Below are 139,391 nucleotides of genomic sequence, written 5' to 3'. Positions count from 1 at the left end.
CTATTAAACAATCTGTCAGAGTACTCTACCAGTCCACATTTACCATACATGTCAATAAGTGACGTTTCGATCATGGGATCTGAATCCAGTTGTCTCCTGATTACTTGGCAATGGACTTCCTTTCCCTTCAACAAACAACCATAAAGAGAACAAGCACCAAGAATGCTGATCACAGAGAATCTGTCACAACTTATCCGTGCTGCCTGCATATCGCGGAAACAAGTCAACGAGCTCAAACAGTCGCCCGATGCAACATACCCACTGATCATAGAATTCCAAGACACCGCGTCTTTAACCAGCATATCTGCAAATATTTTCTCCGACTGCTCTATGCAGCCGAGCTTTGAATACATAATAACAAGGGAATTGCAAACGTAAAGATCTTTATCGAACCCCATCTTAATTACCCTGGAATGAATCCTCTGTCCATCAACCAAAGAAAATAACCCAACACACGCCTTAATTACGAAAGGAAAAGTGTATTTATCTGACCCAACTCCTTCCCACTCCATCCTGTAGTACAAATCAATGGCTTCTTGATAGAACCCGTTATCTGTTAATCCCCTTATCAAAACATTCCAAATAAACGTGCTTGGTCTAGTGATTTCTTCAAACACATGGAGCGCATTTTCAAAACAACCCGAGTCTACAAAACTCAGTAATCTCCTACGTTGTTCAAGTGAGGATTTCATGCCTCTAGTCATGTTCGGGGAATCGCCGGTTGAAATGGGACTCCTCACGTTGATGCCAACGTCAAGGTTTTCGATAATCTTTCCAGCTTTGCGTCTTCCTGGCAAGAAATCCTTATCCGTAACAGTACTAGGCTTGGAAGAGCAACTGACACAGAGGGCTGTAGCCATTTTTGAAATGCTTGAGCCCAAAATCGCAAACCCCTTTACTAAACTGCTAACTTACACACGTGAAGTGGGCCGAAAATTTCAGGAGATGCAGAATTATTGCTGCTGCCATCGCATTCAAGATTCCGTATGCATATCTTACTCTCTATTTTATTTTGACGCAGGAAGTTGGATAGAGCGTAATCAAAAGCGAAAGAGTCAACAGAATTGATGGGGACCTTTATGTTTTTCCACAATCCGAAACTAACACTGGAAATTTGTCAAACACATTTTTTTTTTTTTTTTTTGCATGTTTCAATGAAAATGACTGATGCCATTGAATATTGAATGATTGACGATATACTAGTCGTCTCTTTGATCTGTTGACTTCATCTAACAGCGACTGAGAGTTCCAGATTCCCGACAAATTGCGCAATCAGATATATATATATATATATATATATATATAGTTTAGAACCCAAATTCCAAATTTCTATTTCGTTTATTTATTTTTCAATTTTTATTTTTTTTCCTGGGGCGTTGAGTTTTTTAATTAGTAGAACTGAACATATCTCTCAACATTTCTAGAGGAGAGATGGTTGTAAATGAGTTTAATTTAGAGTAAATCTGTTAGCTGTCGTAGTCTATCTACATAAAATTAGCAAACAAAGTCTTAAACAGTTAATCTGTCGATGTGATTTACTCCACAGACTTGTATTAATACAAAGTCCGACATAAATAGGCTAAACAAAAACAGTAAAAAGAGTAGTATTACGTGAAGTTTGTAATGGAAAACTCCACTAGCTAAAGGCTAAAGCTGATCCAGTGCTCCAGAAGACGTTGCCGTGAAGAATGGAAAAACCAACCAACTCATGACTCATGAGTGAGTGGTATTTGAACATAGCATCTGCAAACCAGAGCATGTAACGTTAGATTAGATAAACAACAACAGGTACTCGGCATTATTTTTGTGTTGCTTGTCATCCACATTACTTGAGATCTAAAGAACCTTTGCTTTAAACATTTTGATGACAGATTAGATCCGCATAATTAATTGCTGAATCATATTTTTACCCCGGTTGTTACCACGTACAAGTGATTAGATGGTTGGTAAGATGTCTGTCCATGGGATTGGGATTTCCCCCTCCTAATTAATCCTCATTTTAGTCGGTGACCTTAAAAAAGACCAACATTTGGATTTGTTTCATTTGGCCAATAATAATTAGATACCTATAAAACTTGTGACCTTCGACCCCAACTCCAAACAAAATTCCCTGAAGAAAAGAGGTGAGTAGCCTTGAGTTCCCCCTTCATTGAAATGTAATTACCACTTTCTTCATCATCCACTGCCATCTTACCAAGTGAATCTTGGCTGCTCATAGAAAAATAATTGCATGAAAGTTGAAAATATATTTTGAAGTCTTGAAAAGGAAAAAGAAAGGTGGTTTAAAAGCATCTGAAAAGCCACTTTTGAAAACTGGCTTCTGTCAACTCAGAAATAAGAGAAAAACTAGAGTAGTAGTTTCAAGAACGCCTCAAAAACGTTTTAACCCTCACAATGTATTTTGAACCAAGAATGAACAAGTCCTTAATGACATACACATATGTTGATACAAGCAGAGATGAAATTGTAGTGACATAAACAGTGGCGGAGCCAGAAAAAATTTTCAGTAGGGGCAAAAGCAACACTAAAATTTTTTGCCTACTTTTTTTTTTTTTTAGTTTTTTAAGTAAAAAAATATTCACCTACAAGTTAAAATGAAACACTTTTTTTGAACTTGCTTCAAATGGAATTTTTGTGACCCACACGTCCTTTTAGAATATTAGTTCGTGAACCAATTTAAATGACCACGCAATTCTTTCACTTGTTTCATAAAAAAACTCCGAAGACACACTTGAAATTATATCAAAATTCTATGAATATTGTAGGAATTTAAGGGGAGCAGTGGGGGTCCGTGCCCCCACCTTAAATCTGCCACTGGACATAAACACACTGGTTTGTATTTCATCCTGTCTAATGTTAGGAGGCAAGGTAATCCGTCCATTTTCTTTTGCTCAAACATTTCAATGTTTTTAGGTGGTTTTATATATATTGTTTGGAACACATGGCCTCTACAAATATAAGGCATAGTGGCTTGGGCAAAAAGGGAACCATAGTTGTGTTTTTGTTGTTGATGAATGCGTTCAACAAGGTGAAGAGACAAGACCGCCGTTCAACAAGGGGCCGATATTGTTGTGCTGGTCTTATGGACAATGCGAAGACTAAAGAGGTGAGGTTGTTGTCAGATAATGATGGACGGTGTGGAAGGTTAGAGACAAGGATGAAGAGCAGATGAGCAGCAGGGGCATTTGCATTTCTTGCTAAAATCCTGGCTGGAGAGTTGGGGAACAATTGACAGTGGAGGGAAGATAGACGAGGGGGGATAACTACTGGAAAATGGTGGCTTATAGTTGGACTGGAAAGGCTGTTAGGTGGGGTGGAGGAAGAGTTGAATGAAGCTCGCAGCTGGTTGCACTACTAAACTATTATCCTAGCATTGATTGAATAATGATCTGTGACTGCATATATTCATATTTATTGTATTTTTTAAAATTTATTTTATTTTTACAAAAAAAATAAACACTCTTAACAAGTGATCATCACCATAAGCCAAAACCTGTTATCTTTTTATTCTTCTCGGACTCGTTTTTAGGGTTTGTTTGGATTGTGAGTTATTAGAGATATTTTTACTGTAGCACTTTTTGTGATGTGATGTATGTGAGATAAAAAGATAATTGAAAAGATAAAAAGATGTGTTGAAAATTGTAATGATGATGTAAATAAATATATTTTGATAAATAAACCGCAATTCAAACAAACCCTTAGTCCGTTACTATGGTGTGTAACGAAATTAGGGGCAAGTATGGTCGTTCCAAAAGGTTGATGGCCAATAAAAGAAAATATGAGGCTCCTACATTATTTTCAATGCAATGTATGGAACTCACAAAAAAAATTGTTGTAAATTTGCATTGTGTTTAAATGAACAAAACCATTCCGAGACAATTTCATTGACAGCTTTCTGTGCCCAGTTCCCTATGCAATGAGAATATGGCCAAACCACATGGCATCCAAATGCCAGAAAAAATAAATAGATGGTCTTTTTTTTTTTTTTGAAAAAAAATAAATATAAATATATTTTTTCCATGATAAATGTTGTTACTCATTAGCGGTCAGCATTTCCCTCAGGTCCCAGTCACAGCAGAAATCTTTGCCATATAAAAAGGGAGAAGTGAAAAGGACTGAACCATTACTGAAGTGAAAAAGATTTACATATATTGTAGCTACGAAACATCAAGCACAGACTCACCACTTGTAACAAAGTAACAATTCCAAAATGGAAACATAGGAAAAGGGTAAAGGAATCTCAAAGATTCATAACCTGGATACATATGTGTAGGTTGTGTACTGAAGATGAGCACCCCATCATGTGCAAGTGCAACTCACCATTTGGTATATCAGCATATGCTCTAGATTCTTGATCCCTACCCACCATGATGATCCCACAACCCAAATGGGAATCAAGAAATCCACCAACCTCCTCCAACTATTGAATCCCTTCCTCTTCAATCGTTTTTCTCCCAAAACAGCCACAACACATTGCATATTTACAATGGTAGAGAAAGAACTAAGCAAACACCTTAGAAAAGTATGCTTCACTAGGAGTGGAGTTACGCGAAAAAATGTATTATAGTAATTTAATATATATATATATATATATATATGAAATTAAAAAATAATTAAACACCGTGTTCGCGAAAAACGTAAAATTTTTGTTTAAGCAGAAAACCACAATCGAAACAAGGTAGAATACCTAAATATGTTTTAGGGTGTTAGTGGGGTGTGTATAAGGGGTATAGGGTTGTCAAAGGAAAATCAACAAAAAGACGGCATTTGCAATTTTGAGTAAATTAGTCCTGCCTGCCTGCCTGCTGCACTAGATCAACAATATATGAAAGTGATTTATCTCCAGGCAGAATAAGTCCACCACCTAAACATTATTGATGAATTACTTGGCGAAGACCGCAGTGACATCCCTTCAGCATAGACCTCAATCCTCATCCAGACACCTAAAATTTTTCTTGACAATGACCATCTCTCTTGTGTACGAGCAGAAGGCCAAAATGCCCAAGAACCACACGATAATTGTCAGCAACAAATTAACGTGCGAGAATGTGACCAAATAATCTTCAACCAACAAAGACAGACAGTAGCATTTTATCCATTAGATGGAATTCCAATAAAAAAAAAAAAAGGCATTAAACCATCTTCACTGACGATTTTGACCTATTCAATTTCTCAAAAAAAAAAAAGAACCCCAAAATTAATAGTAAATTGTAAAACAACCCCCACTAATCACCCCAACCTTACTCTCCGCTCCCTCTACCAATCACCTCCTTGTTCCCAACGATAGAACCCATCGTCTGCAACATCAACTGCTCCTTGAACTTGTTGATGAAAACATCACATTTAGCATCAAACCCGTCGTCACCTTCAGTGGACTTGGTACCCGTCTCTCGCACAGTCGCCGGACGGCGAGCCTCCACAATGTCCTCCTCCTTCAAGTGCTTAAACGCAGACTCCATACTCGCTGACTTCTTCATCTTTGTCGGTAGCCTCGCCGGAACATCACCGGCGATCGGCTTAGTATCTGGCTTTGACCTGCCAACATGACCCCGCCCTTTGAGCTGACTGTACACTTCATCCAAGGTCTGCACTTCTTCGTCCTCAACTTCATCCTCGTTGGTTTGCTCAAAATCCAAAGGGTTTCCATTTTCCTCGTGCCCTTGCTCAAAATGGAAGCGGCTTCCGTTTTCTTCAGCATTCTCCTCGTGGGTTTGCTGAAAAACGAAATGGGTTCCGGTTCCCTGCTCATTTTCTTCGTGGGATTGTTGAAAAAAGTAATGGGTCTGATTTTCTTGAACTCGTTCCACGAACAGCGCCGGCTTCTCTTGCCGGGTATGTTCAAATATGTATTGGGAGTGAGATTCTCCAACGTTTTGTGGTTGATGGGCTTGTTCAAAAATGTACTCGGAGTGAGACTCTCCGAGGCTTTGGGGCTGATGGGTTCGTTCAAAACCGTAATGGGTGTCTGAATCTGGGATGGTTTTGAAATGGTTTGCAATTGAACTAGAATCATGGGATCTGTAGTGGTAGAAATTTATGGACCTCAAACGCTGGAGAACAGATGGTGATCTAGCAAGCTTGGGTTGTTGAGGATGAAGATCATTTTGGGAGTTTTGCTGGTGCTGATGGTTGTGGTGCTGTTTCTGGTTGGCTAAAGTCGAAGTAATTGCAATGGTACCAATCATAAGATTGAGGAGAACAAAGAGAACAGCAGGAGTAAACCAGCTGTTCATGGATGCCCAGATCGAAGGTATAGTGATTGACACAGATTCCTCAAACATCGTGCAACTTTTGTTCTTCAGAAATGGAGAAAAAAAAAACAAAAGAGTGAAGAGGGTTGAGTGGGAGGGAGAGTGCCAAGATTTTGTATAGTGGAATGCAGGGTTGGAAAGAGAGCAGCAAAGATAAAAGCAAGAGAGGAGAACAGGAGAGAGAGAGGGAGGAGTGAGTGGTGGGCTGCTTAAGGGGGGTTTTATAATTATAAATTTTCTTTTTAAGTGCAGGAGACAATTATTTCATTTTAGGGGCCTGATCTTTCTGAATAATTTAATTTGATCGGTTGTTTGTTTGTGATTTTTTAATTTGGAGTATCTTAGGAGTTGAATCGTGGATGAGAGACGTGTCAAGAGATTCATGACAAGGAGGTGGAGGATGTGGAAGAAATGGACAGAATAGATGAGGTGGGAAAACAGCAAATGAGAGGCTCTTGTTGGATTGGATTTAAGAAATACTCTGAACAAGAAGAAGCGGGCATCAACTGATTTAATGAGATAAAAGACGACGCCGTGCTGACACTGGCCTGCAGTACAGGAGCAGCAGCAGCAGTAGTAGTAGTACTGACTGTTCATTGCTGGACTGCCTGGACATGGACTCGACTGGATGGTCTGTCTGGCAAATACAGAAAGAAAGCTGATTATTAGATCTTTGTTTAACATAGCACTGAAAATGGTAAATGGATTTAGTTTTTAGACAATAATACAACATATCTATTATGACATGTCTTATGTTTGTTCATGTACTTTACGTTTGTGGAGTGGAGAGATTTGTCTATAGATTCCTGCGTTGAGAAAAAAGTACCTTCTAAGCCACTGAACAAGTGCTGCTTTTATCTGGTTCAGATTGTCTAGTTGTCTAATTAAGAGTGTGTTAGTTGGTCTGCTTTCATCTGGTTTAATTTCTCTAATTGTCTAATTAAGATCGATTGGTGACCACCTATTTAGTGATGGAGAAAAAAAATGCTTGCTTTAGTTTATAGCTCCTTTTTTGGGTTGTTGAGGATGTAGGATAATTAAAGCTCTTCTTTGATTTCATTGACTGGAGATAATGGACTGTGTATAATCAGCATCTATTAGTAATTGTTATTGTGGACTTTTATAGCTGTAGTTATCTTTTCTGCTTTTCTATTGTATATCATCGTGACCTCAGTTGTGTACAAAAAGAAGAAGACATGTACAACCGCCGACAAAATTTTAGCATTATTTTAGCATATTCTCAAAATTTTTCCCATAACAATATATAAACTCAAGTTCCTTACCCGGGTTGACTAATTGAATCGCCGATCCGTTGGCAAATCAACGATTTAATTGTTTAAACGATTCAATTAAAGATTTAGTTCGATTCAATTGCTGATTCATCGAATTGATCGATTAAACTGTCAGATCGAACTGAGTTTAATAACACTGCATTATACTAATCGGTTCTCATTTCTTCCAATTTACTAAATTAATTATCTTGTTTATATATATATTACCTTCAATTTGTTGTTGCAGATGCCATCATTGAATTCTTCGTGCCAAAGCAGCTGTAACTGTTTTGGTGTTGTGGTTCCCAAAATGATTTAGCCTGGAAGCTGTCAAATATAAAAATGGCAAATGGAGGATCTTCTGAGTTCTGACTGATTTCTTTGCAGGATTCCCCATTAAGGGCCAGCAAACCAAATTGACCCAAAAATATTGACGCCAACTCAGATGCATTAAAATATGAATCAAAACCAGTGTGAACTCTGGACACTAGACCACGAGGAAAGATGGATAAAAGGCAAAAAAAAAAAAAAAAAAAACTTGAGATATTTAAATTTGATGATTTGGTAGTAGAGATGGCAAATTTTGCAAACTGCAAGTCGTCTACCATGACTTTTACCACACCCCCTTTGTGTCTGTATCTGCATCAGTAATTGACAGAATTAGTAGGTTCTAACAAGGCACATATAAATCGTTTAATCTCCATACTGGGATAAAAAGTTTGTACAACTAGAAGTGTGTTTCTTGAAGAAAATAAACAAAAGAAGCAAGAGAAGAACATAACAGATGTCTTTTGAAGACCTTCTTAGCCCAACAAAGTATACGCTGATGAAGGTTACTTCTTTACCGTTGGTTTTAAGCCAAGACTAAACCAGAAGCAGAAGTTAGAAGTGAATGAAAGAGTAGTTTTTGACTAATACTTAGAAAACAGGCCTTACCACATCCATGTTTTCCATGTCTTCAAAAAGCCTTGCATTTATATTACTCCCATGCGTGCGTTGCAATTTCTTAGGTTCTGAGAGGAGCTGTGCAAGGTACTTTCCTTTATTTTATTTGTACATGTTTTTTTTGGGGGGGGGGGGGGTTGGAAATAGGGGTGCCTATGGGTCGGGGTTAGACCCCGGATCCGACCCAGGTCCAATAAAGTTTTTCGGGTGTGAGTTGAAAAATAATTTTGAATCTAGATCCAAACCGATTTACTCTAACAAAAAACGGGTCGAATACGGAATGTAGGATTTCGACCCGTATTCGACCCAAATCCAAACAATATATTAATAATTATAAAATATAAATATTTTAAAATACATTTGTGTAGATTGCTTTATGGTTAATTTTGGATTGACTATTGCGAGTTATTTGTGATTTAGGTTTGTAATTTGATTTGTTTAAGTTTGGAGATTGAATTTGTAATTAGTTTTGGATTTAATTTTGAAAAATTTAAAATTGAACCTTTTAGACCCAATTCCAGGACTCTAGGATCAAGACCCATCTAGTATACGGGTCGGATTCGAGTCTACTACATGAAAACGGATTCAAGTCCGGAATTTTCAAATTTCGACCTGAACCTGACATATTGACACCCCTATTTGGAAAGCAACTATCGCCTAATTACGAAGAAACACATCTATAATGAAAGGTTTAAAGCTAACAATGACCTAACAATATTGAAAAAAAAAAGACAAAATAATTCGATGATTATCAATGATTAAGTTTTTAAAACGAGAAAGGAATGATTTTTTCTTTGTTTAAATCCTTTTCTTAATCAAAGGTAGTAAAATTTTATTTTATTTTTTTGTCAGTATAACACTATTTGTTGACCCTACGTCTATTCTTACACCTTAAAGATGATCTAAACCATTGTAAGTTCCATTTTCGTGCCATTAATTATTGAAAAGACAGTTAATTAGCGAAAAACATAAAAATTCATGCTTATAAATAAGAAAACTATTAAATCAACAAATAAAATATTAATTACTTCCTGTGGTGCAGTTTTTTAGAAAATAATGATAAAATTTTACTATCTGACAATACAAAATGGTTTCTGATTAAATTTAAATAAGTTTAATCAGCTCCTGCATATTTTATTTTTTCCCATAGCGCCTCATCGGCTACAAAACAAAAGGCGCCAATATTTTGCCTATCAGAAACCCAAAGTTACTCATCGGTTTGATATAATAAGTCCACCTGGCAATGGGTCTTTACTCTTTATGGTTGTGCGTTAGAGAGCTAAATCTAGCGGTTACACTTGAACATTTTTCTTATTACAACGGTCCAACCCAAAACTACGACTCAAAAATATGACAAAAGAATTACAGGCCGACCAGAGTGGCCTTCGCCTATCCATATCCATACGCATTTGCAAGCGGCTTAGAGCATGATCTAGAATGGGCTTGACAGGGTCAAAAAAACGGTGATGGACGAATTTGATCTTGGCATCCGGATAGAGTGAGCCCACAATTTTTCTACATTTGAAAACAAACCAAGTGAGCAGCGCTTTTCGTTTGCATAGGCTGAAAATCTGTTTTTTTTTTTTTTTTGAGGGTTGAATATCTGCTTGCTTAGGTTGAAATATCTGTTTCAAATCAATTGAGCAACATTTTTATGAGTTTCCATATTGAATTTAGGTATTTTCATTAGAATTAGGGTTAATTACATCAACTCTCCTCGTGGTTTGACCAAACTATCAATTAAACGCTGAAGTTTGGTCATTTTACCGAACAACAACCCTCAAAGTCAATAAATCTCTAACAAAGAACCCTCTTGCATTAGTGAACGTAAGTGTCTAGTTGTGAATTGACTAAGAGTACGTTTGATAAAACTGAAGTTTGAAAACTGAAGTCTAAAATCTGAAATTTGAAATCTGAATCTATTAACTTATTGAATTGTTAAATATTAAATTTAATACATTTGCATGCATATCACGTTGAGTGATAGATGAATAGTTTATTACTTAATTTTGAGAGCAAATTATGCCTAGAAAATTCAGTGCCACTTAATTAATTTAGATGTTCAATTTTTTGTTATCAAATAATCTGAATATGTTAAAATCTGAATTCATTAAGTTTAAGTGCTGAATTTGATTATCAAACAAGGCCTAAGTTAATAAAAATACACATTGAATGTCCCAAAATGTCAATACAAATAATTCATTGTACAACTAGATAAAAGCTGCTTGGACACTTTGCAAGTTTTCGTCGTCCTCCAAGGTGCTCCTCCACACGTGACTTTCTATTTGGTGGAAGAGATGATCACCGTTATTTGCTCATTTCGTTAGCTCTGTTCTTTCTTTCCAGCTGCATTACTTTCTCATAACCCCTTTTTGCTATCTTCTTAATCTACTTGCTTTCAGTCCCACAACTCCCTGCACTTTATTGCTTTTGCCTATTATATTATTGATAATGACACCAGCTGAAGTTTTTTCCTCTTTCCCCTTGTATAAAAAAATTGCTGACCATCGTCTTCTGTCTGTGGCTTTCTTCTGGTTTCTTAACTTTTGTTTTTTGCTTACCATCTTTAACTTTAGCGCTTCCCACTTTTCCTTCCTGTCTTGCTCTCTCGTTTGTTTATTACCATTTTTATGGTCTGTCATCTTTTTTTATGCTGCATTTAATATTTTATTGCTGTTATTATGCCTTTAGTGTGCTTGCTCCAAGCATTTGCCAGAGACCCTTTTTCCTAAGCTCGGGATTCCCCCTTCTTAGAGGACAAATGCTTAGTAATCTCCTTGTTGCATGGTTGGAGGGATGAAAAAAAATATTAGTTTTAGAGAGCAAGGGAGCAAATCATTCAATGGGAAAAAAATTTTTCTTCGTCTTCTCTTATACTGCATTTTACATGCTGCTGCTGTTATTATGCTGTTAGTATGCTTGCTTGAAGCATTTGCCAAAGACCCCTTTCCCCAGGCTTATGATTCCTTCCTGCTTAAAGGAGAAATCCTTAGTAACCTCTCCATTGTGTGACTTGGGGAAGGGGGAGTAAAACAAATAAATCAATTAAAAATATCAGCTTTCACATCAAGGGAGAGCAGCATCTCAAATAGTTGGAAAAAGAAATTTTCCCAGTGGAATGAAATATGGGCTGGCTCTATCCTTAGTTTTAGGATATCAAAACTTATACCTGTTGTAGAAACCTCTTCTAATTCCTTTTTTTTTATCCCTAATTTTTGGGGACATATTTATTCTGTGTGGTTTTCCCCTGCATTCTTAATACTCATCAGGTGAGTTGTATTGTTACCAGAATTTTTACTTCATAGTAATACTTCTCAACCATTTCTGTTATTTTTGTGCTAGGTATTCTTTTCTTTTGGAGCTTACTGGTCCTGTACAATGTATTTTTGTGCTATCTTTTTTATCTCATACATCTTTTAACGCTCAGTAAGATTTTATCTCTATGCTTGTTGTATATGTTCTGCCTCTATCATTTCCCTATGTCACTATGCTGCTTGACCTCCGATTAATTTCATGCCCCTTAAATGTCCTTTTTATAACCACCTTTGTCCAATTTCCCTGCTTGTCTTGCTTTTTATTCTCAAGGCCATCGGTTATCATCCTACAGTTAGCTAGTTTGTGAGTTGAGGATAGAAAAGAAAAGAAGAGAAAGGCTAAGTTATGAGAGAAAAGAAAGGATAAGAAAATAAGAGGAGAGATTTTAACGTTGTTTGGAAGTTTACGAAAGAAAGGAGGTGATTTTGGACACATAAGTAAATAAATATTTCATTCAACAGCTTTTTAGGGGTAGAATGGGCAATTTAAAAAATGTTTTGCTGCCTTTCCGTGCTTTCCTTTGCTTTCTGCCCGATTTGGGCCGGAAATTTTTTTTAAACTGTAGTTGTTTCTTTCTTCTTCCAATTCTGTCGGTTTCTTTTCCTTTCCTTTCACTTAAAACTCTCAAATGTGGGAGATGCAACCTTTCTCTTCTATTCCTTTCTTTTCTATTCAAATCTCATCTCCCAAACTAGCTAGAGTGCATATCCTTTCCTTGTTCGTTTTTTTTGTATTTTTTTCTATACAGTTAAGAGGTGAACAACTGTTGTATATTTATATGGCATATACCTGTATACTTGTACACTTTTAGGCTTTACTTTGGTGTGGGTTGGGGGGGGGGGATCCGTTTGGATTGGCTATTTTTTTAAATATAATATTACAGTAATATATAAATAAAAATGACTCAAAAAATATTTCATTCATATAATGTATCAAATATTTTAAAAATTTTTGGAGGTATTTTTGAAAAATTTTACTGTAGCAGAGTTTTTATAGTATATTTTAGAATATTTAAGAGTAGAAGAGTTTTTAGAATATATTTTGAGATATTTTTTAAATATTAAAAAAAAATTTAGACTATTTTTCAGAGTACTTTTTAAAAAATTTAATAGTATTTGAAAAACTCTTAAATCCAAACAGATACGGACCCAAAAACAGTTAATCCAAACGTAATTATATTTGTCTACAGTTTTTACTAGGCTTTTTTGTGCTTGCATATAGCTATCAACTCAAGGTAAATTTCGCTGCCTGTACCCATTATCGTCATAGTAATGCGTGCAGTGCAGAGGCATTTCCACCTCTATATCAGGAGGTAGGCAAATGCTGTGTTTTGCAGGGCATCAAAATTGGAGGGGATGGACCTTCCATTTCTCATCTCCCATTTGCTGATCATGATACTCTCTGTCTGCTATTTGCAAAGGCTTCAATAGAGGAGGCTCAAGCTATTCTATCAATTCTTGACATTCATGGAGCAGCTTCAGGTCAAGGAGTGAACCAGTTGAGGTGCGGCAAAGTATACTGGATTTGGAGTAAGGTGAGCGGGTAGAAGGAACGACAATTATGAATTATCTGCTCCTGGTACAGCTACAGGATTCAGTTTGGATTGGAGACGTCTCTGGGACTTGGAACATGCCAAATACCGAAATGCTGCAGTGAAATGCTGTCTTGCTGAAAACCGTAGATGGGATAGAGATTTCAATATGCTGTAGTGACGTTGGCAATTGATAAACTCACGTATGGGTGTTAAAAAAAAAGTTCGTTCAATTTATGCGCATTGTCAACTTCTAACTTGAGCAGATCTGCCTTCACCAGAGTGATGTCAAATGGTTTTATGTGGCAACCCAGAGATGATAAAGATTCGATGGAGACCCAGAGAAATGGTCCCAAATTATGCTAGTTTACGTCAAACTTCAAATAATTAAAAGATCTTGAAACAATGTCGACATTTTCTCCAACTGTTCCAAAATGTCGACATTTTCTCCAGTTGCTCCAAACAGAGACAGAAAAGGCACATTCAAATTCAACGATACTCACCAAAGTGAGTGCGGCTGGGGACAGATGAGATGCAGCTCACCGGGCAAGCTAGCCTTTTATTTTTCATATGAAATAGAAGCAAAGGAGGATTTACTCATCAATTTTGTTTGCTTTTGTTGAAAAGTTCAATGAACGTAGCAAGTGGCACCTCGCACAAGTTGCAATATTTTGTTTTTGCATGGACATGGAATCGCATCAGAGCGCATGATAGAAGAAGACACCTGGGATTCCAGCTCCATGGCTGGTAATTCTGCTGTCATATTTTTGCAAGTGTATGCATGAAGGTTCTTAGATAGTACTGTCATGGCAATTGTGTCATGATGAATTTTCTTGTAATTTGTCGCCATTTCATTTCAGAAACGGTGCTTACTATTCTTCTTCAAAGGAACAATTCCCCCTTTAAAAAATTCGTGGAAATATTCTCTCAGTTGTCCCTATTTTTACTTTACAATATTGATGGCTTGCTCAAAGAGGCTGATACCCAAAGTTTTTTTTTTTTTTTTAATAATAAAAAGCGAATTTCATTAGTTAAATTGTTAGAAATTGTCCTGCACGATTTAATTTACATCATATAAATCTGCATTAATGGTAGGGCAAACATGAGGTAGAAATACCACATTTAATAGATATAAAGATCTAAAAAATTATGAACAGCTCTAAAAAAATACAAGAAATTTATCATTATAACTCCCTATTGTACATGTGACAATTATCTGATCAGCTAATCAACAATTTTACGTTTCAATAATGATGATGAAATCTGTCGACATGGATCCAAGATTCAAACAAAAAAAAATTCAGATCTGATAATCGAATCTGAAATAAATTCAAATTTAGTAACAAAATAAGAAAAAAAAACTACAAAAAATCTCACTAAGAACTCTTACGACTCTTGTTAGGAACTTCTAAGAGAAATAAAGAACTTTCACTAAAAAATTTTAGAAGAGATTTTATTAGAAAAACAAAATAAAAATGGAATCTATGAGAGGGAGCCCATACTCTCCTTTCCTAAGGTCAAGGCCTTTTCAAATAATATTTCGCTTACATTATTATAAACACATTTTCCAACTCACTTTTTTATTTTTTTAACCACTTTTTTATCTCACATATATCATATCATAAAAAATGCTACCGTAATTATTCTAAATAATATTTCAATTAATACTACTTTGTCCAAACAAACCCAAAATTTTTCAAAACTTTACTCAATCCCCTAATTTTGATTGGAAAGTTCCAAACTAATTCCTTTATATATGATTTGTCATGGCCCCTTCAAAAATCTTATTTACCTTTGAGGCATTAACGGGTGAGATTTTTCCTATAGCCCCGTACATGAAACATTGTGCATTGATATTTGTAAAGCCTTGTTTGGATTGCGATTTTTCGTCAGAAAATTACGTCGTTTTCCGTGATCACATTTCCCTATTATCTTTTTCTCTCACATATATTAAATTGTTACAGTAATTTTTTCATGAAAAATGCAATCCAAACATAAAAGTCTTTAGAACCACAAAAGGTACTGAAAGGTTTACGCGATCCAAATTTTTTTGTTAAGAAACCAAAATTTTAAAACGTAAAGATTAAAGAACATCAAGAAATTTTAACTCCTAAACTACAACAAAAGCAAATGTGCATGCACGACGCTATTGAATGCTGCTGTTTACCTTTCTTGCTATTCTTGAAGGCAGAAATAATTGAAGGCATCGTCGGCACGCTTAATATGGACCATTCTATGGCGGAAATTTTGAGTCGCTCTACGGGAGGAAGAATCAATGCTGAAGTTTACGTTTTTGACCGCTTTGTTTGGCGGACAGATCAGTATGGCACGATGATTGGCCTGACGGAATGCTGTAAATCAAAGATATACAAATCGCTTGACGAGACTTATGAGTTCATTCAGCGTACAGATTTATGGTGCAAAGTTACCTATCACTGCCACCAACATAACCCAGCAACTGATTCGATCTACTGCAGCTGCACGGCTTCTTTGTTTCTTTGTTCCTTTCTTTTCTTTTTTAACTTTGGAATCTCCTGTATATTTCCTTTTTATAAACATATAATATAATAAATTAACATAAATAAAATAAAAAATATGTTCATAAAAAATATAAAAATTTTCTTTATGCCATCACCAATGATATGTAGGATTATAGATAGTGGCAGAGCTAGAAAAAAATATCAGAGGTGGGGCACAAATAGAAAATATTTTTTTAGTTCGATAATTTAAGTGGACAAATTTTTATAATCAATTATTAGAAATAATAATAATTTTTTATTATTCTTTAAAAAGTTTTTCAACATTTTTTTTATCTCATATATTATATTATGGTGATGTGACAGGAGTGTTGTCATTTGATCTACACTAATGCGTATTCAACAACCGTTCACATCATCGCATCGCGCGCTCTGCGTTGTCGAGATCTCTCTGCGTGTTCTTTTTCTCCATCACATCAAAGACGAATATTTGATCGATTTACCAAGTTGCTTTCCCGCCGCTATTTTAGGCATCGGTGGCATTTTTAGTCTATTCTCATTTGAGGCTTGGTTACTTTTGTACGCAATGAAAAGAGGCCAACCACTGTTCTTGATTAACACGGCAAATTACGCGAACCATGTAATATATTATAGGTAGGAATAATTTTGGAAACCTACCTTGTAGTTTTTTGACAATTTCATCTAATTCTCCTGGCTAATTGCTTAAAATATAGACAAAAAAAAAAACATCGCACAAATGTATTCTTGACGTACCCTATTTCTCATTCTATACCTGTCGTGCTGATTCAGCACAGAAGCAGAATGAATTCTGCACAATATTAGAATCTCTGAAATTTCAGTGAGGCCAGTGGCGCAAAATTTTTTTTAAATAAGCCTTCCCCTGCCGTGCTAACCGTCTGGGACAGGCATTCAACAAAAAAAAAAAGTGGCAGGAGCCTTTGTCAACCTTTCTTAGGCGCCTAACAAAGGCCATGTGACGAGGCCAAATGCTACACTAAATGGTATTTTTTTTTACTAACCTTTTATTCACAATCTACTCAAATTTAGGCTAATTAGACTACCAAAGTGATTTACAAATCTACACACAAAAGAGTATTCGTACTAGTTTCATAAGTAGGTTTAAATTAAAATCCTAAACTTAATTATAAATTTACTTAAACCCCTAATTACATCTGAAAAGTCAGAATTAATTCACAAGTAGGCTTTTGTTGCCATCCAATATCTAATTGTGTAAAATCCATTCATAAACTCAAGATTAGAAGGCATTGATATATTAAAATTATTATGATCATTTCATAAGGTAAGGGGGTCAAATGTACTATTGAAAACCTCAAAAATTTTAGGTGAAATTGTAAGAAACTTTAGCCGAAGCTCCACTTTAGGGACTCCATTTTTCCATGGAGGCAATAATGATCAATTTTGCTTGTGAGAATATCCAACATATATATATATAATAAAGCACTTCTTCTGCTTGCTCTTCCTGCCTTTGGTCCACTCTAGTCAAGAATGCGAAATTGTCAAAAACCTTGAGTAAAGTTTCATCTCAGGGAGCCCGTTTTTTCATGGAAGCAATAATGATCATGCTCCAATTAGTCACTTTTGCGTGTGAGAATATGCTACATAATTCCAAATGGTTTTTTGCTTACTGTTCTTGCCCTGGGTCCGCCCCTTTTCGTCCGTCCCTTTGTGATGGTATTTTGTAATTTCAGCAACACGATGTCCAACCATTGTGTCACACAACTGCTCCAACTTTCCAATGCTTTGACTCCATGCCCCCATAAATTCCTCATTTCATTCGTTGTGCAAAACTGACATGTTCAAACAGCGATGCATGACCTATGTTCTTGAATTCAACATCGACGCACGACTGAGTGTAGCGCACTTTTTATGAATTTAAATTGATATCAACAAGCGAAGTTCCAATCTCTACTTAATTACCGTCAAACTTGTTGGTCCTTTTGACAACAAAATAAATGGAATTTTAGTATTCTTATTCAAGAACCCTTGGTGTTTATCAAATGACAACAAAATAACCCATCAAGTTTCACTTTCCCTGCTTCAATTTCTTGGGGCTTCACATAATTTCAACTTTTACCATCTTAGAAATGTTTTAATCTAGGAAGACACAATATCAAGTGTTAGGATTGGTATTATTCGCAACAACAAAAAAAAATTTAATTTTTGTTTGCATCAGAAATACGTTTTTCAATTACATTTTCATTTTTTCAATTACATTTTCATCTCATATACATCGCATCATAAAAAGTATTATCATAATTATTCCAAATAATTACCTATCCAAACACATGAATTTTGGGATAAGGGAAGATCTCTGTTCTAGAACTGCTAAAAAAAAAATTCATTATAATCTCTACAAGAGTGTATTTACAACTTTTCATTGCTATGATGTATTTTAGGCTTTACAACATACTATGGACTCTTCTTGTGTTCTGCTGTTATTAATTTGATTTTCCTCAACGAATATATAAATATTTATTTCATGATTATCTTAGGTATTATTCAATTATTGATAAACTCATTCATGGCTATTCATACATATTCCAGTCACATTCATGGCTATTCATACAATAAATGCATTTAAGTGTTAAACTATATATATATATATATATATATTTAATGCACGTCTGGACCATCCATAAGATTTTTTTTTCTTTTTACAGTTTTTTTAACGATTATTCAATATTAGCATACGTAAATTACACCCAACATGTGAACGTGCACCGTTTGTGAAACTTTCTTTTCTTTTTTTTTTTTTTTCTTGGTTGGTTTTGGAAAAAAAAAAAACATAAATTCATGTTCTACACAGCAGGGGCACATGCAAAATCTGGCCCTGAAATTAAACCAGTACAATGAACTGGTACAAAACAAAAGAAACACAGTACAGTACATACTACTATACATTATGCAGCAGAAACTCCTTGTACTTGTCAATTGTCATAATCACGTTAGAAATTTCGTTAGCATTACAACCAAGTGTCGACACTCTCCCCATCATTGCCCTCTCAAATTCAACTACTGTAGCCTGTACCCATCTCTCCCATCTCTCCAAGTATTCCCAACTATCAACTATGTCGACATCTCAACCCAACCTCAAGAACTTTCTGTCGTCTGCTCTGCTGTGCCTATTATGCCTGTGGCTATGCAGTATACGCCCCTATTGCTTCTCTTTTTCCTTCTCTTTTTTCTTTTTTCTCGTACGTGATGGTAGTTACAATTCCCTCAAGAGCACGGCTCTTCAATTGTCAAATATCATATCCCATCTCCTGAAAGTGTGTCGTCATCTCTCATACTTTTTGGCCTTTTCTTTTGTGAATTCTTGTGGCCGTCAGGATCGCAGTGGAGGTGGAGGTATAAATAGCTCAAGTGCTGGGGAATCCGTGTTGCGATTCTTGTTCATTTTAGGACTCTCTTGAGGAAAGCACAAGAATAACGAAACTCATTTTTTTCTTGCATGCCATGTCTTCCGTTGAGGTTAGGCTTCTCTAACTAAGCTACTGTGTTCTTATTCTTTCTTCCTCTTTCCTCCCTGCCATGGCTTTAATCTTCTTTCAGCATTCTTGGTTATTTTCTTGCTTCTGATCTTTATTTGGATTTTGTGGTATTTCAGGATATATTGCCTTTGATTGAGTTGAAGGGAATTACAGAGAATTCTCGGGCTTCTGCTGGTAAAAACGAGAACTTGAGATGCCCTCCTCTTTATTTGTGTAGAAAATTGAGAAACAACGGGAAGAATTTGGTTATCAAGTTGGTTCTTGCATGTTTTGCTTCCTACTTGTTCAAAATTCTCGTTTCAATTCATAAGTAGCCATCTTTTTTATTATGTTGTTCTTATTTTCTGATTTAATTGTAGATTGATAAACATGAGATGGCTAATCAAATTCTTCTCGTTGTTGGTGCTTTGATTTCGCGCAATATACTTGTGAAATAACACATACAGATAGCAGACGAGTTGATATTCCTGCATTAGTTTTCTGTGTTGAGTGTTTGTTTGGCTTCTCGAACGTCTGAAAGTTCAATTCAGGAAACTTGATTATAAGTTTAATTTGGGATGAAAGTAAAGTAGACTCCTTTGCTATGTTACAGTATAATCACAAAGAGAGTGCATGTTCTTGAGCTGCATGCATGTGAATTAACTATATACTTCTTTTGAAAAACTAAGACCTAGTCAAACTAAAATTTTAAAAATAGAAAAATTAACTATAAGGTGTGAGAAGTAAGTTGATGAAAGAACAAATTTCATTTCAATATTGCATCAATTGGAATCAAACTTTTGATCTAAATTTTTTCTTTTTATTTTTCTTTTCTTGGAACATTTTCAATTGATCAATATTTTTCCAGTATTCTATAATCTTGGATAAGCTCGGTTTAACAGTTTTTTTTTTTTTTTTGCAAATAAATTTAACATAGATTAAAAATAGTTTGAATACAAAGTTCACCATTATTAGTCTTTAAATTTAGAAAACTTAATAAAATCGAATTAAGAGGAGACTCCAAACCTTATAAAGAAAAAACTTAGAATCAGACCCTCCCAACACCCTTCCCACTCGCCTCTTTTGATGCTTGTGTTACCTCTACATAATTAATAAAATTTTGACTTAAAATATGGTAGACTCGTACTATTATGTATATTTTCCCCCTCCCCCCCCCCCCCCCCTTCCCAAAAAAAAAAAAAAAAAAACCAAAAATCCTGGTTCGTCCCTGCGCTTGTCCATTATTATAGGTCAATAATGCCATGGTGGTTATGTTTCACTAGAATTTTTCTTGATTGTAGAGCAGAAAGTCTCTTTTGTTGATGACTTTTAGATCGTTTATAATCGTGTTGGTAGTTGAAATGCACACTAAATTCTGAAGTGTCTTCTATCTGGGGCTTCAAAAAGGCTCCGTTCTGCAGGGCGTCTCTCAATCCATGGCGAACACAACCCGTACCAGTCATCTTTCTGCATTGGACAGCTGCCGCGATGAGGGAACAGCATTCACCTTGAAAATGGTGGCGATTGCAGCAATCCTCTTTGCTGGGGCATGCGGTATTGCGATACCCTTGGTGGGTAGGAAGCGTAGGTTCCTTGGAACAGATTCCAACCTTTTTGTCGCAGTCAAGGCCTTTGCAGCTGGCGTCATTCTCGCTACAGGTTTTGTGCACATCTTGCCAGATGCCACGTTAAGTTTGACGGACCCAAGTCTGCCTGAAGTTCCATGGCACGCATTCCCATTTTCTGGATTTATAGCAATGATGGCAGCATTGGTGACTCTTCTGATTGAGTTCGTTGGGACCCAGTACTATGAGCGTAAACAAGAGAAAGAAAGCAAAATTGCGCAGGTTGATTCAGTGGACGTGTTGGAGTCGGGAACTGCTCCGAAGGTGTTTGGTGAAGAAGGTGGTGGCGGCATGCCCATTGTGGGGATTCATGCGCATGCAGCACAGCATAGACATAGCCATCCTCAAGATCAAGAAGCTTGTTCTGGAAATAAGAGGGTTCATCCACATGGTCATTCGCATTCACTTGATATATATGATGGGAATGAAGAAAGTGTTATGAGGCATGTAGTTGTTTCACAGGTACTTCAAATTGCTTTGTTTTGTGTATTTCATTCCTTTCGGCAGCATCTCTGCACTTTCATTGCTAACACTCTTCGAAACATTCTTGTTTGTGCTCTCTGTATGTTGTAGTTAGCTTGTTTGAAATAGATAGAGGATTGGAGATAAGATTTGGACTCATGATCAAAGACCATAGAAGGCTCCCCCATTCATTATGCAAGCTTTACTTTAGGCTCTCATTGTCAGCAAATTCTTTAAATCTTTGCAGTGCTTGACTGCTAGTTCAGCGCCGTCCTCTTTTCCTGCGGAATTTCTTCCACATCCTGGTGTGCTTGAATGATAAAGTTCTTGTGGCTGAACTAAATATTGTTTTGACCTTGTAGAAAACCACAGTATTATCACTATTAAGCTATGGACTGAAACGGGTTTCCTGATGTTATGGACTGCAACGGGTTTTTCTTGTGTTTTATGCAATTGAATGTGAACCAAGATGGTTGAACATAAACATTTTTTCCCTCTTTTAGGCCCCATATTTACATCAGGATTACAATCTTTTTTTTTTTTTTGGGCATATCGATTGAAAGTTTATCTGCATTTCACTCCTGTCTCTTGTAATTGACAGGTCTTGGAATTGGGGATAGTATCACACTCAGTGATCATTGGGCTGTCTCTTGGAGTATCGGAAAATGCATGTACCATAACACCCTTGATTGCGGCATTATCATTCCACCAGTTCTTCGAAGGGTTTGCTCTTGGGGGCTGCATCTCTCAGGCCCAGTTTAATATCGTCCATGCTTCCATTATGGCATGTTTTTTCGCCATCACAACCCCATTGGGAATTGCAGTGGGGACTGGGATTTCTACCATTTACGATCCAGAGAGTCCAAAAGCCTTGATCGTTGAAGGCATCTTTGATTCTGTATCTGCTGGAATTCTTATTTACATGGCCTTGGTTGATCTAATTGCTGCTGACTTTTTGAGCAAGAGGTTGAGCTGCAATACAAGACTTCAAGTGACTTCTTATGTTTCACTGTTTCTGGGTGCAGGGTTGATGTCCTTGCTTGCACTTTGGGCTTAATTAAGTGTATTTAGGTCTATCTGCTTTTGTTTCTTTCTGCTTTTCGGTTCTTTTGGGATTCCCCCCCGCCCCCAAAAAAACTGCATTGAGAGCAGTCGATACAAGTCATCATCACACTTATTTCCCTTCTGCCTTTGGAGGGGCAATTGTAATAGCCTTGTAATTTGCAGAACGCAACATTTTCGGAAAATTTGATTTCCGGAGTTTCTGAATGCTCAACGATTTCACCCTTCCTTGCCTTGTTAATTAAGGCAATATTTTCATGTTCATGAGGTTATAAAATGCTTGAACCTGGGATAATCTATTCGCTGTAACCATCGAACCATTGGCTCGGTGGCCACGAGGAGGGTTTTGAGTCCCTCTTGAAGTGCTGATTGGAGGATCAAATCCCCTCGCTAGTGTGAAAGCTTCTCAAATCCAACGAGTGAGGCATCCGTGCGATCTTACATTTTTTCTACAAAAATTTTTAAAAATAATAATCCAAACGGAGCCTTGACTTCTCAAATCTAAGGAGCGAGGCATCCGTATGGTTTAGAGGTGTTGACGTAAAGGATAACCTGTTGATAGTAGCTTGTCAATTGGGCTTTGTTAAAACCGAGTCGTAGTTGAAATAAAAATGAGTCTCAAGTTATTTAAATTTCTGTCAGACCTAGTTTATTTAAACCTCCGCCTTAGTTTAAACTTGTGTGAATACCCATTCTACGCATATGCATGCTATTGACATTATTGAAAGAAATTAAAAAAGGATGTGAATTAAAAAAAAGGTAAAAAAATTGTACCAACATAATTAAAATTTAAGATATGTCGAGCAATCGTTCAAAGCGTGATAAATTTTGTACATCATTCAAAAACTACGTTTTTGCGGAAGATGGATCTTGAAATAATAATAGAAAGTTATATTAGAAAATGAATTATATATGGATAGAAATAAATGTAATCGCATATTTTATTTGATTTTAAAATGAAATAGTTACAAACATTATACATTCGATTTGATAATATTGTATGAAAGCCAATATTGGTGGTTTAATTAAATCTATTGAATTTTGTGAAGTTCATACTATAAAAAAATGTTCAGCAAGACTTATCTTTTCTTAGAAATGAACTTGCTGAACCTTTGTGAATCTTAAATTATGAAATCACTGAATAAAAAAACAAAGTACTACTAGCCTAAAAAAAATTATGGATTTAAAGGGTTTGGGAGAATGATGAAAGGAAAATATAGGATAAAGCGTATTGTAGGGAGGCTTTTTAGGATGATTAAATCAGAATGCTTATAACTCTTCATTCTTTTTTTTTTATATATAGAATTTTGATTTTTTTTAAATTGTTATATATCCTTTTATGTCTTTTGAATTTAAAAGTAAGAAATGGTCCACTTATATAGGAATTTTATTTGAAATTTATTAATGTTAGGGTAAATGAATAGGAAAAATCACCAACCCTACTAAAAGTAAAAAAGTAAATAATAATATTTTACCCTTCAACTTAGTAGTCCTAACTGAAAAGACAAATTATATAAAGAGAAAAAAGAAAATAATATTCATTAGTCATGGATTTAAAATATCAATAATGATTACCACTTGTGAATTTTAAATTATGAAATCACTGAATAAAAAACAAAGTACTACTAGCCTAAAAGAAACAAATTATGGATTTAAAGGGTTTGGAAGAATGATGAAGGGAAAATAATAGGAAGTTGGGTGGCAATGATAGAAAACTAGAGGCTAACTATAGGCGAGAAAAAGATAATAACGAGAAGTTGAAGAGTGGTGAAAAAGTCAAAAAAGAAGGATGAACTATTACAAGATTAGATGGAGAGAGGGGAGAAAAAATGATGGGATCGTGGGGATATGACAGGAAAGATAACACCGTAGTAAAATGTCTGAAAGTCATAGAAAGCAGCAGATAGCCAGTTAGCAGGTAAAAGAGGATGGAAAGGATGATAGTTTTTAATAATTTTAAAAATTTTAAAAACACATCTTACAAAGATTATTTTAAATCTATATTAAAGTTTATGAAGAACATTAAGCACTCAACAATTTTAGGATTACAAGATGGGAGAAATAATTTTCTAAAATCAAGGAAAATGAATTAGTTATACTTTATGTTTTTAATGTTAAAAATTTTGATATATGGGTACAACAATGATATATTGATAAATAAGTTTACAATTGCTCTATCATATAAATCACTATAAATTAAATTATTTTATTCAAATTGTTATCATATATTGATAAACAATAGGTTAACAAAATTTGGTTTCAACTTATTTAAGATATTAAAATTAAAAAGTCCATTTTGTATTTATGAAATAAACTTTTTATTAATATGTGAAGCATACACTTCTTTGAATTTTTTTTTGCCTTTGTCATATACTTTATTCTATACTATAATATATAAGTATTGTTTTTGAATTGAAATACAAATCCGTGCACAGCACGGGTCAGAATACTTGTCTATATGTATTGTGGGAGAGGTTTTAGTGAAGGCCTCTTGGATGGCTTCCAAATCTCCCATACATTTTTTCTAGATTTTTTATTTATTTTAATACATAAATTCAATTTAAAAAGTTTGAAATAATGATTTACAACTAATCCTATGGCAATTCAAATTTAAAATTTAAAACTTTCTTTCCCACTTCAAATGAATGCTTAGTAAATTGTTTATAGATTGTTTTTAGACTTCAACCCCTTTTTCCTTCCATAAGTAAAGAAAATAAATTTGGATAATTTGATTAGTCCCATATTAAAATCATTCACCCCATTACAACTTTAACACTTTAGCCTATTTTATTCCTTGCTTAATAAAAAGATTGATTTATCAAATCTAAGGAATAATGTGATTAGTCCCATTTTTTAATCATTTATATAGTAACAATTTTAGCACTTTCCTTCCAGGTATATACATAGATTTGTCAAACATTCAGTTGACATATCCAATTACAACCATCCTTTAACCATTTTACCTATTGCAACTAAATTAAGTTTTTAGCCTTAAACTTATCCTATTAGATGATTATTCCAACCATCCCTGAAAACTACGTTATGACAATAAGATACGTAGAATTGTGGAAATTGTTATTTAAACGGGCTCCTAAATTTTGGATATGTGATTTTCGTAGTAGTGAGTTTCTTAAATTATCAATTAGTTATTACTATCAGTCATGTTGTCAGTTTTAGGCGTTATTACTATCAGTTTTTGGATGAGATTTTGCAAGGATGATTATTATCCGCTAATTCAAATTTTGGAGTTTTGATTTTATGGGTTAGTGGATCACGTAAAATAGATAGTGAGAAGGGATAAGGAGAAGCAATAAGCATTATTGAATTAAAATAAATTCAAAATTGTAGTAAAATGAGATTCAGATTTCTGACGCTTGTGGAGGCTTCTCGTAAAAAACCTGTCCTCTAATACGTATAGATGGGTCAAACTATTTAGATGGTCCAAAAATTGGGAGGTTAGTTCAAAACATGTGCAAGTGAACTGGATTCGTTAAAATGTCACCCCATATAAGCAATTGATTTTGGTCTAAAATTGTTTTCACGCGAAAAATATAACATCCAACCAAATGGTTCATAAAGGCCATTTGAGTTTTTTTTTTTTTTTTTTTTTTTTCAGAAACGATAGAAATTGCCGCTTGAGTTGAACAGAAGAAAAACATAGCGTCCTTTAACCTATTAACAAATATTTAGGTAAACCTGACCTATTACGTGATCATTGATCATATGGTATTCTTTGTTCAATATTTCCACCACATGACACATGGAATGTGATAGACCGAGCTGCTGCCTAACCTAACTATTCCGATTAGTGTGTACTACTTGTTAGAATCTCTTTTTTAAACTATTGGGTTTCTTTAGATATCAATTTTTTTATTTTGTAAATATTAATTTATTTGTATCATAAACATATTTTTTAAATCAATTATGAAGATACAATGGGGCAATTATACCCACTAACCCACCGGAATATGCAATTTACATGTACGAATTCTTATATTTTCCCTTATAATTAGAAAATATTGCACTTACTGTCCTTTAATAATATATTTATTTAATGTTATTCTTTGTTATCATTTTATATGCACCATGTCAACGGTTTTAAAAAAAAAGACCCACTTCACTTCTTACAAATAAATAAAAATCAAACAACAAAGACTCAATTTTACCTTTATTTTTAATTCCTCTTCTCAATGTGCTCCTAACACACAAATCTATTTGAAAAGTTGCCATAAATTTTTTCCCTTCTACACGCTGAAATTCACAAAAATTGCTAGTTCTCTCTTTGTTTCAATGTTACAAATAGAAAAAAATTATTATGAATTTGATAGATAAACTATAATTTGCTCTTATTGATTAGAACACAGGAAATCGCGTAAACCATATATAATATTTTAGAAATTCGATTTTCCTATGGAAGCAATAATAATCATGCTCGAGTTAGTCATTTTTACGTATTTATAGTAGGCTAATAAAATAAATTTTCTCACAAGATTTTCTAATGAAAGATTCTTCTCTCCTAGTGTGACTTTTCCTCTCCTAAATCATTCTTGTGAAAATTTTATTCTTTTCTAAGATTTTTATTTATTTTTTGTTATATCTATTGATTTTAGATCTGTACGTATCTATGTCATGTTTGATTTTATATATTTCCGTCATTAATGTATATTAATTGAATGAAATGATCTTTTCTCTCTCTCTCTCTATATATATATATAAAATAAAAAGGTAGACTAAGGTAGATTTCTGCGGTAATTATATACTCTTCTGTTATTGTTCTATATATCCTCTTATTTCATTTCTTTGTTATTTGGGAGCTCATAAAATGCATGCCAATCAAAGAACACAAATAATGGAAAATTTTCCGTAACACTGAATTTATGTTGAAGCAAATATTCAATGAAATTTAGAGTGTTTGATTTAGTACAGCGAGCAAGAGGGCATAGCAGCAAATTTAAGATGCATTTTTTTTTTGGGTAGAAAGGGAAAAGGTGAGGGATACAACGAGGCTCTTGAAAAAACAAGACTAACACTTAATTAACAAAGCTATATCAATTTATAAAAGGTTTCATGTCATAAAAGAAAATTGGAGTTAGGGGAAAAAGATTTTTCCTTTTTCAAGTTTGTCGAAGTGCCCCGGTGCATATGTTCATCAATGGTAACTAAATTAAATCAACACAATCACTAAAATTTTTGTTAAAAACATTAGTAGATTTCGAAAATATAATTAATCAATTAATCAATAATCAATTCTAAAATTGTATAACGAAAATATCAAACAGTATTGGTATTTCGAAGGGTTAATCATAGTAAATCCCTTAAAGTATAGCACATTTTGCATTTTACCCTCTAATATCATTTTTTTTAATTTGTCTGTTTGTCCCTAAAACCCTTAGTCAACTCTAATTTTTTTTATACCGTTCAAGACAAATAATGTTTTAAAAAATAATATTCCTATGCGAAAAAAATTATTAGTGCAAAATTGAACTATTCGGTCTATAGATTGGGTTTATTTGGATTATTTGAAAATTTTTTAGAATAACAGCACTTTTAGCGATTTGATATTTGTGAGACAAAACGGCGGTTGAAAAAATAAAAAGATGATCGGAAAACGTGTTTATATTTTTAAAAAAAATTAGCAATTCATATAAATTTTATTATCATCTAAGTATGGTATATTAAAAGAAAAACTCTGGAAATTTTAAAACTCAAATCAACCATATTTCTCTCTTTTTTTTTTTTTTGGACTCTTGGAAGAACCAAAAAAAAAAAAAAAAGCCTCATCATGTACATGCAAAATCTGGCCCTGAAATTTAAACCAGAACAAAATAAAAACAAACAGACAAACAAAACAAAAAGGGGCGTTAGCTGGAGGAGACAATATAATAACAGAAATAAAAACAAACAAAAAAGTGCGTTAGCAGGAGCAGACAGTATAATAACAGCAAAAACTAACAAATAAAAAAGTTCCCCTTGCTATGCTATCATGGCTAACAAATAAACAAAAGAAAGCTAGTAGTACATGATCCAACAAATATTATGAGTACTTAATTATGAGTACATTAGAAATTTAGTTAGCGTTACGTCGAGGTGTCGACACTCAACCCCCCATTCCTCCCCCAAATTCAACTATTCTGGCCTATGCCACTCTCTCCACCCTCTTTCAGGATCCTCCAAGAATGTCGACATCCCAACCCAACCGCAAGAGCTTTCTCCCATCTGCTCTGCTCGCTCTTGCTGTGCTCTGCCTGTGCGCCCCTTGCTTTTTATCTTTTTCTTTTTGTTTGTACCAATCGGTGGTTACATTTGCCACAAGAACGCGGTTCGTTGATGTCACATCCCCAATCCCAAACAAAGGTGGTCATCATCTTTCATACTTTTTGGTTACCTTTTTTCGTTCGTGAATTCTTGATGCCACCAGGTTCGTAGTGGAGCTGGAGGTATAAATAGTTCCACTGTTGAGAAGGGTGTTGAGATTCGTGCTGATTTTATTACTCTCCTGAAAAGAGAGCTAGAGGGTTTTCAAGAGAATACCGAAACTCATTTTTTTGTGCACCCCTTGATAGCTTGCATCCCATGTCATTCATTGAGGTTGGGCTTCTCTCACTGTTGTACTCTGTTCTGATCCTTTCGTCTTCTTTCCTCCCTGCCTTGAGTTTCCTCTTCTTTCAGCGTTCTTGGTTACTTTCTTGCTCGTAATCTGATATTTGGGTAGGTGGTTGTTGATCAAGTTGTGATTTTTATTGGGATTTCTTGGTGTTTCAGGATATATTGCCTTTGATTGAGTTGAAGGGAATTACCGGGAAGTCTCGGGCTTTTGCAGGTAAGAACGAGAATTTGATATACCCTTTTCTTTATTTGTCTAGAAAATTGAGAAACAACTGGAAGAATTTTGGTTATCAAGCTGGTTCTTGCATGTTTTGCTTCCTATTTGTTGAAAATTCTGTTTCAATTCATAAGTAGACATCTTTTTTTATTATGTTGCTATTATTTCTGATAGTGTACATTGATAAACGTGAGATGACGAATCAAATTCTTCTTCTTCTTGGTGTTTTGATTTCATGCAGTATATTTGTGGATAACACAAATATGGAGCTGAAGAGTTGATATTTCTACCTTAGTTATCTGAGTTGACTGTCTATTTGGCTTCTCGAATGTCTAGAAATTTCAATTCTAGAAAGTATTTGAGTTGACTTAATTATTAGTTTAATTTGGGATGAAAGAAAGGTAGTCTCCTTTGCTATATTACAGTATGATCACAAAGAGAATGCATTTTCTTAAGCTGCATGCATGTGAATTTGCCTCATCATTCACTTTTTCTGTTGTTGGAATCGTGGAGAAAACAAAAGTTGTGTGTCTTGTGTTTTTGTTCAATATCTTTCTCAATTACAAAAGAATGGTAGGACGACTGAAGTAATTGCTGCTTGTCCATTATTATAGGTCACAAATGCCATGGTGGTTATGTTTCACTTGAATTGTTCATGATTGTAGAGCATGACTTTTAGATTGTTTATAATCGTCTTGGAAGTTGAAATGCGCTCTAAATTCTCTGGTGTCTTCCATTTGGGGCTCCAAAAAAGGCTCCTTTCTGCAGGACCTCTCTCAATCCATGGCAAACACGACCTGTACCAGTCATGATTCTGAATTGGACAGCTGCCGAGATGAGGGAACAGCATTCACCTTGAAAATGGTGGCGATTGCAGCAATCCTTTTTGCTGGGGTATGCGGTGTTGCAATACCCTTAGTTGGTAAGAAACGTAGGTTCCTTGGAACAGATTCCAACCTTTTTGTCGCAGCCAAGGCCTTTGCAGGTGGCGTCATTCTCGCTACAGGTTTTGTGCACATGTTGCCAGATGCCACGTCAAATTTGACCGACTCTTGTCTGCCTGAAATTCCATGGTCAAAATTTCCATTTTCTGGATTTATAGCAATGATGGCGGCATTGGGGACTCTTCTGATTGAGTTCATCGGAACCCAGTACTATGAGCGTAAACAAGGGAAAGAAAGCCAAATTGTGCGGGTTGATTCAGTGGACATGGAGTCAGGAATTGTTCCGGCGGAGAATGAAGGTTTGAATGGGAAAGTGTTTGGTGAAGAAGAAGGTGGTGGCATGCACATTGTGGGGATGCATGCACATGCAGCACATCATAGACATAGCCACCCTCAAGAGCAAGGAGCTTGTGCTGGAAATAAGAGGAGTCATTCACATTCACATGAGATAGATGATGGGAATGAAGAAGGTAGTAAGAGGCATGTAGTTGTTTCACAGGTACTTCAAATTCCTTTGTTTTGTGTGTTACATTCATTTTGGCAGCATCTTTGCACTTTCATTGCTAATACTCTTCGAAACGTTCTTGTTTGTGCTCTCTTTAAGTTGTAGTTAGTTTTTTTTGAAATAGATAGAGGATTGGGGATAAGATTTGGACTCATGATCAAAGACCATAGAAGGCCCCCATTCATTATGCAATCTTACTTTAGGCTCTGACTGTCAACAAATTCTTTATATCTTTGTGGGGAATAAACCTAAATTGACAAAATTGAGGGATATTTGGAACTTCTTGGTTCCCAAATTCTAGCATTTTATTGAAGAGATCTGTGAAGTTTCTCTAGTTTTTATTGGAGGCAAGCAAACTTGATTTCGTTATGATCCTACTTGAGTGATACTCTTCTTATACCAAGCTTTTCATCTCCTTTTCATTCTTATGTATCATACTTGGTGCTGATGCCTGCTAAATGTTCACAAGGTGGATCATAAAATTTGGCCTTTCTTACTTTATGATGACCATTTATTCATTCTCCAGGTGTAGAATATTTTATCCTACTTTCTCCAGATATTAGCTCATTATGAAATGCATTTCATAGTTGTCATCCAATGAAACGTCACATGGAACAAAACTTTAGAGAATTTGTGGAGTAATAGTTCTTTCGTGCTAGATGTTGCTATGATTTAATATTTCCCCTCCCCCCTTCCCAGATCCTTTTTTTCCTTTGAAAATGGAGTCTGCACATCATGTATATTATCTCATTAATCTCCCTCGTTCCAAATTTCTCTGGGGAATACAAGTCTCAGCTGAGGGCAGACTGGTGTGCTGAAGGGTGGCTTTTGCAGTGCTTGACTGCTAGTTCAGCGCCGTCCTCTTTTTCTGCAGATTTTCTTCCACATCCTTGTGTGCTTGAATGATAAAGTTCTTGTGGCTGAGTTAAATATTGTTTTGACCTTGTAGAAAACCACAGCATCATCACTACTGAGCTATGCGCTGGCTTTCCTGATTTTATAGGTTTTTCTTGTATCTATAGGCCAAGATAGTTGAACATAAGCATTCCCCCCTCCCCCTCTCTCTCTCTCTCTCTCTCGGCCCTATTTTTACTCTGTAGTTGCCATATCACAATTAAATCCATTTTTATGTATATAGATTAAAAGTTTATCTGGATTTCACTCATGTCTCTTTTAATTGACAGGTCTTGGAATTGGGGATAGTATCACACTCCGTGATCATTGGGCTCTCTCTTGGAGTGTCACAAAGTCCATGTACCATAAGACCCTTGATTGGGGCATTATCATTCCACCAGTTCTTTGAAGGGTTTGCTCTTGGAGGCTGCATCTCTCAGGCCCAGTTTAAAACCGTCCATGCTACCATAATGGCATGTTTTTTCGCCATCACAACCCCACTGGGGATTGCAGTGGGGACTGGGATTTCTACTAGTTACAATCCAAACAGTCCAAGAGCCTTGATCATTGAAGGCATCTTTGATTCTATATCTGCTGGCATTCTTGTTTACATGGCCTTAGTTGATCTAATTGCTGCTGACTTTTTGAGTAAGAGAATGAGCTGCAATACAAGACTTCAAGTGGCTTCTTATATTGCACTGTTTTTGGGTGCAGGGTTGATGTCCTTGCTTGCACTTTGGGCTTAATTGGGCGTATATAGTTATAGGTATTTGTATTTGCTTTTGTTTCTTTCTATTTTTTTTTCGGTTCTTTTGAAGGACCCCTCCCCGCCTAAAAAAAAAAAAGGACTCCACTGAGTGGTAGTTGATGCAACAAGTCATCATATACTTACTCTCCGTCCCATTGAAAGTATCATACTATTTATTTTGGAATGTTTTAAAATATTTGTTATCTTATTGAAGTTAAAATTACATTTGATCTTTTTTTTTTTAATGTTATTCCCACCTTTACCTAATATTTCATATTAAATTCAATTTTGGATTTTGCTTTTTTTGTGGGTAATTTTAAAAACAAATCCACTATCATTGAACTGCTATTCTTAAATTGTTGAAATTCAAAAATGTGACAAATAATCTAGGACGAAGGGAGTATTTTCCTTCTATCTTTGGAGTGGAAGCTTTTGGCAAGGGCAACGTCGTAATTTGTAGTCAATATTTTTGAAAATTTCATTTTAGGAAATTGTGAATGCAAGTTACTTCCCTCTATCTTATCTTGTTAAGGTAATATTCTTATGTTCACGAGGTTATAAAATTCTTGAATCTCGAATAAACGTTTAGTAATAACCATTGGCTACGGCCACTAGAAGGGTCTTTAAGTTCCTTTTAGGGTGCTGATTGGGAGATCAATTCCGTTCTGATCAATTTCTGACAAGTCACTGTAATTTTGGACGGACGAAAATGAGCCGAAGTCATTTAAATTTCTCCCAGCCCTAGATTATTTAAACCATCGCCTTGGTTTAAATGGGTCAAGCTATCAGGGTGGTCCAAATTTGGGAGGTTAGCTCAAAAAATTGGGCGGTGGCGTGGCCAAGATCAGCTGATCCAATAATGTCTGCAGCGATTTACACTAAAGACCGGGTTTAGGGCAACTCAAAGGCACTCTCACTTATTTTTTTCTTTGCTTGATATCGCAGTTATCAAAACTCAGTGACCATAAGAAAGGGACTAAGCTCCTCTTTGGATTGGAGATCGACGTTGCGAACCCCACTCTTTTAAAAATTTTAAAGGAGATGTCAGAGTACTCCTTTAGTTTAGTTAGTTCTATATAGGCTCTCCCTTCCTCTAGAATAAAATAAATTCCTTTAGTTTAGTCCATAGTTATTAAACCCCGCCCGGCCCGGCGGTCGAACCGGTCAAACCGGTGAACCGGGCATTGGACCGGGCTGGATTTTGAGTTAGATCGTTTGAGCAATCAATCCGTTGATTAGTCAACGGACCGGGGGTTCGACCGGATTAAACCGGAAACCCGGCCGGTTTTATCTAGAAACCGGGTTCCTAAGAAAAAATTTATGCCTTTGATGGGATTCGAACATTGGACGTATGAGCATTGCAACAACGCAGATACCACCAAGCTACTTCACAGTATGGTGCTAAAGTTTCTTACTTATAATATATAAACCTTTTTCAATTTTTTTTTTATTTCTCTAAAACAAATTTATTTGGAATCTTTTAATAAAAATTTATGACCCCCAAACTCTATAAGTTATAAAATAAACTTCAAAAATAACATATTACATAATTCATTTTAAAGACAAATATTATTTTTAATATTTTTTTGCACTTAAAACTTATAAATAAGTTAGATAATTACACTGAATATAGATAAAATTTTATACTTAAAATTTGGTGTATTACTAAATAACTTTATATTTTATTGATTCTTATATGAATTAATTATTTTATAGCAAATTAAATTATATGAGTATTTGCTATGACATTATTTATTACAATTTATATCTTATATCTTATATTTAAAATTATGAAATATAATATTTAAATATATTTAGTGACCCACCGGTTCAACCACTCACCCACTGGTTGAACCAGTAACCCGTTGATCCACCTCGTTCGCCGGGTTCCCTCCCGGGTTGGGTTTAATAACTATGGTTTAGTCAGGTCCATATAGGCTCTCCCTCCCTCTAGAATAGGATAGATGAAATTATACAAGTTATACAAATATTATCGTTGCAAAAAAAAAAAAAAAAAAGATATCGCAGTTATTAATTACCAAACCATACTGTGCAAATGAATTAGATTTGTTCAAATGCCAATCCATCTAAGAAATTGATTTTGGTCTAAAGTTGTTTTCATGCGTAGAGTATAACATCCAGCCAAATGGTTCATAAAAGCTAGTTAAGTTGAACAGAAGAATATTAAAGTGTCCTTTAACCTATTGACAAATATTTAGGTAAACCAGACCTATTATTTGTTCAGTGATCATAAGGTGTTCTTTATTCAATTTTTCCACCACAAAATTGATTTCTCTCTCTTTGTTTCATTTTTACAAATGGAGAAAATATATTACGAATTTGATAGAAGTTACAGAATCCTCTATCAGAAATTTAAATTTGACGGAAGTAGCATAATTTAATATGTTAAGTTTGCCCCCAAGGCCCCCCAGTAATTTGTATTTCAAGTTATGCCCTTTTTTCAACCATCTTATTATATTTTCTGATTTCATTTTTATCTCATATACATAAGGATGGCATCAATGGGATGCTCTCTGAAACCTCTATTACTAAATCCTTACGCATTTAAAATAAGTCTTTTTTTTTAAATTCTATCATTAACCTTATAGGTTCAATTGTCATTATCTAGCAAAATCTCTCTTACTAAATTATTACACATTTAAATAAGTCTCTTTTTAAATCCTATCATTAACTTTCTCCTTTTTCTTTCTTTCTTTTCTATCGAAAAAAACTCTCTAACTAAAACTCCTTTCAACTCTCTCATGGAGAGAGAGATCAGATTTTTCTGATCTTTCCCTATGGGAGGATCCCTCTCTATAGATTCTTTTCATATGTGTGAATAAAATCTCTTCTAAGATTTTCCAATGAGAGTATCTTCTCTCCTTAAGGTTGTTTAGTGAGAGTTTTTTTCGCTCCTAAATTTTTTTAGTGAGAGTTTTATTCTCTCATAAGGATTCCTAGTGAGAGTTTTTAATAATTTTTTATTTATTAGATCTAAGTTTTTTTTAGATTTTGATTATCAGATCTAGAATTTTTTAGATCTATTTGGTAGATCTCACCATGATATTTGGATTTGAATCAGTTAATCAACAGATTTGACGATTGGAAGCATGCGCAGATGTCCATGACCTTACAAGTATTTTGTCTCATTTTTTAAATTTGAAATTTTATAATGTAATTTTTATTGTTCATCGAGTATCCTTTATCTAGATAATATAATTTCTGCCATTATTACAGATTTTAATGAAATTATGATATTTTATTTAAAAAAATTCTATCATTAACCTTACAGATTCAATTGTTGTTACAGATTGCTTGTGGTTTGGAATTAACAGTTGGATGCTTTCTACTCGTTACTCAATTTTATGGGTTAATGGTAGAGGTGGCAAAATGGGCGGGATGGGCGGGATTTGCTTGAGTTTGTGATGGAACCGAGTCATATGGGTTTGGGCCCAACCTTACCCATATGTGTTTTGGGACTAATTTGGGCGGGATCACTTTGGGATGGGTTTAGATTGATCCCGCCCAATACCCAAATCTATTTTCTACATATTTTTTTTCCTTTAATTCATTTTTATTTTTTATATAATTTTAATATTTTTGATTTATTAATTTTTTTTTAGTTTTATTAAATAAACATGCAAGTGCTTTATACTCAGGATTCCCATAAAAAATTGGATTACCAAATAAAGGAAAAAATAGATATACAGTCATATTCCAACATATATCAAGATGGCCAAGGTACTTAAGGTGTTGAATATTTATTCTCATCATTGTCCAAAGATGACAGGTCTAAATTGACTGAAATGTTGAAAATTCTTGTGGATAATGACTAGGAAAACTACTAGATTATATTCTCTAGTATGACTATAAAAATTGTTAAAGATAATTTTTGAATCTAAGACTCCGTTTGGATTGGCTATTTTTTCAAAAAATAAGTTTTTCAAATACAATGTTACAGTAATATACAATAACTCAAAAAACATTCCATCCATATTAGTATATCAAATATTTCAAAAAAATTTTATAGTAAAAATTTTTCATATACACTGCTATAATAAAATATTTCAAAAAAATCCCCCAAAAATAGCTAAACCAACAGAGCCCTTGTTATTAACTTAATGGTAAGAAATAAATAAAAGGGTAAAAAGGAAATTCTAAAAAGTAACATTAGATTGTTTATATCAAACTACTTGCTGCTACTTTTATTATTGTAGAGATATTGAACATGCTCGCTTGTGGTTCGGGATTAACCATCAGATGCTTTCTACTCGCTACTCAATTTTATCAAATCATTCATGAAACTACGATACACATATTTAAATAATTCAAAAACTCTAGAAGCCAAAAATTTAAACTTTTGTTAAGCCAAAAATTTAGTACATCGAGATTAAAACGTCCCATCAAAAAAAAAACATAAGTTAAAATCATGATTTCACAATCCTATCACATACAACTTCTTTTCTTTTCTTTTCTTTGAAAAAATCACTTCAATGATTGTCTCCAAATGGTGAAAATGAAATATGAACCAAATGAGTTAAGAATGCCTTAGAAGATAAAATCGAATGTGCTTTTTCTAACACCTGATGATGTCTCTGTATGTGTATGTGGGGTATCGGTTTTTTTTTTTTTTTTGGATCTCTTTTCATACTCTTATTGGATTACTCATCACTAACCTCTCTTCGATACTAAATTCTAATAGATAATTACCATCTAATCCCATTCTATTTATTATCATCCCTTTGCATATATTGGTCATGTTTGGATTGCAATTTTCTGAAATTTTTGTAGAAAACATACTGCAGTAATAATTTAATATATGTAAAATAAAAAAGTAATTCAAAAATATGTTCACGGAAAATACTCTGGGTTTAAGATCTATGAAGATCACGGAAAAGTAATTCACCGAAAGATCGTGGATCTTTACTCTGGCTTTAAGGTCTATGAAGAGCCTTTCCTGTCATCAATTGACTGAATAGGGTTTCTTTGTGGGTCTCCCATGGATTGGCCGGTTTCTTGATGCTTCCTGCGTCATTGAGTGTAAGTGCGTGTGTGTGTGGGTTTCTACCACAAGGGAGAAAAACAACACATCACCAAAAAAAAAAATTTTTTTTTTCCAACACGACATTTTGGTTACCCATTGTGCTCTTTAGAACGTTTCCCAGAAGAAATTCATATTCTTGGTTACACGTTGCCTTGATCACTTCGGTCTTCAATCTCAGACTAGCTGTACAAGTACACAGTTCAGCAGTAGTATCTGAGCTTTGGCAAGCTTCAACTTTCGATAGATCGAAGCAGAAAGATTCATCACTTCCGGTCAAGTCGTGAAAGTCTAACGTAGTGCGAAATCGTCATCAGCAACTTCTCCCTAATTTCGCCTTCCAAAACTACCCCTCCCCGTTACTCTCTCGAAATTTACTCAAATGCCCCGTACACACTCTCACCTGCCACTCTCCACTTCCGACGAGTACTCCAAGACCGGAAAGACTAAAAGGCCCCTTCAAATCCCATCCCGACCTCGGACTCCCCTGCCCATTACCGTAATTTCAGCTCTTTGCTTCCTCATCGGCGTTGCCGGAATCAGCCTCTTTCTCCTCGCCGTCCTCCGCCCCAGGCCCGCTCCAGTCTTCCGCTGTGGCCGCATTCAGGACACTTTCAGGGCCTTCTATTCTCTTTCCAGCGCTTGGCGACTCGGAGGAGGAGACTCCGGCGTCGGAAATGCCACTGGCATGGAGCGGCGGAAGCTTCTTGGGTTCGTCGGAATTCAGACGGGGTTTTCCTCGGCAGATCGCCGGGAGGCCTTGAGGAGTACTTGGCTCCCTTCTGAGCCTGAGGGTCTTCTTAGGTGCTTCCAATCAGTTCTTCTTTCTTTTTGTATGCATTGAGCTTGAACTGGTTCAATTGGGCTGCTTTTCTGACGCAATCCAGTTTGCTGGGAGAAAAAAATTTATAAACTAATCAAGAGGACAAAAGACTGGTCTAATCACTCTATGATCGATTTTTACCAATTCTTGATTGTAGCAGATTTCAGTATTCATCCTTGAGACCAATTTCCAGTCAAGTTGGTCAAGCCAATTACTGTTAATTTTCCTACTGTAATTTTCCAAAATATTGGTTATATGCTAACAAAAAAAAGCTTGATTCCCTTACATGTTTTAGAAGTCAGAATGGATGGTGAATATGGATGGTTATTGTCGTTAATTGTATTGCTAAAAGGAAGTTCTCACGATGTTAGCCTATGCTTCTTGTACAAAATACAAGTAAGAAAAGGATAAGAAAAAATGTTATGTTGGATATAATATATTTTCTCTGGCTACTTGCTTCTGATGAACTTTCAACACCCTCCAAACACTTTTGGGCCCCTTAAAAAAAGGGAAGAAAGTTAAGAATTATCTTGGTCGATTTAAGCAATTCAATGTCCTTTTCTTTAACTCAAGTATGAGGTAAGATCTTCCGTATCTGGTGCTGGGCTGCTTAATTTTGAGAACCTGTATACAGTGGCATTCTCTCAATGATTAATTTGGCATGTTAGTAAGAACCGTTTTCTAGAATTTTACAATAAACTGACCTGCTGTTATGCCCGTCATTTCTAACCCTAGATTGGAGCAAGCTACTGGTTTGGCATTTAGATTTGTCATTGGACGATCAAAAGACACAAAGAAGATGGCTGAGCTTGAGAAAGAGATTGAGAAGTTTCAGGATTTTATGATCATTGATGTGGAGGAAGAGTATTTCAAACTGCCATACAAAACGTATAGTTGAGCATATGGTTTCTTGTTTTGTATCATGGGATTTAAGCAGCTTATTTATCAGTGCTTTTGCCTCCTATTGTAGGTTAGCATTCTTCAAGGCTGCCTTTGAGTTATTTGAAGCTGACTATTTTGTCAAGGCTGATGATGATATATATCTTCGTCCGGGTGAGCTTTTTTCTGGATAATCCTCTGTCTCCAGCTCATGAATCTGCATCGTATTACTAATACCTCGCTCCATCAGATCGACTTGCAACACTATTGGCTAAGGAGAGAACCCATAAACTCAGTTATATTGGCTGCATGAAGAAGGGACCTGTGATTACTGACCCAAAACTGAAGTGGTAGGGCGTTATGAATGAGTCTTTTCAGCTATAAGACAGAGAATATTGAGGCTAAAAAGTCTTCATCTTTGGTACCATTTACCTGAACTTTTTGTACCATAAAAACTTTCAGGTATGAGAAATCTGGACATCTAATTGGAAATGAATACTTCCTGCATGCTTACGGTCCTATCTATGTTCTTTCTGCAGAGGTGGTCGCATCCCTGGCAATTGCAAGAAATAACAGGTGTGTAATATACTATATGGATCCATGTATTATCTTCTTTGTAAAACCTCCTATCAAGTGTGCACTTCTTTTGATAATTGTTCTCATAATTGTTTTGTTGATTGTTCATCACTTGATAGTTGCTGTTTCTCTTAGTTATGTTGCAGTCTGCCTTTCCTATAACTTGTATTGGAGAAGATCTTGACAGACATCTTGTGGAATAAAAATGCATAATTTGATTACATTTCTGCATGCTTGTTCTTCCAAACACTCTTCGGTTTATTTCTCTTAGATCACTGATCAAATTATACACAATTGCTTTACAGCTTGAGAATGTTTAATAATGAGGATGTCACAATTGGCTCGTGGATGCTTGCTATGAATGTTGACCATGAAGATAATAGAGCAATATGTGATCCTCGATGTACTCCAACATCAATCGCAGTTTGGGATATCCCAAAATGCTCAGGTGCTGCTATGCTGTTATACCTTTTCATGAGATCAAAATAATTTCGAGTCCACATTGGAGTTTACTGTATTTTTGTCTGTAACATGGTTAAAGTCGCAAAATGTGGAGGTACAACATGCATCTCCGACAGATTTCTGCCTATATATCAAGCTTATGCTAAAATCTTAACCAATTTCTGGCATACTATAATATCTACATCAACAAGATCATAAAAAACATAGATTGGCAGCCTGTGTCCGACCTGATTGCCTGATTTGTGCTGAATCGTCTATCCTTCTCCAATTTTTTCCTTCTGATACAAGTCAGATAATTTAAAGTTATGAAACTACATGGTTTTTTTTCCCCTTAATTTTCAGAAAAGAATAACAATGTAGTCTCTAGTTCATGACTCGCATTAAGTTGAGTTAGATTATCGGGAGACAGCCTCACGAAATTCAAATCTCTCTTAAAGCCTTCTACTGCTGCACTCACCTTTGATGCTACGGGCTTTCCTCCACAAAATCTCTGCCCATCATCCTTGTATTGTTTCGACTTGATGCAATGTCTGTGGTATTTCAACATCACCATTTTGTAGTACATGTCATTGGATGTGTTTTGTTCTTTGGCCTTGTTCGGCCACAACAAAGTGATGTTTAGAAGGCAAGGTCATTGAGGCAGTTAACATTTAATCAACAGGCTCAGTGCGTCAAATTAATTGAAAATAATATTTCCTGAATGTATCCTGTTCTTACATGTAATTGGTAATAGTACTTTCATGTTCTTCTGTATTGTATAACTTTCAGGTGCAGCGATGAATGCAAATTACATATTTTACTTCATGATATAGCCTATTGCTCTATCTCAACCATTTGAAATAATGAGACGAGTCTTCTGCTTTATGGCTTTTAGTTAGTTCATGATAAACAAACAATATACAGGTCTTACTGTTATATTTCTCAATAAAAGAAGGATTATATTGCTCCACTCATTTCTATCGACTCATTATTCTGTTACCATGAATTACGCATCTGGATTTCAGGATTCTGCTTTTACTGAATTTTGATTGTTTTAACCTTCTTCTTATTTTCCTTTATATCTTCCTAGTTATGTTATCTTCAAGATAAAGATGTATTTTTAAATTTGGGTGGTGCATAACTAGAGATTCTGGTCAAATGCTTAGGTCTCTGCAATCCAGTTACGAGGATGAAGGAGCTTCATAACACCAGCATGTGTTCTAAAAGTCCCACATTGCCACCTGATGATAGATAGGCAACACCAGCTACTGGCTGCCTTCTGCCCACGATTACCTGGAGAATGGCATATCTGCATTCTCATTCTTCCAAATGCTTTTTGCTGTATAGTGTAGTATCTGCAGCTAACTATATCTTGTACTATTTGTAATCATGATAGTTGATACTTCAATCCAAACCTGTTTTGACTATACCCAATTACGTTTCTTGTCAGGGCTATTGCCAATTATGTATCTTTTCAAGTTCGTAGTTTCTTATCAGTCAATCCCTCTTCCATTCAACCAAATTCAGGGCTTGTATAAAGTATCCTTGCTTGTAAAACATATCTGTTTTATTTTTAGGAGAATGTATGAGCAGCTTTTTTTTTTTATTCTCCACACATTCACATTGTGTAGATTTATTTTTATTGCCTTTTCTTTTTAAATGCCAGCCGTTATTGTTACGGGCCTTATGGCTGACCTCTCGGAAGCATTTGCCTGCCTCACTACTTAAGTTTGTTTGGATATTGAATTTATTTGTAAAAAATTTGTTGCTTGCATTATTGATAAATATTTCAATCACTTTTTTATTTCACATATATCATATAAAAAAGAATAACATCAAAAAAGTGTTACAGTATGTTTGTAAAAAAATTATTTCAAATAATTTATTATCCAAAATTCTGTGCAGCATGAAAATCACAAACACAATAAAGGAATATATATATATATATATATATATATTGAGTGGTAAAAATGCATATGGGTGAGATAATTTTTTATTAGCATCTATCCATTGAGTTAATGAACGTTACTTCCTCAGAGAGAGAGTCACGATTGTGGCTGAAATCGTCAGCACACTGATTTGCTTCTCGATAAGCATATATATATTGAGTTTTGCCAATCTGTCAGCACACTGATTTGCTTCTCGATAAGCATGTCTAAAAGTGACTTTCGGGGCAGAGATCAGGAATACTTGATAGTCTGTTTGTCATCATGATGATGATGAATCAATTAGCCAAACACGAAGCCAAAAAATTGCCACGCCTTTTGATCTCCTCTCCATATTTTTTTAATCTCCTCTCAATTTTTCTTCTTTTTAAATATATGAGTGGAAGGCCTCGATCACGGATTTTTCATTTACATTTCTTCTCTCGAATCACCCAACTCATCTCTCTCCTCTCTTCACTTGCATAGACGCATCTTCATGATTGTGGAAATTTGTTTGCCTTGCTACTCCCCAGGCAGCTCACCCACTCCATCAAGGGAAATCTCTTCTTTCTTATTTATGCCCCTAAAAGAATCGACTGGACATCAGTATTGCTCTAGGCAGAGCTGTTAATGGAGCGAAGTAAGCTTGAACCAGACCCATTCAACTCAAAAAAAAGCCGTTGAGCCTAAATTTTAAGTGGATAGACAGAGTTTGAGTATAAATATTATATTCGAATTAAATATGAGTTGAGCTCGGGTCATGCTCGGTTCAAACTCAATTAAGGCCTCGTCCATACATGAATATAATTATATATATATTTTTTAATAATATCTATAATTCATAATTATAAAATATATTATATGTATAATTATATATTTAATTATGAGTTTGGACTGAATCTGACTCGAGCCCAAAGCATATATAATAGTGTGAGTTGAGTTTGAATCTTTTAATTTGATCTTGAAACCCGAAAGCTCGAAACTCAAAAGCCAATATAATTTTGTGAATTAAGCCTGAACTTGTTAAATTCCGGTTCAAATACCTCAATTTACACCCCTAGCTTCAGGAAAAAAAAGGGGGAAAAAAAAATCCTTCACTAGAATTTTGACCTTTGATGGCATTTGCACCTGTGCAAGAGAATCATATTCGTGTTTCCTTGTTGTTTGTGGTGGGTAAGATGTTCCTCAACAAATCAAACAAAACTTCTCTTCTTTCCAACTAAAATTTCGTTAGTGCATAATGTTTGTATAATTGTATTATATATGTTGTAGTTGGTTAATACGAATAAAACAGTTGCAGTAGTAGGTGACAAACATGAGGGAACCCTTATATCAAAGTTGTTCAAGACAAATAGTGGGATACTAATGTATTAGTTCGTTAAGTTCTTTTATGCTTTAAGTAGGTAAGTACTTCAAAAAGAAGTCATGTTTTAGACTGTAAAAGCAAAAAGGGAATCATGTTTCAATAAATATCTTAATCTAAAAGAATAGTCATTATTCAGAAATTATATACAGTTCCATAATAGCCCTTTCCAGTTGGGATATTTTGATGAATATCAAAATATTGGCCAACTGAGTTAAATTCTTCATTTTGACCTGTCCATAATTATGGGTATTTGGGGTATGGGGAACCACTTTTTCCATTGCCATTAAAAGCAAGTTCCTTTGTAAAAATTCTTGTGTAGCTAAACAAAAGTTTCCAAATTATTGCTTTCTGATACAAGTTTCAACTTGCAAATATTGTGGACGACTAGAAAAGCTGTTCAATGTGTCTCCTCATTGGCATCACAGTAGATACCCACTAAAAAGAATTCCTTATGCTCTTTTTTTTTTTTTTTTTTTTTAAAAAACTATCCGCCTTATTTGGTTTGTCATTTTCTCTTAAAAAATTTTACGTTTTTTTATAATCATATTTTTCAATCATCATTTTATTTCATATAGATCAAATTATTGTAATATATTTTTCTATAATAATTCTAAAAATTAGCAATCCAAGCGGATTTAGAAAAAAGGGTTATTATCACTTTACTCCCTTAAACTATATCACTACTATCAGTTTACCCCCTAATGTTATCTTTTAGTCACTTTACCTCCATAAATAATGTAACTCAACATGTTAAGAAATTTTGGACAAAAATACCCTTTTATTTTATAACATTACTACATTGTTATTATCACTGTATTCATTTAGATTATAGTGATACAATCATTTTAGTTCCTAACATTATTTTCTAAACATTTTACCTCATCATTAGTCTAACTAGTATGGTCAAAAAATTTTAAATATATTTACCCATTTTATATATAATTAAAAATAAAAAAGTTGGAATGATTTTTCTTCATTTTTTCACTTTAAGAGATCGAAAAACATAAAAATAAAAGGGTTTTTTCAAATTTCTTTTTTTCACATTTATTAATACTAGGAAAAGAAAAAAAAGATAGGAAAGAAGGAGACAAAAAAATTAGATTTTACAAAAAAAAGAAAATAAAGAAAAGTCTAACATTATTGTATTACTTTAAGGTTGTCGAGATTAGAATTGGAATTTGACGTTAAACATAAAAGTGAAATAATTTTAAAATAATAAAAGTATTTAATTCTTTTTAATTTGTAAATTTTAAAAAAAGAATTGAGCTCTCTCTCCCCCTCCCCCTCTCCATCTTTCTATTTTTTTTCAATATTAATAAGATTGTCAAGAAGAAAGAAATTAATACTTTGACTTTTTTTCTTTATACTAAAAAGGAAAAGAGTCACTTTAAATTTTTTATTATTTTTATTATGCAAAGAGGAGGGTATTTTCTTCTAAAATTTTTTAACTTGCTAAATTGGTTTAATGGTAGGATAAATTGCTCAAAAAATAATTCTGGGAATAAATTGATAATGAGACTATATTTTATGGAGATAAAGTGATAATAATTTTAAGGGTTAAATATATTTTTTCACTTTAATTAACAAACTCCGTTAAGTTAGACAGTTAGTCTTGGGGATAAAGTAACTAAAAGATAACGTTAAGGAATAAATTGATAATAGCATCAAAGTTAAGGGGGTAAAGTGATAATAATCCTAGAAAAAATAATAAATGAAAATGCATAACACGAGATTCCTTGTCCTGAGGAGAATCCCATGGTCTTGAGTTTGACTTCCAGGAATGGCAAAGAATCTAGTCAAGACTTTAACAGCCAAGGATACATGGAGCCCACGAAATAGAATTGCGAAGAAGCAATCTCCACCCACCATTTTTGCTCACCAACCGTAGCAGTCTGATCCAACGGCTGTACCTTTTTTGCACCAAACTAGCCCCCCACCTTGCATGTATTGACAAGGGGGGGCTTTCATCAGAGGTAATAAAACAACATTAGAAGAGGGAAAAAGTTACCGTATTCCAAAATCAGGTTATTTGGCTCATTTCTCATTGATACACCATAATTTTTCCGCAAGATTCGCTAACGAAAAATTGTCAGAGAATAAACGAATTTTTACCGATTGAACCGACTTAAAGTCTTATTACATTTGTTCGCAAATTGCAATATGCACGTTACAATTTCACACATTTTTCTCAATTGCAAATTGCAATGGTAGAGGCCAATCCTTCCATCCCTTATTATTAAATGCAAAAAAAAAAAAAAAAAAGAATCATTTGTTGATAAAAGGTCCCACACTTTTGGTTTAATGGGGAAGATTCTTTGGTCCTGGTGTAAAAGTGGAACAGAACTGATATTCAGCTTTTGATTAGTAAAAGATTCACCAACTTCCCGGGATATAATAAGGGACATGGGCCTATTGAAGCTGAAAGGTCTATGGAGTCTTAAGCATGAATAATATCTATGAATGTCAATGAAAATCACTGACAGAACAATCAAAAGAACGAAAAGTACCTGCTTGGATACATGTAAACTGTTATTTTACTGAAATATTTGGTTAAATATGTCACTCGATTTGGACTTTTCTTTTTCTTTTTTTTTTAATGAAATGTAACAAGAACTTGTGTGCTTTATTCTCACGTAATTGAAAGGGACCAGCTAATGACCATATTTATGTGGAGTTAATGCAGCATGGTAGGTGGACTCAGCTAACTAATATGGAGTGATTTGAACAAAAACAGCAACTGCATTTCCTTTTAGCTGATAACAGGATATTTGTGTGGATGGAACAGTTCCTTTTAGAAAAAGTTAAGAGATTTCCTTTGGAAGTTGGTGTAGATGGATGGCATGGTACCCTGTATAATTGAAGTATCTCAGATACTACTATTTGACATCCTGCTACATTGCCAATACTTTCTATTTTAATAACTTGCTGATAAAAACTGTTTTTTGTTGAACAAAGGAAACATCTGCATATATTTACTTCTTTATTCTTTTAATGCCTAGTTTGGGAGACGAGATTTGAGCAGAAAAGTAAAGAAGGGAAGAGAAAGGCAGGTATTTCTTACGTTTGAGAGTTTTAATGAAATAGAGAGAAAAAGAATTCGACTGATTTGAGAGGAGGAACAGATCCGTTACAGTTAAAAAAAAAATTTTTCCATCTAAATCGGGTAAAAAGCAAAGGAAAGCTACAGAAAGTCTACAAAAAATTTTTAAATTGTCCATTCTATCCTTGAAAAGTTATTAAATGGAATATTTATTGACTAACGTATTCAAAATCATCTCATTTCTTTTATAAACTCCCAAACAACATTAAAATTTCTTCCCTTCTTTTCTTTTCCTTTCTTTTCTCTCATAACTTAACATATCTCTTCTTTTCTTTTCTATCCTCAACTCTCAAACTAGCTATTAGAGTTCTGATCTATAACTAAGGTTGTGTTTGAATTGCATTTTCTGTCATTTTTCATGAAAAAATTACTATAGCGATTTGATATATGTGAGGGAAAAAGGTGATAGGGAAATGTAATTACGAAAAATGACAATATTTTCCGACGAAACAAGCAATCCAAGCCAGGCCTGAGAATTTCTTTATCAGGGATTGAAGCAGAAATTTACTGTTCTTTATAGTAGTAGTTTATACAATCATTTCGCTGCTCTAGTGGAAGGGTGAACGGGGAGTTACATTTTTGTTCTGAGTACCAGTCAAATTTTTGAGTCATTAATTACAGTGCATTTTTTTTTTGGGGCCAGTTATCAGCAAAACCTCATGTTTTCAATTGCTTATCCAGACCTTAAATTTACTATCCACCCATGGCATGGTTATCATGTTTTTCTTAATAATATTGAGATGTACTTGTTGAGGTGAGAGATTGAGATAAGCCAAGCGTGAAAGAGAATTTGCCAAGCCAGAGCAAATCCCACCCCATAACAACTTCCCCCTCTCCTACCAATTGATCCAAAACTTTTTCTAAGGCTTTGATTCCTTTCCACAATTCCCCATTTTTCACTCAATTTTCATCCACTGAAACTCAATCCACCCCGATTCGTTCCCTTCCATACATTCCCAGATCTGTCCGAGAAAAAAACATGCACACTCAGCACAGACACGCATGAATATACATAGATTCCCTCAAACAATTGGCTTTCACGACCTCAACCTGATGCCCACGTGACAAGAAGATCCCTGTCTTTTTCTTGACGTAGGTCCGCTGTCTCTCTTAATCTCCACCCACCACCACCACCAGATCTTGAAATTGATTCTTTACTGCCACAAAACTAATCTTTATACCCACACATAAGAAGTATTAACAGATGTGCAGTAGTATGATTAGTTAGTAGTATATATAATGCAAAAGACGGTATAGCCTCAACTCAACAACCCATTCCCACCACCCACCTCTTATTCAGTTAATGGAACAATAACAAACAGAGCAAAAAGAGCAGCAAAGCTTTAAAGGGCTTTGTAAAAGTTCAATCTTTCTTGCATTTCTCATACCCCTTTTCCAAACACTGAGAAGGGTATCTTCCTTTTCTTTCATTGCTGCTGATCAGTAATGGACCGTGCAAGAAAGCTTGCCAACAGGGCCATTCTGAAACGGCTGGTTTCAGAAGCAAAGCAGCGTAGAGGCAATGGAGAAGCCAATGAATTGTTGTCAGCTCCTTCACCATTTTATAGGCCTTCAAGGTATGTTTCCTCGCTGTCTCCTTGTTCGTTCCAAGGTCAATATCAAAGGACTTATGTCAATCCGAAAAAAAATGCATTTTTGCATTCTGGGATTGGCCAAGTTCGATTTGTTTCTGTTGAGGCACTGAAACCAAGTGATACATTTCCACGCCGCCATAACTCTGCAACCCCTGAAGAACAAATCAAAATGGTTGAGAATTGTGGATTCCCCAGTCTTGATTCGCTTATTGACGCCACTGTGCCTAAATCTATCAGGCTTGATGGTATGACGTTTAGTAAGTTTGATGAGGGATTAACTGAGGCTCAAATGATTGATCACATGCAAAAGTTAGCATCTAAGAACAAAGTTTTTAAGTCATATATTGGAATGGGATACTATAATACCTTTGTTCCGCCTGTTATTTTGAGGAATCTCCTGGAAAATCCTGCTTGGTATACTCAGTATACTCCCTATCAGGCTGAGATTTCGCAGGGACGTCTTGAATCCCTGCTGAATTATCAGACCATGATTGCGGATCTTACTGGATTGCCTATGTCTAATGCATCTTTACTAGATGAAGGAACTGCTGCAGCTGAGGCTATGGCTATGTGTAATAACATCCAGAAAGGAAAAAAGAAAACTTTTATCATTGCTACTAATTGTCATCCGCAGACTATTGATGTTTGTAAGACTAGGGCTGAAGGTTTTGATCTCAAACTGGTTGTCTCCGATATTAAGGATATTGATTACAAGTCTGGGGATGTTTGTGGGGTTTTAATACAGTATCCTGGCACTGAGGGTGAGGTTGTGGATTATGAGGGGTTTGTTAAGAATGCTCATGCTAATGGTGTGAAGGTTGTCATGGCATCCGATCTTTTGGCTTTGACAGTGTTGAAGCCTCCTGGCGAATTTGATGCTGATATTGTTGTTGGCTCAGCTCAGAGGTTTGGTGTCCCAATGGGATATGGTGGTCCTCATGCAGCTTTCCTAGCTACGTCCCAAGAGTACAAGAGGATGATGCCTGGAAGAATTATTGGTGTCAGTGTGGATTCTTCTGGAAAACCAGCACTAAGAATGGCTATGCAGACAAGAGAGCAACACATCCGCAGGGACAAGGCTACCAGCAACATTTGTACAGCTCAGGTAAAGAAATTATTTTGCTTTTTTGGTGAATGCTCCATATTTCATGTTATAAAGTGCCTTAAGTACCTAGGCTATTTAGGAGGAATTGAGTTTATTGCTCTTTGTCTAAATGATGACATAGAAAAAGGAACAAACATATTATTCATGGTTTATTTCTATCACTTGCAGACAATCATAGAGATATGTTTAGTTTCATGTGACAGATCATCAAACATGCTTCTTAGAACTCTCTATCATGTTGTTGACTATTGAACATTGTACTATTGTGCTGTTATGAAGGCATTGCTTGCCAACATGGCTGCTATGTATGCTGTCTATCATGGACCTGAAGGGCTAAAAACAATTGCCCACAGGGTTCATGGTCTTGCTGCGACATTTGCTGCTGGACTGAAAAAACTTGGTACAGCAGAGGTGCAGGATCTACCCTTCTTTGACACAGTGAAGGTAAAGGTTGCGGATTCACGTGCAATTGCTGATCTGGCTTACAAGAATGAGATCAATTTGAGGATTGTGGACAAGAATACTGTAAGTATACTATTTAGTGTTGTTTACTGCATACATTGTGAGTTTCTTTATGGGATAACTGGAGTCTGTTCTCTTCCAGATTACTGTTTCTTTTGATGAAACAACAACTTTAGAAGATGTGGACAAACTGTTTCAAGTCTTTTCAGGTGGCAAGCCTGTAAGTGTGATTGTTGCATTTTCCACATTTTGTGTAGTCATGATATTTTTAGAAATCACTTGTTTCTGATAAATTCATTATTTAGGTGGCATTCACTGCTGCAACTCTTGCACCTGAGGTTCAGAATAAAATCCCTGCTGGGCTTTTAAGGGAGAGCCCATTCTTGACTCATCCTATCTTCAACTCGTAGGTCCTTCCAACTGAATGTTAACAACCATTTTAAGTTTTCTTCTAGAGCTCATTTGACTTCTTTATGGCTTTTTAGGTATCACACAGAGCATGAATTGCTCAGATACCTTCATAGGCTACAATCAAAGGATCTTTCATTGTGCCATAGTATGATTCCTTTGGGATCTTGTACAATGAAACTGAACGCTACAACAGAAATGATGCCAGTGACTTGGCCTAGCTTTGCAAATATCCACCCTTTTGCCCCTACTGGACAGGCTGAGGGTTATCAGGTTGTTAGAATTATCTTGGAACCTTATTTCCTTGTGTTGCTTGTTTGCTCGATGTAAGTCGGTCACTGAACCATCATAACCTCTATTTCCAGGAAATGTTCAAGGACTTGGGAGAACTTTTGTGCACAATAACTGGCTTTGACTCTTTCTCATTGCAACCTAATGCTGGTGCTTCTGGCGAGTATGCAGGGTTGATGGTTATTCGTGCATATCATCAGGTTATTCTGATTCCAACTTGTTCTACAAATTAATTCTGCCCTTTTTGGTTCAAAAAATCGTGCTATAATGTAAAAGTGCATTGTGCTTTTTTCTCGAGTATGTGTCTGGTTCATGGCAATTGAGGAATGGATATTTTCTCCATTTTTTTATGTTTGGATCATGTTAATATATGATTTTGTGAACATGTGACAACCCTAGTTGAATGGTGCCCTCGTGATGTGGGGAGCGGATTGGCATTTGTGGTTTTCAGATGCCAATCCGCTCAAATTGAATGGTGCCCTAGTTCAAATTGAAGTTGATTACTTATATGCACATTCTTGCAACTAAATAATGTCTTATAAGCTGAACCACAACTAATTTCTGTTAGACAGATGAGGTGTCTATGAAGTATTGCCTTGCGCAACAAGTTTGGTCCTCAATTTACTTACCCTTAAGAAGTAAAAACAAACTCAATATGGATATGATTCAGTAAATAAATATTGCAGTTGGATATATCATCTGTCGCCATTCTACTGCAGGAGATGACTGTCCATAATACAGGATCACCTATTTGTATATGTTAAAATAATATTTCAGAATGGAGTCTCTCTTCCTATGTCAGAGCACTCAAGTATGCATAAGTTAGTACTTAAAATAGGCGTGAGATGCCTAAATCCTTGACCTACATTTCATGTGCTGAGATCCTACATGTACTTTTACTCTCAAAAACTTCTAGAGTGTTTTGAAGGCTGTATATGACAGATTTCTGAAGCATGCATGATGCAATTAAATGTTGAGAGATTTCTGGAGCATGTATGATGCAATTAAAAGCTTCCTCTGACTTTCAAAAATATATTGTATGTAGTTATCTCAGTGTCTCTGGTCTATAAACTTAAGCTTTTTCAGTCTTTATATTGGCTCATGCGTGGACCTTGGGTTTCCATTGTAATCCAACTTAGAAAATTACAACACTGATACAAGTTTTTACCTTTTAAAAATGCAGTCAAGAGGAGACCATCACCGAAATGTATGCATCATACCTTTATCAGCCCATGGAACCAACCCTGCAAGTGCTGCAATGTGTGGCATGAAAATTGTTCCTGTTGGAACTGATTCAAAGGGAAACATTAACATTGAAGAGTTACGCAAGGCTGCTGAAGCAAATAAGGAGAACCTAGCTGCTCTTATGGTATGTGGTACATAGACATCCATAGTTTGTAATTTCTACATGTAGCAACTAAGTTTTCAACCTTATTTTCTAATGGATTCTAGGTTACATACCCTTCAACACATGGTGTTTACGAGGAAGGTATTGATGAGATCTGTAAGATTATTCATGACAACGGTGGTCAAGTTTACATGGATGGAGCCAACATGAATGCTCAGGTATATTTAACGACAGTATCATTTCATGTTTAATGTGCACCTAGAAGTAATTAATGTTTATAAAAGTAACATCACTAATGCTTTTACCTCTTCATAAAGAGATACCCTTGAGAACTCTATTTCAGTCTTATTACTAGGATCCTAAATTCCTTTTTTCTATCTCTACATTTATTTAAGAATATTGATGAATATTTAGTTCATGTTTCCTTTGAGGTGCCAATGTATGTGTGTTCTGTTGTTCAACCTTTCATTGTATGACATTCATAGCAGGGCTTCATCATTTGGCTCCTTGATTTTGCTGCCCTAGGGTTTTCGTCTGAGGTCTCCTGGGAAACTTTTTTATTAGTATGCTTTTTGCAATTATTGAATTAGTTTTTCTCTGGAAAAAACTTTTTACATTTTGAATAGTCATTTTGTTCTTTGCTCTCCTCCTAGTGCTAATCCTGCAGCCATTTCCTTTTCAAAAATCATTCCTATCTTTGTTCTGTTTTGCAGGTTGGTCTGACCAGTCCAGGTTTTATTGGTGCTGATGTGTGCCATCTGAATCTTCACAAAACCTTTTGCATCCCACACGGTGGAGGTGGTCCTGGCATGGGTCCAATTGGTGTGAAGAAACACCTGGCACCATTTCTGCCATCACATCCTGTGGTATGCTCTATTTACAGCATAAAAAATATCACATTTATTACACGTGGCACCTTTTGCATCCCACATGGTGAAGTATCTTTTTTTATTCTACCGTGAAATTTCTCTGTCTTTGAGAAAACTTTCTTATTCATGTCAAAACTGAATAATACATGTTAACTTCAAGTTGTTGTTATTACTGACGCTACTTATAAATGTTTAATACCTTCTAGAAATGATGGGAAGGCTAATAGTGTGAATCAATAATGAAATTTTTTTCATTTTTCTTACTCCTCTTTTTTTCTGATTTTCGGTGCTATTATATCAAAGATACCTACTGGAGGTATACCAGCCCCTGGAAAAAGCCAGCCCCTAGGTTCAATTTCTGCTGCACCCTGGGGCTCTGCACTCATTTTGCCAATTTCATACACATATATTGCTATGATGGGTTCTAAAGGACTTACAGAAGCATCAAAGATAGCCATCTTGAATGCAAACTACATGGCAAAGCGTCTTGAGGTATCTCCTTTGTTTTGCCTGATTGTTTCTTTGAGTTGGCTATAACTTCTTCCAAGCAGGGCTATGTCACCCAAAAAGCAGTCACTACTTACATAAGTATTGGTTTTGCTTTTTTTCCATGCAGTACCTTTTTCCATTTTTTTTTTGGGTGAAAGATCATAAGATCTGCAGTTAGTTTTCCCGGTCAAGCAGACTCAAATCAGACATCAATACTTGGTCTTATCGGCCTTTTTCAGATCAAGCCATTAACCAATTGATAATACTTAATTTTTTTAGTTTGCACTAGATTTTTTCAAGGATTAATATTTTAAAAATGGAATGGCAGAATTACTACCCTGTTCTTTTCCGTGGTGTCAATGGAACAGTTGCCCATGAGTTCATTATTGATTTGAGGGGCTTTAAGGTGAGTATGGCTAACATCAGTCGTTTATTGTGGGACATTCAGTTCTCAAATGTGGATTAGTTTCTTACTTTGACTTGCTGTACCTGAAGCACACTGCTGGAATAGAGCCTGAAGATGTTGCTAAACGTCTTATGGACTATGGGTTCCATGGACCAACAATGTCGTGGCCGGTTCCAGGCACTCTTATGGTTGAACCAACTGAAAGCGAAAGCAAGGTTCAGTTAACTTACACTTTATACCCATCTTTATCTATATAATTTAGTGTCCTTATTGTTGTTACTTTGAGAATGCATTCTTTTGCAGGCAGAGTTAGACAGATTTTGTGATGCCCTTATCTCAATAAGAGAAGAAATTGCCCAAATTGAGAAAGGAAAATTTGATTTGCACAACAATGTTCTCAAGGTAAAAGAGGATGTTGCTTTCCAGGAAAATAGTACTTTTTTAAGTAATAGGAGGTCTTCTAAAGATTCTCTCTCTCTCTCTCCCTCACTCTCCTGCTAAAAGTTCTTCTAACCTTTCATTTCTTGATTTGCCTATATCTATGATATTTAGCTCGATTTTGGTTATGAGACAAACCAACATTGTAAAGTGTCATAAATTTCTATTCATTATGAAGACTTGGAAGTATCAAGATAGTTCACTTGATTAAAATGCTGGTGTTTGCCTAACACTTCAACATTATAATCTGCTTTCTTATCCTTTCTGTGGAGTTAAATGTTGTCTGTACTCTTTGATTGACAAAGTTTTCCCACTTCCTGCATAAAGTTCATAGATATTAACCGAGTTTTTTGAGTGCAGTCTGCTCCCCATCCACCCTCCCTACTCATGGCTAATGTATGGACAAAACCTTACTCACGGGAATATGCTGCCTTCCCAGCTCCTTGGCTGAGGACTGCAAAATTCTGGCCAACGACAGGTATGCTTAATACACGTTTTTGTCCCAACTATCTGGAGGTGTCATTGACAAATTTCTTCAGCATAACATTTCCTTCCTTTTGTAAGTTGAGAGAAAATTTTGCGTACACATTTAGAACTCTTGAAAAGTGGTTATCAGATGGTGAAGTAGGTTTTACTTGTCCCTAAAGCTAATTCTTAGGGTAATACTGAGCTGCCATAAATATCCAAACCTCACTATGCCTGTAACAACATTAAACTTCTACTAGGTGGTGGCAGCCATATAGTATGGACCTCTCCTTTTAACTTTTGGGACTCCAATTGCCTTTCTGTTTGCACATATACAAGGAAGAGGAACACCTGTTTTATGCTTTATCTTATTCTTTGGTAGCCAAGTATACAGCTTAGCTGAAAACTTCTGTCAGATGCATCTCTGGGAAAAAATGTTGAGGTGATTATATACTTAACTGAAACGCCTGATAATATCCAAATGAAAGAATTGTCCCATGTGCAACACTTGAAGAACTTAAGGTTCGCTGCTAGGTTTCAGTTTCCTGACCTCTGTCTGTGAGTAGGCAGAAATTTAAGGTTTGCTCATCAAGACTTAGTTAGATCCAAGCGATGAAATGGGAGAAAAAGAAGCTAAATGCAGTAGTATAGTAATTGAAACAAATGCCAGATGAGTTTTGCTTTACATTTTCTTTCTCAGCCCTCTTGCTCGGCATTTAGATATTCCTTTTCTGAAGGTTATGCATGTTGAAGACTTTATTTGGTTACCAACTAACGGTACAAACTGGGTTGCTTTTTATCCTGTACATATTTTTGAATGCATGTTAAAACAAAGAGATTATATTTTGATTGCATTATGCTGCCAGTGTATCAGCTGTGTCATCTTATTGTCTCAATTATCTGAATGTTCCATAGAAGTCTTTATATCTTTTGTACAGAAAATGTTATTCATCTTTGGGTCTGGCATCCTCTTGTATTATTTCTAAAGCATCTCTAGTTTTAGAAAAAACCGTTAATCTTATCGAAGGAAATTTGATCCAGTTCATCAATTTATGATGTCGAGAACAAACTACAGAAACTTTCTTTTGATGAAGCGTCATCTCACTTCGTGTTTGATGCTCTAAAGAGGGAACAAACCATCAGTTTTTTTACCCTTCTTTTTTTTCCGTCCTCTGCCAACTTTTGGAGTATTCTTTGCACGTCACATGTGCTCCATCTGTTATTGCTGCTGCTGCATCTTGATGACTTCCTCGATAGTTGTTTCTGTACTAAAATGCTACTTGTAGTCGACACTAATAATTGTTTGGTTGGCTTATCAGAACGTGTTGATAATGTCTATGGTGATCGCAACCTTGTGTGCACCCTTCTTCCAGCAGCACAAGTTGTTGAGGAAGAGAAGGCTGCTACTGCTTAAGCCTTACAAGTGCAGCAAAAAACACAATGCTCCTCCACAATCATGAGAGCAAATCTCCCTCATCATTTTGTATATAGACATCCTTATCCGTATCCTTCTCTGTAGCTGCTGACTTTCATCTTCTACCATATTGATGTGCAGCTGCTGTGATAACACAGTTGTTTCTAATTTGAAGCATTCAGATGTAATTACCAACTTTTCTGCTTCCTATCTCTCTACATGATCTTATTTATTCAACAGCTACACTAAAAGGCTGCATTCACATTCAACCAACAGTGACATTTAATGTCATGCTCTTTTACAATGAAGTAAAAAGATGACAATCCCCTATTGGGAAAGGGATCTAAATTGATGATTCAGAGTTGGTACCACAACTCAAATCGAGAACCAAAATAGCATGAAGGGAAATGGGGTTAGAACAAAGAATCTGGTTATACAAGATTGTGGTGATCATTTGAATTGGATGTGATATCTATGATGACGAAAATTAGCACATTGTCATTACTTTGATTCAAATTTTGATTATCATTACAAAGGCTTCTGTGCTTTTAGTTTGTTAAATGATTTTCAGAAGCTCTTAAAACTATGCCCGAATCCTCTTGATGATCAAACTACTGGGAGTTTTTTTAGCCTTGAGGACAAACGACACCTGATTGTCATGTTATTTTTCTTCCTCCCTATCTTATTTACTCTGATTAAATTTCAAGCAGGAGCTGGAAGCTCGAAAAAGATTATGGGTAAAAGTCTATATGATTGCTGTTTTCAGGTTCAGATTATATCCATGGATGAATCTCATACTGGACAGCACTGAATTCTGCACAGCAGTATACGGTTCTAATCTACTTCAAATAACTTCAAAGCCCACTTGAAGATATATATATATATTTGGTATATCAGTTAACTAGATCCTGCCCAATTGGTTCGATTTGGACTACGTTGAATGGTCGTTTTCAGAAAGTTTTGATATTAAATAAATACGCGAATGAGCATGTGGCTCTAGGACTTGAAGATCTGGTGGTTGACATATGCTATAATCCTAAAGAATCAAATCGTAAAGTGTCCATATTGTGGCTTAATTGAACCAATTGAACGTAGATGTCTAGACATCCAAGGCATTATTAATCCAGGTTGATTAAAATGGAGCTGGTTGAACTAGCAAAAGATCGTGTGGCTATACATTTTTTCAAGAAAAATGCAAAGGAAACCGAGGCATGACCAACAGTAAGATGTAAGTGCTGGAACCTCATGCAGGGCATTGTCAGATCTGGGGGGGCATGTCTGTAAGCTGAAATCCACCGGTCAATTATAAACTTTTCTACCGTAAATGGCGCACTAATCTTTGCAGGAAATTTTGCCCTGGTTTAGCGTCATACAGGCTTGAAAAGCCAGCAATGTGCACTAACACGGATCCAAATGCCCCTCTTTAAGTACATGAATCTACAGGCTTTTTAGATGATGATATCTGTAAAATTCTGGCAAGATGGCTGTGTACAAGTGACTTTTAGACTATTGTCATGGGCTAGGAGTAATGCAGAAATGGATTTCTGCAGATGAATGATAGTACTATTAACCATGATCTTCTGCTAGCATGTTTGGATCAGGATTACCCAAATGAATTAGTGTAAAGACGAGCAAAATCATGGAATGGGACGAAGTAATTCCTTGGGTGGTTAATTTGGTTGAAGGTGCTTAGGTTTCTCTACCAAGGAATTCGATTGTGTTTTGCGTTTAGGTTTAAGTATAAACTGTTTTAAGCTCCCCTTCAACATGGGTAATCAGATTGTAGTCATACTTTTTTTTTTTTTTTTTTTTTTTTGTATCGACGCGATAGATTCTATATTACAATTACTCCTACTCTACACTAGGGGGAGGGGGGAACCAAAACAAGTCAAGGGAGGGTGCCTCCATGTTACAACAACTATTCCCACTCTATATTATTAGATGGAAGGGAGGCCTAAATAGATCAAGTGAGACTGCTTTCAAGAAAATCTGAATATTAGGATGCAGGTCAAGGGATCAAGTCAAGAGATTTGATCCCTTGACCTACATCCAAGAGACATTTAAAACTCTCTTGTTTCCCAAATTGTAGTCATACATTCCAATACCATGCTACGAAGAACATCTATATGAATTAAGGATGGCGAGACTAACTCTTTGCTCTTTCTTTTGTTTAAGGGAAAGATGATCTAAAAAGTCCTTCACATTTTGAAAGAAGTTATTTTTTTGGTCCCTCACATATATATATATATTCGTAAAAAAGCTATTCCACCACTCTTCTTCATCCTCCCAAAGATGGTGTTTGTGAATGCCTTTTTGTCAAGAGAGTGTCATTATATTCATTCTTCTTGCTGTTTTACCCTGAAGCATGAGCACGTGACTTGGACATGCAATTTTTGACGAAAATCTGATCAAAATTAGGTTGTCGAACTAAATTAATACATTAATTATATGTGATGGGACTATTTTACAACGTTTTCTGTAGTGAACCAAAAAAATACTTTTTGAAATGTGAGGACCATTTTGGTTATTTTAGTTTTTTGACCGACTCAACGCAAACACATATTATAATCTTTTTTCATTTTGTAGTTTGCACCCAAAAAAAAGAAGAAAAGAACAACTTTTTATCCAATTAGACTTAAAGTTGCTTAATTTACATGCATAGAAATTTTGCCTTTAATACTTGTCTCATAGAACTAAGTTCAAAATGAGATTAAAAAAATTGATCAGCACCATGCTTTATTCAAATTTGATCTAATTACATCAAGAAATTAATCACAAACGTCTCTCGAGTACATATCTAACTTTGTTGGCATTTGCACTTATAAAACCACCCACCACCTAGCTTGTGTGCGGGGGGGGGGGGGGGGGACTAGGTTTTGGGTGGGAGGCAAGGGTTGACTCGTCATGCGATTTGCTTCAAAATGCAACATTTAAGTGATTTATTTAAAAAAAATTCAGGCGAATGTGTTATGCACCCATTTGATTCGATGGTGATTCAATCCCCTCCGAGTTATTCTTGGTATTTTTAGGTCCGCCCTCTTCCCCTTAATTTAGAATAGATTAGGTTATACAACTATTGTCGTCTCTGAAAATAAAAAAAGAAAAAAAAAAGAGTTATTTGCCCTTATAAATCCCGACCGATAGCATAAATTCCCAAAACCAAATGTTCTTGTGATGGGTAAATAAACCGACTGATCCAACGGTCATTATCAAGTCGTTGGTCCACAAAGGTAGGCCACAGCTATTTATTGTACGCCTATAGGCCCTACACGTAATGTGTGTATTCTTCATTGACTCGTCATGAATTTTTTTTTATTTTACGCCATTACACTATCTCCTGATTTTTATTTTAGTCCCTAAACTCTAAATTGAGACACTTTAGTCCCTAAATTATATTCTGATATTTACTTTAGTCTCTAAATTTTAAATTTGAACACTTTTATCCCTGAATTGTGCATTGAGTTCCACTAATTGGCTCCTAAACTCCTTTTTTCCTTCTAATTATGGAATTTCTTTTGTTCTTGTTAAATATGATTTTTTTCTATGCCCTTAGAAATGAAACCATGCAAATAAATTGACTAGCATTATGTTAATTTCGGAAACATCTCGTTAATGATTAGACTTAAGTAGAACAATTTTTTATAATTTAGGGATTAAAATATCTCAACTTATTATTGAAGGACCAAAGTGGAAATCAAGATATAGTTAAAAGGATGCAAAATGAAATTAACCCTTTCTTTCCCACAAAAAAATAAATAAATAAACAAAATATGGTACTCCAACTTGAGAAGTTTTTATTTCAGTTTCGAAGCAAAGTTGGTCCAAAACAAAAAAAAAATTCCCATGAACATATAAAGATTCATTTGCTAAATTTCATGCTAAGTAGGATTCATATATTAAATAAAACAATGTAACACCTTTATATGTCCACGCAAAACTCTTTTTATTAGTTCAAAAATAATTAATAATTATTCCAAATCAATTCGGATCTGGAAATGGAACGAAACAATTAATAGAAATGTTTAATAGTTTCACTAAATCATGAAATGAAATAAGACTCTTATATACACATGTGCATCATAGAACTTCCTTGATTAAAAATCAACTACTAGACATGCCTAATAACTATTCCAAACCAACATAAAAATTTTTCATCCTAGGCCCACTCTCCACTCTCCCAAGTCCCAACCGGAGAAGTAGTTATTATACACACATTTACACACCCAGATTTACACGCACTCAATTGTATATATATACACATATCAGTACACGCACTCAAATGTGTATATATACACATCTCGGTATCGGTATACATCTGCAGTGACAGAAAGTGCAGGCTTTAATTGGAGGGAACTGGGGGAAGCTTTTAATTGTATACCCAGACTAGACTACTATCTTCTTCATTATGAAGCTTCCTCGGCATACCAAAATTATAAAGAAAATTTTCCCAATTTCTCTTTCCACACACATATATATATATTTGTAAATATATATGTATATCTGTAGAAGAAACTGATTGAGAAGGAAAGATTTTATTCCTTTTGTTTTTTCGTTTTTTTAATTGTTAAATGAGAATTGATGTCGAAGATGAAGCATTTACTGCGGAAACTACACATCGGCGGTGGTGGCGGAGGTGCCGGTGGCGGTGCCTTAACCGACCACCACCGCCCACTGCCTCTCGACCACCATCATCATAATCGGGGGACGCTTGTTGATCCTCCGGCGGAGGAACAAACGTCGACGAGCCAAACCACTACTGGTACCAATACAACGATGACCACCACCACGGCGACGGAGAGTTTGGAGTCGTCGGAGAATTCGAGTTTGGTGAGTTCCATCAATGCGAATGTGGCCGACGCGGATTTTAGTTTGTTGGAGGAGGAATTTCAGGTGCAATTGGCGTTGGCGATCAGTGTATCATCGGATCCGGATTCGCGTGAGGATCCAGAAACCACCGCCCAAATCAAAGCTGCCAAGCAGATTAGCTTGGGTTGTCCGCCTTCTCAGTCGCTCGTTGACTTCCTTTCTCTGCGATACTGGGTAATGATTTTCGTAATTAATTATTTCCTTTGTATTTCAGTTACTATTTTAGGTTTTCGATGGATTACTTGTTTTTTGGCTAATGATTCTCTGGTTTCTTTGTTAATGTCTGAATTAGATCCTATGGTGCTTATGGATGCTGAAATTGTACACTTTTAGCTTCTGTTGTTTGGTATTCCTATTTACTGAATACATCTGTTGCAATTACCAAATTGGCTGCCAAATTTGTACATATTTATTGATTTTCATTTCCTGGTTTGGAATGTCTAAAGTTAACCAGCTGCATTTGCTAAGCTGGTTGCCAAAAATTATACAAGTAAATTTTTTAAAATATTTTTCCTCTCATGATAATAGAACTTTAACCCATGTTCTCGGTTGCACTCACTAATTTGGGTCCAAGAAGTTTTACTTGTGTTATCATTTTGCGTATTGTAATTGTGGAACTTCTATCTATTACATATCTATACCATATGAGTTGCAAACATTAACTTGGAAAGCTTGGATTGTTGCTTGTCTTCTCGGGTCTAATTTGAATTATGGATCATGTACAACTTAAGTGAACTGAAAATTGCTCATTTTTGTTTCTCTTCCGCACCCCCTACCCCCCGGGGGCTCTTTATGGTACATGATGTCATCTTAAAGCAAGAAGCGGTTTATATTTGTTTCCTTGTGCAAAGTTTGGTATTGATATTGACGAATGTCTGTTAAGGCGTCATACAATTACTTAACAACCGTGCCAGACTGTTATTTTAGTGTTTAATTTGGTGTGAATCCTATCCATTTTTCCCTTGGGCTTAGAGAGTAGGCGGTGTCGGTGGGATAGATGTTGATTGAGGAGCGTTTCACTTTGACTTGTTTGTTATGACATTTATTTGTTTAATGGATCGGTGCGGTTCTTTTTGTTTTTGTCTTTTTAGTCATCATTTGGCAGGACTGAATTTGATATGGTTTTGTTTGTTTTGGCATTGCAGAGTTATAATGTTGTTAACTACAATGAGAAGGTGATGGATGGGTTTTATGATGTTTATGGAATTAATTCCAACTTGGTGTCAGCAGGGAAAATGCCATCATTGGTGGACCTTGAATCTATTCCTGTCTTGGGTAATGTCGATTATGAAGTGATCTTAGTCAATCGTGCAGCTGACGTGCAGCTACGAGAGCTTGAGGAAAAAGTGCATTTAATCTCTATTGAGTGTCAAGCTCTAAGAGTGGGTGCTCTTTTGAGCTTTTTTGTGCAAAAAATTGCAGATGTTGTGGTTAATAAAATGGGAGGTCCTGTTAATGATGCTGAGGCAATGTGGAGGAGATGGACAGCCCGGAGTTATGAATTGAGAATCTTCCTAAATAGTATTATCCTTCCACTCGGCTCTCTTGATGTAGGACTTTCCCGCCACAGGGCCTTACTCTTTAAGGTTGTATAATATTTCCTTCTTTGCTTGTTATCAGTTATATTTTGAATTTTAATTGTTGACTTTGCAATTTTTATAAATCATCAATTTAGGTTCTTCTTTGGTTGTTTAATTCTCCATGAACTCGGGAAAAGCATTTGGAATACTCCCTCTGACCTGTTGAAACTGTTGCATTTTCAATTGTGTGCTGTTCCAAAATTTTTGTCACTGCCAAAGTCATCAAGAAAATTTAACTCTGCCTTCCAATCTTTACCCTTCATTCAATCAATTTCGTTGAAATGTATTAGTGGGACCATCAACTGTTTGGATTGCAATTTTCTGGGGTTTTTATAAAAAATGTATTGTAGTGATTTGATATAAGTGAGGTAAAAAGGTGATTAGGAAATGTGTTAACGGAAAATGTAGGAATTTTTTGGTGAAAAATGGCTTTCCAAACAAGGCCTACAAAAACTTGAGATGCACACATTAGATAATAGCCAATAGTTGGCAAGCGTGTCTTCAGCTTGGGTCACTTCTGGCATAGTCTGGATAACAAACTTTGCATTAGAGGGACCCTGCATAGCATAAATTGCTTGACCATCGTTAAATCTTTACTACAGCTAGACAATTCAGTCAGCTTTGACATGGGTAAAATTGGAGAACAAAAGTCAATTTCAAAATTTTAGGCACTATAAATAATTAGTTGGAATCCCAAAATTGTCAAAAGGTATTGGGAGTCTTTCCCAAGTTCCTAATGTCAGGATTCTAGAGGGAACAAAGGCTAGCATCTTCATGTTGTAGATGTTGAAGAACTAATTTCATTAAATGGAAGAAGAATGAAAGTTTGATGGATGCTTAAAGTGGGCTGTAAGCCTCAAAAGTGTTCCATTGGAGCTTAAAAACTCAATTTGATAGGAATCCGCATTAACGCTGTAGTTTAGTTTGTTCATTTTGTTTTTATTTGATTAAAGTTGGCATTAATGTTATGGAGGTACTTTTATTGACTCAGCGTGGTTGTGCTTCAACATGGTTCACATATGGGACTTGAGATTTTTTTTATTTTTATTTTCAATGGTGTACTCTACCCTTATGAGCTTTACTGGATTGCATCTCTCTCTCTCTCTCTCTCCGCATGTAACAATCTTGTTATTGGGTACAAGGTACTTGCTGATAGGATCAACCTTCCATGTATGCTAGTCAAAGGGAGTTACTACACCGGCAGTGATGATGGAGCTGTCAACTTGATAAGATTTGATGATGGAAGGTAATTTTGCAAATTATAGCTTTCTTTCACACACTAACTTAATATTATTCCTTTGTTTGTTGGCTTTGTCACAGACTTTCATTTTATGTTACTGCTTTTGTCCTCATTTCAATTGGGAAAACATATTTGGTGACAAGCACTCGTGGTTTGATGGTAGGAATCCCATAAAGAGTTAAACACTTCTCGCCTTCCACTTCCACTCCATACACTAATACTAGAATTAACATTGTCTCTTTCTGATAGGGTATAATATGGTGTTCAAAAGAGGTATGACATAAGAACATAGTAAATTTGTATGCTCTTGTTTTATGAATTATACCAGCAACAACTGTTGGTCTTTCTGTTACTTTTTCTTGTTTTTCTTTCATTGGTTTCTTTCCTTTTTTTCCCCTCCACCTGGGAGGAGAGGGTGGGGGAGTACGGGAGGTAATGATGTTAACATCGAGCAGGTGCTTTGGGTTTTTGCTTCGTATCTGCATGAGGTAGATGATAAATTTGGACTGTTGTTGGGCAGGATTTAGAACCAAAAATCCAGTTTACACACAGTGTTGGAGCTTCAGGTTGTGATATCACACCTACATTTGGACCTTATAAAACGGCCAGGGTGGGAGCGTGGACGGAAAACATTTAGAGAGAAAGTGATAAATTTTCTTTTCTTTGGGATTTCATCTGAGGAAGAAAAAGGAAAGAAAGGTTGAGAGAGAATCCAATGTACCTCTTATCACGCCTTTGAAAAACCTTGCTTGATTGCCCCATGTATTTTATTGTACATGTGATATCCAACAAACACAACTACTTCTCTGCAGGAAGCAAATCAGATGTTTACAAATTATAGCTTTATTCAGATGGAAAATGTATTCACAATCCACATGGGTCTTGCCTGCATTTTCTAAATTTTTCTTGCCATTCTTGTATCAATATTGCTGTTGAATATTTCAGAAGATAATGCATGTTTGCTAATTTAATTTTCTGCTGCAGTGAGTACATTATTGACTTAATGGGTGCTCCAGGCGCTTTAATTCCTTCTGAAGTACCAAGTGCTCAGCTTCAAAGTTGTGGCTTAGATGTAAGAACCATGACACCCATTCAGGATATAGTAGAAAATACACAAATAGAATTTGGGGGACCAACTGAAACACTATCCGTTATCCAAGGAGCATCAAATGTCAGCAGGTCAAGTTCTCTACCATCTTTTACTGGAATTGAATCACAGAGAAATTGTCGGACTGCTTCAGGGAACGCCCAAGCTAAGCAGTTTGAGTCTGAATTTGGAAATCTACAATCACTGGTCAAAACAACTGAAGGGTCATCAGGGGCTGCACCTAAACCATCTGCTGCCCAACAGATCCAAGTTGAAGATGTTTCCAAGCGTGTTGTTAGTGAAGAAAAAGACCCAGAATTTGCCCGCAATTCTTTAAGTCAAGGTCCTCATGATCTGGGAGAGCAGGAAGTGATTGAAAAGAAGCAGTTATTAAAGCGTGAGATGGTGTCTGAAGTTCAATGTCAACCACCAGCGTACTTGTCAGACCATACGCAGGCACTCATACCCTTTTCTGGATTGCAGCTATCTAGCACTTTCCCGTGTAGCATTGACCTTAAATGTTCTCCTGCAGTATTGGTAGCGCAAAAGCAGGGACAGCCACCCAATAGTTCTAATGAATGTAATCCTTTAGGAAAGTTGTCTTCTAATACTAACAATTCAGGACATGCACAAGTCAGAGATAGAACTGATTTAATGATCCAAACTGATGATCAACCAATCAACGTAAAACAAATTACCACCTGCGAGCAATTTGATCAGCGAACTACTAAAGACGAGCAAATTGATCCAGTGCTGGGTGAAGTTGCTGAGTGGGAAATACCATGGGAAGATCTGCAGATTGGTGAACGTATTGGCATTGGTATTTCTTTAGAACTATTCTCACTGACTTTTAAGGTTGACAGGCTTATATGATTTCCTGTTAGTTTAGCATCTCATGGTCATTTTTATATGACACTTTAGGCAGAATTTAAATAAGTTGACTGTTTCCTAGTCAATACTCGAGGCATCTTGAATTTTTGATACATCTAACTTGAAGGATGTGTAACAAAAGGTTCTAATCAAGATAAAGTATGACATTCATATATTGTTTGTTGTGCAAAATTTTATCTCATTGAATTCCTGTCTTGCAGGATCATATGGAGAGGTGTATCGTTCAGATTGGAATGGCACTGTAAGTATATCTTTGGTGTGCATGTGCATTATTGCAGCTATTTTGTTTCAATAAATTGGAAAACACATGGCATGCCATTGTTTGACCTCATCTGCTTTAGCAAAGAGAGTTTTTCCATACTTTTTTAGTGCCGAAGAATTATGTTAACATATCAAGATAAGGCTATTTGGCTGTCTTGTTGGGTTCTTACTCAATCCTGTTTTTAGCTTTGTGCTGTCTGTCAAATGTATGATCTATCCACTGAATCAACTGTTAATTGCTGTTGAAAAGCAAGTATTAATGTCAAATCTCTTTGCTTGTATAGCAAGACATATTTCACCTTCTGCTGGCATTTTGCACCACTTTGTGTTGTCTGATGAATGTGATTGCATAACAGGAAGTTGCTGTGAAGAAGTTTATGAATCAAGATATCTCAGGTGATGCATTAGCGCAATTCAAATGTGAAGTAAGTATGATAATGGTTTTGATTCTTTCTTCTTATTCTGAAGTTGAAATGTTTTCTGATGCTACAACTGTTCCTTCACATTTTATTAGGTTGAAATCATGCTGAGATTGAGACATCCAAATGTTGTTCTCTTCATGGGAGCGGTAACTCGTCCCCCAAATCTCTCGATATTGACGGAGTTTCTGCCAAGGTTGATATCCCATTCAAATTGAATCGCTACTACATGAAGCTTGTTTATTTCTTTTGATGGGGTTGCTAATATGTAATATCTGACAGATTGCTTTTTAAATGATACTCTTTGTGCTGTCAAAGTGAAAGTGTGAAAGTAAGGAGAATTGATGAAACGAACAAACAAAAAATTAGCTAAAGAAGAATTGACTAATCCAATCTGGTCTTTTTATTTTATATTAAGCTCCCAATCGTTTGATACTTAGTATGTTATGGGATCTAAACATTTACTAACAAATAGCTGATATAAACTATCTTTACCCACATCCTTTGCTCTCGTAGGCTTTGATGGGCTTTAGGTAATCTGCTGCAGTTACTTATTGTTAATTATCATCTTCGTTACAATGCAAAGTTAAACTTTGGCCATATAAAAGAATTCATGGATAAGCACAGGACAATTTACAAAGTAAACACCCCTATATTTGCTGTTAGAATGTGGAAAAAAATGTAGAAGGGGTGGCTATGCATCAGACTTCTGCCATGAATGTCAAACTTATAAATCCTTTTCATTCTGGCATGCTCAGTACTTGCAAACTAGCTGAAAGGGCTTTCCGATCTATTTAGTTCCAGTTATTAAGCCATGATATATATGCCTTTTGGTGTCTACTCTGATCCACTCCTGAGCATCTGCTTCTTGCTTTTCCTTTTTTCCCGAAAAGTACGACTTCTCCTTTGTCACCTGTGCTTAATTTTGTATAATCAGGGCTTTTTAGAAAATTAGTTTGAAGCATAATATCTTGGCCATTTTTACTGTAGCCACAGTTGTTGGCTTTATATGTTTATTTTAATTTTAATTAGCTGTTTCTTCTAAACCTAATACAACTCTGAAATATATCAAATGGAAGAACTTTTTTGCCTTGTTGCATATCTCCTGGACATATGGAGTGGAGGGATTAAGAGTTATGATTAATTGAGATGCTTCCTGAATATTCAAGATGAATTTGTTTCTGCTGAAAGATCTTTGTTTCTAGAGACTATATAACATGGCAAAATATCTTGATAAGGCTTTTTTTTTCCTGCTCATGTGATGCAGGGGAAGCTTGTTTAAGCTATTGCATCGTTCAAATGTCCAAGTTGATGAAAAGAGGCGGCTGCGAATGGCTCTTGATGTGGTACAAGACTAGTTGGAAAACCCTGTTTCCTTTGAGTCTGTTATCTAGTTTTCTTCTTGTAAATATTGCTATTGCTATTTGTTCCAGGCCAAGGGAATGAATTATTTGCACACAAGCAATCCTGTCATTGTCCATCGAGATCTGAAGACCCCAAATCTCCTTGTTGATAAAAATTGGGTTGTTAAGGTTGTTAAACGACTCGAGCAATTGAGTTTCTATCAATATTTGTTAGGATTCATCACTGATTTATCCTTAATATGTTTTCCCTTGTTTGCCTACTTGATCTGCAGGTTTGTGATTTTGGGATGTCACGGATGAAGCATCACACATTCCTCTCTTCAAAGTCTACAGCTGGAACTGTAATGCTTCTCACGTTAAGAATATTGATCTGTTTATTCTGTTTATTGGGCATTTTTGCCTGCATTTTTTGCTGCCAAGTTTCATGGGATCTATTAAAGGTTTGCAACACAATGCAGGCTGAATGGATGGCCCCAGAAGTTTTGAGGAATGAACCATCCAATGAGAAGTGAGTTAGTTCTGCAGTTCCAGTTCCCAGTTTTGTTGCAAAATTTTCAGTTTGAGTTGATTTAAAAGTAATTGTATTGGATGGGGTTTTGTTTGGATTGCAGATCGGATGTATACAGTTTTGGTGTGATATTGTGGGAGTTGGCAACGCATAAGGTTCCTTGGACAGAGATGAACTCCATGCAGGTGGTTGGAGCTGTTGGTTTCCAGGGTAGACGCCTCACTATTCCAGATCGTGTTGACCCTGTGGTTGCAGAAATTATTAGCAACTGCTGGGATTCGTAAGTTTCTAATTCTGTACTCATCTTCTGATTTCCATGGCCCTCATGAGCGGGTTTTTCAGATTGTATGGTGGGGGTGGTTTTTTTTGATATACTGAATGTGGTGCTTGTTTCCTGCAGTAATCAAAATGCACGACCGTCATTTAAGGAGATCATTACCCGTCTAAAGGGTCTGCAGCGTCTAGTTCAGAAAACAGATACAGAAACCAAACCGCAACAAGGTTGAAGGTAGGTGATTGTTGTGATGATAGCCATGACTTTGTTCGTGTGCTCGAAGAGCCAGAGCGGAACTTTTTGTTTCAGAAGCTTGTAGATGCAAAGAAATACACAGGACATACAGGATTGGGAAGTGTTGGTTCAATCGAAGTGGGGGCTCAACACAGCCAGTTCAGTGTTCAGAAGCATATGTTCTCCGCAGTCAATGACGCACAAAGAAGTGCAGTGGAGGATATAGCAGCTGATGCAGGTCAAAAGTAATTTATGCGCGGAGTTGTCACACAGTTGAAAGAAAGGGGGAAAAAAAAGCTCAATTTCTTCTTCTTATTAGTAGGCTGTAGAGATCAACATCTGTAGAATGATACATGTGTGAGAAGTCTATTCAATAAGTACATATGATGGGGTAATAAAAAAAAAAAAAAAAAAAAAAAAAGAGAGGTTCTCAATCTGTGGAGGTCGTGAGGAAGCAAAATGTAGCTTCACTTCAGCAAGTGTAAACATCTGGTCTCTGCTGGTTGTAACAAAAAAAGAATAAAAATCAATCGAATGTTTATCTTTCCGGAGACTTGCCTCTATTTTTTTTTCCCCCTCTTAAAGTCATTTTCTTCTGTGATGCTTGATTTGAAAACTTTGGCATATGGAAATGCTATTATTCTCTTCTCGAAAAGAAACAATTGCTCATTTTTTTTAACCTGTCTCATCTGATTAGTGAGGAAGCTAGCCGCCAATCCGTCTATGTGCTCTGCTGTTTCTACTCTTGGGTAGTCATTTTGTCCCTTACCGGGGCATTAGTTGTGTTTAAATTAAATGAGGTAAAGTAAAGCTTGGTTAATTCCGACCCAACAAAATCAACGTCAAAGAAAGATGTCCGCATCCTCTCAATCCCTCTGAACGCTGATCGGGCAAGAAACAAGAAAGATTGAACCAGAGAGATATTTCGTTTCTTCAACACTAATTTATCAAAATGGACACACCTGCTAGAGGACTCGTACTGTCCCTTGTGCTAAACCAAAACAAAACTGCCAGACAAAATCAAGAGCAGCAAAAATGGCCACAACACTCTTTCACTCACCGAAACCACCCCTCGTACAGGCACCACCCGCCACCAGCTACCAACTAACCACACCCTTCACTAAAATCAGCTCAATTCCCAGAGCTCAGACCATCCCAAAAACCAATCTTCACTCCAGATTACCCTCGGCATCATTCAGAAACAGCAGCAGCATCCCGCCAGAATCATCAGAAACAGGAGGAGGATGCCCAGTCCCTCTGGACCAGCAGCCCATTAATGAGTACAAGGCGCTCTCCAATTCCTTCCCATTTTCGTGGGCCTCGGCTGGCTTTGTTGAGTACAGCTCCCGCCTCTTTGTCGCCGGAGCTGCCTTTGCCGTCCTCGTCGGCCTACCTGTCTCCTGGTTCGGGTCGGTTGGACCAGAGTCCGACCCTATCAAACGGGTCCTGGCTGGCGTTTCAAGTGGGATTCTAGTGATGACTCTTCTGGTTGTGAGGATGTACTTGGGCTGGGCTTACGTCGGCAATAGATTGCTCAGTGCCACTGTTGAATGTAAATAATCATATATATATATATATATATATATATATATATATATATATATATTTTTTTTTTTTAATTTCAACTTTTAATAAGTTTGGTGATTCAATTCCAATTTCAGTTTGATATTTTATTTGATATTTGTGTTGCTTTTTTTTTTTTCAAAAAAAAATTATTTTGCAGATGAAGAGACAGGGTGGTATGATGGGCAGGTAGTTCCAAAATCACCTTTTCTTTTATTTATTTCTTTTTTTGAAGTCTTCGGATTTGACCCACTTTTATGCTGTGCCCATAGAATATGATAATGTATGAACTAACCATGGGATTTGATCCGATTTGCCTCGGCAGATGTGGGTGAAGACTGCTGAAGTTTTGGCTCGTGACCGGCTTTTGGGCTCATTTTCAGTAAGCGCTTTAAGGAATTTGATCCTAAACATATGACATGATAGAGACTTCTATTAGTATATCATGTAACAATATAGGATGTTTGAATAGTTGAAGCCATCTGACTACAATTTTGTGTTGGAAATACTGAGGAAGATGGGATTCGCAATAAAAGCATAAACTAGGCAATAAAGGATAAACTATCAAATGTTACGGGTTTTTCCTGCCATTATACCACCATGGCCTGATTCCCACATCCCTGTAATAAGCCAAAGTTTATGAAAATAACCTCGATTTGGTTAATTTGAGGTACCTCTATTCGAAGTTAAAGGGCCCTTTTTGATTGGTTGTATGATTTTTTTGAGATGTTAAATGGGTTTTCTTGAATAAAAGGGAGAGGAATATCCAACTTGGAATGAAATTAATAGTAACAATAACAATTCTATCAAACTTGTTGCCGGTTTAGGGCAATTACTGGAACATATCCTGACCATTCTTTCACTGAGTACATGCCAATATTCTTCATGTATTACCGGTGATCAGCTGATTTATACCTACAAAATAAAGTGATATAGCCCTTAGGATGGTACAATCCTCAAAATGTGTCAATGACCATTCTGTGCTCAAGTTGGAGCTGATCTCTAGTTTGATCTCCCCATGAATCCAGCTCTTGACAAGTTATTTTTGAAGCTCTGAATCTACTCTTTTTTTTTTTTTTTTTTTTTGTGGTCGTAGTTAGCTTTCCCAGTTTCAGTTGTCAAACTAGTGGATTCTTATGCTGATTTTCTCCTCTTATGGTCCAAGCTGAGTTTCCATCCACGCCTACAAAAGTTTCAGTTTGGTGGCTGCATAGATTTTTCCAATAATGGGATACAGTTTTATTGATCTGGCTTTCCTCCAACTTATGTGATCTTAGAGCAAAAGCAAGTATAGTCAGGTGATATCTGTGACTTCTACCAAACAGAACGCACAAATATGAACCCCTTCAAGACTTTGTTTCTGGATACAGACCAAATGTCTGAGTTAGTTCTAAAATGTTCTCTACATTGTTCTTTTCTCAGTTTAATAAATTTTTAATTACAAGATTATTACGGACATCTTACGATATCTTCATATATGGAATCAACCAAAATATGACTTGTCACTTTCAAGACCTTGGTTCATGTACGTGTAGAAAGATTATCTTTTGATAGGACTTTCTCACACAATGGCACGAGTAATTTCACCGTTATGGCTTCCTTACAGGTCAAGCCCGTGCTGAGTAGATTAAAGAATACTCTGGTGACTCTTGCAGTATCATTGTTTATATGTGTCGTCATCTTTTTGAACGTGGAGGGTAGCCAAGATAGGTCTTACAAGACTTCTGAGGAAGCTGGTGGTAGAGCTGTACCTGGAGTCTACAATGATGAGTCTGCTAGAACCTTTGAGCCTGATGCATTTTGTGGCGAACCTGCTATTAACTAATCTTAAAAACTGTCAGCTTTTATGTAAATATTATAGAATGTGAATTCCTTCCTTTACTGTACAGATGTGACTGATGTTGTCATATAGGATCCCTGTAATCTCTGTAAATTGGTTCCCCTGAAATTTGGCAAAAATTGTAGTTGGTAGTTGGTGGTTTGGAAAATGCCTGTGGAAGCATAAGTTCCAACATGGGTGAACAGAAAAGAAGCACAGCTTTTGCTAGATGTTGAACATCCACTATAATGATTACGTGAATTCTCAGCATGAACATGCCTCTTTTTCTCAAAATTCTTTTGCATCAGTAGGTTTGTGCTTTTGGATGGTTCATGAATGCTTGACGGATTCCTGCAGCAGTGGATATTGGGAGCCTATTTGCAATCTGGCTCTTTACCAAAAGCTTGAGTGATCGTTGTAGCTGCTGCAATTGGAATGTGGAGAGCACTCACAAGTTGACTGTTGTGAAAACTTGGTTTTACGGTGGCTTTTGCTGCATTTCCACCTAGCAGCCGGCCTTACATGGGATACTGGATGGTACCTAAGTTTAGTTTGGCTGCCATTTGATATTTCATATGCAGCCCGTTTTTCCAGTTCACTTTGTTTGGCCAGCCTTGTGATGAAAATAAACATGCACCTATACATGAAAGTTACCCAATCTTGCACAGTATAGCCACCTTTATCATCATTTGCACCAAATGACTTTGTTGACGGATTTTAAGACCTGAGAAGAGCAGCCACACGTTTGGAACTTGGGAAAGACTAATACAATATGATCATGTCTTCTTCCATTTGTTCTCCCTTCTGTCGGTGATATGTGTAATTCAGAAATATCACACGGTCTTATTTTGATGGGTCATCCTAGGACACATGTTTTGCTTTTCTTTGTGTGGTTCGTGTTTGATGTCAACACTGCTACTACTCTTAAAGAACCCCAAATTTCGCATTTAAGTATCGTGTACCCAACTACTAATTAAGAAATAAAACAGCTTGGTTTTGTATTTTCTAATTTTTAGTGTAAGTAAGAGGTTTGAAGTCGTGCCTGCAGTTCAAAATAGTAGTTGTTTAAAATAAAGCGTTGTTAGTGTTTTTATCCAACACAATTTGCAAATTCTTATGAGAAAAAGATGGCAACAAAAAAAAAAAAAAAAACTTTTAGCCACCAAAATCATAGTGGTTAGATGAGCTGATGAATGCCTAGTTTTTTTTTTTTTTTTTTTGTATCTTTTTCTTATTTTTGACTCAAGAAAAGCTCTAAACCTGAAAAAGGGTAAAACGAAAAAAAAAAAAAATTAAGAGTCAAATTACTGACCTCAGTATCATCTGGTACCTATTATCTAATAGGACTTTTATCATCGATTATTTTTTCTAAAAGAATGTATAGTATACATGAAGATCACTATACCACACTTTTGCCCAGCACTTTCTCCTCCTAAAATTAGAAATTGAAGGTGACAACAAAACGTGCACGACATGCTCTCATCCAATGTCTAAATCCAGTTGCAAATTGCCTAAGTTTAATAAATTAAAGGACCTAACAACAATTAACTAAAACATCCGGGTCAAAATAAAAAATGCAAGAAAATCTTGCCCAACCAGCTAGGGTCCACCATTGAAGAAGAGATTAAGTAGATACATGCATCTTCCCAAGTTTCTGCATCTGCCCTTTCCAATTTTTAATACAAAGAAAATCCGCTTAAAGGCCAAAACCAGTTACTCCCACCTCACAACGATTGCTAATAAAGTCACCCCTCTCATGCTCTCTTTTCTCTCTCCAGAAAAATTTCTAGTATTTTTTTTTAAATCAGAATTATGGGAAGCATAAATATGGCTCCTCGTGTCTGCACCTGTATTTGTCAAAGTTTTCTTCTTCTTGTAACTCTTCTTCTCCTCCTTCCTCAGACTATGCAATATATAGCTGCCTTAAAACTATCGAACTTCCTTAAAACCTTCAAAAAGTGTTACAGGTTTGTTATCCATCTTAACTGTTTCTTAACTTAGTTTTGCTTTATTTGTTGCCATGATAATATTTGATTAATGGGTCTTTTTTTTTTTACCCTTTTTTTCCTTTTGTGGAAAAAGTTTTGATCTTTTCCTTTCTTTATTTCTTATTTGGTTTGTTTTGTATGTGGGCTTGTTACATTGGTAGTATATATAAACTGTGACATTATCAAGATGGCATTTTAGAAAAGTTTGGTTACTGAGGGCTGAGTATGAAAGATAAATTAAAATTTTCAAGATTTATAATTATTGTAGTTGCTAATCAACTTCTGATGCTTTAGGTTTATCCCCCGTTTATGTGAGTTATCCATTGTTGAGTACTTTATTTCACTTATTGCTGATCAAAATATCTCTAGAGACAATCATGATTGCTAGGGGAAAAAATTCAGTTGTTTATGAAATCAAGTATGGGGGTTAATTGTCATAATCACAAGTCATAAGTTCATAGGTTGGTTTCTTAGGTAGTATTCTGTTTAAGCGAGTTAACCAGATTCTTGGCCTTTCCCTTGAAGCTGGATAATTTATGAGAGTTTGGAGTATATGGTGATTGAAAGATCGTTTAAGGTTTGACTGTAAGTTACTTTGAGTCCAAAAATTAAGAAATGCAATTTTTTTATAGCTTTTACTAGGGGCATTGGTTGTATGATAGCTGAGTCCCACTTGGAGATGCTTGGTTGGCTTACTGGTCTTCATGCCGTGATGTTTCCTTAGTGGCCCTTCTCCAAAGCACTTATAGTTGTGGTCTCCCTAGTCGAAACAGTTGCTCCACATTAACTAGTACTTTGGATTCCTTTTATTTATTGAGTAATAGAAGCTTAATCATCCATAACTTTTAAATATAGGTCTCTTTTCTTCAAGCTCAAGCTTGATGTCATTTTTTGTTGTAATTTTGCTTGAGTGATAACTGGAAATGTGGCTTTTCTTTGGATAGCAGGAATTAGGATTGGTAAGGCGGGTTAACAGAGTTTGATTTCAGGTCAGCAGTGAAGTCTCAATTGACCGGTAATGACTTATTGCCTTCAGACCATAAGATCGTTGAGATAATAACCACATTCACTGAGTTAATTCCAGCCTTGTCAAGTACCTTTCTGGCTATTGGGCTGCTGCCAATTGATGACTCTGTATGCGCTTGTGCAAAACAAAAGCTCAGTCTAAGTCATGCAGAAGGGATAGATTGCATCTTCTTCGGGCTCTTTTGGTAACCTAAATTTCTATGATTAGCTTATGAGGAATCATTCCACACTTGCCATCTTCCGTATCCAATATTACACTTGGAATTGCTTTTTCTCTATGCAAGATGGGAATCCCATCAGCTGGACAGGGTGGAAATGTGGTAATGATTGTGTTACAAATTACAGAAAAAGAACTAAATTGCAAGCTGGTATCTTCTAAATAAAAAGGGGATGAAAAGGCTGTATCAACTACTTTTTTTGATAATTATAGATATCTGACTTGAAGTTTTTGACTGCACGCCTTCGTTGCAAGCTTTTCCTGTCTGTTTTAATATTTAGTCTCTGCATTTTGATTTCAATGGCTCACAAGAGTATTTCAAGGTGTTAAACATGTCTTTGCCAATGCTACCATGCAGGGCAAGTTTAAGAGGCATGATGTGAAAGTTGAATGGAAATAAATGTAGTTATGAAAACCTCAGTGTAGGAAATTATTTTCACTTTGATTTTTGTAATGAATATGCTGAATGATCTTTCCTAGATTGGAGTTGATGGATTTGGAAAATATTTATTAATGCAATTACCATTTTGAGTGCCTAAAATTATTGAAGGATACACAAAAAGATAGTTGTTCACTGTGCAGTAGTGAGTCACTAAGTATCATGTGTGGTGCTAAGTACAACTAAACAGATCTTTCCATCTAATGAATGCTATCAAATGCATTCATGAGTAGATGGTAAGAGTGTCTTCTGCTGCAACTAGTGGGTAATATTGTATGCTTTTTGGTAATTTGACAAGAACTGAGTTAAGTTTGGGAAGTGAATGGAAACTAGTATAACTCTATATAAGTGTTTCATGGAATGAAATTGAATATTATGGCAAAGAAGTTAGTTTTGGTATTTGAGTATTCTAGACATTGTAATAGGTGCATATGTGCAGAATGCTTAAACCATATTTAACATTCTCATAACATTCCGTGTGCTTGTGCATGGATGCTAGTAAGGCATTAGGTAAGCAAGATATCACTCCGAAACTAGCTGCTTAATGCTAAATCATGGAATATGAATCTTTAACTATTTAATCAAGGTGAAGTGAATGGTGTGTATCAATGTGCATCATTGTTTAGTTCTGCTGCCTCTGTTTCTCTCTTTATTTTCAGATGAATAACCTTTGCTGATACTTATATGTCTTGTCTGAATTTTTTTTTTTTTTTTTACATGGTCAAGATTTTATTTTAAGCAACATAAGCATTGAGTGCTTATTTCTGGTTGTTACCCCCTTCATAGCTTAATGTTTCACTATAGTTTTTTTTTTCTTTTTGGCAGAGAACCTTTTTGCGTTGGGTTACTGCACTATTGATATACCTGTCTCTGTCATCTTGTATGAGTTGCATATCGATTATGTCGCAGGGTGTTGTCTGAACTGGAAATGCTCAAGACAACTAGACTATATATGGCCGTATGCCTTCAAGAAGACATTCTATGATGGAGCTTACACCTATCCACAGCATTGGAAGTAAAAGTTCTGTGAGGAGGACTCAGCATGAATTCTGGCCGCTTGGGGAGATTGATCCAAAAAATTCAAAGTTCCCCTGTTGTATAGTTTGGACACCCCTCCCAGTTGTCTCATGGTTGGCACCTTTTATTGGACAGGTTGGCATATGCATGGAGGATGGTACTACTCTAGATTTTTCTGGATCCAACTTTGTGAATGTCAATGATTTTGCATTTGGCTCCGTAGCCAGATACCTTCAATTAGACAGAGAGCAGGTACTTCTTAATGACTGCTATTGCTTGATACTGGTGTCAATTGGTCTCTCTCAGTTAAGCCCCAAAATTTTGATACCTCCCCCCTCCCCTTCATTTTTCTTGAATACTAGAATGGATAGGAGAGGCAGCTCCATATGATTAGGCAGACTGTTGGATAACTTGTTTCTGCAAAAAATTTTAATGTTTAAACAGTGCTGCTTCCCTCCAAACCTTGCGGGGCACACGTGTATGCATGGTTACAAACATGCCGAGAATGGGACAGCAATCACATGGGATGACGCTCTCCAATCAAGCATGCGTCACTTTGAGCACAAGTCATACAACCTTTTTACATGCAATTGTTACTCATTTGTTGCTTATTGTCTGAACCGGCTCTGCTACAGGGGTTCAATGCAATGGAACATGATTAAGGTTGCAGCTCTGATATTGTTTAAAGGGCATTGGGTTGATGTCCTGTCAGTTTTAAGGTCATTTTTACCTTTTGTGGCAGTGATGTGCCTGGGTGTTGTCGTGGTGGGATGGCCTTTTCTCGTTGCAATGTTTTCTTTTTCCCTTCTCCTTATCGGATGGTACATTTTGGCTAATTACTGTCTTAACAATGTATTGGAGAGCTAGCCGGTGCGGCGCTCGGGAGATCTTGTTCTTGCCTGATGTAATGTGAAGTACCTTCTATTGAAAGTTTGAAGTAGTACTAGTTTTTGTTCCATAACTTGATTAATCAAAGAATTCACATTGGTCTTAGCAAATCCAGTGCCAGCCATTTTATATGTTTCTTGTCTATCCTTAAATTGTTTCTGTTATTTACAGAAAAAGGTGCTGCCCTACGTATTATTTTACACCTATTGTCTTAGAATATACAATTGTTCTTTAACCGTCAACATTTGTTGCCTACAATGTACATTGTCTCGTACAATTATTGTGACGAGTGCTCAGCCTCTCACTGGTGAATCACCTTCGTTTCACGAGTAAATACAAGCAAAAACAAGAAGATAAATCCGGCCCTATACTTGAAAAAACCAAATCCGTGCGGATAGATTGTTTCTCCATCCAACCATGGGAATGGGAAAAAGATGGTGAAATACTTTTTATCTATAGTATGAACTAATTCCCAGTCGTTGCTCAAGCTTCAAAATTTGCCTCAGCTTCAAGCTCCATACTTTGGGGCCTTCCAAAGCTTAAATGCCACTTCGTGTAGAAATCTATCAGCAGGTATCACAAGGTATCCTCCATGCTGCATGACAAAGGGGAGATGCTCAAACAATTACTTCAAATTCCAGAAAAATCGCCATGAATGTTATTATGTAGATGGTGAGTCACAATGATGATTATTGCAGATCAGTGAACCTAAAAAGCATCCAGTATGCTACTCACTAGAGAGAGGTAGGGAAAAGAAGCAAGAGATAGCAATCTTATCACTTCTGCAACACTGATATGCATTAAGCTGAGTCTTAGCATCATCTACCTCACAAGAGTTGCAGAAATGACAGATTTTATAGGATCACCATAGGTCCTACATAACAAAATGTCAATACCAGAGAAACAACAGACGGCCAACAGCTTTTTTGAAAAGCCAAACACTTCATCCATCCTAAATTGCTAGTCCTATCCAGTTTTCCAACTTATGTGTAACAGTAGCTTGATAAGGAAGGAATTGGGTGCTGACTACATTTGACATTGAACTAAATGATGATTTGACACAGTGGACAACCCTGTCTCATGAAGTTCCACAAAATCAACCATGTGCACAGTAAAATTGGTGATTAAAAGGACTCCTCGTGCATTCCATGCTCGCAAGTGCAGCATAGCTATATGTGTAGATTCATCCAGCAGGGCCCTTAAATGTACTAAACAATTAGCAAAATAGAAGGGTTTGGCCAATAAATTTCCTACCAAATTTAGTTAGCAACAAATATTTTGTGAATGACCAGAAAGAAAAGTATGACGCTAGCAACGGGATAAAGGGAGCATGTAACTCTCACTTAAGATGCGCATTAAACATCTATAAGTTTACAAATTTGTTGTCGTAAGTAATTAATTTCCCAATCAAAGGACCTCCATGAATCACATGATGGAACCACCAAAACTGAGAAGGGATGCAACAAAATAACCAGAAATAACAGACAATACGGCTTCAACATTCTACTTGATCTAAAGTTGGTAGCATTAAAAACATATTGCATGAGAACCTCTATCATGCTTTCCTATCAAAAAATAATTCATGCAACTACCCCAGTCAAACATTTTTTAGTTCCTTGTGGGATACATATTGCTTTTGATTGTCAATGTCAACGTTGAGGAAGAAAATATTCTAAGATAGGCAGAAAGGAATAAGAGATGCAGTTGGATATTCAATCAACATAACTTGACCAATGTGCATTACTACACATGGTAGACAAGAGTATACAAAACAGATAGCATGAGCACAGTTCCAGGGACCAAAAAGCATTAACAATCAAAACAATTGAAAGCTTGATAACTTCCACGGAGATTAACAAATATCCTAAGAACAAGGAAAGAAAACAAGGATGACACAAGAAGAGAGAGAGAAAAGCATCTGCGAGTTACATGCAGCTATTCCGTACTGTGCTCCATAGGATTCAAAGCTGTACCAAAATTTATAAATAGTACCTCTTTAAAATCTGAAAAGGAATAGGTCTCAACAACATCTTTGCGAGTTACAGCATTCTGCCATTGAGCAATTAACATCGGATAGAGGTGCCTGTTACATAACATGTTAGATGGAGGCGACATTTGTTGGTTTTACTAGAACATACCCTGCATCATTTACCTAACATTTTCTCGTAGCTTCCCTCCTTTCACTGTGTAGCTTTGACGGGGGAAAAGGACAGATAGCTCAGAGTTACTATCATGCTTGGCAAGAGAGAAAGAAAGATTTGGATTTTCATCAATGAAGGTTCCATAACTCAATATAACAGACAGATGCAACCGAGAACTAATCTCATTTCCAGGTTTGGCTATGTGTAGTAATGAACCAATTAAATCATTGACATGTTCAAGGTCCAAAAGACCATTTGGCTCTTCGCCAGCTCCCATGTGAACAAAAAGTAAATCAAACTGGCTTGTCTCTAAAGCTTTCCCTCCTTCAAAACCAAGCAACTTCAGCAATTGAGAGGCCACAATTGATGAATCAGCTAGAGAAAGGCCACTGTCAATTACCTCGTTTGACTGCAAAATGGTTAATCCAAGTTTGCTCCCGAAGCATTGTAAATTTAAATTATTAGTAATTACAGCAGCTTTCATCCCCATAAACCTGAGAATAATTGAAAAGGTCAGAGGGGAACGGTTTATGCATGGACTGCAAATATTATCCTAGTCATACAGTTGGAGCAAAAAATTGAACCTCTCAGATATAGATGGAATAGGAGATTCAGCTTCCAAAGATTCTTTCAGATTCTAAAAACCAAAACAAAGAGGTGTTAGAGTCAGATAAATGATGCTCACCAATATATCTTAATTCAAAAATTTAAAACTTACGCCCTTGTTATAAGCTTCAGAACTATCCACTAGCTCCGCAAAACCTCTAATTATTCTCGAATCTACATTTTCTGCAAGGTAATCCCCAAGTAAATAAAGAACTGACAAAATGCAATTCAAAGATTAAGAGTACGATGCTAATCATAGTTGAAGCAACTGTAAAGACAACTAGACAAGAGCTTTAATTATCATCAAATTGTCCACACTGCAAAGAGACGTGTTATACTTTCACGGCCAAGACTGAATCTTTGGAAATGATGAAACTTTTATTCTCAAGAATTGGAAATAAATTCTCATTATTCGTGTATCATAAATTAGTCAGACCTGCGAACATCTAGTTCACAGTCATTAGCATTGCCGGGTGAACTAATGGCATGCTCAGATACCAATTTAGACTATCTTAGAATCAGCTAAGACAAAGTAAATTATTTTCTATAAAACAAAATCACCAACCCCACCAAAAGAGAAGAAAAAAGCGGCCCCATTTCAGCTGTAAATAGCAAGTAAATACAAATCACCACAAAAGGCATAGATAACTCGAAGAATATATATGATGCATAATAGATGTATAGAGATTATTAAGCGTAAAACGCAAAAGGAATAAACAATAACTGGTGCATGTAGAGAAGCAGTTACCAGAAGGAAGAGGAGGGGAATGAGGGAGGGTCAAGAAGCCACAGCAGGCGAGAGAAGCCAAGGAATGGAGGTGGGTATGAGACGGGGAGATGAATGAGGCCAACCCATCTCCGTACAACACCAATGCTCTGCTTGGCTTGTCCGCCATCTCTCTCTCTCTCTCTCTCTCTCTCTCTCTGCGCGCGCAGGTGACAATGGTTACGAAGTCCCAGCAGGCAGCGTTGCGTTTGGGAAAGTCGAGACTGGGAATTAGACTGGTGACCACCGGCTTGCGGCCGCGGCTTATATATTTCTTTGCCAATTCCAAGTATGGGTTGGGCTTTGTCTTGGCTGTGGCCTGTGAGTGGGTCTAGCCATGTCTATGGTAGATGGATTTGCACCAGGGGTCTCGAGCTTAGGAACTCCTCTTTCTGTCCTTCCAATGTTTTGCAATTTTGAAGACGATCAACAAGGATCGACTCCAGACTTACTCTTTAGCTCGAACCCATCACCTATCGGTCGGTTACACATGAAGCAGTTTAATATTTTATCAACTATTCCCAGCTTAGGTCCGTTTGGGGTTGCGTGTTTTTTTTATGTATTAAAAGTGTTTGATAAAAATCATCCCATAAAATTAGGAGTAAAACTATTGGTGTTAGAAGCACTTTTAGCAAAAGCTCAAATTTGATGCTTTTAAAGTAGCTTGTGTGATTAAAAAAAAATAAAACGTCAAATTTAATCATCATATATAATATTATGAATCAAATAAAGATATAAACACTTTTAAAATTTTTCAAATTACACATTATTCAATACGATAAGTACTTATTGAATTATATCTCTAAACAATATATTTAAAAGTACTTAAGCAGTTGATAAATAAAGCTCTACTAGGGAAATACATTTCAATAAGTTATTGCAACCCCAAACGGGCTCTTACTCTCTGACTCGAATCCGTCACTTGTTGGTAAGTATTTTATTAACTAGGCTTCACTTCGTTGTCATTTTAACAACCAACATAAAACAGTAAATCTTAACTGGGCCTGTTTGGCACTTGAATTTTTTGCCAAGTTTAACTCCTACAAGTTTTTTAAAAACTCTAACTGCAGTAATCTCAAAAAATTTCTCAAAATTTTTAAACTATACACTTCAAAATATTCAAAAATTTACATTCTTCAAAAAAAAAATTTAAAAACTTCTACCGTAAGTTACAGTAAAATTTTAGACAAACACTAAAAACATTCACTTGCCAAACAGGAACGTTGTTTGATAATTAGTTACATGGCTAATAAGCTCTTGGGAAAGTAATTGTTAACAATAATCTTGTCTGATGTGCAACCACTCTTAATATGGTCGTTTGATTTGATTGATGATCACACTATTTCTTAAAAGTCTTCTTTTCTTACGTGAGATGATTAATTTCTTGCTAATAGTGGCGATGAAGCCCTATTAAAATGATTAAGAATTAATCTTTGCTATTTAAATGATTTTTTTTTTAAAGCACCACATCTCCAATTTCCAAGTAGGCTGTTATTATGTCGTTGTTTGTCTGGTGACAAAATTTAAGTGAAATCATTTGACCCGCCAACCCTTAGTTTTTAGTCACACTTTTCAAAAATACTAAAATAAAAAAAAAAATTACCTGTAATACACAAATTGACGATGCATGTGTTAAGCATTAGTAGTCAAGCAGGGAGAAAAGCAGAGATAAAGCAATTTGTCATAGCTAGCATAGAGCTTGCTTATTCATTATGAGCTAGACAGCTGCAATTACATGCAATCGAAGATTAAGCAAAAGTTTATGGTCTGTATTGACGAGATTTGAACAATTAATCATCCTACTGTAAATGTTAAACAGTATTCAACTCTCAACCAAGGACATTCTACCTCTATTATAGATGACAAATCGCCAAACACCAGGCAGATAGTAAAAAAGGCAGTCAATCATGTACAGAAAAATGACCCTAGTGAGCTTCACTAACAACAGTCAAATCTCAGGTGACCAGAAAGTAGAAAAGGAAACTGATGCATAAAAATGAGCAGAAAACACGCTAATGTATAATCCAAAGCTAAGGTTGGTTACAAGGAAAAGTGATGTACAGAAACGTTTGTAGCCAACTGAATCATTCTAGCAGAAAATGCTGCAATGCTGTTGCTCTAAGTAACTGCTCCAGATGAATATATGCACCAGGGGGGCTTGCAGTTGGATTGTACGAGAGAATGAGATTTCAAAATTGATCAATCCACTGCAAGAAGAATACCAAGTGATGCCACCTCAAAAAATTCCCTGCTGAAGGACTGATTTTTGTGCCTCTAAGAACTTGGTTGATATCTCTGGATCGAACAAGAAGCTGAGGAACTAAAAGCATCCATGTCTAACCAATGGCAACCGCAAAATGATACTCTCCTCAGAATTTTACTTAAGCATTTTCAACCACTGTGTTGAAAACAAAACTGGGGAATACAGTGCTGATGTCTCTGGAAAATGAGAGAATCATGGTCAAATATTTTTTCAAGCTCTTCAAAATTGACAAAAGAGTACCCTCAGAAATGAATTGAAATTATCCCCCTAACAAGCTGACGAGGGCGGAAGTCTTAATAAGGGTGCTAAGATAGCAATAAAGAAAGAGAGGGGAACTGGTATAACTTTCATGGGGCGAAAGAGTGCATGAAAGTCAATAGATAGAGAGCGCACACCATGTGCCTCCTACATATTGATGAGTAACTTCCAGTAGTGTAGGTGTCTTTGCTAGAAGGGGACTTCATGAATGTTGGAAAATGGTAAGAAAAAGGAAAGAATGATAAACAAATAAGCATGAAGCCACAAGGAAGTGACATACTTCAAGTATGGAAGAGTCATGTTCCGCAAGAGTGAGGGATGCTGAATAACAAAATCCTTCCACTCCTCTTTATTAATTCTCCCATCCCTGTCTGCATCAACATCGGCAAAAGTCTACAAGTAGAATGAAAATGTCCAATCACAGAATGATCCATGAAGAAAGAGACCACTTAGTAAGCATGGAAAGCATAGGTTAAATTTCGGAAAAACTAGTACCTTGTCAAGAATTTGCTCCAGAAGATCATCAGACAACTTCATCTCAGATTCCATTAGAATTGCAATCACCATTTGCTTGACCTGAAGTAAAGTTTTGTCGGTAACACCATAGACTCTAAATTGCTATTGCATGAAGCACTTAAAACTGATAGTTTGACATCGTAAGAATTGCTTATTAGGCCATTCAGAATGCAGATGATTCAAGGTGTATGAATAAGGACCAAGATCATGTTTGTCACAATGCTACAATTTTTTGTTAAAACAATGTGGAGTTAGAAAATGCAATATGCCTTATGATTGGATGGTAACGAAATTCAAAAGCATGTCAAAAGCAGAATAAAATGAACATCACTAACTTAAGGCAATATGTATGTGATCAATAACTTTCATAAACCTGTTTATTGGAATGGGATTCTTTAGAAGGGAGCCAACATTGCCAGATTAATGGGTGGCTCGTGAGAGTCTTACTAATTATGCAGAACAGAAATTGCAACGTAGTAACCAATCCTTTATTGGCGATACCATTCCACCTACTTGAGATGTTTAAGTGATCATGACTTTGGCAATCACTCCACAATCTTGTAAGTAAAACAAGGTGGACAAAGAAGATTCAAAACTCAAAGACTTTTTGCCCTTGTGTAATTAAATTCAAGAAGCCATTTCACAAGCAGCATTGAATGAAAGTCACTAACCTAAGATCATGCAAAACATTAGCGAACATACATCAACTTCAATTTTAGTCGCATTTTCCATCTCTTTGTCAATGATACGGGAAAAACACATCTCTTTAGAGAGCAAAGTATCATACCAGTTGAGTTCTTCTAGTCAACAAGTCCAATAGTGCGCGCCTCTAGAATACAAAAGACCTAGAATGACAAACCAGAAAAGCTAATTCCTACTGACACCATTCAGCCCTAGTTGCTTCTACTTTTATTCTTTACTTTTTTTCATGTGTCTACTGATTAAAACCAAGGCTGCTAGATGATCAAATCAAGAACAAGGCACCAAACTAAAGGTGGAGGGAGGGAGGGGGGGGGCATTCTCAAAAGTAAACTTTATTTTCTTTATTCTCATGCCTTTTAACATATTGCAATTCTTTTTTTTTCCCTCTCCCTAATTAATACTACATGACCATGAGTAAAGAAATTAATTGACAAGCCACAGACATTAGCTTTAATAACAATGAAGTCTACTATGGAAATTTCCATGGCTTTTATGAGAGTTGTGTTTGACTTATACGTTCAAGCTTACTTATTTGCTTATTTTATAAGCTCATTCTGGTATGTTTGCATGAGTTGCAGTAAAAATGACTACTTATTTTTTCACTGTAACTTTGAGAAAGAAATCCGTATTGTACTTTGGCGTACAGTAGTTTACTAACTATTGTAGCCAATAAATCATAAATTTTGTACTTTTAGAGTATTGATTTCAGCAACAGTATCTACTAACAAGATGTTCATAATGTACCAGCACTTACTTCTTCTCGCTCAATGAACCCTGTCTGTCTCAGATTATAAAGCTTAAAGACAACTGCGAAAGAATACAAGGCAAATCTAGTCAGTACAATCTAAATCAGGTGCCATTCTGTCAGCCAAAGAATTGATTCACCTAGTCACTCACAATCTATTTTATCCTCCATTGGAGCACATGGATGGAACACATTCAGGGCATGGATAAACTCCTCAAACTCAATTACACCATTTCTCTTTTCATCAAAAAGATCAAAAACCTGCAAAGGTGCCATCAGGTTAGTAAGTGAAGTAACTAAATGCACAACAATATGCACAATGCACGAACATATCACAATGACTCCTTAACTGGTAAAGTGATACGCTAAATGTGATATAGCATGCACTATGATATTGCACTAAATGTTAATCAGCTATGTCAATTTCAAATAACATTGAGCTCCAACATGTGCAATAGGCGGTAACTGGATGACTCAAATCAACCTGAAGGAATGGTATGCAAGCTTCCAGAATTGAGAGCCTTGCATATGAAATCTGGCACTGCTCGCAGGAGAGCATGACTTTGGCTATCATAACAACAGACACAAAAGTTGCAGATATAAATAAAAATTGAACCACACAACAAAAGTATCTCTTGTGATCAGTTATTTATCTGTTGCTTTCCCTGGTAATTACTGAGAATCATGGTCTTTGATTCACAGGAAGCTATTTACTTTTGAAAGGAAGGGGACAGAATAATCCTATATAAAGATAAAAAATGGCAGATATGCAAGTATTTGATGTCCCAAGTCACAAGCAATTGAAGATTTCCAAGTAATAAACAAATTGCAATGAGCAGGCATGCAAAGAATTGTCTGCAAACATTTTCTTTGGAGGCCATTGAAATGAATACACATGCAAAGAATTGCGGCTCGTTAATCTTCTGGCAAAACCTAAACATGCACAAAATTATGATTTCCATCTGGATCAACAATGCCTCATTAATCAACTCCATTTCTTTTTTAATTGAAGAAATAATTCGAATCCAACTAAAGGTTAGACAGCCAAAAAAATGGGACAAAGAAAAAGAAGAAGAAGTGTTTATGGAGCATTTACCCGATCCAGAAAAAGATTTTCACCTTGTGAAGTTTGAAACAATGCTAGCTGAAGCTCTTCCTGTAATTGCAATAAATATCCAAAAAAGAATCAGATTTATCAAGGAAAAAGAAAACCCAGTACACGTTTATTAAGATAGCTAAGAGACCAAAAATTACCGTAATAAGAGTACAAACCAACACAACTGAAAGCGAAAAACCTTTACGTTAAGCAAGAATAAATTAAGAATACCTTGTGGATGAACCCATCATCAACAATCGAACAACTCAACTTCTTAAACAACTCATACAATGCCTCCACTTCGTTTACTGAGACTGAAAAAAGTACAGACCATTGAACACATCAACTTTCGATTCCCATTCTTCCCAACTGTTCAAACAGAATCCAGGCTTTAAACCGAAATCCAATAAACAAGCCAATTCATCCCTGTAGTCTAGTACAAAATCCAATTCATTTCGAGCCTTTCTTTTTCAAGTCCAACTCTCATGGAGGATAAGAAAAAGTATATATCTTTTTCTGCATACCACTTAAAGCTAATGAAGTTTCGATCTGATTAGTCCAAAACCCATTTAACATTAGAGATCATAAATTCCAATTTTCATGCAGACAAACATTTCCACAACAAGAAAGAAAAAGAAAACAAAAAAAAAATCCATTAGCTGCTGTTTCAAGAAATTTGAAGCCCACGATACAAGAATTGTGGATACATGACATCTGTTCAAGTTTAAAATTGATATTTTCCATTTTCGTCATGATGATTGTTAACGCAAAAGTTCCAGGCAAATAAGAGAAAGATAAGAACTGAAACGAATGAAGTAGGAAGTAGAAAGCATTTACATCGAGATTCTTGGGATAGTCGAACGAGTTCCTTGTACGCACAGCGCAGTTTCTTGGGACGGCGGAGATTTATGGGATTGGGAAGACACTCGAAACAGCCCGACAACGCATAGATTAAAGCTTCAGCTATTGCTATAAATGGGATGAGTGCGGCGCAAATCTTCTCAGGAAATGTGAAAGAACTTCCCTAAAATTTTCACATCATAAAAAGAAAAAGAGAGGAAACCAATTAACTCAACGTAATCAAAATCCACCATAGAAACACATTCATTGGTGAATCCATTGAATTCATCTACCACAGAAACACATTCATTTGTGAATCAAAATCAAAATCTACCTGAGAATTGTTGGTTGAATCCATTGAATTCATCTAAGCAAAAATGCATTATACTTGTCACATTTTTCCCGTCACAGCTGGGAATGTTTTCTTCTGCTTTTGGCTGGAGAGGGAATGGTTTGAAATTGAAAGCATGAGGCGACTCACTTGGTTGGTAGCTTTATCCGACCCAAATGTCATATATATATATATAGACTTTTTATAAAAATAATTAAAAAAAAACTCTATAGAAAAAATATATTATAAAATGAAGATAGTTTAGGATCGTATTTTGCAATTAGCCCTTTATTTATTTATTTATTTATTTATTTTACCAGATAAGATACCCAAAAAGATATCTTCTTTTTTTTTTTTTTTACGAAATAGAAGTTTACCCAAAAAGATATCCAAAAGGTAGGGAATCATCCACCACTGCATGATGTTGCACGTAAGAGGTTGTCGAAGGTTGTCTGTGTACGATGTTGAATTTGAGTGGCATGTGATGTGGACCCGAGTTGGATTTGCAATAATGTCGAGATCGCACTTGTCGGACGAGGGGCCTGGACGATAAGAGATAACCGTCCCAGGCAGTTCACGGCTTGGATGAAGTCTCAAAAATTTGTGCGACTCAGATCACGTCTTGTAACTCGATTTTCACGTCGTGTGAGACCCATAAAAATATTATTTTATTTTATTCGCTGTTATACAGATGGTGTTACACCTTCCGGAGTGATTGTTCTGACAACCGCTCCAGCCTCGCGTCCGCACTTGTCATCCTCTTATGGCGAATTGGCCAGCTCAATAAGATTGCAAAGAATATGAAATGAAAAGTCTATGAATCATGTGTATATTGATTTACATGTATGTTGTAAAGTGGGCCTCCATCTTGAAAAATGAGTACGGCATCGCAGATTGGAGCAAAAGGACGGCATCACGTGATATTCAGCGGTGGCTGTATCTCCAAAGCAAAACAACCGACTAAAGTTCCTATATATATATATATCGAAAATTCTAAGGATTGGTATAGTGGTTTGTACCAATGCATTGGTAAAGTGGTTTAAAGAGGTACGGATGAGAGGAGGACAAGACACGTTAGTCCAAACAAAATTGAAGGTTGTTTTCGGTCATGGAAAGGCAACGGAAATTGAAAGTGACAGAGGGTTCTACACTGAAAAGACAGTGGGTTCCACAATTGAAGGTCTCAACTTCTGTCAGTGGAAGGAACATGTGAAGGACCGGAAGAAGCAGACTTATTTCGTCGGTTATTTCGCTAGTCCGAGGAATAATAATGTGACGTGAAAATTGGCTAGCATCGTACGAGGTATAAAGCATTTATTTGGCAAGAGAATGAACCAGGAATATTAACCTGTACAATTACTTTTACCAACCAATATAGGTGAAAATTAATGGCTAAGGTAATAAATCAAGCTGGATGGCTCCGTATGAAATACTTGTAAAAAGAGCAAACAATTGAGCAAAAGTCTTGTGCATAGTGGAGAGGCCAGGAGGAAAAAAACGCAAATAGATAGAGGTGAAGAAACAGCTGGTACGTGAAAAAGGTAATATGTTTTGTAACAATAATGAATTAGTGGATATAGCTTTGAAATATTCTTTTTGTAATCGAGGGAAAAAATTGAAATGTGGAATAAATTTGCTTATGCAGTATTGTTGTTTGAATATATGTTGTACTTTTGTATATGAATGGTAACTCTCTTCATGAACAAATAATCATAAAATATGATGTAATTAGTTTAGTCTATGACATGAAATGGGTAAGAGCAATTTAAAATATTTGTTAATATTGTTTTCTAAATTATGAACAATAGAGTGATAGAATTGTGAGCATAGAAAAAAATAAGAAATATTGTTTTTAGATTCATTGTGTAGTTGTAGAAAGTAGAAAGAAAGAAACTGGTTTGTAGAGGCAAAATATTGTATAAGGTAAATATTCGATGAATTGAACACGATTATTTAATGAATATTTGTATGGGTTGGATAAGAAAATGCTAAATGCAATTAAAATATTTAATAAAATTAGTCACAAATGTACTGATTTATGTGGAAAACCTCAGGGAATATTGTAGTTGGATTGCTCGAATTGATTATGGACCCACTAAGGATTAAGTGAAATGTTGGGATCATTAGTGAATTTATGCTAGAATACAAATTTTGAAAATTAAATATAATTTTGTACATGGTGTAATTGAAGAATTAGAATAGAATTATAAGTAAAGTTTGTCGTTATATTGGTCCATACCGAAAGTTATTGACTGATATTGCTTGGTTCAATTGAAAATTGAGTACCGGCCTGATTTGTAGGCAAAAATAATATGACATTGTGAAAAATATTGTCGTCATAGAAAAGACAATTAGTACACATTAATTGAGTGAACAATAAACATAATGAAGAAAATGTAAAGTTGGTTACAAAACTGAAAAGAAGTTAGAAAAAATAAATAAATTGACATAAGAGTAGATAATTTAAATATTTTGGAAGAAATTTCAAACTAGATAATATAAAATTAGGTGGTAGTAGTACAATTATATGGATTACAAAAAATTAAATTATATATGTATATGCAAAATTAGATAAATTTAGATTAATTTAATTGTGTAAAATGACATAAGAGCATAAAATTTCAGCAAAGATAATATAAAATTAGATATTCGTAGTAAAATTTGGATAAATTATTTGTAGATAATTATATTGTGTTGATTGATAGTCGCAGATGGCTCGGGAGAAAGGAAAAAATGCAGTAATAAATTTGAATGAAGAGGACGAGAATTGTGAGTCATTTAGCTCAAGTGAAGAAGAATTCATTTCCTCGGAAAAAATAGAAAAAAATTATCCTGTTGATGATATGGATGAAGAAGTGATGAATATGGTATTTGACAGTGAGGAAGATGCATATGAGTTCTACAATTTGTATGGCAAGCTCACTGGTTTTGGCATTAAGAAGGCAGATGTTAAAATTAGTCAAGATGGAACTGTACGGTATAGAAAATTCGCATGTTCTAGGGAAGGAAAAAGGCACGAGAGATATTACAATGTAGCACAGAGGATTAGGCAGCCCAGGCCAGAGACAAGGACAGGATGTCTTGCATGTCTACGCATCAAACATGACAAAGCATCTGAAAAATATGTGGTGACCAATTTCGTGAAAGAACACAATCACAAAATGGCTTCCAAATCAAGCATTCCATATCTTTGGTCTCATCGACACGTAACAGATGCCGATTATGCTCAAGTACGAACAATGAAAATGGCAGGGGTGAAAACAAGTCAGGTTATGAAATTTTTTGCAATGCAGTGTGGTGGATATGGTAATGTTGGATTTGTGCTAAAAGACCTATATAACCGTGTCGATGAAGAAAGGAGAGTCTTGATTGAGGCTGGGGATGCAAAAAATGCAATTGCATATTTCAATGGAAGGAAGGCCAGTGACAAATCATTCATCTTTGAATATGATGTGGACGAAGAATCAAGGTTGAAGACCCTTTTTTGGGCAGATTATGAGTCCCAATTGGATTATAAATGTTTTGGTGATGTTCTAATATTTGATTCGACTTATAATGTCAACGAGTATCATAAGCCACTCGTTGTATTTTCTGGAGTGAACAATCATTATAATACTGTTGTATTCGGTACAGCCTTGGTATCGGGCGAGAGTGTTGAAGAATATGAGTGGCTCCTTCACACATTAACCAAAGCTATGGGAGGACGAAAGCCAAAGGCTGTGATAACAGATGGGGACAAAGCAATGAGGAGGGCAATAAATAATGTGTTCCCAGATGCTCGACATAGATTATGCAGTTGGCATTTGATGAAAAATGCAGAAGCTAAAGCCAAATCAAATGTATTCAAGTCAATGTTCGGTAGGATGATGAAAAAGGCGTACCCCATTGGTGACTTGGAGGAAGAGTGGTTTGCTGTTGTGGGTAAATGTGGACTCCGCCAAAATAAATGGGTGGAAAAGATTTTCGAAATGAGGTTGCTATGGGCTGAATCGTTGCTTCGTGATACTTTTTTTGCTGGAATGCGAAGCACTCAAAGGTGCGAACAAATGAATGCTTTTCTTAAACAGTATTTAAAGAAGAACATGCGATTTTATGAGTCAGTCATAATCCATGAGTTGGCTCTTACTCACTTGAGGCATACTGGGGCCAAGGCAGTTCATGAGACAGAAGATACAATAGTGGTTTTGGCAACTGAATTACAAAAGTTGGAGAAGCATGCATCCGAAGTGTATACTCGAAATGTTTTCTTTCGAGTTAAGAAGCACCTTAATAGACAAGGCCTATATGATTGTTATGAACAGAAAGAAACTTGGAATGGCTGCGTATTTTTCCTCAAAAAGTATGCCGATGACAGAACATGGACAGTAGAGCTCAATCGAAGGACCCTATCATTAAAGTGCTCGTGTAAGAAAATGGAATGGAAAGGGTTACCATGCGCACACATGTTCCGTGTAATGCTGATGGAAAACATGCAATCAATACCAAAATCCTGCATTTTAAAAAGATGGACATGCGAGGCCAGAGAGGAGGCGGATAATGAAGTTCTTGAAGGGAGGCAGGAGATATATGCTGAGTTGGTTCAAACTGCAAGATTTGGAACGTTGACATCAATTTGCAAGGAAATGTGTTTCTTTGCATCCCATATGGATGATGGATTTGCTCGTGTACGAGATATTGTTATAAAGGAGACTAATAATTGGAGGAGAGCTTGGGTGGAGCGTGGATTTGATTGTGGCACTAATGAAAGGTTAGCTGTGGATCCAAAAGAATCACGCTTAAGCCAATATTGTGTGAAGGACCCCGAGAGGACAAGAGCTAAAGGTGACCGGGTTCATACCAATAAAAACAAAGCTGCTAAGTGTGGAAACTGTGGGTTAGTTATCGTACATAATAAATTAGATTATACATTTGCAATAACTAAAAATCATAAAATGGATTATCATTGCATTTCTTGTACTTTTATTAATTTTATTGGTATGATCATAGGTTGCGTGATGGCCACAACAAAAGGACATGTCCTCGTAACTTGCTTAGTTACGATGCATGTGGTATTTCTGGAAGCCAAGCAATTCATTATAGCAACCCAGGATCAAGGACTATGGGTGACTCAAGATTTCAGTTCGGTGCATCCTCATCTGGTGATTTTCAAGGAGTTCAACATCCACTCCTAAGTCCCTCAGAAATGTTAAATAGAGTTGACAGAGATGGAAGCGGTAGTCAAAAAATTGATCATAATCAATCTCACATGATGCAGAGTCCTTGGAATGAATGGAATGGAACAGGATCATACACAATTGCAGGCGTTAATGAAACATGCTTAGTGGACCGAAATAGCTATTCAGCTTCTTTTTGGAAAAGTTAATCGCCAGGCTATACTGTGATAAGAAGCATTGGATTTTTCTTGGTGGGCCCACTGACTAACCGACGTGATTTTATTTTTTATTCCTGCCTGTTTTGTTTTCTCCACGCCACTTTATGTTTATTATTTTGAATACCAAATTCAAAATTTCACTGTGATAGGAAACATTGGGTCTTTCTTGGTGGGCCAACTGACTAACCGACGTGAATCTGTTTAACACTCCCGCTTGTTTTTTTTAACTCCCGCGTGTTTTATTTTCTATGCGCGCCAGTTTATGTTTACAATTTTGAATACCAAATTCAAAATTTTCATAATATGAAATTGACGCGCGTGGTAAAAAAATCAAAAGACACCGATTCAAGTTTTTGTAGCCAAATAAAAGGCCAACTACCGTATTTCAAGTGGCCATTTCGATAGCTGACACAGTAAACAGCATGTCTTCAGCTTCTTCTCACCTTCGCCATGGCTATGAAGTTGAATGGCCCCAACGATTGTGTTCATGTGGAAGGGTTTGTGACATCAAGATTGTTGAGAAGTCGGAGAAAAATCTAGGGAGATATTACTATGCTTGCCCAAAGGAATCGGTAAACTATATATTCTACTTGGGTTCCTGGTGTGTAGTATATGATTAACCCCGACCCTTGCATATCATTAACTTGTTGTTTATTTTTTTCCAGCAAAAATGTCTCGGATTTAGAGGGTGGTGCGATGTGTATGCATTAGCTATAAAAAACTCAAACAGGCAATCTATTTCAGGAAATGAAGGCGAGAGTTCGACGGCTAACCTCATGTCCCCTAAGAGCACCAACGGCCACCGAGGTGCAGAGACAGAGCTCGAGCGTGTGAGTATGGATGTTGCTCGGTTGAAGGTAGACATGGCGCACATATCGAATGCTATGTGGAAGGTCAAAGCAGGAGTTATTTTGTCATTGACCATTGCATTCATTCTTCTATTGAAGCTGTAGGCCAGTACCATTTGTTTATCTATTAAAGCGGTAGAACTATCCAATATATTTTGCTTCTGTTCTATTTATTTAGTGTGTCAGTATGCCGGTGAATGGAAAGTTATTACGGGATAACAGACAAATTTTTTTTGGTTGCCTTCATCTCTGTTTGAAGACAACAGTGCAGCTTTAATTCTAAGCTTTAATTTGAAGACAATGGTGCAGCTTTAATTCTAAGCTTGTGTTGATGCGATTGCTTTCTGGCCATAAATTCTATGGCAAAGGGGACCACCACTTTGAGGAGGCCAAGAAATAATAAATGGCTCTGGTGGGTATTCTTGTTCGCCAATAACAAACGGCAGACCGAGTAAGAAGGTTCGTACAAATTCTGGAATGGAAAGTTTTTGGTCTTTTGGTGATGGTTGGCACTGGATTTGTTGGAAAATCACTCCTGTCCAGTGGTTTTGGCGGTCAGCAATTTCAGTCATTGCTGGCAGCAATGTTGGCGGTCAACAATTTCGGCTTTGTTTCCTGTCATTTTTTTCTTTTCTTTCTTTTCTTGGCTTTCTTTACTGGGCGTTCAAGCAATTTTGGCGGTGAGTTGAGCTGAATCCAGAGCGCACCGCTTCAGAGTTTTGCGCGCTGCTACTTTTCCTTATTGTTTTGTCGGTCTTGTTTCCTCTGTTTCTTTTCTTGGCCTTCTTTACCAGGTGTGTTTTTCCCGTTCCTCATTCTCCTGTCTTCATCCTTTATTCTGAATTGTGTCCTAGGTGTTGCTGTTGAGATGGGGTGCGATGAGGTGGCTGAGGATGTGTTTGATGAAATGTCTGAAAGAGAGGGTTGTCCTAATGCTTGCACTTTTGAAACCATGGTTGTTGGTTATTGCAGGATGGGCAGAGTTCTGGAATGCTGGACAGGGGTTGTCTTGTGGACAATGCAACTTGTACTTTGATTACGAGTGTGTTCTGTGAAAAGGGTTATGTGAGTAGAGCACTGTGGATTTTTAATAAGTTGGTTGATGTGGGATTTTCTCCAAATCTGATAAATTTTACTAGTTTGATCAATGGGTTATGCAAGAGGGGCAGTATTAGGCAAGCATTTGAATTTTTGGAGGAAATGGTTCGAAAGGGTTGGAAACCAAATGTGTATACCCATAGTATCCTTGTGACTCTAGTGAATAAGTCAACGGTTGGGTCTAACAAGCCAATCATGCAAATGTCATTAACTTCAAGTGCCTGGCTTAGTGTGCTTTTTCTTTGTTGCATGGAATTCCCTGATTCCCATTGGATTTGATTCTCAAAATAGCCTTCTTGAAACCATTCTATTAGCAGTGATTGAATTCTGAATCACTACTGACTGATGTCTGATTCTGTTCTGATTTTTTAACTAATTATGTTGCTATGCAGCTATGTGTGTGGAACTCGGATGGATGGGAAAAGCAAAAGGCTAGATTTTTGCAAATTCCTTCAGGCAGGACACCTATGGCACAATCGGACACTCGTGTGCAGTTCCATCAGGATCAGATTCACTTCCTGGTTGTCCACGAGACTCAGCTTGCCATATATGAGACAACAAAACTGGAATGTGTCAAGCAGGTAAGTTGCCGATTCATGTAAACTCAGCTGTTGAACTTCCCTCTGCTATCAGGCTGATATTTTGATTCCTTATAGTGGCTTCCGCGTGAATCTGGTGCTCCAATTTCTCATGCAACATTCTCTTGCGATAGCCAGCTGGTGTATGCCAGCTTCTTAGATGATGCAGTGTGCGTGTTCACAGCAACTCACTTACAAATGAGATGTCGTATAAGTCCTCCTGCTTATCTTCCCAACAGTATAAGGTACTCCTGCAGTATGCGTATTAGTGTAAATAATTCTCTGCGTTTCATACTTCTGCTGTGTATTAATCATTTCCAAAAATTCTCACTTCCTGTGCAGCAACTCCAATGTCCAGCCACTTGTAATTGCTGCACATCCACAGGATCCAAACCAGTTTGCTATAGGTTTATCAGATGGTGCGGTCCATGTTTTTGAGCCCCTTGAATCTGATGGCAGATGGGGTGTCCCTCCACTGGTCGATAATGGATCTGCAAGCAGTTTACCAGCGAGTGCAGCTGGAGGCTCAAGCTCTGATCAGGCGCAGAGATGACTGGATAGATGGGGAAATGCCAATTTTACCTGGTTTTGTTTCTTGGCAAGCTCCATTCTGTTGCACAAGAAGTAGAAAAATTTGAATCCCTTAAATGGTTGATTTCAACTATTACTCAAGAGCCCAGCTCAGCGTGGAAATTCTGCTCGAGCAGATGCCACCTTTGTCAGATTTGTTTTTGGCTGGTTGCATAGCATTAGTCCGACAGTTGCTGAGTTGCTTATAAATAATTTTTTTCATTTTTCATGTGCAGTTTATTTATTTGCCTTTTGTGTATTTGGGTATGTGGAAAAGATCTTTAACAGTAAATCAAGATGTGGCCTAAACAAATCTTCAAGTTTTTTATGCATCTTATATTTACTTTCAACCCTCATAAACGTTGAGGTTTTAGTGGCAGTAGAGAAACAAATCCTATTTAGGAATCCGATATTCCTGCATGCACACTATTTTGGATGCGGCACATGCCATGATGGTCCAATACCAGCGCATATCCTAGAGCCTGGAGTGGTTAACTCCAATTAACCAATCAACAGGATCAAAAATTAATAAGTCCAATTTTGACTTGTCAAAGCAGTTCCTAACTGTCACAAATTCATGGCAATAAGGCCTTGGATATATAAACATTTGGGACGGTCTAAAGGCTATTTCTGCCAGGCTAAGATGAACAAAAAAATTTCCAACAAAAAAGCTACAAAGGAATGTGTAGACCTTCAGCTCTGTCTAACTGTCACAAAACAATGGGAAGATCTTCAGCTACTTCTGCCAGGCTGAGATACCAAAAAATATTTTTAACAAAAACCATACAAAGGAATGGGAAGACCTTCAGCTCCTTGTACAAGCACACTTGTTCATTGTTCATAGGTTTATGTCCCATGTTTCAATTCCCAACATGCCCAGTACTCTTAGGCCACGTCCTTTAAACTGGTTTCCATCATCCAAGAACAATCTAACAGCTACCTTCTTACGCTCTACAACAGAATCAAACTGCAACAGCAATAGCCAATAATGAAACTGGTGAATATGAATGCATTCTTTGGTCTAAGAATGTTAGTGCATAATTTGCTATTAAAGCGAGATTTTAATACCTGTAATTGCAAATTTGGACCTAAGAATTGACACTTTTCCATGAACTTGAGTACGTATATCCCACAATCACATCTATAAATGAATTAAGCATGAAATTTTTTTTGTACAATCAATCATTGAATTGCATTAATTTTTTTACAAACTGCAATAATATTATCACGGGCTCCCAAGGGATATTACTCACATGTTGGGCTGACGCGGGCACCAATCGGGTGCATCAATAATGAAATCCGTGAAAATTCTATGAGTTTTCCTCCCGTCCATTCCAACAAACAAAGCCATTTGAAGTCTACCCCACTGTGGCCAATTATCGATTTATCAAATGATAGTACATAGAGTTGAAATTTTGACAACAAACAGTCTATTGATCATACTCAAAATACTTACTAGTTTTTTCGCCATTGCCAACCGTAGGTTGTTCTCCAACTCATTTTTAGCTGGCAATGAGTCGAGAAGAAGCATAGTTCCAGATGTCAAATCAGCTACGACTAATAGCCAATGGACCCTTTCCCAATTGAAGGGGATGCATATCCTCTCACACTCGTCAATAGGCCCCCCAAATCGATCTCCCGTCAAAAAAGCTCTATACAGCACATCATCACGCTTGTTGAAATCCAAAGCTACAACCTGTCGTTAGAGGATGTTCCAATTCATAAGTACGAGTTTAGCTTATCATTTCATTTCCCATTTCAAAGTACATTCAGAGACTAACCGCAAAATCAACTGGCAGATACCACACAGGATAGCGTGTCTCGACTATATCTTTCCTTGCTCTTCGTGTTAGCATTGACACGTAACAAGAAATCACCTGACATGAATCAACTTCGACTTAGGCCAACCATTTCCATTCACATAAATGTGGATTTGAAATTACATAAATTAAAAAATCAGCATATTAAGTTCATAATTGGTTGACTTCACCTCGGAACTTAACCATCCTTCAGGAAGCAATGTTTGCATGGCCTCTCTAGATGCCGTGTGAGACAAAATATGAACGATTATGGAGCTGCAATTCAAAGGGAATAGCATTCTTACCATCCATTATTTCACCAAAAATCTTCAAATATGTATACATGATAATTTGTATAGCAATAGCGAGAGTTTCTCACCTACGGGGCATCGAGTCGTCAACAATGTAATCAAATATCCTATTTATTCTTTCAGAATTTTCCTGTGACGACTCCGACGTCTGTTTTATCTACCAATCACCAGTATGTTTTATATCTAAGGTCACATCATTGGAAACCAAGGTAAAAAAGTAAAAAGTGCAAAAACCATGAATGGAATATGTATTATCAAATTTACCTGGTTATGTGCTTTCTTCCCATGCTTCCTCCTCTTCCCAACCATGGTCCCGATTTCAAAGGGACTTAGTCTTTGCTCCTTTAGTTCATTCCTACCTCTCTTTCCTTTACATTTTTCTGTCATGACTACATTATTACAGCTTGACATAGATGCAGCTATTGCAACTGCTGTGTTGGCGCGAATGTCATCCCTCCTTTTAGTAGACTTTGGTTCCCATTTTGTTGGCTTCACCTCCGGGATCCTCCGAGGTAGTGATAACATATCATCTACATCATAAATTTTCTCACATACTGTATCACAACCTTTCCCTAACTTTGGTGGTGTTATTGGGTTATGATAATTAGTTTCTAGGTATCCACTCTTATTCTCAATCTCCTTGGCTGCCATCTTTCCTTCCTGCCTTCGGTCATTGGATTCCCCAACTTTTTGTGGCGTTACTGGATTCCTCATACAAGTCCTTTTTGAGGCCATCTTCTTGCCAATCCCACTTTCCATTTCATCTACTACATCTCTATCAATCGAACACCCTTTACCTTCATTTATTGCAGCAACAATGGTCAATAGGATCCTGTGATTCGTGTTTATCTTCGTCTCTAGCCTAAACATCCTCGCTTCCAATTCCTCTTGCTGGCCTCCTAATTTCATCATAGCCATCTGCACACCTCGCAATGCGTCAGCTGTTAATTGGTCTGCACAACCTTTTTCAGCTTTTTCTTCATCATATAACTTTCGGTCAACTACTCTCTCAGCCACTATAACATCAACCTACAATAACAAGCCAATTTTAGGAAAGTTAATCGACATAAGTATATGATCATTGCATTTATTTTTTTCGAAATCCTACCTCATTGCCATCAAATAATCCAGCACCTTGGAGTTCTATTATTCTGAATTTCAAATCAGTTTCAGCCCAATACCAGATTCGTGGCGTTGGCCTCATGCTCATTAGAATAGGCTTACATCTCCTCAAATTCACATGCTCTAAGTAGAATATCTAGCATCACAAATCGATACCAAGTTAGTTGCTAAAATGTAAATGCAACTCCAACTTTTAAACAGCAAATTGAGCTCACCATCAAGAAAACCATGCAGCCCCCCACTTCTGGAAATGGTTTCTCTACTCTGTTCGCTATGCCATTGGCCAATTCATCTAAAACATACTTCGACCAGTTTATCATTTCCAGTAGGTCCACCTTTGCCACCGCAGGAATTAGAGTTCTACTGATGCCATAGCCTATGGGTGGTGCCAGTAATCTACCTATCAAATATAGAACAAATTTCACTTTAAACTCTGCCCCACTGCTATCCAATTGTTGTATGTTCCTCCCCAAATTTACCAAACCGACCTGGTTTCCAATAACATCTATATTCAGCTCCCTTTCAATTTTCTGGTCAACGCCATGTGTACTTATCATCAGTTGCATTCCATGACTTTTAAGTCCTAGAATGTACTCCACATCCCGTGGAGTAATCTGGAGGTTATATCCATGCACATTCAGTGTTTTTTTGCTTGCATCAAACCTCTCAACGAGCCATGACAAGAGCTCCATATTTATGTCAAATTGATTAAAATGCAAGATAGATCCGAATCCTATGCTTTCCACTGCCTTGACTTGGTCATCATTCAGTCCCTTCACTATCTCCCTCACCATATACATCGAACAACTGGTGCTGTATATTACCTGTTTAGATATATACGTAATCTCATCACTATGTCTTTTTTTCGATACTGATAAGCATATTATTGTAATACTTGTAATTTTGTACTATTGTCTCACCCCTTTGCCTCCACTTCCCATTCCATCGGGACCTCCTCGCACCTCCCTGCTAGCCATAGACAAGCCAAAAAAAAAAATATTTTATCCCAAGTCCATGTCCATTTCCAAGTCCAAAATCAAATGGGCTCAGTTTCCATACTAACAAGTCTCGGTTCTTAACCAAAAAATGTACCCAATATAACATAGAATGCTTTACCAAAAAATGCACCAAATACTAACAAGTCTCGGTTCATGCATTTACCATAACACAATCACATTGAAATTTTCCATTTTCCCCTTTTTCTTAGCCTATGTGAACATAAATAAGTTTCATGGATTTTCTATGATTTCTTCCCCTTTTCTTAGCATATGCGAACATAATCAGGTTTCATGGATTTTCTATGGTTTCTGCCTTCAAATTTTTTCACACATACCTGTACGTTGGCCAAATCGATCCTTCACCTGGCCAATCTGCTTCTATTTTGGAAAATGCCGTTGTTGATCCACTCGTTCTCGTACTTGATCCACTCATTCTTCCATTCAATCCATCTATCAATTGTTCCTACCCATCTACTGCCATTGCTCTCTCGCCTAATCTTCTGTCAGGTTTACCTCTTGTGGAGGATGATTCATTACACCATTTGCAGCCAGCCCATCTCACCTTCAGTCTCTTACTACGGTGGGGGGGTTTTCTTCGGCCTTGGGTCTCTTAGTGAGGAGGGAGTGCGAAGAGTAATTTCTCCAGAGGACTTGCCGAAAACTGAAAAGTGCACCTTCGGTCTCTTACAACGGTGAGGTTTTGTTCGGCTTGGGTCTCTTAGTAGGGAGGGAGTGCGAACTGAAAAGTGCACCTTCGGTCTCTTACAACGGTGAGGTTTTGTTCGGCTTGGGTCTCTTAGTAGGGAGGGAGTGCGAAGCGTAATTTCTCCAGAGGACTTGCTTATTCGTAGGAAGCCAAAATAAGGTTCAACTTTACTGAAGTAAAAGGTGAAAAGTGATCCGTTCAACTTTTCCTTCAATTTCCTTTTACCGGTTTTATTATTACTTTATGTTTACTTGTCCCCACCAATTCAGACTTGTCAGCTGGTATTACTTCAACTGAATACTTGTGTCGGTCTAATACCAATTGAGTGGTACAAACCACTGTACCATTTTGAAGAGGCTTCGATATATATATATATATATATATATGTACTAGTAGTAGTAGGAAGAGATGTGTGGAAAAAAACCAGAAGCAATTCTACCAGTTCCATTTCTTTTTCTTTCTTACTTTCTTCGTTTTCATTCTTTACTTTTTGTTCGTTAAAGTTCCAAATATAATACATACTGTATTAGACTAGTTTCATAATATTACATGTGTTTCACACAACACCTGAATTGCTTTTTATTGTACGTTAGCAGCTCAATAATGAAGCTTTAAGGTAGGGAATCCAATTGTTCGGTGACTTTAAGGTACGATACTGACAGCTACATGTTACCCAATTGATACGCGGGCCTTGTTTGGATGTCATTTTTATGAATTTCTTGTAGAAAAATTACTGTAATAATTTGATATATGTGAGATAAAAAGGTGATTGAGAAATATGTTCACAAAAAACGTAACAAATTTTCTTTGAAAGATTGCTGTCCAAACAAGGATTTGTAAAATCCATATATTCCGATTCGACTAAATTAAGAAAGCAACATGCTTTGAACTATCACCGTGAAAGGGGCAATGCACTGCGGCTGGAGTTTCCTTTCTCTGCCTCTTTCTCTCCTGCCCACTTCTTAAATCTCACCACTTGTCTCATAGAAAAAATTGAAAAAAAAAAAGACAATACACAAAGAATTAACTATGAAATTATTGAAATAGAAGATTGTGATCGCATGGATGTTTTACATTGTGATATCTACTCAAGTCAATACATTGGAAGAGCATTTGCCAATCTTTGTTGCCTCTCACTTTCAATTCGATTCACTGCCTTAGGAACTCATGATCCAGTGAAAGTACTTGTGTGTGCAAAATATGTTCCAGTTAAAATGTTTGTGTATGTTATTTGGCATATCCCATAATTTAATATTTCATCTAGAAGATCAATGGGATGGAGGTCTCTTAGTATATTGTCTTCTTGTAACCTCCTCCACATTTCTAAACTTTTCATATGTTTGAAGCTACATCAGTATTCGAATTAGCATGATATGGTAGTAAAGGCACTAATTTATATATTGATGTCGTGTTATAACACTGTAAATTTCTTTTCAAAAGGACAACAATGTATATATATATATACACACGCGCGCGCGCGTACATGGATAAATTTTTTATACACTAATAGTGTATATTATCAGGTCTAGATGCATGTCACATGTATAAAATTTGATACTTAAATTCAAATTTAGAAGATGTGGTATTCATGTAATCCTGTCAATGTATATTTACTGATAGTATAGAAAAGATTAATTCATACATCATAAGTATATATTTCATTTCATTATTAAAGAATATTTATTTTTAACTAACTATACAAATTATCATCCACCAAACGTTAGCTCCGTTTGGATTAGCTGTTTTTAGGGTTGTTTTTCAAAAACAGCACTGTAGCATTTTGTTTTTGAAATACAAGTCTGTTTGGATTAGTTATTTTTGGGGTTGTTTTTCAAAAACTATATGAAAAACTTTTACTGTAAATGTTTTTTGGATTATTTTTAGAGATATTTTTAAAACATATTTTTGGATATTTTTATAATTTATAATTTATAATTTATATTTTTATATACATTTATGCATTTATAATACATTTATAAATATTAATAAATAAATATATTTATATATTCGATAAAAAATATATAAATGTATTATATTATATATAATACATAATATAAATATATTTATAAATGTATAAATGTATAAGTGTATATTATTATAAATGTATAAATTATAAATGAATATTATATAAATGTATAAATTATAATTTGTAATTTATAACTTTTATATAAATATACATTTATGCATTTATAATATATTTATAAATATTTATAAATAAATATATTTATATATTTATAAATGTATTATAAATTTATTATATTATATATAATACATAATATAAATATATTTATAAATGTATAAGTGTATATTATTGTAAATCTATAAATTATAAATGAATATTATATAAATTTATAAATTTTAAATTATAATTTATAATTTATATATTTTTATATAAATATACATTTATGCATTTATAATACATTTATAAATATTTATGAATAAATATATTTATGTATTTATATAAGAATATATAAATGTATTATAAATGTATTATAATATGTATAATACATGATATAAATATATTTATAAATGTATAAGTGTATATTATTATAAATGTATAAATTACAAATGAATATTATACAAATTTATAAATTATAATTTTATTAATATATATTAATATTATGTATAAATGTATTAATATAATTAATATAAATGTACAAATGTATTAATATTATGTGTAAATGTAAAATAATATTATGTATATTAATATAAATGTATAAATGTATTATATTATATATAATACATAATATAAATGTATATTATAAATATACATTAATATATATTATGTATAAATGTACATTTATATAAATGTATAATATATATAATATATATAATATATATTACATATTATAATATATATAATATATAATATTCATATAAATATATTATAAATATATAAAAATATTTTTTAGTAAAATAAAATATTTATAATATGTATAAATAAATATATAAATATTTAATATATATAATATACAATAATATTAATTATAAATATTATAATATTATAAATATGGTGTTTATATAATATTTCAATTTGTAATATTTATTGTATATTTCATTATATAAATATTTATATAATATATAATATATAATTTTCAATTTGTATAATATACATAATATTGTATATATATAATATAATATAATATACATAATATACATTATTACATTATTACATATTATGTATATTATATATTATATATAACATTATTATACACAATAATGTACATAATAATATTATACATTAATAATATATATATTGTAATATAATGTACATAATATTATGTATAAATATTTACACATTTATGTATATAATATTACATATTATGTATATTATATTATATTATGTATAATATACAATATTATGTATAATATTAATGTATATAAATATTTATATAATAAAATATATATAATTTTCAATTTGTATAGTTCAATTTATATTAATATAATATATATATATATATATATATATATATAATATACATAATTAAAATATACAAATTGAAATATACATATGTAGTTGTTTTTTATATAATGTTTGGATATGGTGTTTTTGGAGTTGTTTTGGAAATACACATTTACTGTAGCATTTGGAATGTGAAAAACAGTTTTTCAAAAACAGGGTCAAAAACAAGGGATCCAAACGAACCCGTTGTTATTTCATGAATCCATGTTCAACTGGGCGTGTTTTCTATTCATTCCAGCGCGCGTCGCGCGTCCAATGGCTTATATGCCTCCTAGTAGAAACTATAAGCCATTGAGGTTTACATAATAGCCCTAATAGGTAGTCAATTCATTGACTAGTGCCTTGTCTTCGAAGTCTGGTTTTGATAAGCACGAATGTACACTTTTCTATATCCGTGTACTAGTTTCGCAGGCAAAATTCATGTGTTAGTAAGGCATAAAACACATATTCATATTGTGTCATCTTTGATTCATAATATCGTCTTTTTTTTTTTTTTGCATTGTGATGTGTATAAAAACAAAACTATCATTAGAAAAATAAAAAGATAATTAAATAATATTAACACGATATATATTTTTTTTTGGAAAATTAGGCATCCAAATACATTTAATATTTGTTCCATTAAATTTTCGTATCAGGTAAGGCAGCAAATTTTCGTATTATGATTTTAGTAATCATCAATGAATAATGATAAAAAGCCGTGGTGTTAGTGTTACGTTCATAATATAATAAAGATAATGTCGAGGTGTTTTGTAAAATTCAATGAATAATGATCAAAAGCTGCTGGTGTTACATCATCATAAATGAATCATTATACTTAATCTCCTTTACAATAAGTTGCCCGTTGACAATATTTTTTTTTTTTTATCGCCCATTGACAATACAAAAAACTGTGAGTTATGAAAGGGACAATACGATGACCAAGTTAACACAAGTTGCGTAGCCAAATTTCCGAGATAAGATAGGTTTACGTAATCTCCTTTACGTCATTTTGCCTCTTCATTTCTGGCTAACAAAACTCGTTGTTATCTTGTATCTTTTACCACGTGTACTTAGCTCCGTTGTGTTCTAATTAATTTGAAAAGCGCACGCTCCAAATAAATATAGAATTAATTATATATATATATTACTTTTGAATTAATTAAATTCAAATTTTAATTACTTATCATGCATTCAACGGTGACAGTGTATATATTATTTTTAAATTAATTAAATTTAAATTTTGATTAATTATCATGTATTCAACGGTAAATCGTGTATACACTGTCAGTATATATAAAATTAATCCATAAGCATAAAGGCACTACTAGTACACTAGCCATTGAGGATATTGCTAACGACAAGATTACAATTTCTTCTAATTACCAAGTCGTTTATTACAAGGAGACATTGAACGGTTTATGTGTGTCATGTGGTGCATTACTCTCAATAATTAATTGTCATTTAGCGATAGCTAGTCATACATTATATAATAATTGTGTAGTCTATTAAATAGGGTAAATTCCAGCACTGTTGCTTGATAATAAATTAATACACTACTTGACGTCATGCCTTATATAATTGTGTAGCCTATTAAATGACGTAACGTGCAGCACTATTTCTTCATAATAAATTAATTGTTCTAACACACCACGCGACAGATCACCATGTAATGAATGTAATTAACCGGTGGTCCAATATTTCCTGGTATCACTGTACATCCCTTAATATCTCTCATTTGCCTTTCCACTCCTGTTTTGTTCCATAGCCATCCAAGCCCCGGTTCGTTTGCACGTAGAAATCTTTTTCTTAAAAAACAAAAAAGCCTCTTGTGTTAAATTTAATATACATAAAAGCCCCTATGATTTTAAAACGTACAAAACGACACCTCATACTTTGAACTAAATTGTAAAGGTAACAAAATCCGTTAAAATTGACGGAAATGACTTATTCGAATCTAAATTTTTTTTTATACCTAATGTTTAACAAATATACCTGTTTTACCCCTTAGCCCCTAATTCTCTCTGTAGAGAATAAAATAAATGATTTTGTTGAACTGTCTTTTGTTTAGTTATATAATGGCATTTTTGTCATTTCGTCAGTCCCCGTTAATTTTAACGAATTCCGTCATCTTTGCAATTTAGTTTATAATATGAGATGTCATGATGCACGTTTTGAAAAGCAAAACGTTTATAGTATTACGGGAGGCTTTTCTATATATTAGGTTTATCACATGGAATTTTTTTTTGTTTCTTACAAAAAAAAAAAAAAGATGAAAAAGCAATGAGAAATGTTTCGTTAACTTTCAAAAGATCAATTAGTCACATTTGTCGAGACAAAAGTTTCAAGAGATTTTTTTTCTCGGATCTAAGAATTTTTTAAAATCTATATGTTAGATCCGAAATTTCTTGGACCTTCTTATCAAATCTCTAACATTGATTTTGAATTTGAACCAATTGAATGGTAGATCTAAAGAATTAGGACGTGCACAGATATTTATGTAGCAGCTCTCGCGTAATTGGTCAAATCTAATGGTTTGTGATTCACAGTGTAATCATTCTTATTTTTTTAGTTTTGTTAAATTTAATGATTTTTCGGATTAAATATTTCTGTGACGTATTCTATATATTTTCCACCATTAATGTATTTTTTTTGTCAAACAAATCATGCTAAATGATTTTTAACTAATTTATTAATAATATTGACTTCTATATTTTTTTTTATCAAAAACAAAATAAACCCCTCTCATGCAAAATCAAATTTAGACTGTCTGTCTAGCAAGCTAGGCATGCTCAAAGTAAAAACCAACTTAGACAAGTCCTCACCTGTATCCTTGACTTTATTCAACACATTCAGGCGGCTCATATTCCATTATTTCCATATGGATTTGAGAGGATATCATGCACCTTTATGATATCATATCCTACATGGCACTTACGTCTCAGCTACAATTAATTAATGATTTAATTAATGACTCGCAACTTGCGAGTCAAATAGTCCCACCTAGGATGGAGCTGAATCAAGTAGCTCGGCTCGGACTCGCGAGCTACTTGGTCAGCAGCTCGAGCTCGAGTTCGATTGACCAAACTCGATCTCGAGCTCGAGCCGCTCGTTAGAGCTATTGAGTCGAGTTTGAGCTTGGAAATATGATGCTCGAAAGCTCGACGAGTTCTATCGAGTTTTTTACAATATATATTTTAATTTTTATTATTGTGAAATGTCAATAATATCATTTATTTAAAATTATATATAAAATATTAATTTTTATTACTTGAACTTGATTAGGCTTGATTGAGCTCGAATAAGTTCGATAGAGCTTGATTTGAATTAATTACATTTAATTAAACTCGAGCTCGAGTTTCATAAATTGATGTCGAGCTCGAGCTTAGTTATTTTGTCTCGAGTCGAGCTCGAGTAGCGCATTACTCGAGCTCAACTCGATTCGACAGCACCCTAAGTCACTCCCACCATATCAGTATCCTCGGTGACCCAGTGGTATTTGAGACGTGCAAACTTCACGTAGAAACAAAGGCCTTTCAACCTTGCTCCTCGAGCACATCATGAACCTTTATTTATTCATGATAAGGCTGCCACGGTTGCCTCGTTCGGCCTTTCTCTTGCTTGTTTGTAAACGGAAGAAAGATGAAGACAAAAGATTGTTGTGGTGATGGCACATCGATCGTGGTCATCCCTTATAGTATGATTTTCTCTCATTTATGACAAATCATTTGATAATTTAGGCAAATTAAAGTTCGTGTACGGTAAAAATTCGACTACAGTAAAATTTTTTAAAAATATCCTCAAAACAACTAATCAAACAGACATGACAAGAAGGAACAAGGTCGGACAGCTAAAGAGCTGAATTGGATTATTAGGCCTCCAAACTAAACTGGCCCGATCGATAAGTTCCTGTATATTAGACCCACTCAATTTCAACATATGTTGCCTGGAGCCCAAATCTAATAGTTGCCTGTCTATTTGGGCCTTTGGATCCATATACTTGAATCCTGCGGCATCTGCCACTTGCCTTCACCTTGGTACTCCACGTGTCATCCTCTCCATTTCTCTTCTGCCGACTCCATTTTCGTCCACTTCCAGTTCTTTCTTCCACTGAGTCAAACTCGACTCAACTCACCCCCCCCCCTCTCTCTTTCTTGCCACCCTGCAACCATTAAGCCTTGCCGAATTTTCTACCGTTCCATTTCCGGTCGGTTCTCAATTTCTCATTTACTAGCCACTTCTACTTTCCCGTCTAGTACCATGTCTTCAACCACCGCCGGGAGCTTTTCCTCCACGAGCACCGCAGCAGCGAAAAATGACGAAGCTGAAACTCTACGGCGCAACCGAATCCTGTCGAGCAAGCTCTACTTCGACGTTCCCCCTTCTAAAGTAACCCTAGAATTACTTAGTCCTACAAATTTCCCAATTATATGTGCTAATTTGCTTAATTTTTGACATAAGAAAGTTCTCATGCTTTTGTTACGATTTAAACCTTTTTTTTTTTTTTTTGATAAATTGAATCTGGAACAGGTTCCTCTGATATACTCGCCTTCATACGACATTGCCTTCCTCGGTATAGAAAAGTTGTAAGTTCTCTCCAGGCACGCTGCTGCAAACTTGCAGTTTTTCCTATTGTTGGGGTGGATTTTGGGAGGGGAGAGGGGTGAATTTGATAGTTATACACTGTTTTTAGTTGTATATTTTAGGTCCAATTCATTAAAAATGCAGAGGCAGCTGATTGTCGGAAAGAAAGTATGGGATCATGAAAGATGGAGTAGGAAATTAATTGCCAGTCATACTAACCAGAAAAGCCATAACTGAGAATTAAAGCAGATAACGTACTTGATGCCCCCGAGATGGGCGTGCTTTAGTTACTGCAGATTTACTCTATAATCAGATTGTCATTGTTCTTCACCATTGCTCACTGACTCACTGTACTAAAATTATGTTTTGGTTATGCAAATATAGGCATCCTTTTGATTCTTCTAAATGGGGCCGTATCTGTCAGTTCCTTATTGTGGCCGGTCTTCTGGAGAAAAAGCGCATAGTTGAGCCTCTGGAGTCTACCAAAGATGATCTCCTAGTGGTAACATCTGCTTCTCTAATCGAGACTTCATCTGACATTTTATTGGTACTTGTACCTATTGTAGCTAGATGGTCATCAAAGTAACTCATTTGGTATAAATCATCTATCTATCTTGCACCAATCCAAAACTTTTGATTATACTCTTCTTACATGTGAATAGCTTGCTTCTATCCAGTCAAGTTTCATTCTTGGGTAATTTGATTGTTACGTGGAGGATTGTATCTCAATTTGCTGCTACTGCAGGAGGACTTCAAATATTCTTAGCTAGCTATTATATGTGATAGGTGCATCCAGAATCATACTTGAATAGCCTAAAGAGCAGCTCAAATGTCGCCATCATTGTTGAGGTGAGGTTTGCCATGCTGTCGTTATTTGTTATGTGATTTCTAATGTACTTTTCTGGCAAATGATAGCTATGGTAATCAAATTTATGGATAACCCTTTAGGTTCTGATCACTTGATCATTTGATGTATGGCGTTAGGTCCCCCCTGTTGCTGTATTGCCCAATTGTGTTGTGCAGCAGAAAGTTCTTTCTCCTTTTCGCAAGCAGGTGAGATTAACTATGTCGCTTCATTTTCTTCTTGTTTTGGTTCTAAAAGTTAATGCTAAATGTAACTCTAGGTTGGAGGAACTATATTGGCTGCAAAGCTTGCTAAAGAACGTGGATGGGCTATCAATGTTGGGGGTGGGTTCCATCATTGTTCGGCTGCTAAAGGAGGTGGATTTTGTGCTTATGCAGACATTTCTCTTTGCATACATTTTGCCTTTGCCCGTCTAAATATTTCAAGGTAATATGCATACATCAGATGCTTTTTTTATGGATTTAGCAATGGGCAGGCTCTTCATGGTCAGATGCTTCCCTTGCTCATTAATTGTAACAATCAACAGGGTGATGATTATTGATCTTGATGCACACCAAGGAAATGGGCATGAATTGGACTTTTCTAGTGACAGTATGACCTTGAACCTAACTCCTGGCCTCGTTTTGCTTTCATGATATTGATTGGTCTTCTGTCATACTGGCAGGAAGAGTTTATATTCTTGATATGTACAACCCTCATATTTATCCCTTTGTAAGTCATCTTCTCAATCTCGTTTGTATTTATAGCAATCACATTTGCTGGTTTATATACAATTGGTATTTTGTTTGGGATTTTCCTCTCACCTATTCCTTTTTTTTCCTATTTTTTTTGTTCAAATTTACATCCACCAAGTGGTGATATCAGAACGACACAAAAGAGATACTTGTGTCATGATGGGCATTCTGTCTGAGCCATTAATTTTCTCTTCATTGTTGTGTAGGACTATGAAGCCAGGAGGTATATTGATCAGAAAATTGAAGTGCCGGTCAGAATGAGATTTTATTAGCTGAGGTTTGTTGATTTGGATTCTTTCAAGTTTTCAAGTTGGATGACATCCTTTTACATTTTTTAAACAGACTGGGACATTAACAAGCGATTACTTGTCAAAACTAGATGAAGCTCTTGAGGTATATAAATCTGTCATTTCCAATCTTGTATTTTTTGTCCATTGAGTTGTAGAAAATCTTCTCAAGTTCCTTTCCTTTTCTTTAAGTACAGATATGAACTCCAATATTACAGTTTCAAGTCTTTAATGGAAAAAGAAAAGCAGATACTGAAATTCTCCTTGAGAAAGATGACCTGCATGGCTGCATGCAGTTTGACATATGCATAATGTATTTTCTTATTTCCTGAATGCTTCTGCAAAAGTAAAAATCGACGTTCTGTTCTGCTAAATGCGTTCACAAGTGTTGCCAACAAGCATTATTGGTGGCAGCATTTCTAAAGGGGGTTTATATGAATTATTGTTCCCTCCATCTTTCAAATTGGTTCTCATATGTTGGTGGAGTACAATCCTTTTATGTGCAACTACAGAGAGAGAGAGAGAGAGAGAGAGAGAGAGAGAGAGAGATGGCAAGTTCTTGCTGAAGTTGATACGAAGGCCAAGGCCATTTACCTTGATGTCCAACTTCGCCTGAATTTTCTTCAAGAATTATATTTAGGCACACCAGCTGATTTGAATTTGTTTCTTGTAGTCCTTGATGTTAATCTTTATGATTCGCTTTTCACATATAGTTACATTTTGGTGGAAAAGTTAGGGGAGTTCATCTCTGCAACATGGGTTTTCATCTATAAGTTGCATGTAATGTTCTATTTTTCCCTTATTCAGTAAAATGCTCATTGATGACTTGCTTCTGGACTAGCAACATTGTTGTTCTTGGTCCAGCTGTAATTTGGTGGCTTGATATATTGCATTTCTAGCTACATTATTACATATTGTAAATTTTACCATCTGCATTGAAGTTTTATGGTTTTGATATCAAATTAGTCGTGTCGATTGTTCATCTGTTGATATAAATAGTGCCTTATTTGGTACTTTCTAGGTTGCTTCACGGAATTTTAGTCCCGAGTTGATTGTGTACAATGCTGGCACTGATATTCTGGACGGAGATCCTCTGGGCAGGTTGAAGGTATTTCTTTTGGTTTGGTTCTTTGGTTGTCATATATCTGTCTGGGAAATTATTAAAATCTAACTGGGACACTGTCAAATTCGCTTTCCTTTTGTCATGTGTGTGTCAAAGCAAAAGAAGACAGAAAGCAAACGTAACGCTGCTGATGAAGATTTCATGAATGTTAACTATCAAATGCATGTCTTTGCAGATCAGCCCGGAGGGAATTGCCACAAGGGATGAAAAGGTGTTTAGTTTTGCTCGTGAGAGGAGCATACCTCTTGTCATGCTTACATCAGGTAATTGCTTATGAACCTTACCCTACAGGATTTAGGACCCCTTTCTTTTTACTGTCCACAACGCGTTTATCTTATGCAACTTTATTGCATTTTTAGGTGGTTATATGAAATCCAGTGCAAGAGTGATTGCAGATTCAATTATCAACCTCTCCAAGAAGTCCTTGATAGATCTGCAGAGTTCACCAGGGAAAATTTAACTGCCATAGAGTCCTTTTTGTGCTCCTATTACTTAAAAAAAAAAAAAATTGTTTACTACCTGGAAATCAAAATAGGTTCCTCATTTTTTCTTTGGTATGCTAGTCATAGTACACCTGGAAAACGAAAAGAATAGTCTGTAGATATAGGAGAAAGTAGAAAAATGCCATCGATGTCATCATCTCCTCTCTCTCTCTCTCTCTCTCTCTGGGGTGATATGTAGACAGGCTACAAGTCTAATACAAAGCTGTACTGCTGTACTTTGGAGTGGCTGTAAGGAAGCAAGATCAAGAGATGCAAGCTGAAAGTTTCTCGGGTTAAACAGTGTAGAGCTTTCAATGAAGTGGCAACTTGCTCCTGGAATTCATTGCAAAGGTCCAGTCTCGTTCAGACAAGAGTATCAGATTCTTCTGTCAGCCATGAAATGCTGAGCTGAAATGGTTCTATCAGCCATGTAATATATGCGTCACATGAATCTTTTTACGCTGTTGAGTTCTCAAGTCTTTCTGTCTGGGACTGGGAGTGAGCCACTTAATCCTCCTCTCAATGACCAAGAAACCATTCGGAACGAGAGCATTCGGCAAGAATACGTTGCTGTAATTCCAATTACGACAATATAAATTGGTTACTTCTAAATTATCTTGAAAATTCAAAAAATTTCACGATAGGGGTTTGTTTTGCAATTAGATCAGTGGTACGCAATTTGGAAAATATACAATGGATGCTTGTTAATTGCTAATAATTTAAAATAACTCTCACTATATTAAGGATATAATGTGTGACTATGACTTTATTTGATAATTTAATTTTAGCACTTAAATTTAATGGATTCAGCTGTTAACAGGTCATATTTATAATTTAATTTAATATTTAAAATTAATGGATTCAGACGTTAATATTGTTCAATTATATTTGATAACAAAAAAAATAAAAATCGTAATAAACTAAATGGCTTTAAATTATTTAGGCAAAACTTATTCAAAAAAATAAGTGATACTTTGTTCACTCATCGCTTAATTTAAAATATTGTTTACTTATCACTTAATACAAAATATGCTTAAATGATTTCACTATTTGACAATTTAGTAGCTTAATAAATTTAAATATTAGATTTCAAACTTTAGTATCTTAATGATTTCACTTATGTGTCTAGGGATTAAGGGTCATTACAACAAATTTCAATTTCACTTATGTGTCTAAAGGATTAAGGATCATTACGACAAATTTCAGATTTTGGTCCTTTTTTGTAACGTTATCAATAGGTAGACTTTAGAAGCATTTAAAGTTCATTCTAGAATCTTCTAGTAAGAGGGACGTTTCAAACAATAATAATACTCAAAATTCATCTCTGGCTTACTTCTAATCTCAAGCTATTTTTACGAAAAACCAAAAATTACGTAGGTAGTTGCATGATATGAAGGTAGCTAACAGTATCCCCAACCAATATTATTGTTAGTTTTTCCCTTAATCTGCACCAAAACTCTGCAAAGGTATTGTAATCGTTGTTTGATTTCCAGGGCTCCGCTAACATGTTAATTTTCTTTTTCTGTCTCTTCCCCAATTTTCCAATTCAATTTGAGCGCTGGCATTGATTTTGTGCATGTGGGCTTGTACAATTTTGTACCTTGACGTGCATCTGCATGTGCATGCGAGTTTCTGAAGTTTTCTTGATCTTGCAGTATCGTTCTCGCAGTTCTTGATAGACATATTTGGTTAAGAGTAAGAAGGCGGCATCAATCATCATAATGTTGGTAGAGTTAAAAGACCGGCTTACCCAAGCCATTCGGGATATGAAGAATTCTACTGTTGTGGATGAGAGCGTAGTGAATGAATGTCTCAATGAGATCACCCGGGCACTTCTTCGAGGTGATGTGCCCTTTCATTTAGTTAAGGAATTGGTGAACAATGTCAAGAAGAGTGCCAATCTCAACAATCTGCCATCAGGGATCAATAAGCGCAAAATTCTTGAAGAGGTATTCTTTTTCTTGGTTTAATTTTCCGTGCTTTTGTTATTTTATTGACTGCATGCAGTTCATTTGGACTTGGCTAACGCCCACATCAAGTTTGAAATATGTGAAAATTTAGGAGGTAGAAGCAAAATTAAGTATGGTGAATGTTTTGTTGCCTGATTTCGCAGCTGGTTGTATAGGAGGTTATTGGTTGAGAGAGATAAGCAGTTTATTGGTTGATTGATTTCTATTTTTTCGGGGTTACAAGCTTACAACTTTCCATTGCTCTTTGGTAGATGATCATGAGACTGCCTGGTAAATAGTAGTACTGACCTGGGGAATGTGTGTATGCCCCTGATTGAAATCAAAACAATAAATAGGCACTCTTAATAGCCTACTTGCAAGATTCTATTTTGGTACATCCTTTGTGAAAAGGCCAGATAGGGTCTTATCTCAAGTTTTCTCTACTGCAAATTTATGATTCAAGGTCTACAATTTTCTATACATCTGCCTAAATTCCGGGCAAAGAGCATATCATGCTTGCTTCTTATTTCATGCACTATTTCATCTTTGACTGCCACAATCTCTTCAATTTTGTGCAGAGCATATTTAGTGAGCTGTGCAACATGTTAAATCCGGGAAAACCATCTTTTACCCCGCGAAAGGGGAAAACTAGTGTTGTGATGTTTGTTGGTTTACAAGGTATGGTTCTCTTCAATATATTGCTAATTCAGTATAGTATCTATGTCTCTGTTTATATGGTATGGGTAACACCTGTGAAATAATTAGTGTTGGATCTGTGTTTTTTTTTCCTGTCAAACCTAGTTTGCCTATTTTTCAACGTTCACGATTTAAATTTCAGGAACAGGGAAGACCTCCACGTGTGCCAAATATGCCTATTATCATCAGAAGAAGGGATGGAAACCAGCATTGATCTGTGCTGATACATTCAGAGATGGTGCTCTTGACCAGTTAAAACAAGATGCTGTGAAAGTAAATATACCTTATTATGGAAGGTAACTGAAACTTTGAATGCATAATTTTGCAGTCAAATAGATGCCTAGGACATAACGCAGCCAAAATGGCATTACGAATTCTAGTGTTTTACAATTTGTCATCATGCGTCCCTAGTTTGTTAAAGTTTAATAAATTTGTTGTGCAGTTTCATAAAATAAAAAGTTGATCATCCTTTGAGGGGCTTACAACCAGCAAAGCAATTGTGATGAATTCTTCAAGCTATATAGTTGCTGATAGTTTTTGCTGAAAAAACTTGAAATAGTAAATAGTTACACAGCAGTTTCAATTTAGATTATGACTTTTTTCCCTCGTGCAGCTTTTAGAAGGACTCTGATCATGTTTGTTTCATTCCTTCAGTGGACTATTGCTGATCTTGAAGTTCATTTCATAGGAATTTGTAAGTTGCAATAATTACCCTTTTCTTTTTTGCCTAAACAGTTCCACAGAGTCAGATCCTACAGAAGTTGCTTTGGAAGGACTGAAACGGTTCAAGAATGAAAACCGTGATCTGATCATTATTGATACAAGTGGTCGTCACAAACAAGAGGTCGCACTTCTTGAAGAGATGCGTCAACTGTATGAGGCAACGGTAACTTCAAGATTATGAGTCCAATTGAGTGCAAGCTTAAATGTCTTTAGTTGTAATTTTAAAGCCCTTTCCGGTAACGTTCCAGAAACCAGATCTCGTGGTGTTTCTGATTGATAGTAGCATTGGTCAAGCAGCATTTGATCAAGCTCGAGCTTTCAAACAGAGTGTCTCTGTTGGAGCTGTGATTGTCACTAAATTCGATGGTCATGCTAAGGGAGGGGGTGCTATCAGTGCGTAAGTATGGTAGCCAAGTTAGATGTTTCTTGCTTATATTGTTTCTTTGCCTCATCTATGAGTTGCATTATATGCTCCTTCAACTTAACGTTATCTCAGTTGCATTTCCTTTTCTCGATTCTTTCTTTCTCTTCATTTAGATGCATGTGATGAGCTGTTGTTGAAGGTTAATAGCCATTTTTTTTCCCTGTTTAGTGCATGTGTAGGGATTGCTTCATTCGTAGTTTACACTAGTAGAGGAGCAATTTAGACTTCTGTTTCTCATGAACAATGATGATTGGATTACCACATGAATCCGGCGTATATGGTATGCAAGTATATACATGAGGGCAAAGTATACCTAAAAACTTTAAACAATTTAAAAATATCCTAGGCGTATATTGCAATAGATTATCTGCATGTTCCTTTGCTTGGCCTCTATCACTTATTTGCTCAGACTCTCCCTGCTTTTCCAGCCCCAAATTCTGGAAGAGTTAAAAAAGGAAGGTTGAGAAGGAAAAGATCTCTGTGCAGCTGCCCCTAATCATCTCCTTAATGAACAGATAGGAAAACTTAGTCATGACTTTATCTTTTATGTCAGACATCACCTTCGATAATGCAAAGCTACAAAAGTTCAAGCTTCTGTTCATCCCAACCAATAAATGAATTAATAAGAAAAACATCAATATTCTGATCTAGGCATCTAAATATATTATTGCCAATGTTATAAGCATGGTTTGCCATCTCAGTCGAATTATAACCGGAACGTAGGGGACAGGTACTATACCGATTCTTGAATCATGGATAATTCCATATTCGCGGTAATTCATTTTGACTCGACTGATATTGGCTGATTCGAATATGTGATGCATGGAATTGGTCAAAATATCCGAGTCTATTCGGAGTCGATTCGGATATTTTTTTTTTTTCAGATTGTGCATTTTTGGTATTTTCTATTTTTAATAAATTTTACAAATTTTTTTGAAAATTTTTATATGCTATAATGTGCGTATCACCCGATATCCAATCGATATGTCGCGACGGATGTGAAACAACCGCAACCGCGACGTGATGGTGACCCGCCACAACGAACCATATCGATTGGTTATAAGGATTTGAATTTCTACTCTTTGTTTCTCTTGCTTAGGCTTTCTTTTGATATCTGTGATTCATTTCATTCAGTTTATTCATTGTAAGGATTCCTGTTTGATATCTCACCTTATGTGCTACAGTGTGGCAGCAACAAAATGTCCTGTCATATTCATAGGAAACGGAGAGCAGCTGGATAAGTTTGAGGCTTTCAATGCCAAGGCTTTTGTTTGTCGTCTCCTAGGTAACTATATCTATATTACTTAATAATGCATATTTCCACTGAGATATTTGATCATTCTGGTTTCTCATCCCATAAACATTTCAAGTTCTGCACTTATTTTCTTCGCAATTACAATCAGGTAAGCATCATCCAGCTGAGCTAGTGGACAGATTTCGGGACTCCGTGTCTCTGGATGAACAGGCTGCCTTGTGCCAAATGTTTACTGATGGGGAAAACTTTACCTTCAAAAAGTATCAGGCTGTTGTAAGGCACAATTACAAGGTATGGATGCGTCAGGTTGCTTGCATTCGTAGTTGTATCATAATATCTGAGATCACCCCTTCTATTACCGTCCAGATGGGTCCTTTATTGTTAAGTCAAGTCCGGGATTTGCAGCCAAATGTCCAGGAAAACGTGAAACCAGAACAAATGAAGAAATATCTGATCATGATGGATTCACTAACCAGTGAAGGCAAGTAATTTTTAATCTACTGCATTCTTTCAAGCTTATTTGGGCTTCATGATCGAAAGGTTATAGTTTCATATTACAGAATTAAACAGCTCAAACCCAAAGATTATGAAGGAATCTCGGATCAGGCGCATAGCACAAGGCTCTGGTTGCCATGTAGGAGATGTTATGAAGATGTTGGAGCATTACAAGCAACTCGCAAACATGTGCACCAGAAGAAAAATGGATAATATGGCTCGAATGATTTCAAGAGGCCGGATGCCATCAGGCGCCGGCATGAGTGGTGATCTCATGAATATGTTCCGACAGCTGAGTTCATCAGCAGGCATGGCCAGAATGCTCAGCGAAGCGATTTAGGCAAATCTTCCGCAATATTTAATGGTCCACCAAACCACAGTGAGTGGTGGTTGAAAAATGAGTTAATGGTGATTGCAGACCATTAAACGAGCAACCTTACAAATAATTCATCTAGTTCTTTAATGGTAGTTGTTTTTTTTTTTTTAAATTTTAATTCAAGAAGGAAAATAAATAAAGAAATTGTGTAATTATGACGGATTTAAAGGAGAAACTCACATAGTACATCATTGAGTTCATAATCAAAATAAGTAGTGCTCATTAGTGCTTTGAAAGTTATAAATAATAGCATTGAAAGCAAAATTATACTCCTCTTTTTTTTTTTTTCCTAGAAGGAAGACTCGAGATGTGGTACAAAAGAAAGAGTAATAAAGAGAAGAATTTGATAATGAAACTAAAAATTGTACGATGACTTGATTAATATTGGTCTGAAAAATAAATCGAATATTATATTAAAAACTGAAAATACATCCTACCTGACATTTGTACATTCGTATTTATTATTTGCGAGGTCGGAGTCTCCCGTCCAATCCGTCCTGAATTCCTGGTCAAACAAAATAAACATATATGGAGTCCCTTTCGAAACACTTAAAAAGAAAAAGGAAAAAATTTACAAAAAAGTAGCCATCCGATCCGATGGTCCTCTAGAGTTAATAACCTCACGTGACCGAGACGCATCGCCAACAAAACATCCCTTCCTGGTGTCGTCTTCTGTCTTCCTAATCTAATTATTTACAACCTACACACACAAACAGTATTTTGTTTTGCACGCAAACAAATGTAAATTGTTAAGCTCTTAAATTAACAAATCCCAATAGAAATAATTTATGGGATTATTTAAGAGATGCAATAATGGCTACAAATTAAGAGGGCCAGTGTTTTTTTTTTTTTTTTTTTTTTGGATTAGCAAAATTGCAGTATCCAAAAAGTGTTCATTCAATAAAGTAATAAATTAGGGATGTCAACGGTTTGGATCTGGATCCGGACCCGGATCGGACCCCCAATATTTTTCGAGTACGGATAAGTATATAGATCTGCAACCCGGACCCATTTTATCTAATAAATTTACGGATTGAATACGGAATATACCATTTGTGAACTCTGGAGGGTCTGTGAGGGATATGCAGAGGGCTCAAAAGGAAAATTGGGCACTTTTGGGGTCCGTTTGTTTCGGGTGAAAATGTTTTCCAGGAAAATATTTTCCTAATTTCCCGTGTTTGGTTGCACAAAAGCTACTGAAAACATTTTCCTATGTAAAATATTTTCACTCATCTTATGGAAAACAACTTCCCTTCCTAACTTCCTGAAGTTGTTTTCCGAAATGCATACATCTTGCCTGTAGTATGTTCCAAACTTACTGAAATCATCTTGCAGTATGTTCCTTTTTTTTTTTAGTGTAAACAAGAAGACTCGAACCCAATACCTCTTCCTTATACTCCCTCCCCCGTACCACCCAACCCTTCCACTAGTATATTCAAAATAAAAAAAAACCTCATCCTACTCATCCTATGCTAGTAATTAATTATGTATAATAGGGACATTCTTTTCTAGAGAAACTTTCAGCAGTGAGAGTGCAAGATATATGTCACAATAAGCATTGCATGTGATTGATATTTGACACTAAATGGCCAGCAATTTATTTATTTGCTTAAGGAGATATTTTTTATTCATATATACCTTTCTCCAAGATTTTTTAAAGTTAAACAATGAGATAAATTTTCTTATTTTGCATGGGAAGAAGTATGTAGTTATAATGTGTAGAAAGTAAAGATAGAGATAAAAGTGAAAATATTTCAAAAGTTAAACAAACACCAGAAAAATGAAGTAAGAAAATATTTTCAATAAGCTAACCAAACACCTGAAAATGATGAAAGGGAAATGATTTTCATGGAAAATTACTTCCACGGAAAATATTTTCCCAAGGAAAACATTTTACTTCCAACCAAACAGACCCTTGGTTCATTTTTCCTTTTGGGTTCTTTATCTGATTTTTCTCATGCAGCAAGCAACTGCAGCCATGGCGGTTTTAGCCTGTCTTGATGTCAGACTCCAATATGAGCCTCCACTTTTCGCTCTTCAAGCTTTAATAATGAACCCACAACCTCATAGAATTTTTCTTATTCTTTTTGCTCAATTTTCAGCTATATTCCGGATCTGTAGCTGGGAACCTTCCTTTTGAAACAGAAGCAAGCAAGCCTCCATTCTGGTATTTTGCCTTTTTCCGGGTAGGCCCGACCTGGATTCGGGACCCATCGGGTGCGGGTCCGATAGAGAGATTAGGAGACCCGTTGGGTATTTGGATCGGGTCCGGAATTAATACAGCATGACGGATCCAAATTCGAATTTATTAATTTCGACCCGAACTCGACCCGTTGACAAGTCTATAATAAATGTTAGTTTATGTATAATTTATACTTACGAAAATCACTATCTATGATTCTATGTAAGTTTGTTTAAAGAAAAAAAGTAACTAATTATGCTTTCAAAAGAAAAAGTTGTTTAGGCACTCATTAGCACTCACCCTTAACCTACTACTATATAACTACATACATTAATAATTATTATATTTTCCTGCATTTATATGTACTACACATTCTATTTAATTGTAACTTGATCAAAATACACTTGAACTCTATCTTATGGACGCTTCTTAGACAAGGTAAATTTTTTTTTTTTTCAAAAGATAAGATTAATTGAAAAAAATATATAAATACAATGAAAAATAATATTTATTAGCATATGTGTGCGTGTCTATATATATTTTCGGTGGAATTTTGGTGTGTGAATAAGTGCATATTGAGTATTCAGTAGAAAAATTTACAAAAAAGAAATGATAAAAGGTTATTAAATAATCAAATGTATAACGCTGATAGAAATGTGAATATTTAATGCATAACTCCAGTCAACTGGTTACTCTCTCGCTCTCTCTCTCTATAAATTTAATTTGGGAGTGGAGCAAGAGGTTGCGCACAGGTCAGTAACAGAGATAGAGTGCCACTCGCCCGTCACCACCCGAAAAGATTCACCAATATTCGTACTCTACGTCGCGTGTTTTTTTTCCACATTTACCAATTTAAGTATTACGACACGGAAACCTGGACAGCGACAGACCGACACCGTTTTGGCATTTTCCGGCAGTTACCAGTGCTCTACTATAGGTTGATACTGCTCCCCTTTCCGTCAATTTCTATTTCGTGCACAGATCTTGCTAACCTGCGCGGGGGGGCCAGCGTAGCCTACGCCGGCGCCGTGGCAGTGGCCGTCGCGGTCGCAAAATCCAAATGACTATTAGAAGGAGGAGAAGATCCGCATCTGCGTCGTCTGCGTCATCCTTGTCATCCGCATTCTTCTTCTTCTTCTCCTCCGAGGTGTCGGTTCTGGCGGTTTTGTCTTCGCTCTTGATTTTGTTTGCTCTGGGTGTACTAATTGCTTCGCCGCTCTCGTCGGCGGCGAGCTTCGATGTTGGTAATGGGAATGTCTCTGTTGAGTTGAATGCGACGATTGAGAATAGTGTTAATAGTAGTGATAGTACCAATGGCACTAGGAATCAGGCTAAGGAAGATAGTTTTGCCGACATGATCGATCGAGCACTCGAGAAAGAGTTCACTGAAAGTGAAGATCAGAATGAAGGTAACTTATCCCAGATCTGAGTGGATTTATTTTTTTTTTATTTTGTAATTATTTTGTTTACGTATTTAATAGTCTGGTTTTTTTTTTTTTTTGTATCGATTTTTGTTTCCTATTGCGCATTTTAGCCAATGATTTGACCTAGGGTTTGAAATTTTGATTAAGCTCCTATCACATTGTTCTGGTTTGAATTGGAGAATAATTTGGTTTCAAATATAAAAAATTGCTGGTTGAGAGGTGAAAAATTGGATGCTCAGCTGATTGGTAATTAGGGGAGTTTTGATTTGGAATCTCATGGATGCCTCTCCTCGGATAAATCTGAGAAATTAGATGATGGATTAGTCAAACTTAGGAATCCAGTTGGAATTCTATATATTAGGAAGAATGCTGTATGTTTCGAGCAGTGAGCTAGACTTTGATCTTAAAATTCTCAAGGATTGACGAAAGGAGTGAATTGGAGATGGTCAGAATGTTCATCATGGCTCCTGCACGCTAGATGCCTGTCATGGTTGGTTACAGAAGAGGAATCCAAAACTTCTGAAAAATAGGAAAAGCCTGTTGGACCAGTAATTTTGCATAATTCCTGTTGTCTAGGTTGATCTGAATTAGAACACTGGTCCCTCATAATTTGGATCAATGTTATCAGCAACCAATAGACACCTAGTGGATTTGGAATTTCACTTCACCATTGTGGTTCGTTAGTGAACTGTCAATGCCATTATTGGTGTTCCAAACGCAATGTTGAAACTACCTCGTGCATATACGATCTCTGTTTTTAATTAACTGTTGAAGTAACTGGTATATATTTGTCCTTTTCTTTATATTTGAAAAATATTTTACACTAGTCATAAAAGAGATGAGCCTAACTAGATACTGAGTATATTCAACTACTTTCTTGTCAAATGTGTACCTAACAAGTTAGGCTTCTATGTTCTTGATTTCATTCCGTCTTCCAGAACTATTCTTGTGTTAATCAAGATTGCATTTTCTTATGAGTTCCTTCCTGAATCCACCTCCCTTACCCAAAAATAAACCAAAAAAGAAAAAATGGAAGAAGCTACCAGCTCTTTCTCTCTCTCTCTCTCTCTCTCAATTTTCTTTAAGGTATGACACTGTCAGTAGCTATTCAATTATAGTATGTAGTTCGATCACCTTTTGTGTATCTTATAGATGGATATGGGTATGCCCAGTCTTGTTGAACCATTGCCTAATTTTGGACTTGCATTAATTTTGCAGCAAATGATGCTGGTAGCTTCAATAACAGCGTTGCAGAGCAGCAGGTACATGCTGTTACTAAGTCATGGTTTTTGGAACTTTTCAAGCTTTTGCCTTTAAAAAAATCTAGTTTGGTATGATAGTATGCTAGCCTATAAATATTATAAGCTTGTAAATGGATAGAGTATATTTCCTTTCAGGCATGCATGCGTTCACATAGTTGGGTTTTGGGGTACTTCTTATCATGAGTGTTATTGATGTCAGGCATGATCTGACGGAGTGTTTCTTTTTTATCCTTTACTTCCAAAGGTGTTGTGTGACTTGTCTGTGCTTGCTCAATTACCCCTTGTTTGTTGGTATCCACTCAATTGTCTAGCAAATACTTCCCAATTATTTGCTGCAACTGTGTAGTTTTGCTACCTCGTCACTGCTCAGTCTATCTTGGTATATACTTCGTTTAGTCTAAGTTTGGAGATAATGTTCTGTTTGATTTACTGAGCTCCAATAAGGTTGGAAAGTGCCTAGGTCAGTTCTTCCTTGCTTCATTTAAGCAAAAATCACTTGGAGGGAAAATCTCCTTTAGATAGTTATTCAAGTTGCTGATGTGGTGTTGTAAAAGATTACTGGGTCGAGACAGATTTTTAGAAACTTCCATCCTAGCAAGGCGATCAACCAGTCTCATTGTTGGGGGATGCCTCATCCAACCTCCCATCAACGAAATGAGTAAAAGATGTACCAAGTATGAAACTGATTATTTGGTCCACTGCAATATGATAATGAATCTTGGCAACAGGACAAGAACAAGAAAACCTGCTCTGTCAGGTCTTGATGCTGAAGTGTTGCATGTATATAGGCTTGTTATTTTCTAATGCACATTGACTTGTTTGGATGCTAGTTAAATTTGTATTCAATTCAATATGCGGGCATTCTTTTTTGTTTAATTTTTTATATGCCTGCACACGTGTAAGTGTGCATGCCAGTTTGTGGGTTACAAAGGCAGGAAAGAATCTTTGCTGCAATGGGTTGACATGCTTTTTAGTTTTTTGACTTAATCCAGCACTGCTTTGAGTACTGAGTGTTCTTTTCTTGCTTATTTGGCTTGTGATTCATCTATATCTTTGATCTTTATGAAATCTCTATGGCTTACTTCTTTTCATTAACAGGCAGTTTTGGAGACTGTAGCTAGAGTTAAGCCCAAGAAAAATGAAACAAAAGCAAAAGAGGAAAAGTATATCCTCCTACCATACGAGCTTTAGGAACTTTCTTGTTGACATGATACTTGTTCATTTGTATCCTTGTCTATTAACTGTCCTTTCTTCGTCTTTGTTGAAAATGATTTTAGATCTTTTAAGCTTCATCATGTTTTCAATCTGGATAATGACAATGGAGCAGAAGAGACCCCAACCTTGATAGACAGGAAGGTAAAAATCTTAGATTGGTGTCTTTTACTTCCATGTGCACTAAAAGATGTTAGAGGGGCTCTAGTTTTTGCTTCAGGTGGGGTGGGGAAGGGGACTTGGGAAAAGAGATGAAGTTACGAATATTGTGGGACACAAGTAGATTTTATACAACTGTTGTTATTTTTCAGGACAATGTCTTCATTATATCTAACTTCAAATCAAAATATCCAGTCCTACAGTTAGACTTAAGGTAAACTTGCTCGGTTGAGTTTGCTATGTTTTGTCCATTTCTTTTGTGCTTCAGCTCTTACCTAACTGGTTGATTTGTAGGTTGATATCTGATCTTGTGGTTGTCATTGTATCTGCAACTTGTGGCGGAATTGCGTTTGCTTGTGCTGGGCAACCGGTCTGATGCTAGAATATTTACCTTGTTCCTGACTGTATTTGTGGCTTATGCTTATGCTCTATGATGATTTAGTGTACTAATACTGTTTTAACTATTTCCTCAGGTAATAACCGGATATCTGCTAGCTGGATCTGTTGTTGGCCCTGGTGGGTTTAATGTTGTGAGTGAAATGGTTCAAGTATGTATGCTGCTTTCATTAGTTAAGACACTGATATAATTTGATTTCCAGATTTTACTCAAAAGCCTAATCTCTTTGCATCAAGCTTTTATTGTTGTTGGCTGGCTTAATCATCCTGATGCCAGTGGCCCTTTGTCCTCTTGAGTTTTAACACAAAATGTCCCTTTGTTGCATTGTTCTGTGTGCTCAACAAAATCTTGTAATTCTGACCTTTGTTATGCTGTTTTATGAAAAGGGGAATCATCACGTTGAATGCTTGAATGCTCCTGTACATCTTGCCTGAGTCCATACTGTTTAGCTATTACTTTGTTTCTGATTATGATTTATTCTCAAATTAAAAATGTTTTTTCTTAAGCGTATTAGTTGACCTTCAATAAACGTTGTGGGTATAGGTTGAGACAGTGGCACAGTTTGGTGTAATTTTCCTTCTTTTTGCTTTGGGCCTGGAGTTCTCCACTACAAAGGTTGGTTCTGAATTTGCTTGATCTATTCTCCCCCTTTTTCTTGTATATGCATTTATACTTCTGTTGCCTGTCATGTGAAATATCATGCCTTCTTGGTATAACTATGCTTAACGTACAGTCTTTCATTTTCCTAGCTTCGAGTTGTACGAGCAGTTGCTGTTCTAGGAGGTCTGCTGCAAATTCTTCTATTTATGTGCCTATGTGGAATTACTGCATCGGTAAGTCTGCATCTCCAATACCACACCGTAAAGTAATCAAGTGTTTATGACTTGCGTGCTTCTGTTCTGAGCGAGGTCTGCCATTCTAATACAAAGCTTGAAAGTGATTAAGTTACAATTCTTCAAATCATAACAGGTTTGAGACATTCATTAGAACTAAGATGAAGCATTAAAAATACTAGGTTTGATCATTAAGAGTCAGCTTGATTTTCACTGTCTAAACTTCTTGCAGTATTTGTTCTGGGAATGACTATGTTTTCTGTGCCTTTCTCTACCAAATTCTATTGCCTCTGGTCATCCCCTTTCCAAAAATCTACTGAAAACCTGATTTCTTATCCTTGTACATTCACTGTTTGTTACTTCTGCCATTGCCATAGTTGTTGTGATACACAGTGTGGATGTTCCGTTGCTGGCATTGAATGTACTTGCCAAGCATGCCATCTTTATATCCCTTTCACATGCTGCATTTGTAATCCATGTTGCAGTTGTGCGGTGGTAAATCTTCAGAGGGGGTATTTGTAGGTTCATTCCTCTCCATGTCGTCAACAGCAGTGGTAATTCTTTTTTCCTGCCAATGGTTGACGAGCGCAGACTCCATTGTAATTTGTTCTTAAAATTACTAACATTTTTATGCATTCAGGTCTTGAAATTTTTGATGGAGAAGAGCAGTACAAATGCCCTTCATGGTCAAGTGACCATTGGCACCCTGATCTTGCAGGTATCTTGGTGGTATTCTTGAATATTAACATTCTATACTTCTAGTTTTATGTTTTTGTGACATGTAAGCTCCGTGTTAATGAGTTTCCACAAAAAGCTTCCTGTTTGGCTTTACTTATCCATAGGCATTTGACATGGTTGTGATAATTTCATGCCCCATGCCTGAGACTAATTGAGGTTTCAGTTCTTTGTATGATGAGTTATAATGCAATCTTATTTTAGCCCAGAGTTCCAATCTCTTTGCATAATTTCAGGACTGTGCTGTTGGCTTGTTGTTTGCACTACTTCCAGTCCTAGGAGGAACTTCGGGTGTTCTCCAAGGAGTAATATCCATGACTAAATCGTAAGTCTGTGACCACTTTGGCTACTCCTCCTCCTCCTTTCTCACCCACACAGACACGTGCTCTCTCTCACACACAAACACACTCAAAAAGATAGGGGTGTGTATACTTGATTATACTGACTGGGGAGGGGGGTTGGTTTCCAACTTTTTTTTTGGTGGTCATTTATGTTTGCTTTTCGATTCTGTCGTATTTGTGTTGAAGAAAAGTTTTTTTTTTTTTTTTTTGAGGTCTGTGATTTTCGAACAAATCTTCTGGTGGATAGAGTTATATTTGGACCACCAGGAGCCATTTAATGACTCATATCCTTCCTCTTAGCTTTTCTCTTTCCTTCTTTTCGGGTCATCTGCAGGTTGCTTGGGATTCAATAGATGCCTTATTGTATATTTTGTTCCAATCATGAGCTATGTATTCTTTTCTTTCTACTACTGATTAATTTACTAGCCAGGTTGGTGGTGTTAATTGTGTTCTTGGCCATTTTGACAATATTGTCTCGGACATGTGTGCCTTGGTTCCTCAAGCTGATGATCAGCTTATCGTCTCAGGTGAGAATTTACCTTGTAACAATCCTCTAAATGTTATTATTTCTGATTCCTCTGTTTGTCCACCTGAATCCTATTAAGTACACAGGTCTTGGGCACTTAATGGTTTTGTAGTTTGCCTGATTAGAAAATGTTTTTTGCTGCAGACTAATGAATTGTATCAGCTGGCATCAGTTGCATTTTGCCTACTTGTAGCCTGGGTTTGTTCCTTTACTGATACTGAATTTCTGTTTCATAGCTCTCTTGCTGATGTGAGTTTGGTTCCTCTAATATTGTGCTAGTGATCCCTTTGTTTTCTGCTCTCTGTTCTAATTTGTCTCTGCTATTTGTGAAAACTGATAGATCCCACCATGTCTGACGAATCAGTTATGCTCAAGCTCCACAAAATTGTTGGGTTCACATAATAACTCTATTTGTTTGGGTGGCCAAGCACTTGAGAAAAAGGAAAAAAAGTTATGTTTTGGCTGAGTAAGGCTGTGAGATGTAATGAAGTTTCTATTAATTCAGTTCACTCAGTTTCTAGTATCTGATTCTTGGTAGCTTATGATTAATTTATTGGCTTTGTTAATAAATGTGTTTTGGTGTGTTCAATCAAGTCGGCTTAGGACATGCTGTTTGTATCGATCCCTTCATTTTGTCTCAATGAGCAGTATCATACGTAAATGTTTGTGTTATTGCAGAGTAGTGACAAGCTAGGTCTTAGTCTAGAGTTGGGTTCGTTTGCTGCGGGAGTCATGATCTCAACAACTGATCTCGCTCAACATACGCTTGAACAGGTAAGACTCCTTGCTCAACTTTCTTATGGATTTTGGTCATAAAGTCTAATTTTCCTGCATCCAACTTGTGGGTTGCAATAATTAGTTGATAAATGGAAGCTACTTTAAGACTATTTGCTTAGTTGATCTACTTCTGAGAAGATTTTGTATGATGAGATAGTTCTTAATGTGAGGTCGGACTTGTCAATTTTCACTTTAGGACAACTATTAATAGTCAAAATTCTTCTATTTTCAAGTAATTCAAATGAGATTCTTCTAATCTGTGCCTTATGGGTCAGGATAAATGGTGGGCCCGACTTAGAATGTCTGTAAAAGTTTTAGCTTAATGTAGGGGGTGGGTGATAAAGTAAGAATTTTGTACTGGGTCTATCCCCTCTTTTGTGTGCTTATTAAGGGCACAGAATAGAAAAGCTTTAACTATAACAAAAGCAACGATTATTTAGTTGATGCATCATTGCTGCTGCTTTGTTGTCTCATTTTTCATCCTGATCACAAAAGAGTGCTCATAGTTCTGAGGAGCTTTTGAAGATCATCGTTTATAAAGGGCTGCTTATACTATGTTTGTTGACCGTAACAGGTTTTTAAATTAAACAGCTGATCTACTCTTGTTAAAATTCAGTTGATGACTAGCTTTTCAACCAATTATTCGTTCACACATCCTGTCAAGTTTCATGGAACAAAACAGATGATAATTGGCTAAAGGTTTGTGAGAAAAATATCATTGGTATGACATTACACATCAAAACAAGGCTACTTGTGTTTAGGAGATCACTTCATTGATTGAAATAATAAGCAAATGGCTTTTTGATACTAAAGGATAGACAGGGAAATCAACGGATAGCTGAAGAAAACATAGTCCTCTAAACCTCCTGCTATAGCGAGGTTTGCAATGTTCAACCTATGCTACTTCTGGGTATTGAAAACTTAACTTGGTCACAGTGGAAGATACTGTCGTCCATGACAACTTCTTTGTATGATAGTCCATAGGCATAAATTGATTATTCCTTTTACAGATGTGCTTTTGCTTGTATATGCATATGCTTGTTGGAAGTTTAGGTTGAGTAGACAATAGGTGGTCCTGGTTGTGTTTCATTTAAGTTTGTTTATTCATGCAGGTGGAACCCATCCGGAACTTCTTTGCGGCACTTTTCCTTTCCAGTATCGGGATGCTGATCCACGTTCATTTCCTCTGGAATCATATCGATATTTTACTTGCCTCAGTGATATTAGTAGTTGTTGTGAAGACTCTTGTAATTTCGGCAGTTGTCAAAGGATTTGGCTACAACAACAAAACTTCTCTTCTAGTGAGATAACAAACCTTTCTGTGCAATTTTAATTCTTCATTATATATTTCTTGTATATCATTTGATGACGGAATTTGGTCATCCTTGTGTAGGTTGGAATGTCACTGGCACAAATAGGAGAATTTGCATTTGTATTGCTTAGTCGTGCTTCAAATCTTCATCTTGTTGAGGTATCTTTTAACCAAAACTTTGAGTTGTATTGGCTGTTATCAATATGGGCCTGAACCTTTTCTTTCCAGGGGAAACTGTACCTGCTGCTTCTGGGAACAACAGCTCTTAGCCTGGTACAGCAACATGCTGATCTTAAACTTTACTACTTTGTCCAAATGCCATTGGAGCCAGTAGCCACGAAATAGATAATCATCAGTTCAATATTAATGTTTTCCATTTCTTAACTACTGTAGTCCTCTTGTTCTTATTCTGGATTTTGGTGGGAGAAGCTTTATATTTGTTTGCAATAAGTTCTATCTCTTTGTGCTGGGAGATCGTGGATACCATTTGTCAGTTAGATTAATTGGCAACTCATTCATGCTTGTGTCTGTGTGTAGGGAGGGAGGGAGGGAGGGAGGGAGGGAGGGGGAGAGAGATTATGAGTTGAGTAATGTTACAATTTTGCTTCTGCATTCTTTTATCCATTTTGAGAGAGAGGGAGAGATCACGAATCAATTATTATTATGATTTTTTGCTTCTGCATTCTTTTATCCAGTTTGCACTTAAATATACAGTGGATTAAACCTAGAGAAATATGCAGGTAGAGATGGAGTGAGAGATTACAAATCTATTGTTAATATTGTTTTTTCATCTCCTTTTTTTTTGGCACGTAAATGTACAGTTGATTATAACCAAAGAGAATCTGCAGGTAACTACTCCTTTACTTTTCAAGCTGATCCCTGCTGTGGTGCACCTAGGCGTGCTGCTACGGTGGTTCCCTCCCGATAGCCAGAGTGAGGTAAAACCCATGTTTGTGTTTGCATTGTCAGGAACCGCTCTTAGCAAGAAATGTGTATGTGGTCTTTTTCCTGTTAAAAGCTGATAATTTCTTGTGTGTTGTTATTTTCCAGTTGGGTAGCAAAGCAGACAACCTTCGCTCTGAGAGTGCCAAGCAGAGGATCGCCTTGATATCAAAGGATCTCTTGATTCATGAAGGATAGATTTGTGAGAAAGTTAAATTTCCAATTTTGCCTGAAAAACTTTTTCCGAGTCTGGTATGCGGTACAGCGCAAATGAGTTTAGCTGGTCTGCCCTTTATTCTGGTATGCGAGGCTTCAAGATTTTATCCAACCAAAACAGAGCAAGGCAAATTGAAATGAGCTCTGAAACTAGCAGCAAGCAAAACAGAGGAAGGCTTTGATTCAAAAGGGGGACCGCAATAGGAGGTAATCTAACTGTCAAAACCACTGACTAATTGAAGCTTACTATTGTTAAGGCGATTTTTTGTTTTCCATTTTTATCTCAATGTAAAATGGTTCAAGCTTGTGACGAGTTCCAAGAGTGTTCTGTTTACATCTTTCCGCTGGTTTAATTGAGTTTGTATGATCAGGTTGTTGTAGATACAGAATGTATAAATTCGTTATGGTCAACTGTACAAAATACTGAGAGTTAAAGCAACAAGTAAAAGCAAATTTATCAACCTGTTTCTCTTTCGTGTTAAATGTTTGGTTCTTCTTAAATAGAAAAAGAGGCGTTTTTTTATGTCCAACAAAGAAGGATGTTATTAATGCTCACCAACATTCTTTCCAGTATTTTCAGTTTAATTTGTGAATATAACACTTGAAGCAGGAAATTGAAATTGCATAGGTTTTTTGACCACAGGTATAACCCCGAGCGTTTGGTATTACACTGAAATATTCAGAATGGAAAGGTTTTTCTCCCAGAATATCTTCTACATCTAATGATATTAAAATACTTGTCATTTCAATGTCTGCTACACAAATCCATCCCATTCCCAGTGTCTGGTATAATCAATTTTTAGATGCCAGAGTAGAATAAAATCTGTACACATTTGACTTAATTGCTCCGAATATCTTATAAAACATTCTATGCTTTTACTTTTGTTCTGTTTGTTTTGCTATTTATTAGTTTGCCTTGTGCAAGGGACTTTGACTCTTTCTTTCTTTCTTTTTTATTTACTTTATGAATAACTAATGTACTTGATGAAATAATTCAATTGTGATATTATGTTAATTCTAAAATATGAATCTTTATTAGCAGTATAATTAATTTTTATTGCCCTCCCAAATCTCCATAAAACTCTTTCCATCCCAACTGATGGGCACATGATTTGAGCCCTAAATCTGATAGCAGAAAAGGCTCTAAGAGCTCTTCTCTGACCTAGTGGTTAGTAGTATAATTACTAACTTATAGTGTTAATGAAATCAAACATTCATGTTCTCTCTTTATTATTTTCCATTTTATATATCAAGTGCAAAAAAAATTCTTATACATTTGTACAAAAATATAGAAAAATAATATCTTAAAACTAGCAAAGAGAAAACAAATTTTAATTAACTAAAATTGAGTGTTGAAAAAATTATAATAAATTATTGACAAACTAACAAATAACCTAAGATTTGGTGATAGAATAAGTAGATGTATGAGCATAGTTATTAAACCCGACTCGGCCTGGTGGTCAAACCTATGAACCAGCAATTGGACCGGTTTGGGTTTTAAATCAGATCGTTTAAGCATATAAACTGTTGACTAGTCAACTACCTGATGGTCCGACCGGATTAAATCGAAAATCCGGCCGATTTTGTGCACGAACCGGGTTTTGTGGAAAAATTTTATTGTCTTTGCTGGAGTTTGAAACCTTGGACCCCTGGCTAACAATACAACATGCTTACCACCAGGCTGCTACGAAATATTTGTCAATTCAATCTTTTTTTTTATTCTCTAAAACAAATTTTTTTGGAATCTTTTAATAAAAATTTATGACCCTCCAAAGTCTATAAGTTATAAAATGGATTTTAAAAATAACATATTATATAATTCATTTTAAAGACACATATTATTTTTAATAATTTTTTGTACTTAAAATTCATAAATAAGCTAGATAATTACATTAAACATAGATAAAATTTTACACTTGAAGTTTGGTGTATTACTAAACAACTTTATATTTGATTGATTCTTATATGAATTAATTATTTTATAGCAAATTAAATTAAATGAGCTTTTGGTATGGCGTTATTTATTACAATTTATATCATATATCTTATATCAAAAATTATGAAATATAATATTTAAATATATTTAGTGAACTACCGGTTGAACCACTCATCCACTGGTTAAACCAGTAACCCGTTGACCCACCTCCTTCGTCAGGTTCCTTTCCGGATTGGGTTTAATAACTATGTGTATGAGAATAAACTTGACCTTGGTAATGTTGGGCATTCCAAGATAAAATTGAAAGAACTTTTCTTAAATGATACATATGAAACATGAGAACGGAGTATTTTAATAACTATGCGTATGAGAATAAACTTGATCTTGGTAATGTTGGGCATTCCAAGATAAAATGGAAAAGGACTTTTCTTAAATGGTACATATCAAACATGAGAACGGAGTACTTAAATGGTACGTATCAAACATGAGAATGGAGTAATCAAGTCGGGAAGATCTTTCCATTCTATAAACCGCGAAACGAGGGAAATGTAGACTACATAGTATACATGCGACAATTTCTAAAGAAATTCAGCACGATGAAATTAAGTTGACTTTCTTAGTAGAATTTTTAGCAGCCCAAAGAAATTAGAAATGTGAACAATCTGAATATGCATTTGGTCAATTCACGAGCTGACTGTGTTGTTCGTTTTGGACCCGTTAAAAATTTGGAAAAAGTGAATTGGTATTTAATTCTTCTTGCAATATTGTTTTCACACCAGATTGTTTAGTAGAAAATGCTTCCTTTATCGTCTTTCAACTCATAATCGTACGAGCTTTTCCTGTACGAGCAGTCAATATTGCCGTGCAAATTGATTTCTGTCACACGAAAGTTATCAAATTTACTAAACCATAGGCATTGAACTTTCTCAGTGGCTGTGAATGGGATGCGCTTTGACCTGTCATCGTCTCTATTCTGGAATTGGAGTCTTGCTTTCTTTTGCTTTTTGGTAGCATTGTTGATGGTTCTAAGCTCTAAACATTTGATTGCCGTGTGAACGCAAGCTAAAGTTGCTTTGATGAGCACCATTCTATACAATATATATTTATCTGTTTGGATTGATATTTTTTGAAAAATAAAAAATAGTAATACACAAATAAAAATAACCTCAAAAATACCAAAAACAATCTCAAAAACACCTAAAGCACAAAAAATAACCTTAAAACACCAAAAATAGCCTCAAAAAACAACATCATTTACAGTGAAAGTTTTTCACCTATATTGTTACAGTAAAACATTATTAAAACATCCTAAAAAACAGGTAATCCAAACAGATAGATATGATATTTGAATTAAAGATACAATTAAAGTGAAGACCAAGCATGCAAATTCTTCTTTACGGACTACTTCTTGTACGGTCAAGGTCTTTAGGTCTTTGTAGATTGTAAAAAGACCAGCTTTTTCCATGTCCAAAGTGATGTTAGAGAGCGTACCCCTACAAAATTCCCTATTAACGTCAATGTAATTATATATACATGCATGCTTTTTTGACATTAAGAAGTTTAAAGGTACTCGAAGGATTATGATATTTGGTGATACGATATAGCTTGTACATGCAGGCAAAAAATAAATAAATAAATAAACTACAAAGCGTTCCTGAAAAAAAAAAATTTTTTGGGAAGCGCTCATATAGCAAGCAACATGTTATACTATTTATTCCTTTCAATAATCCAACTGGAACTGATTACTTGAAGTGACTGTACCTTGGCATATAATTAGATTACTTTCTGTTAAGAGACTAAATGTCCCATCTTGATATTTCAAGGATTTTCGATCTTATTAATTAATACGATTTTGGGCCATTTTACTATTGTCGATTAGTTTCGAGGTGAAAGTTCAAATTCTTTATCTCTTTGTACTCAGCTTTTAATCTATTGTGATGAAAGAGATTAAAAACGAAAATTACCTAAAGATTATAATACTAAAGATTTGTATCATGATTGTTGATGAGACAAGCGTAGTCTAATCATAATAACATCAGTACCGCAAGTTTTGGTGCTTGGCTTATATGCTGATGCATGATTTACATAGATGAGATGTGATAATAGCCTCAGACCACTGTAAGAAGACAGGAAGCAACGGCTATTGGTTTTCTCTGATTGTGTCGTGCCTGAGGAACGGCAAGAGTAAGCTCTAGATTGGGTGGTGGAGAGGAAGAATTTTGATCATGATCATGCTCAGGGTTAGTACTTGAGCTACTCGATGGAATAAAACTGTGCTCCAATGATTCAGATACTCCAACTGGGACAGGTACCTGACTGGACTTCAAATCTTGCTCCGGCGGCGATGATGAACTGAAATTTACCATACATGAAGCAGTACTTATTTTTGGCAAAAGCATTCCACCTGAAATTGAACACTCTTGCTCAATTGACAAGGAGAAAATTGGGCGAACCGATTGGAGGGCAGATTTATCCCTCTCCACCTGATGAAGATTAGGTAGACAAAGCGGATTTAGTTGTTGTGCCAGGAAGATAATCAAAGAAAACTATTGAACAAAAGAACGAAAAAGATCGGCCGCTAGAGATCATTTTAGGGTTAATACCATATCAAAAAGGCTAGGGCGACGGTTGATCTTTCTGTTGAGGCTATTTTGTCTGAGAAAATACTTTTGTGCATGACTGGCTACTTGGGTTGGAGTTCTGGTGGTCACAAAGTTCCTGGAGATGCCTCTCCAATCACCCCTACCAAGTTTTTCCAGGCCAACTAGAAATATCCTGTGCTCCTCTTCTGTCCATGGCATGCCTACATATTTGGCGCATTTCAAATAGAAGGCATTAGAATTGTCATTTACACACACATGACCAGGAAGAATACATTACAATTTACCACTATATATATATATGTGTGTGTGTTTGTGTGTGCGTGTGCGTGTGAAGATGGTAAAAATGATGGAACCTTAATTCTAGAAGAGGGTGGTTAAGATGGAAAAGAAAGAAACTCATCTCACCCTTCTTCTTCTCCTGAGTTGTTTGGATTAGGCCATCAGAGAGATATCCACTAGACTCGAGAAGGACATGGTCCTGAGGAGACGGAGAACAGGAGGGTGTTCTTGATCCGGAAGGAGCGTTGAACTGTGAAACTGACAGGCTATCCACGCTGAAGCTTTTTTTCATGGAAAGATTATTAGAAGATGAAGGAAAAGGGGATTGATCGAGCAATTGCACCCCGAAAAGCTTCATCCTAGCAGCATTTCTTCTCCTTTGAGTAGGGCAAGTCCTCGAATTGTGACCTGTCGTTCCACAACATGAGCATTTCCTTCCCATTTTTTTACTCAGTGAAAGTCATAAATCTGGACCACCCACAATAAACGAATTAAAGATTTTTGTACTCGATATCTTCAATAATTGTGTTGTTTATATAATTGTGGGTTGTGACTAATGGGCTGATTGACTAATGACCATAGGAAGCTGAATAGAAAATGATATTGTATCAGAACTGTTTCCAACCAATGTTCTCTCTCTCTGGCGAATAGCTAGGTTATGAAAAGCTAGCTTATCTCAGGTCATTGTCGATAATGTTAACACGCCTTGTCCTTTTTTGCATTGTTGATTTATATCCACAAACCATAAAAGCGTGCACAATTACTTTGTATGTTCCACAAGATACTTTTGGCACCTTGAATGCATAGCATAGGAGGATACCTAGTACCTGGAGATGTAACTTAACCACCACAAGAATGGAATCTTAATAGAATAACAAACGTTTGAGTTTTTTTTTTTTTTTTTTTTTTTTAAATTTCGGACGTATATAAATTCAAAATCGTTATGTAGATACAAGTTCACAAATTCACCCTTTTACTACTACTTTTATTTTTTTTTTCCTATTCTTTCTCTTTTCTTCCACCCCACATGATGTTAGTCTGACTAGCCTAGTCTATGCTTCTTGCTAATACGTAGTTTTCATTAATTTTGTTTATGTCCTTTTGCGATCAGAAAGAAAGAATAGCTTCAGAAGGTTTCGATGTCCTTTTCTTTCCTTTGTTTAAGAATAATTAGGTAAGTAAAGAGACTTGGTTAGCATGACTTTTGTCTCCTGGAACAATGACTTTTACATTAACTTTTGCTTTGCCTCGGGCACGTTTACATTATGGAGGCATAAAATAGAGAGAAAGGTTGTTGGGAGAGTGGAAGGCCCTCCGAAATCTGAAGTTGGTAAATCATACTCATAACTTAACAGGTGGGAGATCAGAAGAAATATATGATGTAGAGAATTGGAAGGGCAGGAGAGTACCTGATCTGCCAATGTTGATGTTTGATCGAACAAACACCAGACTGGTTGAAAAAATTTGCAGGAGCTTCCCTCCTGTTGCTTGCTAAGAGAACTTTGACAACTTGCTACAGATTATACGCAATGCAGCTTTCAATTGCACTATCCTCATAAAAACAGCCCACCTCATGATGGTTTCACCCAATAGTTATTTAACGAGTATTGCTAAATGTAAAAATCAACAAGTAAGAAGCTCAGATAATCTCCAAAGGTGTGTGTATATATGTATATGTAGGATTAATATGCTTACATACTATACATAGTTTTGGGATATGATTGTGGCAGGTACGTATGGATGACTTCTAGTATTATTGTTACAATCATTGTATTTCATTTAAAATTTGATGTATGTTTAAAGATATACTTGTATTCATATATTGAATTGATGCCCAAAAACAAAATAGTAGTAATGTACATCAGATCATGTAAAGTATGCAAGAATCGTTTAATCACACTAAGTTAGAATTGTTTGGATTGTGATTTTTCGTAAAAAAAAAAAATTTTACATTTTTTGCGAGTACATTTTTCAGTTGTCTTTTTACCTCACTTACATCAAATCGTTACAGTACATTTTTCTATAAAAAATTCCTAAAAATAACAATCCAAACGGGCTCGGTCCGTAAACCCTCGAATAGTCACTTGCTTCTCTAGAAAATGGTTTCCCTATTCAGCGGAGAATGTCATCCACTTTCCTTGTTTGGTCCTTCAGAAATGAGAACAGCCATTGATTTTTTTGACTTCAAAAGATGGAATAAAGTTTTGTTGCATTGTGAAAAGGTGGAAAAAATGGAGGCTTTGAATTTGGATGACCAGAATATGTGATGTTGTCATTGCCTCTTTCAACAAGGAAACTTTTAGGTAGACTAGTCTATCAGGACTTGAAAATGATTTTCACACCAGTCACTTGCAAATTTTCACAGCACGAAATTTATACATATTTTCATGTACTACAACCTAACCTAGAATGGTCGTATCATGGATTGGCGTGCCATCACTTTTCAAGGAAGACTTCGGAATCATGAATTGCCATTATTAACTCTTGATGGTCCTGGTTTCTTCTTCTTGTACTCGAATTGACTGTTAAGTTGTGGAAAACATGCGACAAAACAAAATCCATGCTCTTTTATTTATTTGTTTTTTGTCCCCTAATAGAAGCAATATATCCTTGATGAATCTACTTATCAATTAGCTGCACCTGGTTGGAGATTAGAATATTGTATTGCCACCATACTATGGTGAAGGCAATCCCCCAGTTATACCTTCCCCTACTTGCTTTTGTCCTCTCAAGTATACCACACATTATTATTATTAGTCAAGTTGATGGGCAATACTTTTTATTTATGCTTTTGTGAGCTCATCCCAATGCTTATAAGTCACTTATCAACCTTCTGCATCCAGCCTCATCCATCATCTTGCATTATGAAGGTGGAGGAATCTTCTTCTCAAAGCAATACCCAATGCATAGAAGAGAAACCCTTTTACTTTTCAGGGCAAATTAGTTGAAAACGTCTCATTATCTCTAGTGCTCTGAATTATTATGTCTCATGAGTTAATATGCTCAGAAACCAACCATGCATGCAGCTAAGATGATAATACAATACTAATTTTTTTTCATGCTTTGATCGATCGCGCAGATGGGTAAATAAATTTGACCATATTTGGAACGAAGGTCCCCCAACTTTACAATAATAATATTGCACAACTGTCGGCTATCTTTAATTATTCCTTTGGGTTCAACCTGTTCACCAATAAATTAAACAACAAAGTTACATGTAAGTCGAATCACTAGTTTCCTTAGTGCTGAAAAAAACAAAAAACACTTACTTGTATTCTGCAAATATTTCATACACGAGTTGCCACGCTCCGAATTGAAAATTCAATGATGTGTCTTCTTTACTATTAAGTCGTTCGAAGGCTCTTCGATCTCGATCCTCTAATTCATGTTAACATATGAAGGGGTGAAGGGATGATGGGCCAAGGTTAAAAATGGGGATAATGAAACCTTTTGGATTGTCTGATTTGTGACCTTTTCAACAGTCATATGTCTGCCTTGTGCAAAATGTGTGTGTGTGTGTGTGTATAACACTCTCTAATTTAATTACTCGTTTCTCTTTTGCCTTATTGAAAAGAATTGATGGATGGATCATTTGGATACTTGGATTTTACCGATATCCATATCCAACTCTTCTCTAACAAAATTGCTCGTAATTTCTCTCTCTCTCT

General features: G+C 35.8%; 17 protein-coding genes across 20 annotated transcripts in view; 12 read left to right on the top strand and 5 right to left on the bottom strand.

Annotated features, from left to right (window-relative positions):
• The window catches only part of LOC113706544 (pentatricopeptide repeat-containing protein At4g35130, chloroplastic-like), a 2,409-nt gene extending 1,549 nt beyond the window's left edge, over positions 1–860 (bottom strand). Inside the window, exon 1 of the mRNA XM_027228467.2 lies at positions 1–860. This exon is cut by the window's left edge and continues 1,549 nt beyond it. Within this exon, the coding sequence (XP_027084268.2) occupies positions 1–860 (860 nt within the window).
• Positions 861–5,240: 4,380 nt separating this feature from the next.
• On the bottom strand, positions 5,241–6,281 carry LOC113706157 (uncharacterized). The gene has a single exon (XM_027228050.1). It carries the CDS (start codon positions 6,279–6,281, stop codon positions 5,241–5,243), a length of 1,041 nt encoding a protein of 346 aa, XP_027083851.1.
• Positions 6,282–18,959: 12,678 nt separating this feature from the next.
• Positions 18,960–22,703, top strand: LOC113705229 (zinc transporter 4, chloroplastic-like). The gene is made up of 4 exons (XM_027227013.2): positions 18,960–19,303; positions 19,440–19,497; positions 20,710–21,389; positions 21,991–22,703. Exons 1-4 carry the CDS (start codon positions 19,289–19,291, stop codon positions 22,444–22,446), a joined length of 1,209 nt encoding a protein of 402 aa, XP_027082814.2. The 5' UTR covers positions 18,960–19,288; the 3' UTR covers positions 22,447–22,703.
• A 6,181-nt stretch (positions 22,704–28,884) lies between these two features.
• LOC113705656 (zinc transporter 4, chloroplastic) lies at positions 28,885–32,610 on the top strand. Its single transcript, XM_027227574.2, has 4 exons — positions 28,885–29,039; positions 29,214–29,271; positions 30,029–30,717; positions 31,908–32,610. The coding sequence occupies exons 1-4, from the start codon at positions 29,025–29,027 to the stop codon at positions 32,361–32,363; spliced, it is 1,218 nt and encodes a 405-aa protein (XP_027083375.1). The 5' UTR covers positions 28,885–29,024; the 3' UTR covers positions 32,364–32,610.
• Positions 32,611–37,656: 5,046 nt separating this feature from the next.
• Positions 37,657–41,731, top strand: LOC113707283 (probable beta-1,3-galactosyltransferase 12). Its single transcript, XM_027229534.2, has 7 exons — positions 37,657–38,210; positions 38,965–39,117; positions 39,200–39,282; positions 39,359–39,458; positions 39,571–39,684; positions 39,990–40,132; positions 41,292–41,731. Exons 1-7 carry the CDS (start codon positions 37,789–37,791, stop codon positions 41,378–41,380), a joined length of 1,104 nt encoding a protein of 367 aa, XP_027085335.1. The 5' UTR covers positions 37,657–37,788; the 3' UTR covers positions 41,381–41,731.
• A 5,549-nt stretch (positions 41,732–47,280) lies between these two features.
• Positions 47,281–56,075, top strand: LOC113706674 (glycine dehydrogenase (decarboxylating), mitochondrial). The gene is made up of 15 exons (XM_027228613.2): positions 47,281–49,216; positions 49,496–49,741; positions 49,821–49,898; positions 49,984–50,084; positions 50,164–50,359; positions 50,452–50,577; positions 51,561–51,746; positions 51,830–51,943; positions 52,439–52,591; positions 52,898–53,086; positions 53,412–53,489; positions 53,579–53,704; positions 53,793–53,891; positions 54,288–54,405; positions 55,712–56,075. The coding sequence occupies exons 1-15, from the start codon at positions 47,963–47,965 to the stop codon at positions 55,804–55,806; spliced, it is 3,159 nt and encodes a 1,052-aa protein (XP_027084414.1). The 5' UTR covers positions 47,281–47,962; the 3' UTR covers positions 55,807–56,075.
• A 3,882-nt stretch (positions 56,076–59,957) lies between these two features.
• LOC113706712 (probable serine/threonine-protein kinase SIS8) lies at positions 59,958–69,081 on the top strand. The gene is made up of 13 exons (XM_072064076.1): positions 59,958–60,846; positions 61,818–62,258; positions 63,395–63,498; positions 64,477–65,399; positions 65,671–65,711; positions 66,088–66,156; positions 66,246–66,346; positions 67,418–67,496; positions 67,584–67,682; positions 67,787–67,855; positions 67,973–68,022; positions 68,126–68,302; positions 68,423–69,081. The coding sequence occupies exons 1-13, from the start codon at positions 60,385–60,387 to the stop codon at positions 68,526–68,528; spliced, it is 2,721 nt and encodes a 906-aa protein (XP_071920177.1). The 5' UTR covers positions 59,958–60,384; the 3' UTR covers positions 68,529–69,081.
• A 127-nt stretch (positions 69,082–69,208) lies between these two features.
• On the top strand, positions 69,209–72,182 carry LOC113706155 (uncharacterized protein ycf36-like). The gene is made up of 4 exons (XM_027228048.2): positions 69,209–70,082; positions 70,254–70,282; positions 70,419–70,475; positions 71,700–72,182. The coding sequence occupies exons 1-4, from the start codon at positions 69,566–69,568 to the stop codon at positions 71,916–71,918; spliced, it is 822 nt and encodes a 273-aa protein (XP_027083849.2). The 5' UTR covers positions 69,209–69,565; the 3' UTR covers positions 71,919–72,182.
• A 1,393-nt stretch (positions 72,183–73,575) lies between these two features.
• LOC113706635 (protein REVERSION-TO-ETHYLENE SENSITIVITY1-like) lies at positions 73,576–77,597 on the top strand. Of its 4 annotated transcripts, none has more exons than XM_072064078.1 (4): positions 73,576–73,879; positions 74,848–75,111; positions 76,492–76,851; positions 77,044–77,597. In XM_072064078.1, exons 3-4 carry the CDS (start codon positions 76,543–76,545, stop codon positions 77,464–77,466), a joined length of 732 nt encoding a protein of 243 aa, XP_071920179.1. In that variant the 5' UTR covers positions 73,576–73,879; positions 74,848–75,111; positions 76,492–76,542; the 3' UTR covers positions 77,467–77,597. The 4 variants fall into 4 exon arrangements, with proteins under 4 accessions (XP_071920179.1, XP_071920178.1, XP_071920180.1 ...); XM_072064077.1 differs by having other exon boundaries at positions 76,408–76,851; XM_072064079.1 differs by having other exon boundaries at positions 74,848–75,246; positions 76,408–76,851.
• Positions 76,491–81,468, bottom strand: LOC113706637 (uncharacterized). The gene is made up of 6 exons (XM_027228568.2): positions 80,983–81,468; positions 80,347–80,417; positions 80,213–80,265; positions 79,640–80,122; positions 79,480–79,570; positions 76,491–78,082 (listed from the first exon to the last, which is right to left on the bottom strand). The coding sequence occupies exons 1-6, from the start codon at positions 81,128–81,130 to the stop codon at positions 77,996–77,998; spliced, it is 933 nt and encodes a 310-aa protein (XP_027084369.2). The 5' UTR covers positions 81,131–81,468; the 3' UTR covers positions 76,491–77,995.
• A 1,353-nt stretch (positions 81,469–82,821) lies between these two features.
• On the bottom strand, positions 82,822–87,906 carry LOC113706636 (calcineurin B-like protein 10). The gene is made up of 9 exons (XM_027228566.2): positions 87,755–87,906; positions 87,418–87,604; positions 86,812–86,894; positions 86,581–86,640; positions 85,637–85,745; positions 85,494–85,546; positions 84,017–84,097; positions 83,802–83,914; positions 82,822–83,439 (listed from the first exon to the last, which is right to left on the bottom strand). The coding sequence occupies exons 1-9, from the start codon at positions 87,785–87,787 to the stop codon at positions 83,382–83,384; spliced, it is 777 nt and encodes a 258-aa protein (XP_027084367.2). The 5' UTR covers positions 87,788–87,906; the 3' UTR covers positions 82,822–83,381.
• A 2,556-nt stretch (positions 87,907–90,462) lies between these two features.
• Positions 90,463–93,113, top strand: LOC113706154 (protein FAR1-RELATED SEQUENCE 5-like). The gene is made up of 2 exons (XM_072062914.1): positions 90,463–92,624; positions 92,738–93,113. Exons 1-2 carry the CDS (start codon positions 90,463–90,465, stop codon positions 93,111–93,113), a joined length of 2,538 nt encoding a protein of 845 aa, XP_071919015.1.
• Positions 93,114–95,382: 2,269 nt separating this feature from the next.
• LOC113705674 (protein TOPLESS-like) lies at positions 95,383–96,539 on the top strand. The gene is made up of 3 exons (XM_027227593.2): positions 95,383–95,649; positions 95,725–95,891; positions 95,989–96,539. The coding sequence occupies exons 1-3, from the start codon at positions 95,455–95,457 to the stop codon at positions 96,197–96,199; spliced, it is 573 nt and encodes a 190-aa protein (XP_027083394.1). The 5' UTR covers positions 95,383–95,454; the 3' UTR covers positions 96,200–96,539.
• Positions 96,540–108,618: 12,079 nt separating this feature from the next.
• Positions 108,619–113,281, top strand: LOC113705304 (histone deacetylase 2-like). Its single transcript, XM_072063432.1, has 13 exons — positions 108,619–108,983; positions 109,125–109,180; positions 109,563–109,680; positions 109,965–110,027; positions 110,163–110,231; positions 110,303–110,469; positions 110,570–110,634; positions 110,708–110,754; positions 110,984–111,028; positions 111,120–111,170; positions 112,086–112,172; positions 112,363–112,450; positions 112,547–113,281. The coding sequence occupies exons 1-13, from the start codon at positions 108,855–108,857 to the stop codon at positions 112,645–112,647; spliced, it is 1,086 nt and encodes a 361-aa protein (XP_071919533.1). The 5' UTR covers positions 108,619–108,854; the 3' UTR covers positions 112,648–113,281.
• Positions 113,282–114,025: 744 nt separating this feature from the next.
• On the top strand, positions 114,026–118,609 carry LOC113705319 (signal recognition particle subunit SRP54 2-like). The gene is made up of 10 exons (XM_072063839.1): positions 114,026–114,135; positions 114,325–114,618; positions 115,197–115,296; positions 115,457–115,610; positions 116,050–116,200; positions 116,286–116,434; positions 117,646–117,746; positions 117,865–118,007; positions 118,083–118,197; positions 118,277–118,609. Exons 2-10 carry the CDS (start codon positions 114,391–114,393, stop codon positions 118,549–118,551), a joined length of 1,416 nt encoding a protein of 471 aa, XP_071919940.1. The 5' UTR covers positions 114,026–114,135; positions 114,325–114,390; the 3' UTR covers positions 118,552–118,609.
• Positions 118,610–121,514: 2,905 nt separating this feature from the next.
• On the top strand, positions 121,515–131,366 carry LOC113706152 (K(+) efflux antiporter 4-like). Its single transcript, XM_072063315.1, has 20 exons — positions 121,515–122,178; positions 123,412–123,455; positions 124,554–124,618; positions 124,733–124,811; positions 124,979–125,040; positions 125,121–125,196; positions 125,300–125,374; positions 125,767–125,838; positions 125,973–126,056; positions 126,542–126,610; positions 126,697–126,774; positions 127,028–127,116; positions 127,563–127,659; positions 127,803–127,856; positions 128,337–128,432; positions 129,548–129,736; positions 129,829–129,906; positions 129,976–130,020; positions 130,596–130,685; positions 130,798–131,366. Exons 1-20 carry the CDS (start codon positions 121,830–121,832, stop codon positions 130,885–130,887), a joined length of 1,881 nt encoding a protein of 626 aa, XP_071919416.1. The 5' UTR covers positions 121,515–121,829; the 3' UTR covers positions 130,888–131,366.
• A 3,422-nt stretch (positions 131,367–134,788) lies between these two features.
• On the bottom strand, positions 134,789–136,250 carry LOC113706675 (transcription factor MYBS3-like). Its single transcript, XM_027228614.2, has 3 exons — positions 135,850–136,250; positions 135,445–135,644; positions 134,789–135,324 (listed from the first exon to the last, which is right to left on the bottom strand). Exons 1-3 carry the CDS (start codon positions 136,163–136,165, stop codon positions 134,950–134,952), a joined length of 891 nt encoding a protein of 296 aa, XP_027084415.2. The 5' UTR covers positions 136,166–136,250; the 3' UTR covers positions 134,789–134,949.
• Between the last annotated feature and the right edge of the window lie 3,141 nt (positions 136,251–139,391).

This window comes from Coffea arabica, chromosome 8c, assembly GCF_036785885.1.
Source record: "Coffea arabica cultivar ET-39 chromosome 8c, Coffea Arabica ET-39 HiFi, whole genome shotgun sequence".
Lineage (NCBI taxonomy): Eukaryota > Viridiplantae > Streptophyta > Magnoliopsida > Gentianales > Rubiaceae > Coffea > Coffea arabica.
This window is presented reverse-complemented; position numbering and strand designations above follow the sequence as displayed.

What these genes read in the sequence shown, in the direction of transcription:
- LOC113706157 (XM_027228050.1), bottom strand. Translation starts at nt 6,281, where the DNA reads ATGTTTGAGGAATCTGTGTCAATCACTATACCTTCGATCTGGGCATCC.
- LOC113705229 (XM_027227013.2), top strand. An exon ending in GAATTCTCGGGCTTCTGCTG is followed by an intron (nt 19,498 to 20,709) that starts GTAAAAACGAGA and finishes GGCTTCAAAAAG; the next exon opens with GCTCCGTTCTGCAGGGCGTC. An exon ending in GGCATGTAGTTGTTTCACAG is followed by an intron (nt 21,390 to 21,990) that starts GTACTTCAAATT and finishes TGTAATTGACAG; the next exon opens with GTCTTGGAATTGGGGATAGT.
- LOC113705656 (XM_027227574.2), top strand. An exon ending in GAAGTCTCGGGCTTTTGCAG is followed by an intron (nt 29,272 to 30,028) that starts GTAAGAACGAGA and finishes GCTCCAAAAAAG; the next exon opens with GCTCCTTTCTGCAGGACCTC. An exon ending in GGCATGTAGTTGTTTCACAG is followed by an intron (nt 30,718 to 31,907) that starts GTACTTCAAATT and finishes TTTAATTGACAG; the next exon opens with GTCTTGGAATTGGGGATAGT.
- LOC113707283 (XM_027229534.2), top strand. Translation starts at nt 37,789, where the DNA reads ATGCCCCGTACACACTCTCACCTGCCACTCTCCACTTCCGACGAGTAC. An exon ending in GAGCCTGAGGGTCTTCTTAG is followed by an intron (nt 38,211 to 38,964) that starts GTGCTTCCAATC and finishes TTCTAACCCTAG; the next exon opens with ATTGGAGCAAGCTACTGGTT. An exon ending in GCAATTGCAAGAAATAACAG is followed by an intron (nt 39,685 to 39,989) that starts GTGTGTAATATA and finishes ATTGCTTTACAG; the next exon opens with CTTGAGAATGTTTAATAATG.
- LOC113706674 (XM_027228613.2), top strand. Translation starts at nt 47,963, where the DNA reads ATGGACCGTGCAAGAAAGCTTGCCAACAGGGCCATTCTGAAACGGCTG. An exon ending in TCTTTTCAGGTGGCAAGCCT is followed by an intron (nt 49,899 to 49,983) that starts GTAAGTGTGATT and finishes TTCATTATTTAG; the next exon opens with GTGGCATTCACTGCTGCAAC. An exon ending in TTGATTTGAGGGGCTTTAAG is followed by an intron (nt 53,490 to 53,578) that starts GTGAGTATGGCT and finishes CTGTACCTGAAG; the next exon opens with CACACTGCTGGAATAGAGCC.
- LOC113706712 (XM_072064076.1), top strand. Translation starts at nt 60,385, where the DNA reads ATGTCGAAGATGAAGCATTTACTGCGGAAACTACACATCGGCGGTGGT. An exon ending in TCCTTTCTCTGCGATACTGG is followed by an intron (nt 60,847 to 61,817) that starts GTAATGATTTTC and finishes TTGGCATTGCAG; the next exon opens with AGTTATAATGTTGTTAACTA. An exon ending in TAGCGCAATTCAAATGTGAA is followed by an intron (nt 66,157 to 66,245) that starts GTAAGTATGATA and finishes ACATTTTATTAG; the next exon opens with GTTGAAATCATGCTGAGATT.
- LOC113706155 (XM_027228048.2), top strand. Translation starts at nt 69,566, where the DNA reads ATGGCCACAACACTCTTTCACTCACCGAAACCACCCCTCGTACAGGCA. An exon ending in CAGGGTGGTATGATGGGCAG is followed by an intron (nt 70,283 to 70,418) that starts GTAGTTCCAAAA and finishes TTGCCTCGGCAG; the next exon opens with ATGTGGGTGAAGACTGCTGA. An exon ending in GGCTTTTGGGCTCATTTTCA is followed by an intron (nt 70,476 to 71,699) that starts GTAAGCGCTTTA and finishes GCTTCCTTACAG; the next exon opens with GTCAAGCCCGTGCTGAGTAG.
- LOC113706635 (XM_072064080.1), top strand. Translation starts at nt 76,543, where the DNA reads ATGCCTTCAAGAAGACATTCTATGATGGAGCTTACACCTATCCACAGC. An exon ending in TTCAATTAGACAGAGAGCAG is followed by an intron (nt 76,852 to 77,043) that starts GTACTTCTTAAT and finishes ATGTTTAAACAG; the next exon opens with TGCTGCTTCCCTCCAAACCT.
- LOC113706637 (XM_027228568.2), bottom strand. Translation starts at nt 81,130, where the DNA reads ATGGCGGACAAGCCAAGCAGAGCATTGGTGTTGTACGGAGATGGGTTG. An exon ending in CTGAAGCTTATAACAAGGGC is followed by an intron (nt 80,266 to 80,346) that starts GTAAGTTTTAAA and finishes TTTGGTTTTTAG; the next exon opens with AATCTGAAAGAATCTTTGGA. An exon ending in ATTCCATCTATATCTGAGAG is followed by an intron (nt 80,123 to 80,212) that starts GTTCAATTTTTT and finishes AATTATTCTCAG; the next exon opens with GTTTATGGGGATGAAAGCTG.
- LOC113706636 (XM_027228566.2), bottom strand. Translation starts at nt 87,787, where the DNA reads ATGAATTCAATGGATTCAACCAACAATTCTCAG. An exon ending in ACTATCCCAAGAATCTCGAT is followed by an intron (nt 86,895 to 87,417) that starts GTAAATGCTTTC and finishes TACTTTTTTCAG; the next exon opens with TCTCAGTAAACGAAGTGGAG. An exon ending in AAAATCTTTTTCTGGATCGG is followed by an intron (nt 85,746 to 86,580) that starts GTAAATGCTCCA and finishes GCACCTTTGCAG; the next exon opens with GTTTTTGATCTTTTTGATGA.
- LOC113706154 (XM_072062914.1), top strand. Translation starts at nt 90,463, where the DNA reads ATGGCTCGGGAGAAAGGAAAAAATGCAGTAATAAATTTGAATGAAGAG. An exon ending in GCTAAGTGTGGAAACTGTGG is followed by an intron (nt 92,625 to 92,737) that starts GTTAGTTATCGT and finishes GTATGATCATAG; the next exon opens with GTTGCGTGATGGCCACAACA.
- LOC113705674 (XM_027227593.2), top strand. Translation starts at nt 95,455, where the DNA reads ATGCAGCTATGTGTGTGGAACTCGGATGGATGGGAAAAGCAAAAGGCT. An exon ending in AACTGGAATGTGTCAAGCAG is followed by an intron (nt 95,650 to 95,724) that starts GTAAGTTGCCGA and finishes GATTCCTTATAG; the next exon opens with TGGCTTCCGCGTGAATCTGG. An exon ending in TATCTTCCCAACAGTATAAG is followed by an intron (nt 95,892 to 95,988) that starts GTACTCCTGCAG and finishes CTTCCTGTGCAG; the next exon opens with CAACTCCAATGTCCAGCCAC.
- LOC113705304 (XM_072063432.1), top strand. Translation starts at nt 108,855, where the DNA reads ATGTCTTCAACCACCGCCGGGAGCTTTTCCTCCACGAGCACCGCAGCA. An exon ending in ATGTCGCCATCATTGTTGAG is followed by an intron (nt 110,028 to 110,162) that starts GTGAGGTTTGCC and finishes GTATGGCGTTAG; the next exon opens with GTCCCCCCTGTTGCTGTATT. An exon ending in TTTCTCCTTTTCGCAAGCAG is followed by an intron (nt 110,232 to 110,302) that starts GTGAGATTAACT and finishes ATGTAACTCTAG; the next exon opens with GTTGGAGGAACTATATTGGC.
- LOC113705319 (XM_072063839.1), top strand. Translation starts at nt 114,391, where the DNA reads ATGTTGGTAGAGTTAAAAGACCGGCTTACCCAAGCCATTCGGGATATG. An exon ending in GTCAACTGTATGAGGCAACG is followed by an intron (nt 116,201 to 116,285) that starts GTAACTTCAAGA and finishes GTAACGTTCCAG; the next exon opens with AAACCAGATCTCGTGGTGTT. An exon ending in TTTTGTTTGTCGTCTCCTAG is followed by an intron (nt 117,747 to 117,864) that starts GTAACTATATCT and finishes AATTACAATCAG; the next exon opens with GTAAGCATCATCCAGCTGAG.
- LOC113706152 (XM_072063315.1), top strand. Translation starts at nt 121,830, where the DNA reads ATGACTATTAGAAGGAGGAGAAGATCCGCATCTGCGTCGTCTGCGTCA. An exon ending in GTAATATCCATGACTAAATC is followed by an intron (nt 127,117 to 127,562) that starts GTAAGTCTGTGA and finishes TTTACTAGCCAG; the next exon opens with GTTGGTGGTGTTAATTGTGT. An exon ending in CTCAACATACGCTTGAACAG is followed by an intron (nt 128,433 to 129,547) that starts GTAAGACTCCTT and finishes TTATTCATGCAG; the next exon opens with GTGGAACCCATCCGGAACTT.
- LOC113706675 (XM_027228614.2), bottom strand. Translation starts at nt 136,165, where the DNA reads ATGGGAAGGAAATGCTCATGTTGTGGAACGACAGGTCACAATTCGAGG. An exon ending in AACTCAGGAGAAGAAGAAGG is followed by an intron (nt 135,645 to 135,849) that starts GTGAGATGAGTT and finishes CCAAATATGTAG; the next exon opens with GCATGCCATGGACAGAAGAG. An exon ending in GCCCTAGCCTTTTTGATATG is followed by an intron (nt 135,325 to 135,444) that starts GTATTAACCCTA and finishes AATCTTCATCAG; the next exon opens with GTGGAGAGGGATAAATCTGC.